The 142,995-nt window shown below is 39.1% G+C and overlaps 11 protein-coding genes, 2 long non-coding RNA genes, 2 other non-coding genes and 1 pseudogene across 20 annotated transcripts; 8 read left to right on the top strand and 8 right to left on the bottom strand.

The window, feature by feature from the left end:
* The first annotated feature begins 10,009 nt into the window (after positions 1-10,009).
* Positions 10,010-11,885, top strand: LOC104732594 (uncharacterized). Its single transcript, XR_015573706.1, has 6 exons — positions 10,010-10,058; positions 10,239-10,373; positions 10,420-10,450; positions 10,494-10,751; positions 10,830-11,498; positions 11,573-11,885. It is a non-coding gene; the product is annotated as an uncharacterized LOC104732594 (transcript).
* Positions 11,886-15,705: 3,820 nt separating this feature from the next.
* Positions 15,706-17,683, top strand: LOC104733831 (polygalacturonase-like). The gene is made up of 4 exons (XM_010453376.2): positions 15,706-16,236; positions 16,360-16,649; positions 16,812-17,040; positions 17,231-17,683. The coding sequence occupies exons 1-4, from the start codon at positions 15,775-15,777 to the stop codon at positions 17,453-17,455; spliced, it is 1,206 nt and encodes a 401-aa protein (XP_010451678.1). The 5' UTR covers positions 15,706-15,774; the 3' UTR covers positions 17,456-17,683.
* A 4,188-nt stretch (positions 17,684-21,871) lies between these two features.
* LOC147931074 (uncharacterized) lies at positions 21,872-22,904 on the bottom strand. Its single transcript, XR_015575178.1, has 2 exons — positions 22,010-22,904; positions 21,872-21,911 (listed from the first exon to the last, which is right to left on the bottom strand). It is a non-coding gene; the product is annotated as an uncharacterized LOC147931074 (long non-coding RNA).
* Positions 22,905-25,062: 2,158 nt separating this feature from the next.
* On the top strand, positions 25,063-27,553 carry LOC147931073 (uncharacterized). Its single transcript, XM_087477168.1, has 5 exons — positions 25,063-25,500; positions 25,591-26,199; positions 26,409-26,629; positions 26,712-26,793; positions 26,870-27,553. Exons 1-5 carry the CDS (start codon positions 25,069-25,071, stop codon positions 27,551-27,553), a joined length of 2,028 nt encoding a protein of 675 aa, XP_087333294.1. The 5' UTR covers positions 25,063-25,068.
* Positions 27,554-28,639: 1,086 nt separating this feature from the next.
* On the bottom strand, positions 28,640-30,067 carry LOC104733830 (uncharacterized). The gene has a single exon (XM_087478165.1). It carries the CDS (start codon positions 29,897-29,899, stop codon positions 28,640-28,642), a length of 1,260 nt encoding a protein of 419 aa, XP_087334291.1. The 5' UTR covers positions 29,900-30,067.
* Positions 30,068-32,051: 1,984 nt separating this feature from the next.
* Positions 32,052-36,271, bottom strand: LOC104732593 (cationic amino acid transporter 3, mitochondrial). Of its 2 annotated transcripts, none has more exons than XR_015575039.1 (15): positions 35,954-36,228; positions 35,458-35,659; positions 35,290-35,374; positions 34,770-34,910; positions 34,555-34,673; positions 34,377-34,473; positions 34,123-34,295; positions 33,962-34,011; positions 33,623-33,781; positions 33,469-33,546; positions 33,167-33,329; positions 32,958-33,066; positions 32,735-32,847; positions 32,543-32,618; positions 32,052-32,454 (listed from the first exon to the last, which is right to left on the bottom strand). XR_015575039.1 is itself a non-coding variant. In XM_010452153.3 (15 exons), the coding sequence occupies exons 1-15, from the start codon at positions 36,126-36,128 to the stop codon at positions 32,298-32,300; spliced, it is 1,914 nt and encodes a 637-aa protein (XP_010450455.2). In that variant the 5' UTR covers positions 36,129-36,271; the 3' UTR covers positions 32,052-32,297. The 2 variants fall into 2 exon arrangements, 1 of the variants encoding a protein (XP_010450455.2); XM_010452153.3 differs by having other exon boundaries at positions 33,962-34,028; positions 35,954-36,271.
* Positions 36,272-37,482: 1,211 nt separating this feature from the next.
* LOC147931072 (uncharacterized) lies at positions 37,483-39,980 on the top strand. The gene is made up of 4 exons (XM_087477167.1): positions 37,483-38,026; positions 38,132-38,329; positions 38,442-39,028; positions 39,120-39,980. The coding sequence occupies exons 1-4, from the start codon at positions 37,483-37,485 to the stop codon at positions 39,978-39,980; spliced, it is 2,190 nt and encodes a 729-aa protein (XP_087333293.1).
* Positions 39,981-74,654: 34,674 nt separating this feature from the next.
* Positions 74,655-77,374, top strand: LOC147931071 (uncharacterized; annotated as a pseudogene).
* Positions 77,375-82,895: 5,521 nt separating this feature from the next.
* On the bottom strand, positions 82,896-83,639 carry LOC147931070 (uncharacterized). The gene has a single exon (XM_087477166.1). The coding sequence runs from the start codon at positions 83,637-83,639 to the stop codon at positions 82,896-82,898; it is 744 nt and encodes a 247-aa protein (XP_087333292.1).
* Positions 83,640-87,580: 3,941 nt separating this feature from the next.
* On the bottom strand, positions 87,581-88,399 carry LOC147931069 (uncharacterized). The gene has a single exon (XM_087477165.1). The coding sequence runs from the start codon at positions 88,397-88,399 to the stop codon at positions 87,581-87,583; it is 819 nt and encodes a 272-aa protein (XP_087333291.1).
* Positions 88,400-89,661: 1,262 nt separating this feature from the next.
* LOC109128089 (secreted transmembrane peptide 9-like) lies at positions 89,662-90,430 on the top strand. Its single transcript, XM_019233865.2, has 2 exons — positions 89,662-89,815; positions 90,077-90,430. The coding sequence occupies exons 1-2, from the start codon at positions 89,725-89,727 to the stop codon at positions 90,247-90,249; spliced, it is 264 nt and encodes an 87-aa protein (XP_019089410.1). The 5' UTR covers positions 89,662-89,724; the 3' UTR covers positions 90,250-90,430.
* Positions 90,431-100,725: 10,295 nt separating this feature from the next.
* LOC147931068 (uncharacterized) lies at positions 100,726-111,581 on the top strand. Its single transcript, XM_087477164.1, has 4 exons — positions 100,726-101,103; positions 108,832-108,899; positions 109,361-109,675; positions 109,751-111,581. The coding sequence occupies exons 1-4, from the start codon at positions 100,726-100,728 to the stop codon at positions 111,579-111,581; spliced, it is 2,592 nt and encodes an 863-aa protein (XP_087333290.1).
* A 2,036-nt stretch (positions 111,582-113,617) lies between these two features.
* LOC147931067 (uncharacterized protein At3g60930, chloroplastic-like) lies at positions 113,618-114,497 on the bottom strand. Its single transcript, XM_087477163.1, has 2 exons — positions 113,891-114,497; positions 113,618-113,844 (listed from the first exon to the last, which is right to left on the bottom strand). The coding sequence occupies exons 1-2, from the start codon at positions 114,495-114,497 to the stop codon at positions 113,618-113,620; spliced, it is 834 nt and encodes a 277-aa protein (XP_087333289.1).
* A 2,534-nt stretch (positions 114,498-117,031) lies between these two features.
* LOC147931066 (uncharacterized) lies at positions 117,032-119,155 on the bottom strand. The gene is made up of 4 exons (XM_087477162.1): positions 118,549-119,155; positions 117,781-118,502; positions 117,581-117,709; positions 117,032-117,514 (listed from the first exon to the last, which is right to left on the bottom strand). Exons 1-4 carry the CDS (start codon positions 119,153-119,155, stop codon positions 117,032-117,034), a joined length of 1,941 nt encoding a protein of 646 aa, XP_087333288.1.
* A 719-nt stretch (positions 119,156-119,874) lies between these two features.
* LOC104732591 (uncharacterized) lies at positions 119,875-123,903 on the bottom strand. Of its 5 annotated transcripts, XR_002034630.2 has the most exons (4): positions 123,553-123,842; positions 120,729-121,090; positions 120,484-120,625; positions 119,875-120,372 (listed from the first exon to the last, which is right to left on the bottom strand). It is a non-coding gene; the product is annotated as an uncharacterized LOC104732591 (long non-coding RNA). The 5 variants fall into 5 exon arrangements; XR_015574252.1 differs by adding an exon at positions 123,856-123,903 and having other exon boundaries at positions 119,875-121,090; positions 123,553-123,614; XR_015574253.1 differs by having other exon boundaries at positions 120,484-121,090.
* Positions 123,904-136,527: 12,624 nt separating this feature from the next.
* On the top strand, positions 136,528-136,634 carry LOC147931065 (small nucleolar RNA R71). Its single transcript, XR_015576775.1, has one exon. It is a non-coding gene; the product is annotated as a small nucleolar RNA R71 (small nucleolar RNA).
* The last annotated feature ends 6,361 nt before the right edge of the window (positions 136,635-142,995 follow it).

Below are 142,995 nucleotides of genomic sequence, written 5' to 3'. Positions count from 1 at the left end.
AAAAAGGTTCCATCTACAACTACAACTTTCCGCATATACCTGAAACCCTTAATGCATCCAGCAATCACAATGAAAACATACTTGAATCTGTCTTCTGCATCAACGACCAGTCTAGTAAGGGTCCCCGGATTAGAGGACCTCAGCCTGTATAAATATGCCGGTAATTCAGCGTATCCACTTTCAGGTGTACCCCTAACATACTCCCGCGCCTTTATAAGTGTACGATGTGCCTTCCAGTAGCCAAGCTATTATATGAAAATGGTCAGTAAAAGACATCAGCACTAAACACTATCAACTAGATCGAATTATATATATGTGCAGTGCAGGCCATAGAATCAACTAATTTCTGACAAACTCAACAAACTTAAGCTACGATCTGTTTGTACACCCTATAAACAAGTACACTCACAGAGCCAACCATAAAACAAACATATTCAAGTATTCCAGTAGCCAACCTGTACACCATATCGTAGGTTGAGCCCATCCCCAACAAGATTTGGCACAACAGAACTTCCCACACCACCAACATAATCCTTGTATAATTGAGCTAGGATTGGTGGTTTAGCATTACGGCTACGGCCATATCGTTCCGTAACAGAGCAAGTATGTTCACGACAATATCTGCGAATATGAAACACCGGCGAATCTCCATGGTTGAAGCCCGTATTCTCCATTTACAACCTTTTACCCAACACTCAACGATTAACAAAACGGGCGTTGAATATCGAACATTGTAATCATATTTATCTAATACACTCAGCACCCTCAACCTTGCCACCAATGTTTCTTTGCTATCAAACTTATACCCCACAGCAATATCACCACCTCCGTTTTCTATTTTGCGAACCTCATTCTCAATTGCATCAGTTGCAGAGTTAGTCTTGCGGGTACGGTTATTTGATTCTGTGTTACACACATTTTCCTCTATACAAGACCCACCCCCAGGTCCGTCGTCCAATGATTCCTCTACTTCATCCGGGGCGAAGTTGGAGTACAGCAGATAGTCTTCATCCCCTGAACTTGCACCATCGCTGTCGTCACAGTAATCAAATCTACTGTTGTCCTCGTCATCTGCTTCATCTTCATCTAGATCATTTCCTACATTATCTTCACCGTCTTCCTTCCGACTCTCGTACTCATCATCTTTCTCTCCCATTTCCTCTGCCACGCCTACGAAATCATCTACAACGACTTCAAGGATCTTGGGTGTTGGTTCTGGGGTTTTCGGTTTAACTTCCTCGAACAAGGTTTCACCAGATTTAGCTTCGATCTCAACGCATAGCCGGATGAGTTCACTCCTATGCTGTTTGAGAAAGTTTTGAAACTGCCGACCATTCGAAACAATCACCGGTGGCATATAACATCCGCTTTTTTTATATCTATCTAACATATAGCTCAACTTTGTCGCGGAAGTTCTTTCACAGAAACCAAAGTCATCGTACACCATAGCAGTAAAGTCTTCAAACTTTGTTTCTTTATCGGCAACTATAATCCTGCACCCTTTCCTAGTATCAACATCAAACAACCAGCGCTTTTTGTCTACCCTCCAGCTCCCACACGCCAATACGATATCTTGCTCTTCCATGGATGAACCGAGATCAAAGATTAAAGAAACTGAGTAGGAAAAAGACGTTTGCTCCGGCAGACAAACAGAACACGATTGATGAATCTGCTACAAACTTTATTACATGAACACCATAGATCGGAAGAACAGTAAAGGTGTTTAGATCTTCTTCCAATAAGTCTATCGCAATGCTCGACTGTCTTTGCCAGCTCAAACAAATTCGTGTTATTCTGGTAAGACTTTACAGCTGTCAATCTTGCTTACTAAATCTACCACGGACAAGAAGCCTACCACAACACTACGAAAACTATTTCAAAAAACAAACAAAGTATACCAAAAATATCTGTAAGGAGAGAAGGCTGTCGCATAAATCTGTCGCAACATGCCATTAGTCTACCATAAATATCTTCCCACCCTGTTACGTTTGCCGCTACACGCGCTTAAAACAAAAGTCTATCATCAAAGGGAAATTCCTCTACCAACTTAATCTAACGAATCGATTTCATGTACGTCCACCGATAAGTGTACTAACACTACAACTAAGTGTACCATCTACAGTGACCGATAAGTGTACCAAGACTACAACTAAGTGTACCAAAAATATCTGACGTACACCTTTAATCAGTCCACGTGTATAAATCTACCATCAAAGGATCGGTAAACAAAAGTCTAGCATTAGCCGTAATTACGTTTTTTCTCAACACTAGTTTCAGGGGTAGTATAGGTACAAGGTGTTAGTCTAGTCATTACAAACAATTGTATGTTGCTTTTGTAATAAGGAAGCTTTTATGCAATATTCTAGTAACTCACCCAAGAAATAATCCTGAATAAAAATTCATTCTTATAATAATATTTGTTTAGTACTTTTAATCATTGGTCATTAAAATTTGGATCCATCCCTGTATTATTAAAAGAGAAGTACAACTTTTCTTTCAGACAAAAATGCCCCCGACGTCATTACCAGAAAACAACTTCATTAAGGTTAAATGAGATATTTACGTTTAACGGGTCGGTTCTATTTCTAAAATTACCCGAAATTCTTTAATCGGATCTGCATGAAAAAAGATCCGCGTCCTTTTAAACGGATTAATGGGTTATGTGCTTTTCCGGTTTTTTTCAATGAACGTAATTTTGAAATCTCATATATGATATGTGGGATGGAAGGATTCAAGTTGTCTCCTTCAAGATCCCTTGCTGTATAAATACCAACGACCGTAAAAGCGTTTGATGGTGGTGATTCACGAGGGTTAGAAAAAAAATGAGATTTGTAGATAATATTGTTTTTGTTTTTAATTAATAAACCAATTGTTCATTGATGGATCTAACATAGTTCTGTATAGTAGATTAGATAAAACAAGAAAAACTGATGAAAATCGTGGAAAAAATTTAAGTGATGGCGTGATTTTGCCGAAACCAGATCTCAAGGAAGAAGATAAGGGTAATTTTATAAATTTATAGTTAGATAAGGGTAATTTGTAAATTTTTCTTAACTATAAAAAAATTTGCTGGGGGTTCGAACCTAGAACCATGCGGTACAGCAGTCTTCGACTCATACCACTAGACTATGCCAAATTATACACACAATTTTAAACACAAATATTGACATTCATTGATACGATTAATAAAAATCTAAATAAAACTATCATTAATTCCCCCCAAAAATTGTCTTCTCCTAAAATTTTGGAAAGTTCTAAACGTAAGTAGTTACTAGATTATGACTCGCGGTATGCTGCGGGGCAAGTTATTATATATATTTTTTTTGCCAATATACTATTTTAATACTAATTTTGCTAATGTACAGTTTTGTTAACTTTAGTGATTTAGTAAATAATTCACGGTATACCACACAATAATTTTTGTTTAATACAATCTTAATTAAATCAATTTGATTCGGCATATTTGTATTGGCGTTGTTAAAATAGTAAAATAAGGATTTAACCCATATTGAAGTATCATATTAATGATATTTTATGTTTTAGTATTATTAATTCAATCTTGTCATGTCATATAACTCATCATGTAATATAACTCGTTTTTGTTATTTTTAAAATTTAATATGTTTAAATATTCATAATTTTAAACTTTTTTATTAAGTTAAGATATATCAGTTATAAATTATAAACTTCTTAACAAAATTTAATTTATTATATACAGTAAATTTACTATATATGTTAGACACATATTTTTATATTAATTGAGTAATATATGTTTGTTTAAAAAAATTCAAATCACAATATATGCAAAAAAAAATCATTTTTATTAGTGTTATGTATTATATGATGATTCACTACATTTAAATTGTAAAATCAGAAAGAGATGATAGGAGAATAAAATTTAATAATCTGGAATAATTTTTTAAATATCTATATTAATTGTAAAATATTGTATATATGGATATTTAAAATATTTTTATTATGTTTGGTCATAAGGATAGTCGATAGAGTTAACATAACTTATTTGGATATGAATATAAGCATTTAATAGCATTAAATGGTAAATGTTTCCAAAAACATATTTTTGAGCAAAAAGTGCTGCAATTATACTAGTATAGATTATAGATTAATAGTATAAAGTTCACATATATTAAAAGTTAACAACAAAATCTAATCAGATAATCATTAAATGCAAGATCAAACTTAACAAAAAAATATTCCATAAAAATCGGATATTGATTTCTCAAATATTGATAGAGATACTAATAAGAAATATACACAAGGAATATACGTTCAATGTATCTAATCTAATAAATTTCAGAAATTTCAAAACCAAAAATAAAAGACTTATTGTAATCATAGGGATCTTAAATATTTTATATTTAATGTGTAAATTAAATAAATCAATAGTAAAAAAAATTTATGGGAATGTTGTTAATTTGTTATATATTATTTATGGAAATGTTGTTAATTTGTTATATATTATACTACTTTAATTTTGAATATTGTAATTAAAACATTTTAACTTGGGTATTATCTATGTAAATGATAGAGATACTAATCAAATGTGATCTTAACAAAACGTGTGTAATCTTTAGAGGATTTTTTTCAAAACCCTAGTAAAACTTATCCCCAACTGTCTCTAAACTATAAATACTACCTTTAGGTTGTGGCATTCTCATATCAATCTCATTTTCCATCAAAACTTTATTTGCAAAATTGTTTCAAAAATTATAGTTCTTATTCTTGCTTTCTAATATTGTATGTTACTAATATAGATATTATGTAAACGTTGTGGTTTGGTGGTGGAGACTATCAATCATGCTCGTTTTGAATGTCCCCACTCGCGTCGGATTTGGGCTTTGTCCCCGCTGGACTTATGCATTGATGGCTTCCCCTATGGTTCTATTTATCCGAACCTAGATTTCCTATATTGGTGGGCACGTTCCCAGTCGGGAGTCACAGATACAAGTTTACTCCTCCCATGGATTGTTTGGTCTATCTGGAAAGATAGAAATAAAAAAGTTTTTCAGGGTATTCAGGTAGAGCCAGGTGATGTCATTAATCAGGCGGTTACTGATAAGTTATTATGGGAGGAGGCAAAGTCCTTCACTTCGGCTCCTTTGGATCCTTTACCCGTGGAGGCTCGGAACCCGGGCCCCTGGTGTCAGGGGTTAGGCTGGTGTCTGTGCGATAGTGAGGATGTTTCGTTGTTATTGGGTGCACGCAGTCAGCGACGCGGTCCTTCACCTTTACATTCGGAGCTTTATGCGTTGATTTGGGCGATGGCATCCATTTTGGCGGCGGGAGTTGATTGTCAGAGTTTCGAGACGGATTGTGTTGAACTAGTGGCGATGGTGCAGTCCCCCGATGAATGGACTGTCTTCTCCAACCTGTTGGATGAGCTTAGTGTACTTCGTTCATCATTTCCATCATTCGTGTTTACGAGGATTCCGCGTACATCCAATGTTCGGGCTGATTGTCTAGCTCGCTCATCGAGACTGTTAATTTCTGTATCTACTTTTGTAAACTTTTTTCCTCCGGCTTAGGCAACCAACCTTGGAGTTATCTTTTAATTTAATGTTTGGTTGACAAAAAAAAAATATATATATATAGAGATTACGTTTTTTAATTTATTTTGTTTTAATCTAATATGATCCTTTCGTATATATTTCTAGGCTTTGGAAAATATCATATTTCAAAGGTAAACAATCTACTTAACCCATAACGTCATTATATATATATATATATATATTTGCATTTTCTTATTTTCTTTTTGTATTTTATTGGACATTGTTTATACTTAAAGTTTTGTTTTTATATTATTTCAGATGTGAATTGGTTGCAAATTAATAATGAACTAGATAATAACCCGCGCTGGTAGCGCGGAGAATTATTATTATTATTTTTTTTTTTGTCAACCAAACATTTAATTAGAAAATAACTCCAAGGTTGGTAGCCCAAACCGGAGGATAAGAGTTTACAAAAGAAATTACAGAAAGTAAAGATCTTGAAGAGCGTGCAAGACAATCTGCTCGAACATTGGTCGTATGCCGAATCCTGGATAGATGGAAAGAAGGAAAGGATGAACGAAGCAAACTGATTTCATCCAGTAAGTTAGAGAAGGCTGGCCAATCATCAAACATTGCACCATCGCCACTAATTCAGCACAATCTGACTCGAAATTCTGACAATCAACACCAGACTCCAAAATAGATTTCATTGCCCAAATCAACGCCTGCAGCTCCGAATGTAAGGGGGAGGGACCGCGTCGCTGACTCCGTGCTCCTAACAATAATGTTGAGTCCTCACTGCTACAAAACCACCAACTTAAACCTTCCAGAGGATCTGAAGCCTTCCAAGAACCATCAATCTGACACCGGGGAACAGGATCCCGAGACTCCAAAGATAATGGATCAATAGGAGCCGCAATGAAAGATTTGGCCTCTTCCCATAACAACTTTTCAGAAGCTGCCTGGTTTAAAATCTCCACTGGCTCTGCCTTACAACCCTGAAAACCTTTTTTATTCCTGTCTTTCCAAATTGACCAAACAAGCCACGGTAAACCCAACCTATCATCCGAAGAAATCGGCGCCCTCCAAAACAGGACATCTAAATTCGTAAAAATAGAACTATGGGGAAATCCATCACTACGGGAATCCAACGGGACAAATCCCAAATCCGACGTGATCGGGGACAAATCCCAAATCCGACGTGAGGGGAGAATTTTTTTTAATTTTGTTATTTGTTAATATTATGTTTATGTTGTATCATTCATTTACATGTTATATAATATAGTACTATATGGTGAATTTTGATTCATATTAAACTACTAATAGGTAGGCCTGGAAACTACTACCGATACCCGTATTGGATCCGTTTTTCGGTTTGTATCCGACCCGAAAAAGGTATCCGCAGCTTTAGGTCGAGTGAAGGGTATAATAATTATATTATCCACGAATAATGATCGAGTATCGGATATTAATTTAATTTTTGAGCGTCTCGTTACCCGTCTAATTACCTGTTTTATTAGCCGACTCAAAAATACACGTTAATATTTTGTAGAATAATGTTATCAGCGTGAGGAAATATTTATGTAAATTTGGATTTGTTTGTTACAAAATAATAGTAGAAAATTTATTAATTCTATATATTTTATAAAATCGTATATTTAATTTACTTAAGGTCATACTCTGATTTCGACCCGTAGTTGGTACTATTATTTTGGTTTGGTGTAATATCAAATTCGTTAATTATACATTCGGTAAAGCCAAAAAAATCCAACAAAACATGTATTGACCCGTGATTTGGTATTACAAATTGATGTGATCGTGTTTAGAGATCTTAATATACCAAATTTACAAATTGAAGTTATTGGTATAACATGTTGTATATAAATTTTATAGGTGGAAATTACAATTAGGTTATGTATATTATCAATATTATACACTTAGTATTGTTTATATAGTGAATATTGTGTATAAACAATTAAGTTTTTAGCCAATTAAATAGTTTGTTATTATTTCCTAAGATTTATGAAACAATAAATAGAGTTTTATTATTTTGTAAACAAATCTAAACTTTTCTTTTGTTAGTTATTAGAATAATTAAAATATAATAGCATTTTCGTAATATGTCACATCAGAACTGGTTAAATTTTTAACAACATAGCTTAAATAAGTATATAGATATATTTTTAAAATATAAACAATGTTGTATCCTAATTTTAATATATATTTGTTATTATTAAATGATTTAGATATGTAAATATTTAATCTTAGTTTTATAAATAAATTTAAGTTTTCTAATTTTCTAAATAGTTTGTTATTGTATTAAAAAAATTTCGAAATTATTTTATTAATGATTTCTTGTAATCTAATAAATTAATAATTACTATTTTTTTGGATAATCATTTTCAGGTTACAATAAATTAATATTAAGATTCTGTTATTATATTTTGTATTAAAATACAGTGGCATTTTGTGTAATATTTTACATGGAATAGGGTTATTTATTTAAAAGGTTGGTTAAATAAGTATATAGACTATCTATGAAGGGAAAGCTCAAAAAAATGTATTTGAATTGATCAGTTCGTCACAAATTTTAAATAGAGTAGTCTTTATTATATTTATTAAAGTATTCGATTGTACTCTCTCAGTTCGTTTATGTTGTGTTATACAATTTTTAAATCAGAATTTTTTATTATAGTAGTTTACCACTTTTATATTATTACATAATTAAAATTATACAAATAAATTCTCTTTGTTGTTAAATTAGTGAACTATGCACCATGTTAAAATAAATATAATAACACTAAATTTATACAAAACAAAATTATGTGCTAATAACCTTTATGCATACTGAAATATATGATTTGTTAATTATTACATTTTTTCTTTGAATAAAATTTTAATACAAAAATATTTAAAAATTAAAAAATATAGTTTATGTTACACACTTACACACAATAATTACGCAGTGTATAAACAATTACAAATAATATGTCTGAGATTATATATGCTTTCATTTTGGCAACTAAATTGATCATTGCCTTATACTGATAATTGTTTACAAAATTCTAAAACTTAATTACTTACACCATATTTTTTTTTTTCAACCAAACATTAATAAATTAAAAGAGAACTCCACGATTGGTTGCCCAAACAGAAGGATAAGAGTTTACAAAAGAAGATTCTGAGGTTAAACATCTTGAAGATCGAGGCAGACAATCCGTCCTAGCGTTGACGTCTCGTGGGATCCTGACTAGGGTGAACGAAGGGTAAGAAGTTCGGAGTGATGCAAAGTCCTCCAGCAAAGTCGAGAAAGCGGGCCAATCGTCTGGCGTCTGCACCATTGCAACTAACTCAGCACAGTCCGTCTCAAAAGCCTGACAAACAACTCTAGCGGCTAGTAAAGAATCCATAGCCCAGATAAGTGCTTGTAATTCCGCGTGTAAGGGAGAAAGGCCTCTTCGGTGACACCATATTTTCATGTATTTATTTTAAACATTAATGCTGTTTACTTATTATTTGATTCAAATTCATGATAATTTGAGTTTTTATCTCTTTTATAATATTTTATTATATTAAAATTCATAACATTACCATTTACACAGCTTTTTCTTCATCTACTATTTTATCCCAATTTATTATAAAATATATTATTCACCGTAAAGAAATAAAAATGTATTATATTATAATCCATTATGAATTGTATGTATTTGTAAATATATCCTCGCGTTGTACCGCGAGTCCGGTCCTAGTTGAACTATTAATATATATAAACCCCCTAAATGAAAACAATGTTTTTTAGCAACTTCAAATAAATAGGACTGAAGTTACATGAACTGTAAATGAATACACATGGTGAAAATCTACATGAAGAATATTTATAATTAGAAATAGTCTGAAAATGTGACTTTCTAAATTATTTTTAGGATTAGAAATTACCTAGAATATTACGTAAAAGTAGGTTTATTACTAGACTAACACGTTGAGATTTTCGATTTTGAAGAGAAAGGAACAAAAAAAACCTTGAGAATCGATTCCAGAATTTTTTGGTATTCTCTTAAACTTAAATTTGGGTTGGCAAAAAACATGAGATTAATTCTTTCTAATTTGATTCATCTTCTTCAATTAAAATCAAGGCAAAAGAAAAAAAATTATTAGAGGTGGATAATTGTTCTGTGAGCTCACTGTTCATTTTCTCTCTAGAGAGCAAAATTGTAGATCTAGTTTTTATTTTGCGTGAGTTTCTTTTTTTTCTGGTTGATTGTTGCAGGAACTTAGAGAAAAATAGGTGTGGAAGTGGCAGTGGGCAAAGGCATCTCTCCTAGCCGAAACAACAACAAAATTTAGCAAAAAAAGAAAAAAAAAATCTCCTAGACGAAGACTTCGGTTTGATTGTGAATAAACCAAAACTTGTGGGTTGTTCTCTCCTTCTCTTCAACCTCCTTAGTCGCTGATCGCCGATCTTCAACAGTGGGTGTGAAACAATAATAGAGCGAGATACAATGGCGATGAGTTTGATGAACAGAGCAATCTCAAGAACCGAAACCGTCGGTGCTTTCAGACTCTCTTCTTCAACCTCTCTCTCTCTCTCTCTTCCAATTTTTTAAATTTCTCCCTTTCTTCTCTCTCTCTCTCTCACTACGACAACTCCGTTTGTGCTCCTCAAACGTGCGTTACGAACGAATCCGATTGTTAATTTGGGTTTGATTTGTTCACCTCCGTTTTGGTTAGTTAAAAGTTCTGAACTTGTTGTGAATTGTGGAATCTGCAGGGACAAATCAGCTTCTGCTCATTCTATGACTCCAGGGGAAACTATCGCTGTTAGCTCTGTTAATATCAAAGGTGCCACTGCCTTTGAAGTTGCAGGTATAAGGATTTGATTGAAATGGTTATTAAATACAGTTTTCTGAAGTTTTCACAACATCTATAAAATTGACAAAAGAGCATTAAGTGTTTTAAGTGCCCACATCTTTGTTTGTTGTACAGTTACTTTAACACCTCAAGTTGTCGTTGCGGTAGTTTAATGAGCGAGGAGATTCAATTAGAAAACAAAGAACAAGTTGCTGGCTGGAGTCAAAGTGATGCTAATGGTGTATTTTTGTCAGTGGTAGGTGTTTCATACTGACTGATGACTTGAAAGTAGCAGTCAAGTCTACTGAACTTGTCCTGGAGAAGCTCAAATCCGTAGGTTGTGCTGATGTTAATAAGCTTGGTGAAATGCTTCTTGATATCGGTTTGGAAGAGGTATGTTGCTCTTTTCTTCGTGTCACCCATCCCTGCTCTATTCGTTTGATCTCTCACTATATCTGAATCGTGGACCAGGTACTTACTCTGCTGGAATGTATATTCACCTCAAATGCTCCCTCGACGGACACTTTCTTGAACAAGCAAAGTCCACAAGGTATGAAGAAGATATACAAATCGTTCAGTCCATGTTTGGAGAAGAAAGAAGAGGAAGCAGAACCTGGAAAGGTAATAACTTTGAAAGCAATAGTGAGGAAGCAGGACATGATGATTTTATATGTGGAATGCGCAGAGGAATTTGTTGAGCTCCTCTTCTCTTTTCTTGTTTTCCCTTTGGAATCTGTATTGGAATTTTCTGGCAGCTCTATCTCTTTAGGTTGCATTGGAAACTTGTGTAGAAGCTTCAAGGAACTGACTGCTAAAGAGGGGACTGGACTGTCAAACTCCATATGCACGCTTCCCCCTTTTTATAGTTTCCAGATGCAGTTGCCTGGTATCATTACTCAACAGCCTCCAGTATGCTACCCCAAATACAGATTCGATCAACTGGCTTTGATGGATCCCAAATCCTCTGGCAGCAGCAAGTCTACTCAATGTTACAGGTTCTTGAAGAAAGGAAGAAAGTTTACCGTGTTAGATGATCTGACCATTACATCTAACTCGTGCTCCACTGTCGGCTTACTGAAGAAGTTTCAGAGTCACGCAGACGACCTAGAGGTGAAAGAAATCAGCATAAGCAATGCAAAGGTACACTTCTCCTGTATACCCTTTTTGATCCTCTATACTTGATATGAACTTGACTGAAACTGCCTTTGAATTAGGCTTTGAATTTGTTGAGAGCTTCATTGGTGACATCCTCTGCTTTGAACACGGCTTTTTGGAGTTTGTTTGCCGAGAAAGTGAAAGAGGAGACTGATTTAGGGGACCCGGTTTCAAAGAAGGTGAAGGAAGAAGAGACTTGAAGATGAGGATGATCTCTAAGTTGCGACTAATCCATTGTTAATTATGTTTTTTAAATTCTGCAAAATCTACATTTATCTTCCTCATGTTTTCTTATTAGTGGATTTCCAAGCTTTTTGTTCTTTAGTTTCTTTGGTAAGGCTAATAAAATTATTTGGATTAATGTTTAATAAATTGTTTAAATCGTTGAGCTAAGATGCAGGCAAAAACTTGCACATCTTTTATGAGTTTAGCAATGCTGGCTTTGGATACGTTGATAGCTGCATTGGTTTAGGCCAGTTTGTGGAACCCAACTTCGAAGGTAGCCAAATGAAGAAAAATAAAAAGAAACACAGCCAATGAATATCATTCTGAAGTTGCTACTGAAATATGTTTTATCATGTTTCGTTAGGAATTAAACATATCAAGTTGGCTCAGTAGCTACTGAGCTATTTATGGAGTCTTCTCCGGCTTCGTCTTCGTCTCCCACGCCTGTAATGGATTCATCTGCTGTCCAAGATATTAGTAAAAAATTATTTGGTATACACATAATTATACATAGTTGTCCAGTTGTACTCTCATATTTATAGTTGAATTTTTGCACTTTTTTATATTTTCAATTGGACTATAATATAAATTATTAATTAGCAGTTGGCCACAAGATTTATCACTATTAATTAGCATATACAAGGTTTTCATAACACAATGTTCATAAAAACTTGGTTTTCACCTCTTTTGCTTCATTTGAGGTGATCCCTTACTAAGTCTTCCTTATACTATAAAGAGTGTTTTATGTGAAAACGATAATATGTATTAGAAAGTGATTAATTCTTGTATTGTTGATTAAACATAGTTCTTTAATAGTTCAATATGTAAAGAAATTCGTATAAACCTTAATTATCATTTTCATATTTTAAATATAAATGCAAATCTAAATATATATTTAGTTGTACCTAGTTGAACTGAGTATTATATATTTATGTTATCTAAATATTATCCTCTAGAGTTAAAATGTAATTTTGTGTGGTTATTATTCATTACCTCTCGAAAATATAATAGATAAATAAACAATTACGAATTACATAGGTTGTTCTAGTAACATCTCTTACTTTTTCTAGTAACATCTCTTACTTGTTCCATTTCCGGTGAACAACAACGAAAATATTAGCTAGGGTTGTAGAAGAAGATATGTTGAAGATGACTACAAAATTACAATAATATTGTTCATTAAAACGGATTTATGGACCTACACTAATCAAAAGAACGTTATGTACGTACACTAATCTCAAGAACATTATATATGTATAAGTTCATATGTACGTACACGTTCGATTTTAGGTTTAATGAATCCGAAATTATCATAATATCCTCGTCTTCTACCTCTAACATACGACTGAAAACCCTAATTTTCTCTGCCTCACTTTATTTTTTCACGACTTATGTCTATTTTTTTGGTTTCACTTGTAGGGTTTTTACTCAACTATTATAGATTTTCGTCTCAACATCTGATTTCTAAATTAAAAACCTATAAAAGTGAGTTATATAGATTTCCGAAACGATATCTTGCTCTTCCATGGATGAACCCAGAGGAAAGATTTCCGAAACTGAGTAGGAAAAAGACGTTTGCTCCGGCCGACAAACAGAACACGATTGATGAATCTGCTACAAACTTTATTACATGAACACCATTAATCGGAAGAACAGCAAACCTGTTTAGATCTTCCTCCAATAAGTCTATCGCAACGCTAGACTGTCTTTGCCAGCTCAAACAAATTCGTGTTATTCTGGTAAGACTTTACAGCTGTCAATCTTGCTTACTAAATCTACCACGGACAAGAAGCCTACCACAACACTACAAAAACTAATTCAAAAAACAAACAAAGTATACCAAAAATATCTGTAAGGAGAGAAGGCTGTCACATAAATCTGTCGCAACAGCCCATTAGTCTACCATAAATATCTTCCCACCCTTTTACGTTTGTTGCTACACGCGCTAAAAACATAAGTCTATCATCAAAGGGAAATTCCTCTACCAACTTAATCTAACGAATCGATTTCATATACGTCGACCGATAAGTGTACCAACACTACAACTAAGTGTACCATCTACGTCCACGGTTAAGTGTACCAGCACTACAACTAAGTGTACCAAAAATATCTGATGTACACCTTTAATCAGTCCACGTGTATAAATATACCATCAAAGGATCGGTAGACTTAGTCCCAACTTCCAATGTTTTTTTTTTCTAATGGCATTAGCCGTAATTACGTTTTTTCCCAACACTAATTTCAGGGGTAGTATAGGTACAATGTGTTAGTCTAGTAATTACAAACAATTGTATGTTACTTTTGTAATAAGGAAGCTTTTATGCAATATTCTAGTAACTCACCCTTATTAAAATGACTATAAGTAAAAAATGTACATACCAAATAGGTATGATATAGTGATGTAAATATGTGAATTATTTCTAGAAACTGATCAAAATTTCTTTTCAAAAGAACTTTGAAAATAATAGAAAATTTTCAGTTATAAACTAATGTGTGTTTAGATAATTTTTTGAATACTTGAAAATCATTGGTTGTTAAATTTTGGATTCATTGAAGGCTTAAATTGTTGAATTTTTTGTTTTTAAAGAAATATATAGATTGGGGAAGACATAAATGACTGATAGATGGATAGGTTAGTGAAAATATACATGAACAAGATTTATAATAATAATAATAATAATAATAATAATAATAATAATAATAATAATAATAATAATAATAATAATAATAATAATAATAATAATAATAATAATAATAATAATAATAATAATAAAAAGATAACCTACAGTTAAAAATTAAAAAGAAAAGTTTGATAAAACGGTTTCACATTTGAAAACATTTTTTTACATTTATACCATGAAATATTTTATATATAGTTATTTAAAATTTAAATAAATTATAAATAGATAGAAATTTTAGACAAACACAACTATTAGTAAAACATACAACTATTTGAAACAAAGAAATGAAAAATAATCATAATAATAATAATAGAAAACGGAAATAATGGTAAAAAGACACAAATCCTAAATGAAAAAGAACATAATAATGAAGAGTTAAAGTGGAAAAAAAATATGTCCTTTTATATAAAAAAAGTGTTATGTCAAAAACAACTTTTTTCTTTCAAATATATTTCACACTATTGTCAAAAAAGTATATATATGTATAGAGAGTTCCAGTAACATTCTTTAACGTAATCTTTATTAAATACTTGCGCCAATCCGTTGTACTATATGATAAAAATCATTAGAATGTATTTAAAATTGTTTTGTTCTTATTGTAGTATTCGTGGATTCACTGTATCTATGAATATAGTTAATTAAGCATATGTTGATTCAATATATCCTAATCTGGAGGCGACAAAAGGCCATGGATATCTTTCAACTAAAGATTTAAAAAAGATTCAATGTAAATTCTAAATTCTAAACGAAAAAGATAGTTTGATTCGAAATAAAGAAAGCTGCGCCTGTTTAATTAAGTCGTCGTTTAAATTGTTTTGATGGGAAAGGCCAATACATAGTTTTATTTATTTAGTAAAGTTTGTCCAAAAAAAGAAAAGAAATTTAATTCACAATTATATATAAAAAAATGTTTATCCAAAAAAAGAAAGTTTTTTAGTTTTTTTATTCCTCCCAGAATATTAAATATTTGCAACATTAATTACTCTTAGTCTTGTATACCATATTTTTATTTAACAATTTTAATAACTTTTTATTATCATTATTTTTTTATAACAAAAACAAAGAATCGAGTAACAAAGACACTCTAGATTTATTGTTTAGAGCTTAAGTAATCCATGCAGACGCGCTGTGTCATTGTCACCCTATTTAATATTAGCTTCAAACGCAGCAACTTTTATTTGCCCCTTATCCAACAATTCTTTCAATATACTCTAATCTTCAAATCCATAGTATATATAAACCTTACTATACCTAGTCATTACCATCAACTCTTTTATTACCTTTTCCTACTCAATCAGCCTGCCAAGAAAATCGAAACTCGTTTTCATTTCTCCATATCATTAAGCAAAAACAAAATGGAGAGGGTCCAAAGTACAAATCTACACGCTTACATCCTTATTGCAATAGCCCTCTTCTTGTCTTTATCAAGACCATCTCATGCAACAAAACAATTCAATGTGTTGAGCTTCGGAGCTAAACCTAACGGTATTGTTGACTCAGCTCCAGCTTTTGTCAAGGCATGGGATGCAGCGTGCGGATCCACTGATGCAGCCGTTATATACGTGCCAAAAGGACGGTATCTGGTTAGCCCTGTTCGTTTCAATGGTGTGGGTTGCAAGAGTCTTAATATTGTCTTCAGGATCGATGGTACTCTTGTTGGTTCGGAGGATTACATGTTTCTTGGGAAAGAAGCAAACTGGCTCAGCTTTGAACGAGTCAGTGGAGTTTCCGTTATCGGTGGTTCTCTCGACCCCAAGGGACCCTCGTTGTGGTCTTGTAAAGCTTCATCTAGCAACAACTGCCCAGCTGGTGCTACGGTACGCCCATTATCCTTTATATTTACAAAATTAGAATAGTGTTGCAAGAACTTAATTATCAATATCTTTTGAACAAAACCCTAGATCTTTGACTCTTTTTTTTTGTTTGTGTGAATGATGTAGACAATGAGTTTTGTGGAGTCGAGTAGAATCAAGGTGAAGGGATTACTATCACTGAACAGCCAAATGTTCCACATTGTCATCAACCGATGCCGTGATGTTAAGCTCGATGATATTCAAATCGTGGCTGATGGAAAAAGTCCTAACACAGATGGCATCCATGTTCAGCTATCGACCGATGTCGAGATCCGTAACGCTTCCATCAAAACCGGTGACGACTGTATCTCTATTGGCCCTGGAACAAAGAACTTGTGGGTCGAACGAGTCACATGTGGCCCTGGTCATGGAATCAGGTGAGTCCCATATGTCAGAGAAAGAAAACTATAATTTTACAATGTGAAATATAGATTCTTTGATTACATATATTTTTTTGTGAAATAATACACTATATATGCACCCATATGAAACGAACGTGTGTATATAATAAATAAAATTTTCTTTTATATAAAATGAAGCATTGGAAGCTTGGGAAAGGATAGAGAAGAAGAAGGAGTTCAAAATGTGACGGTGAAGAAGACAGTGTTTGTAGGAACAGACAATGGATTAAGAATCAAGTCATGGGCTAATCCAACATCTGGTTTTGTTCAGAGGGTTCGGTTCTTAGACTCTCTCATGTTCAATGTCAAGTTTCCCATAATTATTGACCAACATTACTGCCCTCATAACATCAACTGTCCTTCTCAGGTAACTTATTTATTTATTAGGTGCAAAATTTTGTTATCTTAAGGCAGATGAGTTGAATTGGTCTACATGCATTAACGTTTACTCTCACAACTTATATACGTGTTAATGAAGGGAAAAAACAATGTACATGAGTTAGAGAGGAGTTAAGCATTTCAGTTTATAATTTCTTTTCTTGATGACAATGATCTAGGAATCGGGAGTGAGGATAAACGATGTAATTTATCAAGGCATAAGAGGAACATCGGCTACGAAAATTGCTGTAAATTTGGACTGTAGTTCTAAAACTCCATGCACACGTATAAGAATGAAGGACATTAATTTGAGATATGCTAATGAAACTGCACAATCTTCATGTGTCAATGTCCTTGGTGATAGTACTCTTGGTAATTTGGTCAAACCCCAAGCCTGCTTCTGATTCACATTCAAATCAATGAAGATCATAAAGATACAATGATGGGGTTGAAATGATATATGTACATTTGAAGAAACCCAATCAAAATTTCATTCACCAAGTCTCTCTAATTATTAGATCTACTTATATTAATAGTAGGGAGTCACATCATGATCTCTTTAGTTGTTTGTTTGTACTTCAGTTGTTGTTCCAAGTTTGTGGGATCTTAGTTCCATCTCTTCTTCTGTTTAAGAAATGAAAAAAAAAAGACAAAAAAGGTGGTCTAAACTATACCATAAAAAGGATATTGTGTTTATATCAAGAGCAAGAAAAAGAATAAGAATGGTGATATCATGATTCATGGTTCCGATCAACAAACCCAAATAGAGGATGAAAGAAGATTAATGATGCAGCGCATCTTTCCGACGATCACGACACCAATGTCGGCCCTATCCTTATTGCTTATTCGTCAAGTTACGACGTTCTAAGCAAGATCCGTTCGTGAATCCGAGTTCTCCTGGACATCTAGTGTTCTCGTCCATTGTTAAGCTTCTGCTCTCTATCAGTTGGTATCAGATTTATCACAGTGGTTTAATTTCCTTCCGAAGATATTCCCAGATTTTAAGGTAGATATTCTGGAGTTCCACGGTGGATTTTCTAGTGATTTATTACTAGATTGGCTGGTGGAGGTTGAAGAGATTTTGGAGTTTCAAAGCATTTCGGATGATGGATTTGTTTCGCTTGTGGACCTGTGGTTAAAAAATTTTGAGGACAAGCCGCATCATGGTGGCAACATGTGAAGAAAACACGCAAGCAAGCCAGCAAAAGCCCTATTAAATTTTGGGATAAACTTAAGCAGAAGCTATGTGCACACTTCTTACCTCGTCATTATGATAGTTTGGTGCATAGTCGTTTGCAAAAGTCAAAACGACGAAGGCGTTTTTCGGTGGATCACAAAGCAAATTGGCACATTCAAGAGAAATATATGGTTTCTAAACCCATATATAGTATCTACGGTGATGCTGACGATGATTTGTCTCCGACTATGGTTTCTTGGGTAGATATAGAACGCGATGTCAGAGATGAAGAAGACAGTGCTATTGTCAACGACGGCGTAGAAAACGACGATGATTTCGTCAATGACGACCAGACCTTGTCAAATACAAACAGCGATCTGAATGTTTTCGTAGCTGATGTTGAAGATTGTGAGTCACATGATCGGAGTCACGACAAAAGTGATACCTTGATGTTATAAGGATTGACGACTCGGTTGATCATGTCCAAACTATAGAGTTGGTCTATGATGTTGTTGATTCTATTTATGATGCCTATGATGAAGATTTCGGTGAAGTCATTATGAAGAATTGTGATCGTGCAGTTGCGGTGCCTGAAAGCAGAGAATATCTTGAAAGTCTTTGTCAATGGAAAATAACAAGAGCTAATTTTCATCTAAGCTGTAAGAGACAAAAGGGTAAAAAAGAAATTTACATGCGCAATACAAAGGCAGAGATTAGGGATTGGTGGAGTTTGAGAAAAGAAAGCTCAAGGCAATTAACATCTTCTCATCAAAGTGACTTCTACACTGCAGATGTGAGTAACATAAGTCACTATGTTATTTTCGTTCTCATTGAAGCTTTAATTACAAAGAAGAGGCGTATGGTGGAAATTTTTGTTCACAATAACACAGTTGTGGTGATATCATCACGTGAGATTTTTGGAGTGCGGAAGGAGCATCATGGGGGAGTCTTGTGTCTGGGTTTTTCCATTGTTGATGTGCAGCTCCTGTGGGTGCTTGGTTTCCACTTACGACCACCGCCATTTACACTGATTAACATGTTCAAGATTCAAGGGAGCCTTAGTTCTTGTGGTTTTTACTTACTACAAGAACAATTTATAGATCTCTGCAACAAGCTCTGTAGTACTCTGTTTTCTTATATCGACAGTGAGGAAAGTCATTATTATGATGATTCTTATGCAGAAGACAGAGAGATAATTGTAGTTGAAGTGATTGAGTATTCAAAATCTTTTGTTTTTTTTTTCATCATGGTGGATTGCCAGAAGAAGATTACCATGTATTCTACATGAGAACTACAAAAGAGGAAAACATGTATATGGGGCTTGTTCGTTTGCCTGTCGCCAGCGACAGAAACGAGCGACAGCGACAGAAAGTTGTTTGTTTACCTGTCGCTAGTTTAGCGACCAGTCGCAGCGACTGTCGCCAGCGATCAGCGACCGTAATTTTCAGTCGCTAAAATTTTTAGCGACTGTCACCAACGATTAGCGATCAGTCGCTGAAACTAGTCGCTGGATCCAGCGACAGGCAAACGAACAACATAGCGACTAAGAAAAATAAAAAAATAAAAATTGATAAATTAATTATGATCAAAATTAAAATTAATTAAATAAAAATATAACTACGTATAGTTATTAAAATTAAACTAAATCTAAATAAATAAAATAAAATAAAAAATTAATTTGAATATATTTAAATAAAATTCTAAAAAAATCAGTTATAAACAAATGAAATTTAACAATATTAAAATGAATAAATTAAAAATAAAATTCAAATTAATTATTTAAAAATATGTAAATATGTTTTTAATTTATTTACATGGCTATATGTAATTTTAAAAAAAATAAAAATATAAATTATCAAAAATTAAGTTTATTAATTTTTTTTTAAAAATATATGGTATTTAGTCGCAGCGACAGACAAACGAACAATTTAGCAACAGTCGCTACAGTCGCTAGCGACAGACAAACGAACAACATATGCTGTCGCTGAAATCTGTCGCTGTCGCTGGATCCAGCGACAAGAAAACGAACAGGGCCCTAGGTCTCAAAGAAAGAGTGTACGAGTTGGGACATTCTCGAAGAAATCCCAATATGAGTCACATCTTATTGCCAAGTTACTTATGAAGATCTGAATTCACATCACCGCCAGTTACTTGATCGTTTTCGTCGTAACATGCCTTGCGTGTTTGATGTCATTGGGATCGTGAATATTAGCAACATCAATATGTTTGATGTTTGGTTTGCATTACAACGTTGGGCTGATGGTTTTGGGTATTTTGTGCTTCATTTAATTTGGAATATATCATGGAGCTTGTCTACAATGGTAGCCAAGTATCAACGGTATCTTGGGATCATATGGTGTTTGTATTTTCTCATCGTGATTTGTGTACTATGTCAATTGAGTTTTGCAATGAAGTTTCTCAGCAAAGAATTGAATGTGTGGATAGTTCCCAATGGGTTTTATCCTATACATGTACGACAACTATGTGTAGGCACGCCCTTACTTGCAACCCAAGCAAGGTGTTCACACTTGGTACCAACTCTGTTTCTCCACCGCTATCTTTCACTTGGTCCCAACTCTGTTTCTCCACTGCTAACAACATATCACTTGGAGCTGTTTCTACTCGTTTGGGTGCTTATTCTAAATGTCTGACATTTCTTTGTTGGAGTGTCGATTCTTTCCCTTCAAGAAGGATCTTAACTTGCGGAACATTAAGCTTCCTCTTGGCTTGTCTCTCTAACAAGCTTCGGTTCATGTTGGGTAAGCAGACCACAAATGCGGTCGTCGTTGTGTTGAAGTGGAAGTTACTTGACTATAGCTTGGATATGCATGCAACATTTTGTACTCACACAATTGTCACAACTGGAGCATTTTGGAATATGTTAGGATGTTTGGTGGGTGATAGTCTTCAAGTTTGGGTTGCATATTGTATCGTTAACATTACCCACATCTTCGTAGACTTCTTGGCGGGATTTCAAGATTTTTCAGCTGCAGGCTGAGTTGCATTTGAAGTACTTGGCCTCACAGTATAAAGCAGTACATGTTAGGAGGCGTGACTCGGTGTTTGATCCAGGTGATTTTGTATGGATGGTCTTTGCAAATGATCGTCGTTGCTTTCATGAATATCAACAAGCGTTGGCACCAGAAAATGATAAAAGACCTAAGGGAAAAGAGGATCTTGTTGTCACACGTGTTCGACGAAGCTTGGAAGCTATATTTGTTTTACCAAAGGTTCTGCATCGACAAAATTTTAGCAAGCTGCAATTTAGTCAGAACAAGAAACGTCACGAAGTTCTTATGCGAAAATATTATGAATTGGTGGACAAAGGATAGTTTTGGACGATTTCAGATTCGGGGTCGAATCTTTCACCAATGTCGTGAACGAACCTCTTTATTGTTTCTAGTTTATATTTACGTATGGGCTTTATTTAGTTGTAGGGCTTTAATTGTCAGATTATGATGAGAACATAACCGAAGTAAACCGATGTCGATTAGGATAAGGGTAGAAACAATGAGAATATTCTACGTGATCTTATTGTTATTGGTTTTGGGTAGATTATGTTAAATCTTTGATTCATGTATATCTCCTAATTTATAGCCACCCTTCACATGTATAAATACTTCTACAATATTATGATAATAAAAAGGAAGAAAAATAGTTAAAGTCTTGTGTTCTTATAAACTCTGATTGGGACCTTATCAATTGGTATTAGTGCCATAAGCAACTTTCGATCCACCATCTATCTTGGTTTTGATCCGGACCACTTTTGTTGTATCAAAACCTATTTTTTTTTATCATATTTTTGGGTTTGATCCGGACCAACTTTTGTGGTATCAAACTCCTTACTCTTGGTATTCAAAGAAACAAAAAAAAAAAATAGAAAAAAAAACGATGAAGAACATGGTGCAGTGTTGGGAGGATCGAGCTTCTATTTGGAGTAAGAAGATGAACATGGTGAAGAAACCTACTCGGTTGGCAAAACAGAACATAGAGGCGACCACCGATTCGAAAGTTCCGACGGATTCTCCACGTCCACGAGTGCTGACTTTGCCATTTAAACGATCAAACACTTCACCACCGAAACGTCAAGTAGCTAAAACATTTCTGCCACCACCTCAGTCATATTTCTTATGGTGGAGGGTTCTTGTTTCCTCTCGTGTGTTGCCTAGTCTTGTTAAGGGCTACTTGTTTGGTAGCCACGGGAACCGACCCTTTGATCGTGGACGAGCTGCGATGAAGACGACACGGATGGAGGAGATGGGAAGAAGCTGGCCAAGACGATGCATAGAACTTTGAGGACAAAGTTCTTTTGGAGGGTGGAGTATTGATGAGAACATAACCGAAGTAAACCGGTGTCGATTAGGATAAGGGTAGAAACAATGAGAATATTCTACGTGATCTTATTGTTATTGGTTTTGGGTAGATTATGTTAAATCTTTGATTCATATATATCACCTAATTTATAGCCACCCTTCACATGTATAAATACTTGTACAATATTATGATAATAAAAAGGAAGAAAAATAGTTCTTGTGTTCTTATAAGAGAAAATTATAAATAAAAAATCTTTTTCTAAAAATTTGGTCATCTACACTTTTTTTTTAAAAGTTTGGTCAAATAGGTTTTAGGGGTTAAATAAAAGTCAACAATACCCTCAATTACATATTCAGATTAAATTTGTATATCAATTACAAATTCTGATTAAATATCTACATTTTTATTAAATGAAATCGGGATATTGGGTGTAAATTGAGGCATTTAGTTTGTTTGTGTTTATGAGAAATAAAATAAAAAAAAATTAGGAAGGATAAAAAAAAATTTACTGATCGAAACCCTTATTCCGCCGTCTCACCGTCGTCTCTCTCCTTCTTCGCCTTAGCCACCATCGTCTCTTCTTCTTTATTATCTCTCCTTCTTCACCGTCCTCCGCCGTCTCTCCTTCTTCACCATCTCACCATCCCACCATCTCACCATCTCTCCATATCTCCATCTCTCCATCTCTCCAATTCTCGATCTTCACCATCTCTAAGTATCTCTCCATGAATTAGGTATGTAGATTTCTGTTTAAACAACATTAATTTTTTAGTTTCTGTTTAAACAACATTAATTTCTGTTTAAACAACTCGATTTCAACCCAGATTTCAACCCGATTTTTTAACTCAGCTTACAATTTTTGCATGTTGAATCGATGATTTCTTAGTTTCTTAAAATTTTGTCAATTTTCTAAAACTCGATTTCAATCCATCTCCGTTTTGCATTTTCTTCGTCTTCCTCCTTGCTCTCACAGGTATATATACATATTAATAAAACAGTGTTTTTTTGTGATTCTGGATCACCATTTGTGTTTGTATCATTCACAGTAGAATTTTGAATCCAGCAGACACAATTACTAAATCTGAACAGTTCTTCATTCAAATGTCTGCTATAGAACTGTGTATTGTGATGAATCATTTAGAAATTTCTGGGGGTTGTTGTATGTAAGTTTACTTGTTTCTGCTTATATGTTGGGTTTAAGTGGGAGTATTGATTAGATTCTGTTTTGGTGCAAGAGAGGCTTATATCCTTTCTCTGACATATCCATCTTTTAAGTGTAGCATTGAGTTTTGGTTCAGACCATGATAGATTTTTCCCTGTGTTGAAGAAAATCCGTCAGCATCCTACCAGTGCAAGCCGTGTAGAGCTTTCAGATGGTAGATATATAGCTTACCAAGAGCTTGGTGTTTCAGCTGACAGAGCTAGACACTCTCTGATTGTGCCTCATTCTTTCATTTCCTCTCGGCTTGCAGGTATGATCACATTAGTTCTTTTTTCAACTTCAGCTAAATTTGATAATGCTATTACATATAATTTACCTTATAATATTTCAACATTACTTATTCAAGGTATACCTGGAGTGAAAGAATTATTGCTCACGGACTATGTTATTGTTTTTAAATTCATGTGTTGCATCTAAATGATTAATAAACAGAGTTTTTTTTGTTCTTAAATCATAGCTTTAGTAATCTGTATTTTCTTAAACTAAATGCTTGTTTGGTAGGAATTATATCTTGTTTGTTGACCTTTATAAGCATTATATTTACACAAATACATTATCTCAAGAAATTGAGTAAGCATCATCTCACGGTTTGGTTCCTTTTTGAGTATGTTATTGTTTTTAAATTCATGTGTTGCATCTAAATGATTAATAAACAGAGTTTTTTTGTTCTTAAATCATAGCTTTAGTAATCTGTTAGTGTTTGACTCTATTGGTTCTATTGGACTTATGGATTGACTCTATTGGTTCTATGGACTTATAAATCATACTTTTAGTAATCTGTTTTTTTTTGTTTTGCAAAATTGAAGTCTCATATCTTTGTTGATTTATTTCAGTTGTGGCTAGTTTATACTAATTCATCTTTTACTATATTCGGCAGGAATGGAACAATTGAAGTACCCTAAACGGCTTATGAAAGATGGAAGCGAGCCACAAGTTGGGCAGATAAATAACACTTGTCGAATGTCTATCTTACACAAAATCAAGAAGGCATTACCAGAAGAGTATGAGATTGTGAAGGGTGATCCAGTTTTTGCATCTGTATTTGCATTGTATGAGAATGGTCTTGGGTACTCAGTCGGTTGATACACAGCATCATGTGTAGGCAGTTGGTGACTAAGAGAAGACATGAGCTGTGGTTTGTGTTTGGTAAGAAGCCGCTTAGATTCTCAATGCAAGAATTCCATGCAGTTACTGGTCTTAAGTACTCAGCCGATTTCAGTCATGATTCAGAGAGTTGGACAGATGATAATGGGTTTTGGAGCAAATTGTTGAAGAGAGGTGGTATCGTTACCATTCAAAACTTGATGAAGACCCATCTTGAAGCAGCTCCATCATGGAGAAAAAAAGAAGATAGAATTCGGTTTGTGTATGTTTGTGTGATTGCTGGGTTGGTAGTGGCTAAGGATGAGAAGAAAGCTATACCACATTCATACATCAAGCTGGTCATAGATCTAGAGAAGGTTAGGACTTATCCTTGGGGTCTTGTAGCTTTTGATCATTTAGTTAGCTCTATAGTGGAAGCAAATAAGAAACTGAAGAACCCCATTAGTTACATCCTCAATGGTTTCTCATATGCTCTTCAAGTTTGGGTTATGGAAGCCATTCCTCTCATTGGACAACTTATGGGAGAGAAGATTGACACAGAGATTACACTTAGCCGAATCTCTAATTGGAAAGGTGCTGCTAAAGTATCATATGATGAGCTCCTCCTTGTAGAGAAATCAATTGGAAACAAGGTCAGTTGACTTCTCCTTTTTTCTTTTAAGTTTAAATTCGAATACGTTGAGTTTTTTTTTGAATTGGTTTCTTTGTTTTTATTTTGTCAGGATATTGTTTATCCATGCATTTCCTCCACTGGAAACTTTGATGTATTGGAGTCCATTGAATTTTTGAGGGGTGATGAAATTAAAGATTGTGAAGTGGACAACTTGGAAGCTTTGATCAGATCTGGCTATGATTTTGGAGATCATATTTGGGAGAGTGGCGAAGGATATGGTGTGGAAGATGATAACATTGAGGATGTTGGTGTGGAACAATCTCAGACTGTTGGAGGGGACAATGAAGTTTCGGTTGGAGAGGAGAGTGCTGAGAAGCAAGCTAATATCCCAGAAGTGTGTAGCTTGAAGAAGAGGAAGAAGAAGCTAGTTGACCATGGAGCAGAGACACGGAAAAGAATGGTCTTAAATCAGAGAGCATCAACTTCACATTGTTCTTGTGGAGATGATATGAAGCGGTTCTTTAAGGAGTTGATTGACTCTTCTTTCAAGAGCTTCACAGAGACCTTTGGGGAACGATTGCTAACATTGGAGAAAGATGTATCAGATATCAAGGCCTTGATATCCAGACCAGCAGAAGTGGATCCTAAGCCAGCAGTAGTGGATCCTAAGCCAACAGTAGTGGATCCTAGTCCATCACGAGTGAAGCCCAAAACTTCGGTACGTAAGAAGTAGCTCAATGCCTTGTTCGATTGTAATATGTTGTGTGATCTTTCCTTTTTGTTATATCCTTGTTTGTATGTGTATGTTGTAAACATAATTTATGTGTTGTAACTTATGTGTTGTAACTTATGTGTCGTAAACTTATGTGTCATAATTTATGTGTTGTAACTTTAACTAAAGCCTTTCATAATTTTTTTTTTTGACAGGTTGAACTGTTTGATTTAGATAATCTGTTGATAGACCTCAATGTAGATACACAAGACTATCTAAAGAACACAGTAGGACACTTATCTCAAAAGTCTGTTGTGAGCGGATTTGATCCTACACTGAGTCCCAAAGACGCGGGTAAAGATGAACCGGATGCGGTGTTGACTTTCATTTCTGATGATCTATGGAATGGTTTCGAAGAGTGGAGTAGGCATCTCGAGTACGTGATTCAAATCTTTTTTTAATACATGTTATAATTTTTCATTTTTTTTTGTAATCTTACAATTGTTTTACGTTTACAGACCCACTCAACTGGGTCCAACTTTACTTGATCGAGAATTGTTTAACCGAGTCATGATGGGCTTCAAATGGCTTGGAAACGAGGTACGTGTCAATCTTTTTAAGTATTATATTTTATATTCTTAAAGTAAGACAAACCTGAGTCTTTAAATAATTACAGGAAATGGATGCAATGATGTATATTTTTCGGGAGCATACATCTTTAGGCCGCCTAGAGTTGGATCGTGTAGGTTTCATGAATTGTCAGTTTAGCGAGCACGTCAAGGCCGACTACAATAAGTTTAGATCGGCAGGACGAACCCACACTTGGAATCACCTCTTGTTAGAGTATGCCAAAGGTGAACTGCCATCTCATGTAAAGACAGGAAAAAGTTGGGCTGTAGATTTAGACAGAATTTATGCACCGGTCTTCATTAACGGTAATCACTGGATCTCAGTTTGCATTAACTTCAGACTTAGAACAATTGAAGTCTTCGACTGTAATCAATACCAAAACAGAAGACATGTTGAGCCATTCGCTAATGCCATCCCTCGTCTCGTGAAGGAGATTCACAAAAAGGTTGATGGAAAAGCTCCCTTGTTGACTCCATATGAGATCATCCAGGTTCGTATGCCACCTAAATTAAATAAGTCAAGTTGTGATTGTGGAGTTTATGCCCTGAAGTATATCGAGTGTCACATGCGTGGTCTATCTTATGAGTTGATTGACGATGAAAACATCAAGCATGCTCGTTTGAAGTTGGCAGTCGATCTTTGGTCAGCAGCAAAGGATCCTGTGCTAGTGGAACGAATGAAAACTTATGTGCGTCCAGTGTATGCGGCTGAGTTTGTAGACCTTGGCTAATTTTTAAGTGTCTTTATGATTGTTTTGTAAATGATGGTTTTTGATACTTTTGCTTGTTAGACTAATATAAGACTCATTAGTATTAATCCTTGATGGTGTTGCTTTAGGACTGTCTAATATGAGACTCAATAACATAGGGTCATAAGCATAAGAACACAAAAACATACATGATTTAAATGTTAACATAACAACACAAAAACATATCCGATTTCAGTACTTTAGGTTTCAAAGTTTGAGTGCTTTTGGTGAATGAGGGATCCACAGTTCGATCTTCAATAATCAAATTAACATTGTAGAAAACGTCCTTTGTGCTCTGTTATGTTTTGAGGGATCCACAGTCCATAAACTTCACTAGACTTCACCAGACTTAACCATACTTGTCTACAAACTTCACTAGACTTCACCAGACTTGTCCATTAACTTCACCAGACTTGTCCATAAACTTCACCAAACTTAACCATACTTGCCTACAAACTTCACTAGACTTCACCAGACTTGTCCATTAACTTCACCAGACTTCACCAGACTTCACCAGACTTGTCCATAAACTTCACCGGACTTTACCAGACTTAACCATACTTGTCTACAAACTTTACTAGACTTCACCAGACTTGTCCATTAACTTCACCAGACTTCACCAGACTTCACCAGACTTGTCCATAAACTTCACCAGACTTCACCAGAATTGTCTACAGACTTCACTAGACTTCCCCAGACTTGTCTATAGACTTCACCAGACTTCTCTAGACTTGTCCAAACTTCATGTATTTTGTTGTTATGCTTAACTCTTTTTGTTAGTCTTGTTTTTTGTACTCTGGTTTTAATGAAAGTTTGATTGAAAGAAAACACCATCAAGGAATTTCAAAACACATGAGTATTATATTAATCTTAAATCAACACCATCAACGAATTTGAAAACAAATGAGTCTATTAATCAAAAATAAAAACCATCAAACACCATCATTCATCACAAAGCAGCTGTCGTGAACACAACCCAGAGGCTACCTGAAACATAACGAGTACCGTAAATATAAATGAAATCAAAAATTCAAAAACAGGAATCTTAAGTTGATGCACAAACCATTGTTATATCACTATATCACAGGTCGTTCTGTTATGCCCTTCTTTGCCACACCGCGCACACTTATGTCTCTTTGACACTTGTGAGTTTTGTGATGATTTTATCTTGTCTTCAGCGGATTCATATCTTCTTTTTCTTCGCCGTCCTGGATGTCTTCTTGTTTTAGGTGGTCGAACTTTTGCATCTTCAACATGCTGTGGGACTCGCCATTCTTCTTCAGGAACACCTATTGGATTAATAGTTTCCTCATATTGCGATCTCCATGCAGTAGTGGTATACACATCATCAGCATAAGGATATAGGTCCTTGCCTATATCAAAAGCTCCTTTTATAGCATGTCTACAAGGGAGTTTTTGGATGCTGAATTTTCCACATGAACAAGTCCTTCTTTCTAAGTCAACAATGTAGTCTACTCCATTACCTTTAACTTGGATCTGCGATCTGCTCATCAAATAACCCTTCATGAATTTACCTTTCTCTATTCTTCTTGAAATCTTTTTCTCCACCTCAACAGTTAAAGGATCCTTATGCTTTGCACTTAACTCTCTACTCTCATAAAACCAGTGTGTCATCATTTCTCTGATGCTGTCTAACAAAGGAATTATTGGATACTCTCTGGGTGTCCTCAAAGCAGCATTGATTGATTCAGCTGCATTGTTGGTGTTAATATCATACCTATAACCCGGAAAATGACAGCGAGTCCACTTTGTCACATCGGCTTCCTCTAGATAACTTCCAATAGCAGGACTAATATTATTAATTCGCCCAAACTCTTTCTCAAACTCAGCAACTCTATAAGCTTTTGATGCTTTTGCAACCTTACCAGCGACACCTCTGCCCTTATGATATGTTATCACATTACTAATCAAGTGGTGGATGCAAATACCATGTTTAGCCAATGGATAGATGTTTCCAATTGATTTAGCAATCGATGTAGCTCTATTTGACACAAACGATAAACCTTCTTCATCAGCTATAACCATCTTAAGTTGCATAAAAAACCACTCCCATGAACAATCATTCTCAGAATCAGCAATTCCAAATGCGATTGGATACAAATTGGAGTTACCATCTACAGCTGTAGCAACTAGGAGAACCCCTTTGTATTTATTCTTCAAAAATGTACCATCAACTACTATCACTTTCCGCATTGACTTGTAGAACCCTCTTGTTGATTGACCAAAAGAAATAAATAGATATTTAAATCTTCCATCAAAGTCAATTTCATAATTCGTGAACGTACCAGGATTCGCTTCTTGTAGCATGTGCAAGTATTTTGGAATCTTAGCATAACTTTTATCAGGAATTCCTCTAACTTCGTTAACTGCATACTCCCGAGACTCCCAAGCTTGGTGATATGTTAGCTCGCAGCCGTACCTTGAACGAATAATATTAACTATATCATTCGGTTTAGGACCTTCCTTCACACCCTCATAGCTTTGCTTAATGAGATGTCCAATTGTTCTTGCAGATGGAGTCCTACAAAATGAGTTTTTTTTGAAGGGGCACATGTATGGTTACCCACAAACTTGTTGATTTTGAAATATGTAGAAGCTTGTAAACACTCAGCCCGGAGACGCCAATTACAAGCACTATCAATGCAGCGTATACACCACCATCTTATCAGATTTTGTAATCCTGTAGTCGCAGTTATATTTCATTGCATACATTTCCATAGTAGCCTGTAAAGCTTCCTTACTGCTGAAATATTCACCCTTTTTTACCATTGAATCTTCCAACTTTAAACCAGCAGTATCACCAAGATTAGCATCAGTACGCTTTTCTAATACATCATTAGTCGGCTTAGGTGAATTCCTTGAAATAATACCTACTGATTTTCCCACATCAACTTCTACATTACAACCATCGCTACTATCAACTGGGAACTTATTCAGATCGAACTGGACTTTACTCCTATCACCATCAACTACTCTTTTGAATGTAACACACAACCGAATCATGTTTATCTTTTTCAGATATGCAAGAAAATTTTTCATACCTCTATCATTTGTCAATACAACAGGAGGACAATCAACTTTAACCTCTGTGGGTAGATAACTGAATTCCACATCAAACATATTTTGCTCTATTTCATAGTCTTCTGAAACCATAACCTTCAACTCTTCAAGAGATGTAGTGGGTTGCAAAGTCAGTAATCTAGCACGTTTTTCTTCATCATCAATAAATCTCCACTCCTTCTTGGCATCCAGTGTCCATACACCACAAGTAACATAGATTTGCATCATAAACAGGTAAGTGAAAGCTTTTGTGGAAGGTGGAAGAGATGGTGACCGATCACGTTAAGGTATAATGTCGATTTTTCTTAATTTGTTTATCTTCTAAATAATTTAGAATACGCATTCTAAAATGTGTTAGAACAAATCTAAACAATAATGACGAAATCTTAACCATAAATTAAGAATATTAAAAAAAATATTTAAAATATTCACTATCCTTATTTAATTTATTTTCTTTCTATTTTTAGAGTATTCTAAGGTTTACAGATTACAAATTCTAAAAATTTCTATGATATATCTTCTACTTCTTTTAGTATATAGGATAAAACATAGAAAACGAATTCTGAATTGATGTAGAATGAAGAAAAACGTAGAATACATATTCTGAATTTCGTAGAACATACAAAATTCAGGTTCTGAAATTTTTAGAACAAATTTTCCGTCTAAACTTCGTTAAACATGTAGAAACTGTAGAATGAACAATCTAAATATTTTAGAAAGAGAAAAAATCGTAGAAAGTCTATTCTAAAAAATTTAGACCAGAAATCAGCAATTTACAAACTGATTTTTGACACCCAAAACATTTTTTTTTCAAATTTTTTTTTTCACAGTTGTATACTAACATGGGTTTTCTGTTTGTTTATAAAAACTTCACTATTTTTATTAGTAGGGGCATTTTCGTCACAATTGACAATCTTCAAAAAAAAGTGTAGATGACCAAATTTTTAGAAAAATATCTTTTATTTATAATTTTCCCTTCTTATAAACTCGGACCTTATCAGATTAACTTCTTAATTGTGTTAGAGTTTAGTTTAATGATTCTTCTTATTTTAGGAGCTATTGTTAAGGATAATAGATTATTGAATAAAAGAGTTCAAGAGAACTTTGTCAAAAGCCTAGAGAGGAGGACTCTCAACCCTAAGAGCTTGTGTTCAAGCCCTGCAAGGAGGACTGCAAAACCACGTCGATATCGTTCTCGATCTCGGCTCTATCCTTATTGCTTCTTCGTCAAGTTACGACGTTCTAAGCAAGATACGTTCGTGAATCCGAGTTCTCCTGGAGATCTAGTGTTCTCGTCCATTATTAAGCTTCCGCTCTCTATCAATTAATACTAATTTAGAAACCAAAAATAAAAAGATTTTGATACCATGAATCGTATGAATATAATATAACTGAGATAGATGATAAATGAGTGATACTTTTATAAAGCTTTAAACAAAAGTACAAAACAAATTTACATTTTATATATATATATATACAATGCCTATAAGCAGCGGCATTTGAACTTTTTTATATATTTACAACCTGACTTCATAATCCAATTTCAAAAAAAAAAAAATATTACAGATTTTATTGAACATATATTACAGATCTACATGACATTCTTTGGCTTAAATCTACATGAAACCATCAATTTCATGTAGATTTAACCCAAAGAATGTCTAGAAGTGGGACAAATCTCCTCGGCATGGGCAGTGGGGACATAAACTGCATTCACAAGAGAGCTGTTTCTTCGCCCATAGAAAATGTAAACAAGCACTCCGATGAAAAGCCACACCGATACACGAGCCCATGTCGAAGCTCTAAAACATTAGAAAGACAAAATGGTATTATTACAGTAAACTCATCCGTTAGTAATTTACAAATGTGGTGTAATGATTCATAACTCACCCAAGGTTTACCAAGAGGTACATGTTGATAAGAATGCATACAATAGGCAATAGCGGAACAAACGGGCAAATGAAGCCTGTAATACGAAAGAGTTATAAGTTACAACTCAAACTTTCTGGTTTGTAACCAAATGAAATGCTTACTACAAAACATTTGGCTAATTTGTTTTAGGAAAATCAAAGACATCAGTACCTCCAGAATGCCCAAAACTGTGTCTAGCATCATCCTGATCTATGCAACTCAGAACAATCAAACCCACAAGAAGGAACAATCCACCAACACCACATAGAGAATATCTGAGGAGTCTGTTGATAATTTGCATAAAATGGAACTAAGTATTGAAGAAAATGACCCAAAAATTTTGAACCCTAGTAAAAGACATAAGGTCAAGTAAATAAACGGTTGATGAACAAACCCTGGCAAGCGGAAGCTTGATGCTGCATAGCTTAAAAGGAAGTTTCCAATACAAGTGACCATAATGCTCCAACCAGCGAGTTTTCTTCTGTTTTCTTTATTGGGAACCCCTACAGAATCAACAACAGATGTGAACCTTTTGCTTAATCCAAGACCAGAGATGATGAGCAAACATATAGAGCTAGTTTGCAAAAATGATTAGTAACTTACATCCTCCTTGAGCTTCTTGCTTCTCCACAATTGAAGCATCAGTTTGGCAAAGTAAAGGTTGTTTAAGTCTAATGGAAGTCCCAACGTGACTGGATGAGTTCTCTTCATCACATTGGAAGGGAACAGAACAAATCCTCTCTTGAAGTGATGAGGGAAGGGGTACCTGATAAAAAATTTGTAAGTCTAGTGCATAGCTTTGTAAAGGAGTTGGGGATCCTTGTTTGCCCATTGGAAGATAGTTAGAGACTTCTCTCCTTAATGAGGTATAAAGAAAACGTTTATGGTTCCAATCATATTATTACCTCATCTGGAGGAACATATCTGACTATCAACACTGATACTGCAACCATTGTAAATGCAACAAGTGTCCCGACACTCACCTACACCAACTAAAGCTTGTCAAGTTCTAGCTACAGGCTAAGTGGTAATTTTGGTGAATCATAATGTGTTAATTACCATTCCTGCCAGTTGCGAAACATCCATAAAGAAAGCTAAGACTGCTGCACACAAACCAGTGGTTATGGTTCCATTAACAGGTACCTGTGTGCTTTTATTCACATTTGAGAAAAATGAAGGCAAGAGACCATCCCTAGCCATTGCCATCAGAATCCGCGGCTGAAAAACGAATAAGCTCTTTAATGAATCAGTTGTTCTTTCACCGTTTCAAGCAACAATTACTTAACAAAAAGTATGGTACAAAAGAAATCCACACAACATCTACATTTTCTTTAAACATCTCATTGGTAAATGAACAAATCAAAAGATCTAAACACTTGAATTATGTTTCTAGTTTACCTGAGGGAGAATGGAACCCATTAAAGCAGAACAGAGAGCCATGACAGCACCTAAAGTTATCAAATACCTATAAGAGAAAAAGGCAGGGAAAAAAAAAAACCAAACTCTAAACAAGTGCTGTGAATGAACAGTATTGCATCTTAACCAATTCATGGACTTACGCAGCCCATTGAATTCCATGACTAGCAAATGCGGAGGATATTGGAGTGTCAGGGTCCATAGCATAATACGGCACTAAACCAACAATAACAACAGAGACCATCATGTATAGCAAACAACAAAGCAGAAGTGAAAGACCAATGCCGAGCGGTAAATCCCGCTGGGGATTTTTCACCTGCATATGAAACAGTAATGTTAAGTATATAAACCAATGCATCCTTCAATATATGATACTGCAACATTATATGATACGAACCTCCTCTGCCATACTTGCAACTGAGTCAAACCCAATGTAAGCAAAGAAAACAGTAGCAGATCCAGTAAGCATTCCATCAACACCATATGGAAAATACCTAAAGAAACGAAAACAATATATATCATATAACTTCCCTCTGACAACATGATGGTGGTAGCATAAGGAATGCTCAATTTACCCTGTTGGAAGTTCATAACCAACCCAACCCGTCTTGAAACACAGATAACTACCAGCTATTATGACAAATAGCATAACAAAGACATTTGCTGTTGTTACAATTCCCTGAGCAAATGTGCTCTGCAAAGAAGATATATTTTACTTTAGAAACCAAAACAGCTCAGCAGAGTTGAGTCTCTCCAAACGACGTAATTGGAATATAAATAAACTATATACCTCCTTCACTCCAGTGCACAGGAGGCCTGTTACAATGAACACTAGTACAGCAGCACATGGGTCAACAACAATATCGAGGCCTGGGATTTGATGACGAGCTAATATGGTAGGCAGACAATCTTCACCACCAAAAATCATTGCCTATCATGTTATATTAGAATGTCATTCACATGATAGCGAAACAATTTCCAAACGTTCATGTAAGAAGTAAAAGATTCCCTGTATTGTTATCTATAGCTATAAATATCATTCCAGATATCACAAGAATCCTTGATAAAATGAGGTCATTGGCTTATGATTCCTAGCTCGAACAACATAAGAATGAAAAGAGAATGATCATATAGAGCTTTGTATGCCTGTATGGAAATCAATGCCAACCAAAAGTAATAGCTCTAAGAAAAGAAGGGATCAGCATGCATTGCAACACTATTAAACTTCAATTCAACGAAACAATATAACACCACTCCATCACTAAGAAATGCAAGGAAGAAGAGATATCAATCAGTGAAAGTATAAAAACCAGATTGGGAGATATGCCACGAGCAACGGTTGAACCACCAATAGTGTATTCCAGAATCAGGGCCCAGCCAATCAACCACGCAACACTACAATAACAAGAATTTCATAACCAAACGAATAAAAGCCCAAGAAACCGCTACATAACTAAATAAGCAAGTAAAAATGTTACCCTTCACCAATGCAAATGTAAGAATAATGATAAGCACTCCCAGCTGAAGGTAAACGACTAGAGAGTTCCGCATAGCAAAACGCTGAAAGGGCAGCGGATATTCCAGCTATAAGGAAGGAAAAAGCAAGAGCAGGTCCTGAATGCTCTCTAGCCACTGTTCCCACAAGTATATAAACCCCTGCTCCAATCGTTGATCCAACACCTAAAAAAATTGTGAAAACCAAACTCTTAAGGTTCAGTGAAGAACAAAGCCAAAACAAACACAAACCCAACAATTAATCCTTAAAGATACATATATAAGTAAACAGATGGAATCATCCTCCAAAAAACTAACAGAAACAGAGGATTATTACAAAGTCAGCACACAAAAAGCTTCAATCTTTGAAAACCATTTACAAATCAGATTACATGATAAGAAAACTCATCGACTATCTAAGAAACCCAGATTCCATAAAACATCATTACTACGAGCGTTCAGTTGAAGAAAATAAGATACCAATTGCAATCAAGTGAGGGAAGGTCAAAGCTTTGGCGAGCTGGTGGTGATGATGAGTCTTGGATGATGTGCCATTTGAAGAGTCGACTTGTTTCCTTCTTACTAAATTTCTTAAGAAACCCCATGAATGGTCACCACCACCACCTTCATTTTGCGTATCCACCATAAAACCCATTAACACACACAAAACAACACTTGGGAAAGTATTATTTGATAGAGAAATATTCTTTAGATAGACATCATTTTATAAGTACGTCTTTTTTTCTTTTTTCTTTTGGACAAATACAAACTACAAGTACCGTACGTCTTTATTTGCTTAAAAATTGACATAAAAATGTCGGAGTCAGTATTAATTACATCTGAACTAGTTTCAGCCATAAAATAGTTCTGAATCTGTATTTGGGATTTTTTAAGAATTGACTAGTTGTCGTATGTGTGCTACTAGCCTTCCCTATCCGTTTGATATATTCTGATTTCTACAAATTTTATTTTTCTGTCTCTTGCTGGTAAAATAAAAGGGAAGACAGTTAAAAATTTGGATGGTACATAAATTAGCAGTATAGTTAAACTTAAACATGGTACTAAATGATATTAAAATCGTTAAATTAATTTTGTTGACTTTATAAAAGTTAAAAGTAGTTTCTTAGTACATAAAATTTCGCTTTCAAAGTTAATAACTGAAATAATTATGAGATTATTGTTGGGGCTAGAAACAACAATTAGAAGAATAAGTTTGTAAAATGAGATATGGGCAGACTTTAGGTACAAATCGACATAGAACTATGAAAAACAACGAACTGGACTTTTGTATTCACTTTTTCTATTGATTCGCTCTGAGCTTGATTACATGTGTTGTGTCCTTCACATTCATCTGCTATTTAAACTAAAATTCCTCGAAACCCTTCCTGAACGTCTCGCTGCAATCTCGGCTCCCCAATCCCGATTTCTTCTCCAGGTTGACTTCATCCTCCTGCTCGGGTTTTCCTCCATGGGCCCTTACTGGGCCTCTTTTCCTGGCCTGCGCGTACGCCCTAATGGGCTTATTTGGTGGGCCTTATGATCGTCGAAACCCAACACCAACAATTGCCCCCCATCCTTTTAACCTATTTTTGGAGGGTTGAAAGGCGAATATCCAGAGAATCTTTCATGTCGTTTCGGTTTCGCGATCTTCCTCGGGGAAGGCTCAATGAATCTCGGCTTCCGAGATCTTCGTGATGATTACCCCTCTCTCCTAAGATCCAACGGTGGAGCCGAAAGGTTTGAACGGTTTAGATTAGAGGAGAGAGAGATTCGTGGGATTACAAAGAACGACGTCAATTATGACCTATAAGTCATAAATCACACGTCTCGTCATAACCGCGCACTCATCCACTACTTCAAGGTAATTTTCTTAACCTTCTCTCCTCTGCTCAGTTATTTCTAAGTTTTGATTTCTAGGTTTGCTAGCTCTACTATTTCGCGTTTATCGTTCAGTCCGATCTCGCCCGTTTAGGTTAGTTGATTTCACAATTTTAAAAACTCATACCATCATGGCTCCACTTGAACTCTGGGGAAACCATATCCCGCCGATTACATCGGCCAAGCACCTCGCCGATCTCCGTCAGAAGCACGGAGTTCCTCCAAACGTGGAGATGATACTCCGTTCCGACGATCCGTTTTCTCCGGAGACCGTTCCGCCGGGTTTCTGCTGCGCGTACACTGTGTATTTCGAAAAGTGTGGGCTCGTGTTCCCTATCCCGAGGATTATCTTTCGGATCCTCCAACGCCTTCGAATGGCGTTTCCCCAGATGTGTCCGAACTTTGTTCGGCACGTCATGGGGGTATACGTTCGAGGTCGCGAACTTGGATTTGAACTCGGGGTCGACGACATCCTCCGGTTGTACCTTATCAAACATAACTCCGGGTTTCCCGGGACATTCTACACCTGTCGCCGCCGCAGCCCGGAAATAATTCAGGCGCTTCCGGGGAAGGACGACCGGTGGCGGGAAAAATATTTTTACTTCCGGGTTACTCCGGCAGCGGTGGGGGACTACGACTTTGCTCGTCTCCCCACCCAATGGGCCGCATGCGTTGGTCAGAATGACCCCTTAGTTTCTAGTTATCATTCGTTGCCGCCAAGATTACGGCGTTTATTTGTTGTACTAACTGTTTTGCCCCTTTTTTTTTGTTGCATGGCAGATTCAGAAGAACCTCCGAAAATACCGGCGACCCGAGAACTAATTGAGAGGCTACGAGCAGGCGAGGTCCGGTGGAACTCATTCACGCGAGCTCGTATCATAGCAGCCCTCAACGCCCCGTTAGTCCGAAACACTACAGCTCCGGTCCCGCCGCTTCCTGCGAAGAGCGAAAGAGCAGACAATTCCCCCGCTCGCAGAGGTAATGGTTTTTTTTTTTTTTTTTTCTTTTTTTACTTAGTCCTTTATGCGCAAAAATCATGCACGTAGGGGATCGCTCACCCCCTGTTCATTTTTGTGCTGCTCGTAACCAGAATTAAGTTCTTCTTCGACCTCAACCCCACTACGCACCATGGTTAGGAAGCCGTCACTCCGTGAACTCAGGGAGCAATCGCAGCAACCCCGAAGGGTCCGAGCCGGCGATGTTGATGCCGCGCTGGCCAATGCTCTTCGAGCCGCTCAGCCCGCACCGTCTCGGGTAGTTAGCGAGGAGGTGAACCAAGCCCCCGTGATCCCAACCGGTCCTTCTGGTCCGGCTAAGGAGGTCATGCTCGTCAGTTCGCAGTCGACTCATGGCGAGCCGTCTCCGATGCCAAAAAGGGCTCGCACGGACAATCCCCGAGTCCCTGAGACGAGGAGCCGTGAAAGCCGTGGAGGCTACCCCGCGGGTGGTAACCCGGAGGCTCCAGCTGGAGAGCCGGCTCTCTCTGGAAACGGGTCATCGTCGAGCCGCCCGTTTCATTGGAGGTTTGCTCACTCCCGGGACTCCCCGGCGGTAGAGGACCACCTGGGAATGGCGACCCTTTTCCGTCACCTGAAGACGGCTAACTGCCAGGTCCCGCTCGTGAAGGATCTCGTCGAGAGAGAAGCATACATCGAGGCGATGGCGGCCCATGCGAAGGTACCGTTCCTTCTTTGCTCTTACCTTTACTCGTTTCTTTCCCTGCTGGGCGTAGTATGTTTATTTATGTTTTCTTTTGATCCGTTTGCAGTCCGTTGCTGCTGACAACAAGCTGATCGCGCTTTATGAGCGGAGGCTTAAGGATACCCCGCAGGCTGCTGAGCTTGAGAACACAACGCGGGTGGTTCATGAGCTGACGACGGCTCTCAAGGCTGCTCAAGAGAGAGAGGGAGCTGCAAATGGCAAGGTTGCGAGCCTAGAGGACGAGCTAACGTCCTTGAGGAGTATTCAGGATAAGCTCCTTTCTGTTGAAGCTGACCTCGCTTCCGCCCAGGATGCTCATGCGATGGCGGCAAGGGACCAGGATTTCTTGAAAACGGAAAACCGATGGCTGAAGGAGAAAGCCGAGGGTATCGACCAGAAACATGCGGAGGCGACTCGTCAAGCTGTTCGTGAGGCCAAGGAGCGGATGTCCCAAGACTACCGGGCGGTGCTGGATTCAGTGAAGAGCAAATGGGAGAGGAAGAAAGGGCAGACCGCGGTTGAGAGCGATCTCGCAGAGATCGAGTCCAACCTTCTTTTGATCAAGCAGATCGACGAGGGGAGGACATCAATTGCGGAGGAGGTGCAAGTTTTTGAGACGCAGCGGGCGGTCCTTGCGGTTAGGTCCAACTCCTTGGCGGTTTCGGACTTTTCGGTGAGCAAATTGGACCTTCCTCAGATCTCGGAAGACTCGGTCGCGCCCATGGAGGTTGACGCCGGAACCGGGGTCCCGCGCGGTCTGGACGAGCATGGGAGCAACGCGAGTGTCGCGAAGGATCCGGAGGCTGGGACCGGGGAAGAAGACGTTTTGAGTTATGGCGTCTTTATTTTATTTATCGTTTTGAACTTGCGTTATTTGCCCGAAAGGGCTTTTAAATCATTTGTTATGACTTGCCCGGGGGGGTTTTAACCCAAGACTTTATTTCTTTTCGTTTTTTGGAATCAACTGCCTGGGGAGGCATTTAAACCCTTGTTCTTTTCATATTGTCTTTGTTAACTGTTTCGGGTCGAAACGCGTGAGTTCTAATATGTACTCGGGGTATACGGAACTCTCCTAGGCCGGCTTACGGACAGCGGGAAATGTTCCCCGGGCACTTAATTTGTGAACTCCGTAGAATTCACTAAAAATTTGCTATTTGGGGATGAAGTCCTTTGAGGTTTTCCAAATTGGGTAGTGAAATCTTATTTGCTTTCACGTGAGGTCGTGGGGTGCGGACTGTTAGCTAGAGCTGTGTTGACCTTGTTGTTTTTTTTTGTTTTTGATGAAGTGTTCGAAAAAGCTTGAAACGGTTGCAAGACAGTGCGAAATTCGCATGTGCTGTTTGGTGTCGTAGGTACGTTTATTTGTAGGCAATTTCGTCGCGCCATTAGAAAGAGTTATTATTTGTTGATTTGGTATATTTGGTAACGGTGCACCAGGTCATGGTAAAATTCGCGTTTTATTTGGAAAGATTTTGCGGAGCGGATCGAGTTGGGAAGGTGGCTGCGCTCAGGATATTGAGCTGCCTACGTACCCCGTAAAGGGATCAAGCCAGGTCGTAGTTCGATTATTATGGATACCTCTTAGAAGTATTTTTTGAGGTTCATGACGTTCCAAGGCCGGAGCTCGGCTTTACCGTTGCTCTCGTCTACGAGGCGATATACGCCATTGCGAACGACCTCGGTGATACGGAAAGGTCCTTCCCATTTGGTTCCCGTTTTGCCGGCGTTCTTTTCTTTTCTGTGATCGAACATTCGACGGAGTACTCGGTCCCCGACGGCGAAACGCCGAGGTCGGATCTTCGAGTTATAGAAGCGAGCGATGGCATTCTGGTAATTTTGAACTCGCACGTAGGCTTGTTCTCTCTTCTCGTCGATGACGTCGAGGTGATCGCGCAGCGCTTCGCTATTTTCCTCCTCATTCTCGGGGGAAACAGCTCGGCGAATACTGCCTATGGTAACTTCTGCCGGTATTACGGCCTCAATTCCGTAGGCTAAGGAGAACGCGGTCTCGCCCGTGCTGCCACGCGGCGTAGTTCGGGTGGCCCACAATACTCCGGGGAGCTGAGCGTCCCAGCCTGACTTCGCGGCGCTCAGACGGCGCTTGAGGCTGTGCAGGATCAATTTGTTGGCTGCTTCGGCCTGCCCGTTTCCTTGGGGGTACCGGGGGGTAGACGGGGTTAGTCGTATACCCCATGTGTCGCAAAACTTTTGAACCACAGCGGACACCAAGTTCGTCCCGTTATCAGTTACGATCTCGTAGGGGATTCCGTGTCGACACACCACGTTTTTCCAGAGAAAATCCTTTACGTGTTCACCCGTGATGGACTGGTAGGATTCGGCCTCGATCCATTTAGTAAAGTAATCGGTCACAACCAGTAGGTTAGTAACGCGTCGTTTTCCCGACTGTTCGAGGGGTCCGATGGCATCCATCGACCACCGCATGAAGGGGTAAGGAGCGGAGACCGAGCTCATTAGCTCAGCGGGCTGATTGATCAGAGGTGCGTGTCGTTAGCAGGGATCACACTTTCTAGCGTGCTCGTCGCAGTCCGCGAGCATGGTTGGCCAAAAGTATCCTTGCCGTTTGATTCTGAGGGCCAGTGATCGTCCTCCGGAGTGGTTTCTGCAGGGACCCTCGTGGGCGTCCCTCATGATGCTAAGGGTTTCGTCCCCGTGCACGCACCTGAGGTATGGTCCGGAGATACACCGCTTGTATAACTCCTCGCCGATGATACAGAACCGCGCGCTCTGAGCTTTGAGCTTACGCGCTTGCCATCGATCCTTTGGTGCGGTCCCACTTGTGATATAATCACGAATTGGGACTCGCCAGTCCGTTTCGGGTTCCGCTTCTTGCTCGTCTTCGGAGATAAGATCGTCCAAGAGCTCGTCGTCCCGATCAGGTACTTGTTCAGGTTCTCCCGAGTGGGGACCGGATCCGGCCTGGACCTGGTTAATGCTCTGAGCCTTAACTGGGATAGAGATACTTGGTTGATCTATTCCCTCGATGGGTATGATTCGTTTGACCGAAGGGTCGGAGGTGGAAGCCAGCGCGGTGAGGGCTTCGGCGGCTGAATTCTCTCCCCGGGGATTTTTGGTGAGTTCGAACGTTGAGAACTGCTCGGCCATTGATCGAACGACTTGGAGATAAGCGCCCATCCGCTCACAATTCGTGTCGTAGCTCCCATGGAACTGACCGGTTACGAGCTGCGAGTCACTGAATGCAGCGAGCTCTTTGACTCCCATACCTAATGCCAGCCGGAGTCCGGCTATTAGGGCCTCATACTCAGCCTCGTTGTTCGAGGCTACGAACCCGAGTCGGAAGGACTGTTCCATTATTTCGTTGGTCGGGGATATGAGTCGGATTCCGATTCCGCACCCCTGTCTGGACGATGCTCCGTCCGCGTATAGCGACCATCTCTCGGAGGCGTTCCCGGTATTTTCGTTGGTCGTGGCGAGTTCGATGACGAAATCGGCGAGGACTTGCGCCTTGGCGCAGGTGCGTGGCCGGTATTCGATATCGTATTCGCTGAGTTCTATGGCCCATTTGGCTAACCTGCCGGACTGGCTAGGACTGTGAAGGATGGTCCGAATGGGTTGGGACGTCATCACTACGATCGTGTGCGACTGGAAATAAGGGCGCAGTTTGCGAGCCGACATCACGACTGCTAGTGCCAGCTTTTCCATAGCGGGGTATCGCATTTCAGCGTCAACAAGGGTCTTGCTGACGTAATAGACGGGTTTCTGTTCCCCCTCGTGCTCTCGTACCAATACCCCGCTTACCGCGGAGTCGGATACGGCGATATAGAGGAAGAGGTGTTCCCCATCCGCAGGCTTCGACAGGACAGGGGGTTCAGTGAGGTACTTTTTTAATTCTTGGAATGCCTCTTCACACTTGTCGTCCCACTCGAATTTCCGATTGCCCTTAAGCAACTGGTAGAATGGGAGGCAACGGTCTGTAGACCGCGCAATGAATCGGTTCAGGGCGGCTATCCACCCTGTTAACCTCTGGACCTCCCGAGTTGTCCTTGGCGAAGGCATTTCGAGGAAGGTCGCAATTTGTTTTGGATTCGCTTCGATCCCACGTTCTGTGACTAGATACCCAAGGAATTCTCCCGACGCGACACCGAACGTGCACTTGGTCGGGTTGAGCTTCATTCCATACAGGTTTAGTATTTTGAAGCATTCTTCGAGCTGAGGAATATGATCCTGGTCGCGCATTGACTTGACGAGCATATCGTCGATGTAAACTTTCATGGTTTTTCCAAGATGCTCGGCGAACATCTTGTTGACTAACCTCTGGTGGGTTGCTCCTGCGTTTTTAAGTCCGAAAGGCATTACTTTGTAGCAATAGGTGCCTCGGTCCGTGATGAACGCGGTCTTTTCCTGGTCGGCGGGGTCCATCAAAATTTGATTATACCCCGAGAAGGCGTCCATAAAGGAGAGAGTCTCGTGTCTGGCGGTTGCCTCGACCAGTCGATCGATATGAGGAAGCGGATAATTGTCCTTCGGACAGGCTTTGTTGAGATCTTTGAAGTCAATGCAGATCCGCCATTTCCCGTTTTTCTTTTTGACCACTACGGGGTTGGCTAGCCACTCGGCGTACTGGACCTCGCGGATAGACCCTGTTTTCAATAGTCGATCCACCTCGTCGTTCACTGCTTTCGCCCTTTCGGGGCCGAGCTTACGACGCTTCTGTTTTATGGGTTTGTAGGTCGGGTCGACGTTGAGCTGGTGAGAAGTCACGCTAATGTCGATTCCTTTCATGTCCGATGAGGACCAGGCGAAGGTGTTGTGATTCCGACCCAGAAACTGGATCAGGTCGTTCCTTGTACTAGTTTTGAGATCGGCCCCGATTCCAACGCATCGTTCCGGGTGCCCTTCCATGATTGGGACCTGATCGACCTTGGTCATTACGGGTCCGCGCGAGGCGGGATCTGTGCGCTTAACGAGCTGTCTTGATTCCAGCTCGTCAGCGATCATTAATTGCTATTGGTCAGATTTTTTGATCAGATCGTAGCCGCTTCTGTAACACTGTCTTGAGGTTCGTTGGCTACCGTAGATGGTGGCAATTCCGCCCGTGACGGGAACTTCACACATTGGTGGTACGTTGACGGGACCGCCTTCATCCCATACAACCAAGGTCTGCCGAGGATAGCGTTGAAGGGGGCGGGACGCTCGACGACCACAAGTCGACGAGACGTCGTACCCCACGGGCTTCCACTATGAGGGAAATGGTGCTCTTAGCTAAGGTCGTGTCGCCGGCGAACCCGGTGAGCGGGGTTTTGGCCCCTTTTAGGTCGGAATCAGGATAACCCATCCGCCTAAAAGCATCGTAGAACAAGAGATCGACGGAGCTCCCGGTGTCGATCATTATTCTGGAGAGCTCGCATCCCCCGACGTCTAACTTTACGATTAGAGCGTCGTCGTGGGGTTTATCCAGGTCCGCGGTTTCGCTTTCCCAAAACGTAATCTCGTAGTCCGGGTCCGAGCGGGGTTTCCGTTCACGATGGTAACTATCGACCCTACGTTGGTAGGCCTTGATCGAATTAACTGAGTTACGACATAAGGAGGATCCTCCCGTGATGAAGTCGACTCTATGAGTCGGATTTGACTCTTTGAAACATCGGGAGATGAACGGACGGAAGCTCGCGAGCCTCCGGGGAGCCGGAGGCGGGGTAAATACCGAGCCGGGGGAGGTACGGCAAAGAGAGAGTCCTTTGAACACCAGGTCAATGCGTTTCTTTGGGGCTGGAGGGGGGGAAGATCCCTCGGCCTCGTCGGTCCTTTCGCGCTTAGCTGCGGCTTCTTTGGTAGTGGCGTTGGCTTCTCTCGCCCTTTCTCCCTCTTTTTCGAGGTCGATTTCGCCGAGCTCTCCCGCTTCGTGCTTCCGCGCGAGGAGACGTCCCACGGTTCTGCACTCTTCAGTCGAGTGTCCGCGTATTTTGTGATACTTGCAGAATTTCTCGGGATCGAAGTTCGGGTTTTTTGCTTTGGGTGCGGAGTCAACCGCGAAAGCATGCAAACCAGACTCAAACGGCTCCTTCCGGAGAGTCTTTTTGGGAGGATTGTACGGTGCTTTTGATGACTTATGGATCTCGGCCAGAGCGGCCCGCTCCTCTTCTGCTCGGGCGAAATTAATCGACCTATGGAGTGCGTCGTCGAGCGACGGGGGTTGTCGAACGGTGAGCTCTTCGCGGAATTTCGAGGTGTACCATAAGCCATGCCGAAGGGCTGCCAGGACAACCTCGTCGTTTAGGTTGGTTATCCTGGCTTTGGTTGACTTGAAGCGATTGATGTAATCGCGGAGCGGTTCATCTTTTTCTTGGACGAGAAGCCAAAGGTCTGATTCGGTCACCTTAGCTTGGAAAAGACTGAATACTGCTTCAAAAATGCCGAGGCGAGCTGATCGAAGCTGTCAATGGAGTTGGATTCCAAAGAGGCGAACCATTCCAACGCCGGTCCCACCAGGTTCTCGGCGAAGTAACGGCAGTAGCCGGCTTCACACTCGTCGTCGATGAGATAAGCTTTTGTTATGGCTAATCTGAAAGCTCGGAGGTGCGCTCCCGGGTCCGTTATGCCCGCGTATTCGGGAAGGCGGAGCTTGCCCACGTCACGAAGGCGAACCTTCGCGATTCGGTCTGTGAACGGGGTACGCCTTGTTTCGGCGATCACACGATCGATGTCTGGGGCTGCGCTTGTTGCCAGGTGCACCTTAGAGCGGATTTGGGCCATCTCGGCGCTTGCCTTATTCATGTACTCGGTTAGGAACTGCGCGCTGAATGCGCCGCTACTCGGAGGTCCGGGAAGACCGAGATCCTCGGTCGTTATTCCTCGTGACGCCCCATTTCTGAGTTCTCCTGTCGGGACTGGATCCAGTCTCACCGAGGAGCCCTCCAGAGCCCCCGAGGTGCGGAGGACCTGCCCTGCTGACCCGACGTCCCCGGATGGGGGATGCTCGTCACGTCGCGAGCTCGCGTTACGATTTAAGACTGACGAGCTCGGAGCTCCGTTGCTCTCTGATGGCGCGAAAACGGGTAACGTTCTGATCCCGGGCGGGGTAACGTGGACCGCCTCAAAGTCGAGACGAGTCCGAGGAAGCGCTCTTTCCGTGGGATTGGTTAAAGCTGTTCCCGAAGAGTACGCGGAATCCCGATAGGGTCCGAGATTTGCGCGAGAAGCGAGCTCTTGTTCATGCCGCTCGATTCTGTTCATGAGGGCCCGATTTGTCGCATCTTGACTTTGGGTCTTATCGATCAGAACGGCGAGCATTCCGCGAATCTCGGACAGATCGTTGCTGACGGGGGTCCCGGAGGAGACCACCGGCGCATGGTGCTGTCCGGGTCGGTTCGTTCCGTTATTCTCTGAACGAGTCCATACTCGGGACTGATTCCTGTTTCCTGTCAAGATCGCGGGGGCCGTGGGAACAACCCCGACGGTAACCCCTAGGTTTGTACTACCGAGATTCTGAGTTTGGGCGGGTCTGTGATGAGTGAGACCTGAACCTCCCAAAATACTTTGGTTCGGTGCTTGACTGTCGTCAAGTGATGAGCCTGTCCCGGGTCTGACTAGATCTGTAACCTCGTTATCGGACTGGGCTGACGCGGGTGCACTGATGGAGGTGGATCCGTGGACTGCCGCTGGTGGAGCAGTCTCTGAAATGATTGTGTTAGCGGTGGATGGATCCATTTCGCTGGAGTTCAAAGCAGTCGATTTTTGAGAATAGAAAGACCTAAGTCCCCACATGCGGCGCCAAGTTGTTGGGGCTAGAAACAACAATTAGAAGAATAAGTTTGTAAAATGAGATCTGGGCAGACTTTCGGTACAAATCGACTTAGAACTATGAAAAACAACGAACTGGACTTTTGTATTCACTTTTTCTATTGATTCGCTCTGAGCTTGATTACATGTGTTGTGTCCTTCACATTCATCTGCTATTTAAACTAAAATTCCTCGAAACCCTTCCTGAACGTCTCGCTGCAATCTCGGCTCCCCAATCCCGATTTCTTCTCCAGGTTGACTTCATCCTCCTGCTCGGGTTTTCCTCTATGGGCCCTTACTGGGCCTCTTTTCCTGACCTGTGCGTACGTCCTAATGGGCTTATTTGGTGGACCTTATGATCGTCGAAACCCAACACCAACAATTATGAATAGATAATAGGGGAAAAATCTCAAGAAAACAAAAAACGTGACTTATATTTATGACAACTGAAAAATTTTATTTTCTTTTTCTGGTAAATATTAAATAAATCATATTGTCTTTATGATTTTTCCTTAAATATTCTTCTTTTTAAAAATTAATTTAATATAAATGTCTAAAAGAAAAAATGTTTAGAGCACATTTATCAGCTCAACATTATTATAATAATAATAATAATAATAAAGCATGAGAGAAAGGAGAAAAACGTCACTCGAATCGTATGTATCAAACAAAATAGTCATGTGTCAATTAATCATTGATCTATTTAATAAACATCAATTAAAATATAATTATAATTTATAATAAAACAATAAATTTGTTTTTTTGAGATACCAACAAACAAACGAATCTTCTTCCACTGGATGCTCCTAATATACATAGACAAACGTGTTTAATTTCTTAGTTTATTACTTTTTTTTTTTATTAAAGACATCCAACCTCTATTATTACTAATGGAGATGGCCTAATAGATTAAAAAGCTAAATCGTATCTCATCCATCAACCAGTTTGGTTTGAAAAAACTTGAGGAAGGCGTCCGCATCTGGTTTCGATCTCAAGTTCTCAACCACTTGGTTCTAATTAATCTGTTTTTTAAGTTCTCTCCCTTAGTTTTTTTTTTTTTTTCGTTAAAAGATATAAATGTGTTGCTAGGTGGATTCGAACCTAGAAACAAACAAATTTTCTCCCTTAGTTTTAAATTCAAATCTTTATAGGGCGAAGCATTCTATGTAACATAGTATTTTGTTTGAATATATATAGCTTTACATATATCTTTTAACAAAATACTAGGATATATCCCGTGCTTAAAACACAGGTCAACATTTTTAAAAAAAATATAATATAATAATAAAAATTATTATTTTTAAAAAAATTATTTTGTTTGAGATAATATTTATTTTTAATTATTATGTAAATCTATTAGTCTATTTGAATACTAATTATTTTAGAATATTATAGTATTTAATTTTTGACGTATTATTACAGTTTTATATTGTTTATTTGTTGTACTTGCATCATATTTTGTGAAATATAAAATAGTAATTTTAATATTATAGTTGTGAGTAAATAAAAATTATTAATTTATCATCTATATAAATTTAGTTTTACCAACCCGCCAATGTGGAAATTAAAACACACATTTTCATACATTGAGTAATATATCTTTGTTTTAAAAAATTCAAATCACAACATATGCAGAAAAATATGCATTTTATTAATTATAAGTATTATATGAAACTTCTAAACAATTTGTAAATAAAATAAAATAAAAATGATAGGAGAATTTGAAATCTTAACAAAATCTTCGAATTTAGTTATTAAAAATAATTATATTGTATACTTGGATATAAAATCTTAGTTTTTAAAATTCTGATTGGTTTATATATTTTTTTTAAAAAAATAATTAGTAATTTCGTTCATAATTTATTAGAGAGAGAAAATATTTTTTTAATTTTTTTTAGATTTTTTAATATTTGATATGTGAGTATTTTTTATTTTTTATTTACTTATATTTATTTAAATTAGTTAATTAAGCTTAATTAATTTAGTCTAATAGCAATTGAATGTAATTTTTTACACATTATAAGGTTAGTTTCATATTTTTACTTCTCAATTAATATAGTAGGATATATATATATTTTTTTTTTGACAATGACAAAATATATATATATATATATAGCTTTACATTCATACAATAAATTTATAGAAAAAGAAAAAGAAACCGCCATGTACCATGCAAAACGCATCTACCTGCCCCGTCCCCATCCTCCATGTCACTATTGGAAGCGTTAAAAAATACGTTCAGCTAATTAGACGTTAACATAAGGAACAACACACAGACCTAACTAAAGAACCCTCTCTGAGCTTCTCTCTCTTTTCTCTCTCTAAAAATCTTTCAAAGAGAGAGAAAGCTTTTCCTGTCTGTTTGCCGTCCAGATTTATTGACTATTTCTGGATTTTCTTTCAGCATCATATGGTTTCTCTAACAGTGGTGGCTGCCGCTTCCGTTTCCAACATCGTCCGATTTCCTTAACGGCGGTGTTTGGCTTGCCGTCCGGTGTGGTATCCGGCTTTTGTCCGACAGAGATTGGCTTTCATAGCAGTGCATGGTCGGCTCTTGTCTAGCATCCTCGGCTCATACAGCGGTGATGGCTAGCTTTAGGTTTCAACCCGACGTAGTTCGGTTTTTTTTCTGTTTTTGTCTTCTCTCTTCTCCGGCATGTCCGGTTTGCTTTTCCTTTTGGTTTTTTTATCACGGTTTTGTTTATACCGTTGATTGTTTTTAGTTAAAATCTCATTGGATATGTGTGTTGGTGATAGCGATTCAGTGGCATCTCTGCTCAAAAAAGTCTAACTCCAACCTATCCTTTGGGTTTGAGGTTTACGGATAAGGATTAGGCGATTTGCAATTTCAGTTGAAGATCCAAAGCTCTTTCCTCAGCTTATTACTACTGCCTTTAGCTATGTCTTTTATGTTTAAGCTTCTTCGATTGGTTTTTAGTCAACAGAGGTGGATTAATCAGAGTTCTTATTCTCTTTTGAGATTTATGGATCCGTATTAGATCTTCACTTCTGTTTTGCAGTTGTCGACGAAATATAAAAGATTCTATCTTCAATCTTCACTCGACGTTAGTTTCATTTTCCGGCGGAATCGATGGCTTCATCGGCGAAGGATGACGACGGAAAACTTTTAGTCTCCTCAAGTTACACGTGTCTCTGTTGTTGACATGTGTCTTGAGATATTTTAATTCGATCCAATCTTCTTCTCTGAATGATGCAATGTTGGGCCAAATGGACTTTCTTTATTAGTCTCTGTAAACCGCTGTATGTTTTTGTGGGCTTTTGCTCGGTTGTTATGTGTAATGTTTTATATCAATAAAATCTTCACTTGAGAAAAAAAAAATTAGACGTTAACATGATGATGACTACCAAACCAGCAAATATTAGCTTTCGCAACTGGCTAATTGGCTTTGAATATTTAATGTAATTGATCCGTTATCCTTCTTGCTAACCCGTCAGGAATTTGACTTTTGTGGCCGGTCATCAAGAACATATATATTTTATATTTTGTATTAACATCAAGATTATATTTATATATATAAAACGATAACAACATTGACCGATTTGCGATACCTTAAAATTTTACCAATATTTTTTAAGTCGGTTAGAGAAATGACGCAACTGCTCTGAGCCTATGACAGACAATTTTTTTTTTTTTTTTTTTTTTTTGCTATAACAGACAAAAACTTAAATAATAAAAGTTATCTGGCACATAATCTCGACGAAAAATGGACTCTTAATGCCTTTCAGCCCAACTAAATAAATAATAGGGAGCCGACAAAAAAAATAAAAATAATAGGGAAGTGAGATATCGAGTATGTATACATAGGTTTTATCTAAATTCTTGGACCTTCTTGCATTTGCAGTTATGGTTTTGGAGGATGATGTCTACAGAGTTTTCGTTGTCTTGTTTTTCCTTTCGCTTCCTCAAAGACCAGATTTCCTATTTGATCTCGACATGTTGGAGATGGTGGCATGTATGTTTGTATACACTGGCACCTATATATATGACCATGCGCCTCATATTAGCCGATATATATGTACAAAGAAAATTATGACGAAACTACGTATAAACAAATTTTAAGTTCTTTTGATGAGCCTATGTTTCCTCCCTCAAATCCAAACTCCATGTTTTTCAAACAATACTTTTTTTTTTTTAAAGTCTTTCTTTTTATTAGTATATCATCTTAATTAAATATAATACTACAAAAAACAGTGTTTATTAACGATATTCTCTCCCAGTCACGAGTATCGAAAACCTTTTCCCAACCCAAATTTCCGACGCCGGTGAGGCTTTTGCCCGTCGGCATCGGGATCTAATCGACCCAATTCTTGCTCTGTTCGTCTCTATTCCGTTTAGTGTAACCCTGTTTAAACTTTTTCTCTACTTTTTTCCCTTTTTAAACCTTTTTAAATCCCTAATAAACTTTTCCTTAGATCCATTCAAAGACCATTGCATGCTCCCACCGATCTATCACTCGCAGGAGAACCTCTCTTCGCAAAACTCGGACAGCCAACACATTCAACACTCATCACGTCATTTACTTGTGGAACTAGGATTTTCCCCAGTAGACCTAGTCTCCATAATCGAACCAAACAAAGGCCAACGACTGCTCCCTCCCGCTGACCTTCCACCCACCGGAGATGCTCCTTGTAGCACAAATCTCTCCGCTTTGTTCGGGCACCCGTCAATTCCATGTATCAGTTTGGCAAACGGTTCTGAAGCTAGGATTCTCCCCAGTGGACTTAGCTATTATGACGAATCTGACTACACTCACCGCAGGATGCCGCCGATCTATCACTCACCGGAGAAACTCTCTGCACCGCAGACCTCTCCGCATCTCTCGGGGGGCCACCATTCTCACCTTCCCCTGCGGCTCTTCCTCCTAAAACTAGGATTCTCCCTAGTGGACCTAGAATTCAGGATAGGTCCATTAAACCAAAAAGGCCTAAGTTCTTCAACTTCCATCAAATCTGCAATAACAACAAGGTTAAGCCCATTACCTCACATTCCTTGTGTCTCCTTTGCCACGTTCTGTCCTGTCTCCCGTTATCCGATGGTCGAAGACTCTATTGGAGAAAGGTAACACCAGTTCCGCTTTGGTCATTCACACATCTTGTATGGAACCTTGCTGCAGTTGTCTTTAGGGGTTTGCGGATTGAGTATCATCCTATGCGTCTTTATGGTCTATGTTTCTCAAACTGTGCTAGCAAAAGTGGTACCTATGGTCTTGAACTCTTTAGGTTCAATGATAGTTATCAGTTAAGGTGGTTATCTGATGATGATAAGCATCTCTTCCCTACCATCCTCATCACCCGGATCCCATACCAAATAGTCCTTGATGCATTTTATCGAAGTGATCTAATTCCCCTGCTTTGGATGTTAAAGAAACTTCCTTTCGACTACACAATCATAGTCCTCCGAGTCTTTGCTGTTTGGATACTGTGGGCAGTGCTTCTTGCCCCAATGGACTCCAAAGTATCGACTCTTTTCTCATCATCTCAGCGCCGCTTGACCATGACCAACCATCCATCCTCTGGTTTATCCAAGGATGGCCTATCGATTTACCTTGATCTCACATGTGCCAATGGGTTTCCAAACTTATGGTTCATAGTTCTCTTGGATTTACAATCGATGAATTCTACTTCTAACCTTATGGAATTGGAGAATGCCCTCTTTTGTAATAGTTTGAACTTTGGAACTCTACCTCTTTGTACTTGTGTTTGTGTTCTTGAATAAATGAAAACAAAGGGTTTGACAAAAAAAAATTAAATATAATACTATTATTGATCTTGTAGCTTCCATTTTCAATCTGGTATAAAATTTTGCCAATAGAGTTTTTTTTGGTGATACGTGAAGATATATTCTTATACATAGATGTACTTATGTAGCATGCGGTGTGTAGCTCCAAGCCTCCAACATGAGAAAAATGAGATAAAATGAGAAGAAACAAAGACAGGAAAAGAGAAATATATGCCATCTTCGTAGCCACTGTTGACTCTACTCTATGATACGTTCCTCTAAATTCTAATTGCTTAGGCTATGTACAATGTTTTTTTTTTCAACACCCTCCACCTCAACTTTTAACATTTCACATCATTTTCTCTTTCTTTCACCTAATCATTCAACACCCAACTCAATTTTAACCTCTCCAATAGTTTTGTTTAACAGAAGTCAATACCTTACCCCATTATTTTCATTTTTTATTTTTATTTTTACTTAATTTGATAACAACACATTTATAGTAGTTTAAAATTAATAAAAGTTATATTATTATTTTTAAATTGAATTTTATATTTTTAGCTAATATTTTAATATAACAAAAATAAAAATTATTATTGTTAAAACAAATAAAATTACATTTTGGTGATGGCATGAAAAAATTTGGTGAAAACCCATAATTTGGTACATTTTGGGGTTGATTTGCAGATTGGTTTTGAAACTGATAATTGTTGGGATTTGGATAGTTGAACGGATGATTAGAAGAATTTTGAGTGTTAAACGGAATATTATTGGGATCCATTTAACAACAAAAGAAAAGTTTAAAAAAGTATTAAGAGTTGATAGAAAAATAGGAGGAAGTTATAGTGAGAAATGAAGTTTTTCTTTTTATGTCCAAATGAAACGAAAATAGTCTCTATATATAGATTTTTAAAAATTATAAATTTTGATATAAATTTCTTTTTTTAAAAAATTTGATTACAACCAAATAATTAAATATAAATAATTGAGAGAAGATAAAAAAACACAAAAATTTGGATAGCCAATAGGAAAATAACGGACAAAAAAAAAACTATGTCGGTCAAAAAAAAACTTTCTCTCACCCCTTCCTCCAATCATTAGCTGACACATATCACTTGAAACCCCACTTCATTTGCATTCAACGGATTGAATTTATTCATCTTAGATGAATCTACATTGATTTACTTTTTTATTCAATACCCTTGTTGTAGGCATTAAGCTGTTGAAAAAAAATTCAACAGGCCCATTGTAACTAGCCTTAGACTATATACAATGGTTTTTTTTTCAACACCCTCCACCTCAACTTTTAACACTCCACATCATTTTCTCTTTCTTCCACCTAATCATTCAACACCCAAATTAGTTTTAACCTCTCCAATGGTTTTGTTTAATAAAATTCAACACCTTACCCTACTATTTTCACTTTACTCCAATTTGGTGGAAAGCCATAATTTGGGATATTTTGAGATTGGTTGAAATAAGGATTTGGATAATTGTTGGGATTTGGAAATGGAAAAGGGTAATTAGTAGAATTTTGGGTAGGATTGTTGTTAGGATCCATTCCTAAAAAGGAAAAAATTGAAATAAACAAGAATTTATTAGAGAAGAATTTGAAAATATAGTAGAAATGTTGGGTTTTTTTTGTGTCGGAATAAAATGAACCAAGTCTCTATTTATAGAGTTTTAAAAATGATGAATTTTGATATAAAAATTATTTTATAAAAAAATTATTTACTATATAATTATTGATTTTGAAATGATAAGATAAGAAAAACATCTTCAAAATCTTACTGTCCAATAAATATACAACACATGTCTCTCTCATATATTTTTTCTTTTTTCCAAAAAAAAAAACGAAAAAAAACAAAAACGAAAATGGAAGGTCAGCATGTGTTTGTGGGGCCCAAATTTTTTGATTCAACTGGTTGAATGAATTCAACCCAAATTAATCCACGTCAGTTTTTTCTATTTTTCAACACCTCCATTGAAGTAATTAAACTGTTGAATATTTTTTTCAACAGCTCCATTGTAGATAGCCTTAGACCATGTACAATGGTTTTTTCTTTCAACATCCTCCACCTCAACTTTTAACACTCTATATCATTTTCTCTTTCTTCCACCTAATCATTCAACACCCAAATCAATTTAAACCTCTCCAATAGTTTTGTTTAATAAAATTCAACACCTTACCCTACTATTTTCACTATATATTCTTAATTTTACTTAATTTGAAAACACACATTTATAATAATAATTAAAATTAATAAAATTTACATTATTATTTTTAAAATTGAAAATTTATATTTTTAGCTAATTTTTAGGGGCATTCTCAAAAATGCCCATTTTTCCATATCTCTTTTTAAAAATACCCCTTCATGTTGACCATTTTTAAAACTACCCCTCTTTATATACAAAATGACCAAATTACCCTTTTTGAGTGACAACAAGAATGTACAGTCATCAAAATCGAAAATATTTTCCCACCAAAAAAATTTCCCGCCAAAATCGAAAATTTTTCCCGAAAAAAATATTTTTTCCCGCCAAAAAAAAAAATTTCCCGCCAAAATCGAAAAATTTTCCCGCCAAAAATATTGAAATTTATACCTTTTAAAAACCTTGTAAATGCTTTTAAAAAACTTTTAAAAGCGTTTACAAGGTTTTTAAAAGGTTTTTAAACACATTGTAAACGCTTTTAAAAACCTTGTAAATGCTTTTAAAAAGCTTGTAAATGCTTTAAAAGGTTTTTAAACACCTTGTCGACGCTTTTAAAAACTTTTTAAAAGCATTTAAAAGGTGTTTAAAAACCTTTTAAAAATTTTATAAAAACTTTTACAAGGTTTTTAAAAACATTGTAAAAGGGTTTAGAAGGTGTTTAAAAACCTTTTAAAAATCCTTTTAAAAACCATTTGAAAACCTTTTAAAAACCTTTTAAAAACCCTTTAAAACCTTTTAAAATCCTTTTAAAAATCTTGTAAAAGCGTTTACAAGTTGTTTAAAAAACCTTTTAAAACTCTTTAAAAAATCTTGTAAAAGCCTTTACAAGGTGTTTATAAGGCTTTTATAAGGTAGAAACCTTATAAAACCTTTTAAAAACCTTGTAAATTTTTTTTGGCGGGAAATTTTTTTTTTCGAAATTTTTTATCAAAAGTTTTTTGACAAAAAAAATTTTGGCGGGAAAATTTTTTTGAAAAATTTTTGGTGGGAAAATATGTCGAAAATTTTTTGGCGGAAAAATTTTGTTTTTCTTTTTATTTAATAAAATAATTTTTATCTAAGGGTAAAATGGTCATTAAAAATTAAAAGAGGGCATAAATAAAAATGGCCAGAAAAGAGGGTATTTTTGAAAAGGGGTATATCAAAAGGAGCATTTTTAACAAATTCTCTAATTTTTAATATAACAAAATTATAAAATATAAAATAAACAAGAGTTTATTAGAGAAGAATTTGAAAAATATACTAGAAATGATGATTTTTTTTGTATCAGAATAAAATGAACGAAGTCTCTATTGATAGAGTGTAAAAAATGTTGAATTTTGATATAAAAATTATTTTATAAAAATTTTCTTTACTAGATAATAATTGATTTTGAAATGATAAAGTAAAAAAAAAATCTTCAAAATCTTACTCTTCAATAAGAATACAACACATTACACCTGGGATCGAGTCCTGGCTCCTACGAATGTAGGAATTTGGCTAATGGGCCGGCCAGTTGTGGCCCAAATGATTGAAAAAAAAAAAAAAGAATACAACACATGTCTCTCTCCTAACTTTTTTTCTTTTTCGACAAAAAAAAAAAACAAAAAAAAAAGTTATAACTTAGCATATGTGATTGTGAGCCCCAAAAAATCAGATTCAACATGTTGAATTGATTCAACAAAAATGAATCCACGTAGATTTTTTATTTTCTTTAACACTCTCATTGCAGTAATTAAGCAGTTGAATAACTTTTTCAACAACCTCATTGCACATAGCCTTACAGAGTTACAGGGATTATTATGCAGAGAAACTTAATATTAAAGCAGCAGCATCTTTTCAATTTCATGGACTTCAAAACTTAGTGGCAATAGATGCACGCGCTAATTTTGGTAGCTAAACTATCTTTTCGATATGTTTTATGTTGGCTATGGTCCATAATATGTAATACATGGCCCGTATGAATATATGATTGCTTATAATCAAAATGAAGTGGAGAGAGAGGCTCAGACGTAAGTTTTTAGACTCCATAAACTGATCCTTTCACATATATCATCATGAAATTTATAGTGAATTTAATTTATTTGTAAATTGATTTTTCTTATTTTATATTATAAGATATCACTACCAAAAAGGGGTTAATTACATCACTTAAATAATATCACAAAAGTAAATGATATAAATTTAAAAGACTTATTAATAAATTATGTATAATATGTGGTTTAGTATCAATTGTAATTATTGATGTTGTAATCAAATAATTTGACATCGGTTCAATAAAAAGTTGACACAAATTTATTTTAATTTGCATCACTTCAAAAATATTTAACAAAACGTATAATTTAACATCACTTAGTATAATGATGCCAATTATAATATCAATTGAATAAATGATACAAAATTGATCTCAATAATAAAATTAATACATACTCGATTCAAAATTATATAAATACATGTAGTTCATAATTTTATTGATATCAATTGCATATAATTGATGCAATTTCAGTCTTAATTTACATGTGTCAGAATTCATAACCCCCCGCTAAATTGTAATCATATTTTGGTTCATACCCGAACCGTATCTAAACCATAACTATGTAAAACGGTTAAAAACTGTTACCGTAAATTTTATTAACCATAACCATAAATTATATTAATCGTAATCATAAATTAATCTTAACCATATCAAAACTGTTGCTCAACCATATTGTTAAACTGTAGCTTTTTAATCTTAACTTTTTAAGAAACATAATAAAGTATACTAATTACTAATTATTTAATGAGAATCATATGATATATAAAAATATGAATAATAATACATATAAATTAAAAATAAATTATCAACTATATTATATCATCAAATAATATCAACTATATCATATCATCAAATTACCGTAACGGAATATAACCGTAACCGTAATAACTATAATTGTGGTCATGCCTATACTTATAATTAATATCACATATTAATTATGTTAATATGAAATATCCATAAAATTTAGCTACTCTTATACAATTTTGTTAAAATGATTATCAACATATTGGTATTGGTTTTTTTAATTGTTTTAGGTATAACAATAATTAAAAAAACTTAGGGGGGTGTATTCAAAAAAGGATTTGGGAGGATTTTGGAGGATTTATAAATTTTTGGATTTTAGGAGATTTTCAGTGTGATTTTAAGGTAGTTTGGTGAATTTATTATTATTTTCTATTTTTGAAAAAAAAAATTGTGATTTAAAAAGATTTGATGGGATTTGGTGAGATTTTAAGTGGGGTTTAAGAAGATTTTCAAGTCAATAAACGAGAATATAACATAACAAAAAGAGTTTCCAAAAGTAAAGCTTTCTGATTCGCCTCTCGGGATATTACCTCATCAGATTCGACGCTCAGTTTCTGATTTCTCACAGATGACGCTGCTTGGGCAAGCTTCCGACAGCTGTACCGCTTGCTCTGAAACCATAAGTGTTTTCCACATGTTAAGTTTTTTTTAAACAGAACCGTAAGCTCTCTCGCGAAGCTCGATCATAACGTTTTTTAAACTTTTAGGTGATATCGGAGTTTCGAGAGAGAGGAAAAAGTTTCTTACTTGAAGCTATTAACCATCCTACATACCTGGAGGATCTTACCGGTTTAACCGAGCTTAAGAAAGCTGCTAATTCATTTAACCTTGACTGGGAAGATGATGATACTGATGATGATGTATGTAGCAAAACCGTAATTTGTTTTTTTTTAAACCATCCTTCAAAACCATTCTCCAAGGTGGGATTGTTTAAACAGTATTTCCCTTGTAAAAATGTATCCAAAGTCTCTCACAATCACTATTATGTTTTTTCTAAAAAAAAGGGAATTTGGTTTTGAATAACAATGGATTTGTTATGATTTTTGTAAATTGTTGATTGAATAACAGTGGATTGTGAGTGATTTTGAATGATTTTTAACAAATTTCATATTCAATAATAGTGAATTTGAGATGTGATTTTAAAATCACTAGTTCAATAACAGTGGATTTAAAAAAAAACACAAATCCTCCGAAATCCTGTTTTGAATACACCCCCTTAATATGTAATTAATTAAAAATTCTTAACCCTTATCTCAATTGATATACTCTGTATAAATATGTTATTATATAAATATTTGAGAAATTCAGATTTTTTTATAACTTTACCAAGACAAGACCTCATGAGTTGATCTTTGCTTTAGAATTTGGTCACGGTGTAACAATATGATCAAAGTCTTGGATATTGATTTGATACCAAACAGATTTACAAAAGTATTTTTCAATTCAATGATGCTGGGAAAATTTGAAAATATCTAATAGCTAGGTTCCATATCATAAATGATAAAGAGATAAGTTGTGTTTTAGTACGTTTTTCAAACTTTATTATCAAACTAGTATATTCTCTCTTCACAATTAGTAAATTAGTCACCTTACACTGTATGACACTATTTGGTTGACTCTCAGACCCTCAACTGAATATTATATTTACATATAGTGTCATCTATACTATTAAAAGGAAACATTTTAAATAAAAAGACAGAGGGTTAGAGACTATTACAATGAAATGCCACTCAAATTGAAATAATGATATGTAGAACTCTTGAAGCCAAACAGATATCAATTAATAAGTAATAGTGGAGCCAAACAGATAGTAGCCAAAAAAATCAGAAATAAACTTGTAGCCAAAGAGATACAAAATAAGAAGTTTCCTAATAATGCATCACAAAGAAATCGTATCAGTTTGAATAATTAAGGTAATCGACATTTTAATTACTCAATATTTTAGGAAGTTGTTTAAAATTGATTCCATAACAATCAAAACTTAAATTCGAAATTATATATATGTAACCTTATTTGATTTGGTTTTATATTGTAAGATAATTACGGAAACAATAAATCAATTTAATACAATTAAATAAAAACAAAATCAAAACAGTTAACAATATGTTTCCTTTATATGTAAACAGTCATATTGACAGTCTACCAAGTATAACAAACATTTTTTCCTTTATCGAATTGCATTGATCATAGCTAAAAATTAGTAATTGTCTTATTTACCTAAACTACTAACCAAATATTTCAGTGTAATTTTAGGAACTATAACTATTAAAAAAAAATATTTTTAATAATGAAAGATTTTCCTATAAACCTAAATCGTGATAGCTTATTTATTTTTGTATAAATATTGCTTGACAAACCCATTACTCATATTCATTTCTGTAGTTCTAATAAAATATATTTTCTGATGTTTCTGTAGTTTCATTAAAATTATTATATTTTTTTCTGGTATTTTTCTCACATGACTTATTGATTTGTTTCAGATCTTTGTCCAGACAAATTAACCCAATGACATCTTGAGTATCCAGAAGCAAAAATAAAGCAGAAGATGCAACAATTAAGATGATATTAGCAATTGAAGAGGTAAGTCACTACACCAATAATAAATTAAGTTCATATATTATATAATCTCTAAATTACATGGTATAATAAAATATAATGTTATTGTTGACACACAACCCTCAAGTAAATAATATATATGTAGTCTAAGCAGATTTTTGAACTTGCATGATTGAAAGACCTTTAAAAGTGATTTACAATTGACACTGCAGAATAGAAGGTGTGAAAGACAAGCATGCAAGGTCATAAAGGGAGTAGTATAATCAACTAAATCAAGGGACTTTAATCTTGATGTGAATAATTTACTTTACTTGTGATTGGTTTTACTGTTTCTAGACTTATATAGATGAAAAGAACATGTAATCTTATAGTAGATTTATGCATCTATCCACACATAGTGTAAGATATATATGTGTGGTATAAAAGATAAATTGTTTATTAATATATTGTAAATTCACAGTTTCTGTTTAATATTTGACTAAAGCGTAGAATATTTTTGAAAAGTGCAAAAAAGTATATTTATGACCCGTTGGATCCTGGTCAAATAAACAAGTGGATCTTTGTTTGCAAACTAATCAAATTTAAATCATCAACTTGATAACTAGCCAAAATTTTGGAACGTCCTTTGAAATTTTCCATAACAAATGAGGTTATCAAGATTGATATTGAAAAAAATGAAAAAAAAACTAAAAACTAATATGAATTCCAAACAGATGTCAAATACGGGCCGACGTGCATAGTCTTGCGAGCAAAAGCTTGGAAACTTGAGGTTCCCTCGAAGGTTCAACATTTTTTCTGGCAGGTGGCGTCTGGGTCTCTTCCCGTGAAGGAACGGATCGCTCAGAGGGGTATCCGGTGTGATGTTACGTGTCAACGGTGTGGCTCTGTGGTAGAGACTATCAATCACGCTCTTTTTGAGTGTGCACGTTCGCGTATGGTTTGGGAGTTATCTCCAGTCCAGCTGTCTTTGACTGGTTTCCCTTTTGGATCTGGGTATTCAAATTTAGATTTCCTATATTCCGACACCTTTTCTCATTCGGGGGGTCCTGGCATTGGTTATATGTTGCCTTGGATTTTGTGGACAATTTGGAAAGATAGGAATAAGAAGGTCTTCCAAGGGATAGAGGCAGAGCCAAATGATATTATTAATCAGGCGTCAAATGATAAGCTCCTTTGGGAGGAGGCCAAGTCTGTTTCTGAGAATTACATAGTTCCCCAGTCTTCTATGGAGGAAAGAAATTCTTTGACTCGCTGCCAGGTTGACGGTTCCTGGAAAGGTTCAGATCCGTTGGAAGGTTTGGGTTGGTGGTATGGTAACAATGATGATAGGACGCTACTTATGGGAGCTCGCAGTTTGCGACATAGTCCCTCTTCTCTTCACTCGGAGTTTCAAGCCTTGTTATGGGCTATGGAGTCTCTTTGGGCGGTGGGGATAGATTGTCCCAATTTTGAGTATGATAGCTCCGAGTTGGTGGCGATGGTCCAGGCACCCGACGATTGGCCAGCATTCTCACATTTGCTAGAAGATTTCCAAGCCCTCAGAGCATCCTTCTCCTCCTTTACCCTGTCCCAGATACCGAGGACGTCAAACGTGCGAGCAGACTGCCTGGCCCGCTCTTCTAGATCTTTAGTTTCTGAAATTTCTTTTGTAAACTCTACTCCTCCAATTTGGGCAACCAACTTTGGAGTCACCTTTTAATTTATTTTAAATGTTTGGTTGGAAAAAACAAAAAAAAACTAATCTGAATTCCTATTTTATTTTCAATTATAATAACATTTATTTTAATTGTCATATATAATCTGACCATAATTTAATATTTTAAAAAGTTGCATATTCCTCCTATAAATTTGGAGTTTAGATTCATTAGTATCTCAAAAATTTGAATATCATAAATTTCCGAAATTATTAGTTTAAAATAGGGAAAATTGGAAATAAAAGATCACTAAATTTTTTTTTGTCCATTTACACCTTTTTTTGAAAATTGTCATTTTTACCTAAAATACCCATACAAATTAATATACCTAAATTTAAAAAGTTATAACAAGTGAAATATAGAAAAATAAGTAGATATACAATAATAGAAGTAATATATTTTTTTACAAAAAATAAATGTATAAGTTGTTTTTTTGATGGATAAAATTTGATATCAATAATTTAGAAAACGTTTTCTGCTGTTCTAAAATTTAGGATGATGTGTTCTAACATTTTTTGTACATGTTATACTAATTTCAGGAATAGTTTCTGTTCTAAATAGTTTAGTAGCCCGAAATTTTGAATTCTACAAAATTCAGAGTGTGTATTCTACGGTTTACTCTATGTTCTAAACGTTTTAGTACAATCCTTCTACGATTTACTCTATGCTCTGAAAATGTTAGAATATGTTTTAGTCCTTTTACTCTATCTCTGAGAAATTTAGTAGATATCTACTACGGAAAAGAAGAATGTATACACTGAAACTTTTAGAGACAACTAAATATAGGAAGTAAATCTTTAATAAAGGAAACTAAATATTTATCGGATATTTAGGTATGATCGTAATTGATAGTTAGGATTACGTTCTACGTAATTTAGAAAACGTTGTCTAAGTCTTGTAGAAAATTTTAAAAGTGTTAAAACAAACCCTAATCGATTAGGGTGCACTAGTTGATTATCTCTTAAACCATTTTTACAAGAATGAAGCTTCGCCCAGATGAGCAAAGGAGGGAAAAAACTCACCGCCGTCGATGAATCGCGACAACAAAAGGAAGACAGTCGCCGCCGCCGTCAATGTCACCGAAGTTTTTTTTCTTAACGACTTGGTAAAAGAGGAGAAACAAAAAAGAGTTTTGATGGTTGTAGAAATCTCTCAATCAATTAGAGGTTTAGGTTTCCTATTTTGTGGTTGAACAAAAGAAAAAGGTTTCCTATTTTGTTTTCTTATTTTCGGAAATAAATACAGTTTTTAAAATATATTTATATTTTTCTTATTTTGGTTTTTTAAAAATGACTGTAAAACTGAGTTTTGATTATTATAAAACTTATATGACCAAACCTACAAAAATAAAGTGTATATGGACATTTTTCAAAAAAAATGTCTTTTATTTCCAATTTTCCCTTCAAAATATATACTAACTGAAAATTTTAGGAATCTTCGTTTTATAAGTTAAAAGTTTAGATTTTTATTGTTAAGGATAGTTTTAATGAATAAATAGTAACTATTAAGATTCTATATTTTTTATATTGTTATTAATTAATGCTCATAAATTTCAAGTGTGCAGGTAAAATTTACAGTTTTTGGTTAAAATAGAATCAACATAAACCTAATTTCGTATACAATATATATATTTGTCGTTGACAAATGTCCGATATATAGTCAATTCCTACTACGTAGGGTAACACGACTTAGTGAAGTCGAACTTCGATGAGATCGGTCGCATAGATAGTGTTGTAACCACTTGGCTAAAAACACTTCCCACAATATATTTCTTATATGTAAATACTATGCATACGTTTTTGTGGATTATCAAGTTTAACATAATACTTGCTGATCACTAACCCTAATCATATTTGATCCGGGTTAGCTATCATGTCGATCTAAATGATAACAACTTTATGAAAGCAAAACAATCTAAGTTTATGTTATAAATGTTATATCAAATAAATATATCTACCAATAAAACTTTGTACATACATGCATGTTTGAATCTCTTACATATTCCTTATTCGTTGGACTAAAATATACAATATCAAATAGTTAAATAAAAATTTAACATATAAGAGACGTGACGTATTTACTGTCCCAAAATAACATACAACATCTCTCTTACTATTTTTTAATGTGATTATCTTTGTTGATAACAAAAACAAAACCGATCATTGTTTTTGTCTAAACCGAATGAAAAACAAATCAAATACAAAATTGGTAGAATATGGATATTGAATGTTGATAACATTTCTAAAAAAGATACATTTACAAATATAACTTGAAACAACCCTTCTTTTTTTTTTATATATAATATAATTCACTAGTGGTCCCATACCCACTAACATCCTAACAACAATCAACAACCGCAGATAACCAAAGAAAACCATTCCATTAATCCAATAAGAAATCCAACATAAATAAACCAATAATCAATAATGCAATAATCCAACCAACAATGAAATGGCAAGGTTCCAACATCCTACAATGTTCTATCCTCTCAAAACTAGCAACCTAACAATAGCTAGACCACAATCAATCAAGCCTCTAGAACATCCTCCTCCTCATCGCCTTTGATTCCACGATCACACTTTTCCTTTACCTGCACACCACAAACAACAATTGAGATGCGTAAGTATTATCATAAATACTTAGTGAGGCCGTCCTCCCATCTACTAGGTTATACACACAAGCATATGAGACCCTCAAGTTAAGCAAGCAAACAAAACACAAGCAATACATCAAACTAGGAAAAAAAAGTCTTGGTTGAGACTGGTGTCGACCGATGCTACAAGAGAGTGTCGACCGATGCTCAACCAAAAGGTGTCGACCGATGCCACAAGGGTGTCGACCGATGCTCCACCAAATGGTGTCGACCGATGCTCCTAGAGTGTCGATCGATGCCTCTTCTGCAGACACGATCTGCGCGAACCCGAACGTCGAACTCTCCTTCCAAATCATCTCGAATCCGTCCCAAACTCACCCAATTACAATCACTGGGAATCACAAAAGCAACAAACCCAAGCAACAAAACAACACAAACAACAAAGAAAACACCGAAACAAGAGAGATCTCATGCTTAGATCAACCATGGTCAAGCACTCACCTCAAGAACAGAAGATTGGGGTTGAGAAATCGATGGAACAACACCTCCAGGAGCTTCTTCTTCGTTCCCAGCAACAGCTATCCCTTCTACAGCCTCAGATCTCTCCCAAAACACCAAGAACAACCCAGAAATTCACAGAAACGATTTCTCTCCTTTTTCTCTCTTTTCTCACTCAACGGCGACACAACTCTTTCCCAAAACCCTCAATTTGTCGTTTAGCACTTATAAACACGATTAGGGATTTTAATTGAACCAAACCAAACCAAACAGCAATTAAAACAAATCGGACCAAACCGGAAAACATGGTGTCGATCGATACACCAAGGGTGTCGATCGACACCCACACAAAAACCATAAAAATTGGTTCGCGGATGTTACAATTCTCCCCCACCAACAAGGATTCGTCCTCGAATCCCGCAACACCGTCCATCCGTCAAGGACCCCCGTGCCACCGTCAACACGGCCCGCACGTCCCCGACCGGACTAAATACCGTCAGCCAAGGTTTCCCGTGCACTGTCGCAACAGCCCGCACACCTCCGACTGAACCAGGAGGTCTCCCTCTAGCCAATATACTCGCATCAAAAACACTATTTGCTCATAACTCAGTGCTTCCTCCGTCCGTGGTCGCAACCAACGAATCATGCCGGCTCGCTATCAGGCCATCCGCCTTAAGCTACGACATCCAGGAAGTCACTCACACACACTCCCCCTGCTCTCGGGTCGCAACCCTCGAGACATACCGGCTCACTGCCAAGCCGCGGCTCACAGCTACGGTATCCAGGGAGTCTCAAATATCCCGCTCTTGGGTCGTCACCCTCGAGCGCGCTCTCGGATCGTCATCCGAAGCCTCATACCACTCCCACTCTCTGGCCACAAAGTCCATCGAGCTATCGGTATCACATGAGTTGGGCCCACACGGCCTTGAGCAAAACAAATCTGATCCCATCGAGTATCTCCCGGCTAGATCTACCTCAACACTTCCCACAAAAATTCTCTTTTTAGAAACTTTCTAATTCTGGAAACCTTCCTTTTGTGGAAACTTTCTATTTATGGAAACTTCCAAAAATAGAACCCGAGCTATTTCTCTTCTTCCCATGACAACAACAGTCATCATAAAGAAAAATACTCATCTTATTAATCTCAAAAAAATGTCATATTCGTTACAACCTCAACGAAAATACAATAGAAAAATAAGATACAACAATCCAATTCATCAATCAGCATCCCGAACACCACCTCATCTTGGTACTTAGTCGCACAACCAACCACCCCTAAGCGACCAAGTATCAAGAGAGATGGGCTGGAATACTCCGTACCCGCTCCAGCCACGGACTACAACTCGGACCCGGCTAGACAAGCTCAAGTCGCGGCCTGCTTCTCAAACCACTTCTTAAACCTTGCCTTCATCCTCGCCTCGGGCTCCCAAGTCTGCTCCTCTACTCCATCACAGTCCCACAGGACTCTCATCAAAGGAATCTTCTTCTTCCGAAGTTCCTTGACCTTCCTCCCGAGTACCCTCAACGGCCTCGCCTCCAACGTCATGTTGGGCTGAAGATCCTCAGGAATCTTAGGCAACAACGGTCACCCTCGTGAAGACACCTCCTCAGCATCGACGCATGAAATACCTTGTGGAACGCACGCATAACCTTAGGCAACTCCAGCCGGTATGCCATTGGTCCCACCCGCTCAACCACTCTGAACGGACCCATGTACCTCGGACTCAACTTAGTCTCTGTCAATGACCTGTTCGGACCCAGCAACATGGCCATCTTGAGATACACTCTATCACCAACCTGAAACTCAAGATCCTTTCTCCTCTTATCAGTATAGCTCTTCTGCCGATCCTGAGCCTCCCTCATGTTCAGCCTCAGAACCCGAATCTTCTCCGAGGTCTCCTGAACAAAATCCGCACCATATATGCTCCTCTCCCCCACCTGAGTCCAACATAACGGTGTACGACACGGCCTCCCATACAAAGCCTTATAAGGAGCCATCCCAATACAAGCCTAGTAGCTGTTGTTGTAAGCAAACTCCACCAAGCTCAAATGATCTGCCCAATGACCACCCCAGTCTAACACGCACATCCTCAGTAAATCCTCCAAAATCTGGATCGTCCTCTCTGACTGACCGTCCGTCTGAGGATGATAGGCTGTACTCATATGCACCTTCGTGCCCATCTCTGCCTGAAACGCCCTCCAGAACACCGAAGTGAACTTGGAATCTCTATCAGACACAATACTAGCAGGCACCCCATGCAATCTGACTATCTCCCTCACGTACTTCCTGGCCAAAACCGCTGCTCCATCAGTTTTCTTGATGGCCAGAAAATGCGCAGACTTAGTCAAACGGTCCACAATGACCCATATCGCATCAAACGTCCTCGACACAGGCAAACCCACCACGAAGTCCATCGTGATCAAATCCCACTTCCACTCCGGAATGGGCAAACTCTGTAATAAACCACCAGGAACCTGATGCTCCGCCTTCACCAGCTGGCAAGTATCACACTTCGCCACCCAGTCAGCTATGTCATTCTTGATCCCGACCCAGTGATAATACCGCTTGAGGTCACGGTACATCTTGGTCGCCCCTGGATGAATAGAGAACTTGCTCGAATGAGCCTCTCTCAGTATTTCCTGCCTCAAATCCTCACCCTTGGGCACACAAACCCGACCATGCACAAGGATAGTACCATTAGCAGAAACCTGATACTCTGAACCCGCAGCCTTAGAGGCATTCACCAGCCCCTCATCGCTCCCCTGGGCTAACCGCACTCTGCTCAACAAATTCGCTCGATCAGCTGCCTCCAAACCCAAAGGTTCATGTGAGATAGCACACAAACGCAATGCACTAATCTCACCTACCAACGCCTCCATATCCTGCTCCTGAGCCGAAGCCGCCCGCTTTCGACCAAGAACCGTGCCTCCATACGATCAAGAGCCTCCTGAGGAAAATACTTGGAGTTAAACTCCCTCACAAAATCTCCCCAAGACATACCCCGCTGCACCCTCCGTGCTGTCACCGACCTTCACCACACACGTGCATCTCCTGACAAGTAAAACACTGCCAGATCCACCCTGAACTGGTCGGGACACCTAAGCGAAAGGAAAAGATCCTCCATCCGCTCTCTCCACTCATCCGCTACACTCGGATCGGTACCTCCTGAGAAATACCCCGCTCCCACTCGCCGCAGCTGCTCCATCATCTGCACATACTGAGCATCCACTACCTCAGCCCACGGCTGCACACCTGCCTGCAAACCCGCCACAGGCTGCACCGCTGGAACCTGCCTACCAACCACTGGCGGCACTACTGGAACCTGCCCACCATCCACTGGCAGCACTACCGGAACCTGCCCACCACTTACTGGCGGCACTACTGGATCCTGCCCACCAACCACTGGCGGCACTACTGCTGGAAGTCGCTGCAAAACCTGAGCTAGCAAGTCCATCAAGACATCTTCCCTGCCCGGAGCACCCTCAGCTGCAACCCCCACACCCGGGGCAACACCGTGACCAACACCGGGCCCATCCGCCCTGCCGTCACCCAAACCAGCCTGGTCTCCAGACACACTAGGATGAACCTGTGACTCCGTTACCTCCTCACTGGCCATGCTCTGGGTCACACTCACACTGGACTCAGGAACCTGACCTCGTCGCCGACCATGACCACGACCACGCCCACGACCACGACCACGACTGCGACCAACAGCATCCTCACCTCTAACCATTTGTACCAACAAGAACAGAAGGCTAAGCAACAAATAGTACTAATAACACAAGAACACAACTTACTAAGGAATCACAAAACCGGCTCGAAGAGGATGTTCTAGGACTTCATGCCACACACAATTGACCAACTCACACAATCAACCATAGCATGGAATCCTAAACATCAACAGCAAAAGCACAATGAACCCCTAGACCTAGAACCGTAAGGGCTCTGATACCAAAATGAAACAACCCTTTTTTTTTTTTTATATATAATATAATTCACTAGTGGTCCCATACCCACTAACATCCTAACAACAATCAACAACCGTGGATAACCAAAGAAAACCATTCCATTAATCCAATAAGAAATCCAACATAAATAAACCAATAATCAATAATGCAATAATCCAACCAACAATGAAATGGCAAGGTTCCAACATCTATCCTCTCAAAACTAGCAACCTAACAATAGCTAGACCACAATCAATCAAGCCTCTAGAACATCCTCCTCCTCATCGCCTTTGATTCCACGATCACACTTTTCCTTTACCTGCACACCACAAACAACAATTGAGATGCGTAAGTATTATCATAAATACTTAGTGAGGCCGTCCTCCCATCTACTAGGTTATACACACAAGCATATGAGACCCTCAAGTTAAGCAAGCAAACAAAACACAAGCAATACATCAAACCAGGAAAAACAAGTCTCGGTTGAGACTGGTGTCGACCGATGCTACAAGAGAGTGTCGACCGATGTTCAACCAAAAGGTGTCGACCGATGCCACAAGGGTGTCAACCGATGCTCCACCAAATGGTGTCGACCGACGCTCCTAGAGTGTCGATCGATGCCTCTTCTGCATATACGATATGCACGAACCCGAACGTCGAACTCTCCTTCCAAATCATCTCGAATCCGTCCCAAACCCACCCAATTACCTCGGAAATCACTGGGAATCACAAAAGCAACGAACCCAAGCAACAAAACAACACAAACAACAAAGAAAACACCCAAACAAGAGAGATCTCATGTTTAGATCAACCATGGTCAAGCACTCACCTCAAGAACAGAAGATTGGGGTTGAGAAATCGATGGAACAACACCTCCAGGAGCTTCTTCTTCGTTCCTAGCAACAGCTATCCCTTCTACAGCCTCAGATCTCTCCCAAAACACCAAGAACAAGCCCAGAAATTCACAGAAATGATTTCTCTCCTTTTTCTCTCTTTTCTCACTCAACAGCGACACAACTCTTTCCCAAAACCCTCAATTTGTCGTTTAGCACTTATAAACACGATTAGGGATTTTAATTGAACCAAACCGAACCAAACAACAATTAAAACAAACCAGACCAAACCGGAAAACATGGTGTCGATCGATACACCAAGGGTGTCGATCGACACCCACACCAAAACCATAAAAATTGGTTCGCGGATGTTACATAACTTCATATATACTTAATATATTATTAAGCAAACTTAGTTTTTGAAATCATCCCGCATGTACGTGCAGGTCTGAATCTAGTTAATATTAAAAATATGAGTTTATTCCTTTTCTTCATTTGTTCCACAAAACCCCATTTATGACTCTGAATTCTCTTGACAACTTCGTCGTATATGACTCTGATTCTTAAACTTACTTCCTGTTTATAAACGCGGCCGTCGAGGCGATGCTCCGCCAGAATTTTATAGAAATCGGTTGTAAAATCAGAAAAACTAAAAAATGAATTTTTTTTTGCAGAAAATAGGATGCTAGATGTTGGATCTAATGTTTGGTTATCAAAAACAGTTAGAAATAAAGAAGAAATCGATAGAAAATTAATGACCGGCGACCATGAATTAGGGTTGCAGGTGCAAAGAAATAGGGTGAAACACACAAAAAGGACATCTCATGCGTCAAACTATGACACTTGACCCTGTAAATGGGATACTAACCAACTGTGCTGTTTAAGTTTCTACCGAATTACACGCAAATGAAGTATATAACCACCAAAATTGCAAATTTTAATATTAATTATAAAAATATTAAAAATATCCTAAAACTAGTTCCCGATTAATCAAATAATCGCTAGACTCTCTTCGACCGCCCGACTAGAGCCTAGCAATTTTTAAAACATATCGAATAATTGTAATAAAAACATGTTTTTTTCCTATTATCTCTTTATTATATACATCTTTTGTATCCGTACACCTTATTAAGCTGGATGATTAAACCGTACTCAAATATTGTTGGACGGTGTGAACCTATCCAACATGCTGGATGGTGTAAATCGTACACAAAATTTTTTTGGACGGTTTCAATCTATCCGATATGTTGGATGGTTTAAACCGTTCTCAATATTTCTGGATGGTGTGAATATATCCAACATGTTGTACGGTTTAACCCGTACATAAATATTATTGGACGGTTTGAACCTATCCAATATGTTAGATTGTTTAAACCATACAAAAATATTTACTTGACGGTTTGAATCTATCCAACATGATAGATGATTTAACCCGTACACAAATATTGCTCGACGGTTTGAATCTATCCAACATGTTGAGTGATTTAAACCGTACACAAATATTGCTGGACAAATGATAAAATAGTTAATTAAAAAATAGTTAATAAAAAATATATATGAAATATATTTGAAATCATTAAAACAAAATGCATATCAAATTATAAAGAAATAAACATGGATCTTTTGTATGTGGAAAAAATGGAAACAAAAAATATATTAATAAATATTTGAATAATAAAAAAAAGAGGAATGTGATTGAAAAAAAGATATAATAATGATATATCTACAAAGAGAAAGAGAGAAAGAAACGTAGAAAATAAAAAACAGAAAAAAAATCAATATCCTCCTTCCCACTCTTATTCTCTCCTCTTTCTTTCTCAAAACCATCAAACAGGGCATTTCAGTAATGTTCCCTCATCTCCTCTGTCCCACTCACATTTCTATCTCTACTAATCTCTATCTCACACTTCCTATTTTACAAATTATAAATAGTGAATGTATGTTTTTAACAATTATGTTTCAAAAATGTACTATAATTCTAACAAACCCAATGATAAATCTACCTAAGTCATATCACTTGACACAAAATATTTGGCCATGGTAGCAAGGATCGATGCGTCTCTTAGAGTATTATATTGTACTAAACACATTTGTGGGATGATTCGGATGGTGATAATTGTGTTGGTATTTGTCAAATTTGCAAATGTTGTGTTGGTAATATGTGACTATTAGCCAAATCACTGTCAAGAAGATCATCCATGACCTAGCAGAAATCTATAACTTCTTGATCAAAATCATAGCCAACGTAACATTGTTACAGTTCCACATGATGTTTCTAAATTCCATGTCACAATATCTCCAAACTATTTGCAGCCAAATCACTACAAGGAAATGAAACAATCCGACCCATTTTTTGAAAAATAAAAAATAAAACTTAATAAATAAATAATCTAAAATATTTATTTAAATATTCAGAGAATCAGATCACAAAAATAAGCCGTGAAAATATCAATCATATTAAACCAACAGTTAAGCAGAATCATAGGCAAAGAGCTAGCAAATTAAACCATGGTTCTTTCATCAACATTCCAATTCTAACAATGTAGCAGAAACCAAAGCATAACAACTAAGTCCCTGATCATCCTCCTCTTCATTGTCATGATCTCATGGTCACTTTGCCTCTACTTGCACCACAAATACAATGAGATACGTGAGTATTACCAGAAATACCCAGTGAGACGATCCTCTCATCTACGAGCTATACACACAAACAAATCAAGAGTATAACCACAAATAAAACATAACAAAGTAGCCATTAGACAGAATTCTTAATAACACATTCCCCACAGCTACACATCATCATACAAAACAAGTCATAAAACCCAATCGCTCAAATAAGCTCATGGTCACGCACTCACCTTAACAAAAGCGATTCAAGAAAATAACTACAACCAGAAGAGAAACTCTCCAATTGCTAGAAACAACCAAACTCACCCCTACAACCAATCACAACAACAAAGAAACATTGAAACCAAACTGCAAGGAAAAACATAAAAGAACAATCTCACAGGTGAAACCACGAAATCAAAACGAACCGTTAACTTTCGAATCCCTCCGGTGAAAAGCAAGGTCTAGACTTATGGAGGAGATTAGGGGCTTTTGGTTTGTTTAGTAGTAAACCAAAATCAATTAAAATTTAGTCCTTTGGTTTGCTTCACATCTCACAATCCTAATTTTAGAAAGCGGGTGTTACAATTCTCTCCACCAACATAGATTCATCCTCAAATCTCCACATCTGCACTTCTTTCAACCGATCTACGGAGGTTACCTCTAGATGATAGACTCACGTTTCAGGCATTATTTTCTCTTGACTTTTGGACTTTTCTTACTCATAGGTCTCAACCTAGAGTTTTTATTGGCTCCTCATCAGACCTGAGCCTACATGCCATAATTTTGGCTCATCATCGGGCCTAAGCCTACATGTCATATATATGTATAAAGGAAGTTCAATACTCGTCTCTCGGGTTGCCACCCTACGACGCGCCCCCAGATCGTCATCTGAAGTTGATATATCAATCTTACTCTCAAGCCACAAAGTATCATAGTATGACGGTTCTAGGAGAACTAAACTGTTCTTAGAGCAAACAATTCTAAACACGTTTGAGTCCTATCCCTAACCAGGTCTCCCTCCTGTGACTCGCATAAACATTACAATATCCTACCAACCACATATTCTCTCACCGGAATACCTCATGACCACACAAAGATAATAAAAATGCCCCAAATATATCAAGGATAGCTATCACAGACCCAACAGGCAAGCATATAGCCCACAATAGAATGTCCAATATTATTATTTGCATGTGGTTTATTATTTTTGTTTTTGTTTTTAATCTTGTACTGATTTGGGTTTCAAAAAAATGAGAATGGGTTTAAGGACAATTCTGGGGGCGATCGGTTTCTTGACACTTGTTATACTTCTCCGATAGTATAGAAGACCCCTGCTCTTCATCATCCTCACCCTCCTCACCCTATCGGTGAAAAGGCTATGGAAAAAGATTGACCAGCAGATAAGTCGGAATTTTTACAAACTTGTTACCTTTTTACTCTATACACCAAGCATATATGAATTTATTGTTTTTATAAGAGAGTAAATCCCTGAAGCATATATTTTGTAAAAAAATGTATTTGTTATGATTTGTATATGCAACACTAATAAGTAATAACTTGTGGAGTGCAAATAGAACTTTGTATAATTTGTGAAAAGGGAAAACAACTTTGCTAGTTCTACAACTGGTTACCTTATGTGACTATTGCAGAACTCAAGTTGATTTCTTTCTTCACTTGTAAAGTTTTGTTGTCGTATCGTTAAATAGTTTATATGTTTTGTTCTAACTTCTAGTTGTAAGGAACTTTAAATGGTTCAAAGTCATTGGAAAGTGGAAACTCTTGGTTCTCTCAGACTGCTCGAAACTTGAGATGTTTCAAGAAGCTTTTAGAAGAAATGGAATCACTGACATCTCTTGTTTTAGAGTAGTACATCTCTTGGGTAAAATTTTATGAATCATCCAACATAAGAAAATGGAAAAGATAATCACTAAATGAGTTTTCCGCCGTCATAGATTCTAGAAATAGAGAGCTACTCCGATTGCTATAGCATCAGTGATTTCACTGAATGGTTGAAGATTATTGGAATATATATTTACATATTTATGTTATATTGTAATATACTCTAAGATAGTTTAGGAAGTTATATAACTTGGTCCTCAAGTCTAGTATATTTGAGTCTGTCTTTGTATATATACGGGATGTAATTGTTCAAGATCAATAACACAAACATTTTGAATACCTAGCAATCTCAAGCTTAACATGGTATCAGAGCCAAACTCTTAAATCTAGTTTCTCTCGTTTTTGTCTCTGTTTCTCTCGTCTCTGTTTTTTTGGTTTTCAAGACCTGTTTCTTTTCTCTCGTTTCTCTACTGTTTCGTTTGGTTTATTCTGAAATCGATCACGATGGCAGAAGAAAAAGTAATTGTTTCAAAGGCCTCTGACTCTACCATAGTCATGCCTTATACTCTGTCCTCTGCAGATAATCCCGGGTCTATGATATCTTCCGTCATGTTGACAGGAGATAATATTCTGAGTGGGCTACAGAGATGTTTAATGCTCTGCGAGCCAAGAGGAAGATTAGTTTTGTCGATGGCACAATCACTAAACCACGTGAGAGTTGTTCTGATTTGGAGTCATGGACAAGTGTGAATTCGATGGTTGTTGGCTGGTTGCGTACATCAATTACTCCGCGTGTGAGATCTACGGTGTCGTTTATTGAAGATGCATCTGATTTGTGGGAAAACTTGAAGAACCGATTCTCAGTTGGGAACAAGGTTCGAATTCACCAGATTGTATCTCAGTTAGCTTCGTGTAGACAAGAAGGACAATCCGTGATGGACTACTATGGTCGACTTGTGAACTTGTGGGATGAACTGCAACGGTACCGTCAACTTCCCGCTTGTACTTGTGGTGCTGCTGCTAAAATTGATGTGGACAGAGAAGATGAGAAAGTTCATCAGTTTATTCTGGGGCTTGATGAGTATCATTTTGGGAATGTCATATGTCAGATCGTTGATGCTGATCCACTACCTGATTTGGCACAAGCTTATTCCAAGGCTATTCGTGATGAGCAGAGACTTACATCAAACAAAAAGGAGCAACAGTATGATGCTGTGGGGTTTACCACTCGACGAGACTCATTGCAACAAGAGCCGTCTTCTATGAATGTTGGTGGAAACGAAGTAGGTGAAGCTTCGAGCCTTGCAACTCGCTCTGTTTTTCCTCCCGGTAACAACAAGAATAGGGAACGTAACCTCCTCTGTTCTCACTGTGGTCGATCTGGCCATGAAAAAGATTTCTGTTGGGAGATAGTTGGATATCCAGAGTGGTGGTCGGATTGTAACAAAGGTGGTCGTGGTTCTGGTCGGGGAGGTCGCGGAGCTGGAAGAAATAATTTTCCTGGTCGTGGTCGTGGGTATGCAACAGTGGTGCATGCAACAAGTCCTCATGCTTCGTCATACCCAAAGTTTTACTCAAGAACAGTGGCAAATAATAAGCAAGATGGCATCGGAGAAATCCATCTCTGGTTCGGACAAACTCTCCGATAAGTTATTTTCCGGAAAGATACATGAAGAACTCATTATTGATACCGGAGCATCACACCATATGACCGAAAACCTTAAGATGCTTGTCGATGTTACGTCAACTCCGGTGTGCTCCGTTGGTTTTGCCGATGGAAGTAAAACGATTTCGAAAAGCATGGGGGTCTTCCATGTTTCAAATCGCCTTACTCTTCATAATGTTTTATATGTTCCGAACCTCAATTGTTCACTGATTTTTGTCTCGAAGTTGCTAAAACAGATTGGTGGTATTGCATTGTTTACTGATACTTTGTGTGTTGTGCAGGACCGTTTTTCGAAGACTCAGATTGGAGCCGGGGAAGAACGTGATGGGGTTTATTTTGTTACGGATGTGAATGCTGTGCGTGTAAACAAGGTGGAAGCAAGGTGTGATTCTACATTGTGGCATCGTCAGCTTGGGCATCCTGCGTTTTCAGTTTTATCTACATTACCTTTAAGTTCCGGTGTTTTAAATTTGACTAGTTCTGATCCTTGTGACGTTTGTTTTAGAGCTAAGCAGACAAGAGAAATTTTTTCTGATAGTTATAATAAAGCAAAGGAATGTTTTTCGTTGATTCATGTTGATGTTTGGGGCACGTACCGAGTTTCGGCTTCTTGTGGAGCTTTATAACTTTTGACTATCGTTGATGATTTTTCTAGAGCGGTGTGGACACATCTCTTGCTAGAAAAATCAGAAGTTTGTCATGTTATTGAAAATTGTGTGCCTACACTGAACGGCAGTTTAATAAACCTGTCCGTATGGTTCGGAGTGACAATGGTATGGAGTTTTTGTGCCTTAAAAAGTTTTTTAAGAGCAAAGGTAATATTCATCAAACATCATGTGTGGCTACTCCGCAGCAGAATGGATGGGTAGAACAGAAACATCGCCACATTTTGAATGTTGCTCGGTCTCTTCTTTTTCAAGCTAGTCTCCCGGTTTCGATTTGGGGAGAAGCAATTCTGGCAGCCACATATCTCATTAACCGTACTCCTACGAAGGTCCTTCAAAACAGAACTCCGTATGAGCTTCTTTATGGGGAAAAACCTTCTTACGATCATATCAAAGTGTTTGGAGCATCATGTTATACACATCGGCGTGATCATGATAAAGACAAATTTGGAGAGCGGAGTCGCAAATGTATATTTGTGGGTTATACTTTTGGTAAGAAAGGCTGGAAAGTTTATGATCTTGACACCAACGAAGTTTTAGTCTCCCGTGATGTGATTTTTCAAGAGGATCAGTTTCCTTTTGCAGTACGAACTGGTGATCCTCCATCATCGCACTTAAATGTCACTAGTGATGTGCTAGATGAAGATTGGTTAATTCATCTTGCTCCTACGCATGACGACAGGGAGAGTCAAGATGTCACTAATGACTCACATGTGGTGAGTGATATTATTTCGGTGCCTTCTAATGCTGGTTCTCCCACCCGTGAATCTCTTGTGCCTGTGCCTGAAGATATAAATGCGCGAACGTCTGCGGTACCTGACCATACCGTTCCTACTGATAATGTTGCTGTCTCATCTACCGGTGATGATGAGCTAGGCCGAGGATGGTGCTAAAAGTTTCAGTCTGTTCGGTTGCATGATTATGTCACCTATTCAGCTTGTTGTCTTCCTGAACCCCATCACGACTCACCCGACTTTGTATCAGGCTCTTCGTCTATGGTCCAAGGTACGCATACTCCTTATCCTCTAACAAACTATATCTCAGATGACAATTTTTCTCCTGCCCATCGTGTGTTTTTGGCAGCAGTTATGGATGGTGTTGAACCGACCTCGTTTAAACAAGCCATGCAAGATCCTCGTTGGACTAATGCTTGCGGCACCAAGATTTCAGCTATGGAAGACAGTGGTACGTGGAGCATTGTCGATTTACCTCCGGGAAAAGTTGCTATCGACAATAAGTGGGTGTTCAAAATTAAATATAATGCTGATGGTTCTTTAGAACGTTATAAGGCTAGATTGGTTGCTTGTGGTAATCGTCAAGTAGAAGGTGAAGATTATAATGAGACATTTGCTCCAGTTGTGAAGATGACTACTGTTCGTAGTTTACTCCGTCTAGTTGGTGCTAAACATTGGGAGGCTCATCAAATGGAGGTACACAATGCGTTTTTACATGGTGATCTCGATGAAGAGGTTTATATGAAGCTCCCCGTGGGTTTTCGTCATTCTGCTCCAAATAAAGTTTGTCGTCTTCATAAGTCCTTGTATGGACTTAAGCAAGCTCCGCGCTGCTGGTTTGCTAAGCTTACTACTACGTTGATACGGTTTGGTTTTGTTGAGTCGTATGAGGATTATTCTCTTTTTATATACTCCAAGAATGGTGTTGAGATTTGGGTTCTTATCTATGTTGATGATTTGCTGGTTAGTGGGAATCATTCTCACATGCTTAAGCGTTTTAAAGAGTATTTGGGTCGTTGTTTTCACATGAAAGATTTGGGTAAGGCAAAATATTTTCTTGGGATTGAGATTGCTCGGAGTTCTGAGGGTATCTATTTATCTCAACGGAAATATGTTCTCGACATTGTGACCGAAGTTGGTCTTCTTGGTTGTCAGCCCTCACCAATACCAATGGAAGAGAATCATAAATTGGGTTTGTGTAAGAGTGATTTTCTTCCCAATCCAGAGGTGTATAGACGTTTGGTAGGACGTCTTATTTATCTTCTTACTACGCGACCAGAACTGTCATTCTCTGTTCAGCTTCTTTCCCAGTTCATGAAGGCTTCGCGGGTTGATCATTTGGAAGCTGCACTCCGTGTTGTGAGATATTTAAAGGGTACTCCGGGTCAAGGCATACTCTTGAGTTCTGATCCGGATTTAACTCTTACAGCGTATTGTGACTCCGACTATAACTCTTGTCCTCTTTCACGATGGTCATTAAGTGGTTTTTTCATGTTTTTAGGTGGTTCACCTATTTCTTGGAAAACAAAGAAGCAAGACAAGGTGTCTCACTCATCTGCGGAAGCTGAGTATCGTTCCATGAGAAATGCATTGACGGAAATTTTATGGCTTCAAAAACTGTTTGTCGATTTGGGTTGTCCTCAGTCTCAGCCGGTTCATTTGTTTTGTGACAGTGAGGCTGCTATACATATCTCGTCTAATCCGGTGTTTCATGAGCGTACTAAACATAACGAGTCTGATTGTCATGCTGTTCAAGATGCAGTTCAGGATGGTACACTAACAATGGTTCATGTCGGTACTCACAATCAGATTGGTTATAATTTTACTAAGGCACTAGGACGTCTTCCGTTTGAGAGACTATCATCCAAGTTGGGTATATATACGGGATGTAATTGTTCAAGATCAATAACACAAATATTCTGAATACCTAGCAATCTCAAGCTTAACAAAGATGCATATCAGAACTTTTGTCTCGGTAAATGCAATTTAACTTTTAGTGAGAGGTTTTTTTATCAGAGTTTTTGAAGAAAATAAGTTGTATGCTAATATGCTTAACTTAGTTGAGACCCCAGAGATTAATATGAAAGGGTTATTGAATTCTCTTGGAAAACCTTTATTGCTTTATTGCTTTAGTTGAGACACACAATATCACAAGAACAAACTCTCTTGGAAAACCTTTATTGCTTTAGAAAACTGACTCAAAAACTAAAGCTTTTTAAACTCTCTAATCTCTCATAAGTTGTGTCACAACCTTGACACCTCCTTATATATAGATAGATAAGTTTAACACCAAATCCTAACTCTATTTGGACTAGTTATTCAGATAACTCCTAAATAACCTAGAGCTAATCCTATTCCATAACTTGGTAGGATTACCCTTATCTCTTAATTAATGTTTCTTCTCTTTCAATCTTAAGCTAACAATCTCCCCCTTAAGCTTGATCTCTTCTTTAGCTGTGTCCTTAACACCAACAAGTTCTCTCATCTCCAAGAACTTGATCCTTCCCAGAGCTTTTGTGAGTATATCAGCCTTCTGCCTACTCCCAGGTACATGCTCCACCTCCACTAGTCCATTTTCAACACATTCATGGTTGAAATGGTAACGACGGTGAATGTGTTTACTTCTACCGTGAAAAACAGGATTTTTAGAAAGAGCAATGGTAGACTTGTTATCAATCCTTATTAGCACCTTCTCATTCTTCCGTCCTGTTATCTCCCCAAGAAGTTCCTGAAGCCAAATGGCCTGCTTCGCCGCATCTGTAACCGCCATGAACTCCGCCTCGCAAGAAGACATCGCCACGGTTTCCTGCTTTTGTGAGCCCCAAGTGATCGGACAATGGTTAAAGTAAGAGATGTGACCTGTGGTGCTCTTCCCATCGTCCTCATCAACGTTGTGGCTGCTATCACTGAAGCCAACCAAATCAGTGTCATCAAGCTTAGTACAACTGATTTCACTGTAACCAACTAACTCTGTTTTCTTCGAACGAGTATAGTTCAGACCAAACGCAAGTGTTCCCCGCAAATATCTAAGTATCTGCTTCAGTGCTGCACCGTGAGACACCTTAGGCTCACGCATATATCGACTCAACACGCCTACACAAAACGAGAGGTCTGGTCTCGTGTGTAACAGATATCTGAGACACCCAATATTCCTTCTGTACACTCTCTCTTCAACACCTTCTTCTTCTAGTGACTTAGACATCTTTAAGCCAGACTCCATAGATGTGAGAACCGAATTGCACTCTCTCAATCCTGCTTCCTCTAGTATCTTCCCAGCATACCTTTCTTGTTTCAACATAATACCATTATCATGCTGAATCACCTCAATCCCAAGGTAATACGTGAGCTTCCCGAGATCACTCATCTCAAAATTCGCAGCCATTCCGGCTTTAAAATCACGAATCACCTCAAAACTTGAGCCAGTGATAAGCAAATAATCGACATAAACTGCCACCAATAGAAGATGACCCTCCACCATCTTTCGATACAAGGAAGCTTCCTTCGAAACTTCTCAAACCTTAAATCTTTAAAAGTCTGATTTAACTTAGCATTCCAAGCCCTTGGTGCCTGCTTTAATCCGTACAACGCCTTGTGTAGCTTATACACCTTTCCCTCACTTCCTGCAACCAAGAAACCATAAGGCTGAGAAACATAGACTTCCTCTCTCAAATCATCGTGGAGGAAAGCTGTTTTGACATCTAGATGTTGCACCTCCCATCCTCGTGAAGCAGCCAAAGCAATGATCAGTCTAATGGTCTCAATACGAGCCACCGGAGCAAAGACTTCATCAAAGTCTATACCGAAACGTTGAACATAACCCTTCGCCACTAAACGTGCCTTGTATTTATTAATACTACCATCTGAGTTTCTCTTGATCTTAAAGACCCATTTTAAACCAATTGGCTTAGCTCCTGGTGGAAGATCGACTAAGCTCCATGTTTTGTTCTTAATGATCGAAGATAATTCTTCTTGACAAGCATCACGCCACACCTTCAACTCCTTAGCTTCTTTATAGTCCCACGGTTCTTCATCAAGTGCAAGCAACAACCGTTCACTCTCTAGCTCAGCTAAGTATATGAAGTTTTCTTCTTGTTCGACCAAAAGAACATAATCTTCAAGGTATTTTGGTTTTACTGAAACTCGCGAGGACCGTCAAAGTATAGGCTGTATTCCAACACTCTGTTGGTGTTTGTCATCAGTTTGTGTCACATTCTCTGTCACATCCCTCGCAACAGACTCCTCTACTCCTCCGTGAGTAACACCCTTATCAAGTATTGTGACATCTCCGTCATCACAAATCTCATCTCTTCCTCCCTCAGAAACGTCTGCTTCCTCAAACTCAATCAAGTCTCTTATTCCATGGTTTCCGTATTGGCAAAACACGATTTTAAACATACCTGAATTAGTATCAACTGCATCACTATTCCATCTCCAGCTAGTATGTTCATCAAACACCACATCTGTATTGACATCAATCCTCTGTTTTAGCGGATCAAGCAGCCTATAAGCTTTTGAACCAGGTTCAGTACCAAGATGTACCAATGCTCGCGATCGATCATCAAGTTTCTTCAAGTGCTGTGTCTCAATTTTAGCATAACCAATGCAACCAAACACAAGCAAGTGTTCCAGATTCGGCTTTTTACCCTTAAAAGCTTCGTAAGGTGTTTGACCAACTAACGCCTTTGTTGACACTCTGTTGATGAGATAAGTAGCATGCCTCACCGCTTATCCCCACAAGTATTTAGGAACACTCATACATTTTAGAATGCTTCTGGTCATGCCAAGTAGGGTTCTGTTTCTTCTTTCCACCAAACTGTTCTCCTGGCACGAACTCTCCACCACGGTCTGTCCTAAAGGTTTTGATTATGGCTCCTGACTCTTGCTCAACAACTGTCTTAAACCTTTTAAACCTCTCGAACGCATCACTTTTATCTTTTAAGAGCAATGTCCACATATACCTTGAGTGATCGTCTATTAAGACAAAAATATATCGATTCCCAGCTGATGTCGTAGGCGAGATAGGCCCACATAGATCTCCGTGAACAAGTTCAAGTACTTTTGAGGCACGATACGCCGTTGCCTTTGGAAATATCTTCCTTGATTGTTTCCCTAGCAAACACGAAGAGCACACATCCATGTTGACCTCAAAATTTGGTACCCCTGTGACCATCTTATTACGGATCAAAGTCTTCAATCCATCATTCCCAATATGTCCAAGTCGAGCATGCCACTTTGAGGAGTCACTAGATGTCTTGAGCTGTAAACAACAGGTGGTCTCTAATTCCATCACTACTTTATACAACCGATTTCTTGACCTGCTAGCTCTTACAAGCAGCTTCCCATCCTTATCATATAAGGTCAAGTAATCCTTCCTCATCCTTACATCACACCCCGACTCTGTTGCTTGACCAAGACTAATGATGGTTCTTTTTAAATCCGGTATATAGTAGACCTCATTAAGAACCTTCTTCTCACCATTATCACACAGAAACAGGATTGAACCCTTTCCTTTGATGTCAATACGGGAGTCATCGCCAAAACGTACCTTACCAGTGATATTCTTGTCGAGTTTGAAGAAATAACTCACATGTCCACACATATGATTGCTAGCTCCGTTATCTAGGTACCAAACATTGTCTTCTGCAGAGTGTTTCTCGAGTTTATTTGGTTTCACCTTCTGTTAATTTAAATACACGACTTCATGCATCATCAATTCATCGGCATTCTGAGTGTCATCTTCTTTGATTTCCTCTGTTTCTTGAAGTTTCAGCAGTCTATCAGGGCAGTTAGATGCATAATGACCAGGCTTGTCACACCTATAGCAAATTATTTGAGATTTATCCTTCTGTTGATAACTAGAACGTCCTCGTCCTCTTCCTCGTCCAACTCTTCCCCCAAAACGACCACCACCTTGACCTCTTCCTCTGAATCCACCTGAGTTTCCTTGAAAAGATTGAGATTCCATGTTGGAATACATTAGCTTCCCTTGATCATCCTCCTGTTGATCTTCTTCATCGCAAATCCTTTCTTTGTAGGCATTAAGTCGACCTACTATGTCCTCAAAGCTGGTAGCGTTAAGGTCAAGTACTTGTTCTAGAGCAGCGATGATATGAATATAGCGTTTCCTTGGTAGACTTTTAAGAAACTTCTTCACGAGTTTAGGTTCCTCAATCTCTTCTCCTAAAGCTGCAGACTTTGTGGAAATTTCAGACAATTTTCCAACGAAATCATCAATTTTATCGCTCTCCTTCATCTTTAAGCGATCAAAATTAGCCATTAAAGTCTGCAATCGAGCTTCATGAACTCTGTCTGCACCTACATGTCTTAGTTTTATTGCTTCCCATACAGCCTTTGCGGTATCAAGTTTACCTACTTGCAGGAGCAGAGCCTCGGGTATGGATTGAAACAAAAGTCCTTTAGCCATATCGTTCTTATCTTGATTCTCGGAGATTGACTCGATAACTTCCCATACTTTGTGGATTCGCAACAGGACCAGACGGTGTAGTTTGTGGTGTTTAGCATTGGACATTTGATTGACGAGGAACCACTTTCTCGTACCGTATTTGACACAGCTACGATAGCTCCTGTTTCTTTCTCTGCGTCACCCATCTTTAACTTTTCAAAACAAGCAAGAGCGTCTTCTCTTGTAAACGTATGAAAGAAAACTTTGTCTGAAGATTAAGGATCCTCCCTCTAGTTCTCGGATAATAGAAGATAAATTCAATATAAACTCTGATACCAAATATTGAATTTAACACACAATATCACAAGAACAAACTCTCTTGGAAAACCTTTATTGCTTTAGAAAACTGACTCAAAAACTAAAGCTCTTCAAACTCTCTAATCTCTCATAAGTTGTGTCACAACCTTGACACCTCCTTATATATAGATAGATAAGTTTAACACCAAATCCTAACTCTATTTGGACTAGTTATTCAGATAACTCCTAAATAACCTAGAGCTAATCCTATTCCATAACTTGGTAGGATTACCCTTATCTCTTAATTAATGTTTCTTCTCTTTCAATCTTAAGCTAACAATCTCCCCCTTAAGCTTGATCTCTTCTTTAGCTGTGTCCTTAACACCAACAAGTTCTCTCATCTCCAAGAACTTGATCCTTCCCAGAGCTTTTGTGAGTATATCAGCCTTCTGCCTACTCCCAGGTACATGCTCCACCTCCACTAGTCCATTTTCAACACATTCATGGTTGAAATGGTAACGACGGTGAATGTGTTTACTTCTACCGTGAAAAACAGGATTTTTAGAAAGAGCAATGGTAGACTTGTTATCAATCCTTATTAGCACCTTCTCATTCTTCCGTCCTGTTATCTCCCCAAGAAGTTCCTGAAGCCAAATGGCCTGCTTCGCCGCATCTGTAACCGCCATGAACTCCGCCTCGCAAGAAGACATCGCCACGGTTTCCTGTTTTTGTGAGCCCCAAGTGATCGGACAATGGTTAAAGTAAGAGATGTGACCTGTGGTGCTCTTCCCATCGTCCTCATCAACGTTGTGGCTGCTATCACTGAAGCCAACCAAATCAGTGTCATCAAGCTTAGTACAACTGATTTCACTGTAACCAACTAACTCTGTTTTCTTCGAACGAGTATAGTTCAGACCAAACGCAAGTGTTCCCCGCAAATATCTAAGTATCTGCTTCAGTGCTGCACCGTGAGACACCTTAGGCTCACGCATATATCGACTCAACACGCCTACACAAAACGAGAGGTCTGGTCTCGTGTGTAACAGATATCTGAGACACCTAATATTCCTTCTGTACACTCTCTCTTCAACACCTTCTTCTTCTAGTGACTTAGACATCTTTAAGCCAGACTCCATAGGTGTGAGAACCGAATTGCACTCTCTCAATCCTGCTTCCTCTAGTATCTTCCCAGCATACCTTTCTTGTTTCAACATAATACCATCATCATGCTGAATCACCTCAATCCCAAGGTAATACGTGAGCTTCCCGAGATCACTCATCTCAAAATTCGCAGCCATTCCGGCTTTAAAATCACGAATCACCTCAAAACTTGAGCCAGTGATAAGCAAATCATCGACATAAACTGCCACAAATAGAAGATGACCCTCCACCATCTTTCGATACAAGGAAGCTTCCTTCGAACACTTCTCAAACCTTAAATCTTTCAAAGTCTGATTTAACTTAGCATTCTAAGCCCTTGGTGCCTGCTTTAATCCGTACAACGCCTTGTGTAGCTTATACACCTTTCCCTCACTTCCCGCAACCAAGAAACCTTCAGACTGAGAAACATAGACTTCCTCTCTCAAATCATCGTGGAGGAAAGCTGTTTTGACATCTAGATGTTGCACCTCCCATCCTCGTGAAGCAGCCAAAGCAATGATCAGTCTAATGGTCTCAATACGAGCCACCAGAGCAAAGACTTCATCAAAGTCTATACCGAAACGTTGAACATAACCCTTCGCCACTAAACGTGCCTTGTATTTATTAATACTACCATCTGAGTTTCTCTTGATCTTAAAGACCCATTTTAAACCAATTGGCTTAGCTCCTGGTGGAAGATCGACTAAGCTCCATGTTTTGTTCTTAATGATCGAAGATAATTCTTCTTGACAAGCATCACGCCACACCTGCAACTCCTTAGCTTCTTGATAGTCCCACGGTTCTTCATCAAGTGCAAGCAACAACCGTTCACTCTCTAGCTCAGCTAAGTATATGAAGTTTTCTTCTTGTTCGGCCAAAAGAACATAATCTTCAAGGTATTTTGGTTTTACTGAAACTCGCGAGGACCGTCGAAGTATAGGCTGTATTCCGACACTCTGTTGGTGTTTGTCATCAGTTTCTGTCACATTCTCTGTCACATCCCTCGCAACAGACTCCTCTACTCCTCCGTGAGTAACACCCTTATCAAGTATTGTGACATCTCTGTCATCACAAATCTCATCTCTTCCTCCCTCAGAAACATCTGCTTCCACAAACTCAATCAAGTCTCTTATTCCATGGTTCCCGTATTGGCCAAACACGATTTGAAACATACCTGAATTAGTATCAACTGCATCACTATTCCATCTCCAGCTAGTATGTTCATCAAACACCACATCTCTATTGACAACAATCCTCTGTTTTAGCGGATCAAGTAGCCTATAAGCTTTTGAACCAGGTTCAGTACCAAGATGTACCAATGCTCGCGATCGATCATCAAGATTCTTCAAGTGCTGTGTCTCAATTTTAGCATAACCAATGCAACCAAACACACGCAAGTGTTCCAGATTCGGCTTTTTACCCTTAAAAGCTTCGTAAGGTGTTTGACCAACTAACGCCTTTGTTGACACTCTGTTGATGAGATAAGTACCATGCCTCACCGTTTATCCCTACAAGTATTTAGGAACACTCATACGTTTTAGAATGCTTTTGGTCATGCCAAGTAGGGTTCTGTTTCTTCTTTCCACCACACCGTTTTGCTGCAGAGAGTAAGGAGCCGTTAGATGTCTTTGTATCCCCGAAATCTCACAGAAACTGTTGAATTCTCCTGACACGAACTCTCAGCCATGGTCTGTCCTAAAGGTTTTGATTGTGGCTCCTGACTCTTGCTCAACAACTGTCTTAAACCTTTTAAACCTCTCGAACGCATCACTTTTATCTTTTAAGAGCAATGTCCACATATACCTTGAGTGATCGTCTATTAAGAAAAAAATATATTGATTCCCAGCTGATGTCAAAGGCGAGATAGGCCCACAGAGATCTCCGTGAACAAGTTCAAGTACATGTGAGGCACGATACGCCGTTGCCTTTGGAAATATCTTCCTTGATTGTTTCCCTAGCAAACACGAAGAGCACACATCCTTGTTGACCTCAAAATTTGGTATCCCTGTGACCATCTTATTATTGATCAAAGTCTTCAATCCATCATTCCCAATATGTCCAAGTCGAGCATGCCACTTTGAGGAGTCACTAGATGTCTTGAGCTGTAAACAACAGGTGGTCTCTACTTCCATCACTACTTTATACAACCGATTTCTTGACCTGCTAGCTCTTACAAGCAGCTTCCCATCCTTATCATATAAGGTCAAGTAATCCTTCCTCATCCTGACATCACACCCCGACTCTGTTGCTTGACCAAGACTAATGATGTTGCTTTTTAAATCCGGTATATAGTAGACCTCATTAAGAACCTTCTTCTCGCCATTATCACACAGAAACAGGATTGAACCCTTTCCTTTGATGTCAACACGGGAGTCATCGCCAAAACGTACATTACCAGTGATATTCTTGTCGAGTTTGAAGAAATAACTCACATGTCCACACATATGATTGCTAGCTCCGTTATCTAGGTACCAAACATTGTCTTCTGCAGAGTGTTTCTCGAGTTTATTTGGTTTCACCTTCTGTTAATTTAAATACACGACTTCATGCATCATCAATTCATCGGCATTCTGAGTGTCATCTTCTTCGATTTCCTCTGTTTCTTGAAGTTTCAGCAGTCTATCAGGGCAGTTAGATGCATAATGACCAGGCTTGTCACACCTATAGCAAATTATTTGAGATTTATCCTTCTGTTGATAACTAGAACGTCCTCGTCCTCTTCCTCGTCCAACTCTTCCCCCAAAACGACCACCACCTTGACCTCTTCCTCTGAATCCACCTGAGTTTCCTTGAAAAGATTGAGATTCCATGTTGGAATACATTAGCTTCCCTTGATCATCCTCCTGTTGATCTTCTTCATCGCAAATCCTTTCTTCGTAGGCATTAAGTCGACCTACTATGTCCTCAAAGCTGGTAGCGTTAAGGTCAAGTACTTGTTCTAGAGCAGCGATGATATGAATATAGCGTTTCCTTGGTAGACTTTTAAGAAACTTCTTCACGAGTTTAGGTTCCTCAATCTCTTCTCCTAAAGCTGCAGACTTTGTGGAAATTTCAGACAATTTTCCAACAAAATCATCAATTTTATCGCTCTCCTTCATCTTTAAGCGATCAAAATTAGCCATTAAAGTCTGCAATCGAGCTTCACGAACTCTGTCTGCACCTACATGTCTTAGTTTTATTGCTTCCCATACAGCCTTTGCGGTATCAAGTTTACCTACTTGCAGGAGCAGAGCCTCGGGTATGGATTGAAACAAAAGTCCTTTAGCCATATCGTTCTTATCTTGATTCTTGGAGATTGACTCGATAACTTCCCATACTTTGTGGATTCGCAACAGGATTTCCATCTTCATGGATCAGACGGTGTAGTTTGTGGTGTTTAGCATTGGACATTTGATTGACGAGGAACCACTTTCTCGTACCGTATTTGACACAGCTACGATAGCTCCTGTTTCTTTCTCTGCGTCACCCATCTTTAACTTTTCAAAACAAGCAAGAGCGTCTTCTCTTGTAAACGTATGAAAGAAAACTTTGTCTGAAGATTAAGGATCCTCCCTCTAGTTCTCGGATAATAGAAGATAAATTCAATATAAACTCTGATACCAAATATTGAATTTAACACACAATATCACAAGAACAAACTCTTGGAAAACCTTTATTGCTTTAGAAAACTGACTCAAAAACTAAAGCTCTTCAAACTCTCTAATCTCTCATAAGTTGTGTCACAACCTTGACACCTCCTTATATATAGATAGATAAGTTTAACACCAAATCCTAACTCTATTTGGACTAGTTATTCAGATAACTCCTAAATAACCTAGAGCTAATCCTATTCCATAACTTGGTAGGATTAGCCTTATCTCTTAATTAATGTTTCTTGTCTTTCAAGCTTAAGCTAATAAGGATTTCGAACTTTAGATCAATATAGAATTCTGTAAATATGCATCGATGCTTGAGAGATCTTTTTGGTCTTGCATGATCTTGGTCAGAAATATTTTGTATCCACATAAAGGAATGGTCTTATATAACATGATGAAATTTTTTGTTATCTAAGTCTTCATAATATTCTTACATTTGACACTCTTTTGGTGACACATATACTATCTAATAGCAATTTTGATTTAAAAGTAGAAAAATTTAGGGAAAATTCCTGAATAAATTCTCCAACAAAATAACAATTGCCTAGAAGAATAGACTAGCATAACTTCATATCTAATACATCAAACTAACAAATGTCGTACATACCCACAAACCAATGATTAGTTTATGCTAAACACATCATATTTGGATAATCTTATGTTTCTCTCAAGTCTTTTTTTATTAACACGTGGGGTATTAAGTATTAACATTTAACAACATGGGCGTTTTCGTCGTCGTCGATGCTGTGTGAAATCGTCTAGACTACAAAGAATAAAGAGTTTGGATTGTTGACTATTGGGTAATAGGAAAACCATTTAAAAATAAGTTTCCGTAGATGCAATCATGCAAATAAGTCGTAAGTCATAACGCGGAGAGAGGAAAGTTAGTTGGAAATATAGCAACTAGCCTTACCAACCGAGTTCATTTTAAATGCTATATTTAATAACATATATAGGTATCAAAATATAAAAGTCTCTTATTTATTTATAGTTTCTCATAATTTCTTTAAGTTTATTTAAGGTAAGAAGAGCCAATGGTGATGAAGAGAACGTCACATGTTCGTCTGCTACGTCTTCTGCTTTGCCTGATGTTTGTGATTGGTCTTGTAGAAGCTAGTATACCAGGTCAGTTCACATAACAAGAGAATCACACAATTCTTAGCTTTTGCAATCTTTCATGATTTGAAGTATAGGTAAAGATTAAAGTAAAATGAAAATTTGTTTAGATCATGAGTTTTACAATCTTTTGGCTCCTCCAAATTAGATATATGGATACTGTTTTTATACAATCATTGATATTCTTCAAATCCAGCCATCCAGGAATTGAGAGAAAATAGTGTAGCGAATTTTTATCACTAATATTTCAATATCTTGGTTATGAAATAGGTGGCGGTATGGGTCCAGAAATATATACTCCACCATCAGGATCATGTGGAGCTCCTATTGCCAAATACGATATTTCGTCCCAGGTACTAACCAAGAGACCACCACCATGTAGACGTCCTCGACTCGGAAATCAAGAAGATGTTGTGACCCTGACCCATGCCACACGTCCTTGAAATATATACAGGAACAATACTCGATATATATGTAATGTTGTGTAATTGTCGAAGTGATACATGGAGTGACTCCAATCTCGGTCACTATCAATTTTTCACTATACGGATTCACTAGATATTGTTTAAACCTAATTTGAAATGTATCTAGACCGATAAAGAAAAAACTGTGTCGCATTTATCAGCTTTGAACTTTTAAATTACATCAGTGCATAACGAGCAATGAATATAATCGCATTTATCAAAAAGAAAGACAAAAATCAAACAAAAAGACTGTTAGCTTTCCATACTACAGTACTTGGCTACTTGCCATGACTTTTTATGACTGTCTAGAAAATTAAAGATATAATCAAGGGCCAAGTTAAATGAGAAAAAAACATTTGTATCTTGAATCTAGTGATAGATAAGAGCTTAACTAGCATGGTAATTTGAACATACAAATTATGTGTAGTTACTTTATAGTTTTTTTTTGTTTTTGTTTTTGAAGACCATTTATGTGTGGATGTATAATGTGCTTCATGTACACTTTTTTATATTTGAAAATATAATGATTGCTTATTTTATTTTATTTTACTGTATATGCATACATTTTGTTAAGTAATAAATATATGCATCTTCTTATTATTATTATTTTTGAATTACTAAGAGGTTTCGGGCCTAGACCCGTACATCTCCTCAGGTCAAGGACCAGAGTATTTTATATGGTTCCCTTCCAAGCGTCGTCCCTCACATCTTCTTATTTTGTGGCGGTTTTTTCTGTTACTTTATGAGTAGTCGTTTATTAATCGTAAAATCATCACAAATATTTGCCACAAAAAAAATATGGTCACAACCTGTAGTCCTAAATTGCATGTTTTCATGTATAGGGAAAATATTTTAAGAATACAATTTAAGAACAAGAAGAATACAATCTTTTGCTAATACAAATTAGAGTATGAACATAAGTGAGGAAGACCAAATGATAAGATGAAGACCTAATTCGAGCATTCGAGGCAAAAATTGTATGTATCTAAACCAAATAGATAAATAGGTTTCATAGATGGAAGCTTGAGAAGTAGAAGTTCGGCTTAATGGCAGAAAATAAATTTAAAACCAAATGATAAAACTTTCTTTAAATGTGGAGTTATATATTTGAAAGTAATTTCAGTAAGAATCTTTTCTTTTTTAACAATGCCAAAATAAAAGGTAAAAACTTTCAATAATTTCAGTAAGATGTTAAACTTTTTTTTTTTAAAGATAGAAATTTATTATTATGCCAAACTAATTCGATAACAAAACTAAATAACCCGCCAAAAGTTCAAATTTGACTAAACTTTTTTATTGAACAATATATTAACTAAAAATAAATGATTCATTTATCAAGATTTGACTTCAAAATTTTGGATTTTATGGATATAACTACATAAGGTTTTACAAGAAAAAAAAATCAATTAACGAAAATATTTAAAAAATGTGAATGTTTAAATTGAAACGACCGTAACCGGATTCCTAATCCTCACACAGGATCCACGAGAAACGATCACACCGGAACCTCATAATTCTGACGAGACAACCGGAGTAGAATTAGCTCCTTACAAAAAACTCACACAAATACACCAAACCCCACCTCATCTAGTTACTGAGTCGCACAATTAACCACCCCTGACGACCAAGTAACAAGAGAGGTGGGATGAAATATCTGATTCCGTCCAGCCATGGACAACACTTCTCTAAGAAACACTCTGATTCACTATCAATTCCTTCAGTGTCGATCGTCACCTCCATCTAGTGTCGTTTGTAATCCATCGCACCACTTGTGAACCAATACACATTGTGTCGACCGACACTGGGACCTCCGTCGATTGTTCCTCCACAAGTCCTCACTCCAGTCCTTTTCCTACGACCCAAACACACAAGAACATGCCCGTGTCGACCAACACCACCTTGGTGTCGCTCGACACTCCAACATTGTCATTACACGTCCATGGAACGCGTCCATGTTAACCTTAGGTTAATTCAAAAACTAACCGTTCAGTCAAAAAATCCCCTGTTAGATATGACGCGTATAGTACCACGAAGCTACCCACCAAATTTCAGTCAAATCTGACTCCGTTTCATCCTCTAAATGTTGCTATGAAATAACTATCTCAAACCAGTCCGCACAGTCCATCTACAGGTGTTGGTGTCGACCGACACCACAATGATGTCAAACAACACCAACCCATAAATCATGATCCGAGCCTCCCTTCAAGCTCCTTCTTGCCAAAAATTCCTAATCCGCCACAACCATCGATTCTCTAATCAATCTAACACTAAAACAACACAACTTGCCTGGAAAACAGCCATGAGAAAGCCTTCTTGTCTCTCCCAATCCACAACCAATCTCCTATCCTTCCCCACACACATGAAGAAGATGGATCTCGCTTCTTCTCCTCTTATTCTTCAATCAAAAGGTATCTCTTCCTCCAGCATCCTCCAAAACTGGAACTCGGTTCACGGGCGTTACAATTCTCCCCCTCTAACAATAGATTCGTCCTCGAATCTGAAACCACCCCAACCTATCTACCAAACGCCTCCAACCACCGTTGCAATGATGCACACCACAACCCGACCCAACGGTCCATAACACCCTGTCCCCACTGGCCAGTACAACAAAAACCCGAGATCACTCCAGACCTCCAAGGTCTACATCCAGTCACTATGCTTATATCAACGTTCTGGACATTATTTGCTCCCTCACTCATCCATTCTCATGTCGCAACCTTCGAATGGCACCGCCTGCATTCTCAGACTGTCTTCCTCGAGCCATACCATCTCACTCTCGGATCATCACCCTTGAGATGTCGGTACTAGGGGAACTACTCGTCCCCTCCGAGGAACTAATCATCCTCTAAGAGAACTAATCATTTTCTCTGCCGCTCTCAGGGTCGCAACCCCTAAATCCTGCGGTGTATCAAGGGAACTAATTATCCCCTCAAGAGAACTAATCATCTCCTCTGGAGAACTAATCATCTCCCCAAGGAGAACCTATCATCTCGTCAGGAGCAAACAAGTCTTAACGTCTATAAGCATATTCCGACTGGAACTACCTCTTGTGGTTTGCGTAAAACATCGCAATATCTTACCAACCACCATATTTCCTCACCTGAATATCACACAACCATGACCACTCATCAGGCCAACCTCTAAACATCCGAGTCACTCAGGGTGTTTACTCATGTCTTATCTGTAAATGGACAAGTTTTAACTATTCATAAAAATTACCATTTCCATCACCGCATACTCACTAAAATCAAACACACACACTAAGAATCCATAAAAACTAATCATCTTATAAAATCCTCTTCCACCAGCATCGTAAGAAAATTTGCAATACGGTCAACTAGGCCTGAGCAACCTGCTGTCACACTCACAACACTCGTTGAACTAGCACCCACACTAGCCACACTCTCATACCCCCTCTTGACATGTATGCAAATTTCTGACCTCCTATATTGTGGCACTCCAAGCCACTCCCATGAACTAAGTTCCCAACTTAACTTCTCGAACACGAAACAATTTCTTTCGTTCTTGACCACTTCTGGATCAAATATCTCAATAACACCTTTGTGCCTTTTCTGTATCACATCTAAACGACCTAGACAAGTCTATAACCATTATAGAGGCTGTCCTAGAACCGTATACACTATAATACCAAACTGAACATCCTGATTCCCAATCCTCACAAAGTATCCACGGAAAATGATCTCATAAGAACCCCATAATTTCGACGAGACAACATGCGTAGAAATAGCTCCTTATAAAAAAACTTCCACAAATACATCAAGCCCCACCTCACCTAGTTACTGAGTCGCACAACCAACCATCCCTAGCGACCGAGTAACAAGAGAGGTAGGCTGGAATATTTGATTCCAACAGCCACAGACAACACTTCCCTACGAACACTCTGATTCACTATCAATTCCTCCAGTGTCGATCGTCACCTCCATCTGGTGTTGATCGTCATCCATCACGCAACTTGCGAACCAACACACATTGTGTCGATTGACACCTTCCCAATTTTGGTCGACACTGATTCCCTACATCACCTCCCTCAATCGTTCCACTACAAGTTCTCACTCTAGTCGTTTTCCTACGACCCAAACATACAAGAACATGTTGGTGACGACCAACACCACCTCGGTGTCTCTCGACACCCCAACATTGCCATTGCAAGTCCATGGAAGACTTCCATGTTAACCTTCAGTTAATTCACAAACTAACCGTTCATTCCACAAATCCTATAGTACCACAAAGCTCCCCACCAAATTTCAGTCAAATCGGACTCTATTTCATCCTCCAAATGTTCCTCCGAAGTAGCTATCTAAAACCAGTCCGCACAGTCCATCTGCAGGTGTTCGTGTCGAGCGACACCAACCCATAAATCACAATCTGAGCCTCCCTTCAAGCTCATTCTCGTTGCAAATCCCTAATCTGCCACAACCATCGATTTTACAATCGATCTAACACTAAAACAACACAACTTACCTGGATAACAGCCATGAGAAAGCCTCCTTGTCTCTCCCAATCCTACACCAATCTCCCATCCTTCCCCTTGCACATGAAGAAGATGGATCTCGCTTCTTATCCTCTTATGCTCAAAGCACAAGGTGTCTCTTCCTCCAGCATCCTTGATGCACGACGAAGGAGAAACTCCCCTCATGCCCACTGCTCGATCTCCTCTTCTACCTCACACAAAGACCTCCTTCCTTTTTCATGTCCATCCCAAACCATCTTCTTTCTCATCCCTTCCAAGAGAGAACCCACAACTCTCTCTTCTTCTTCTAAGGTATGAGACGGATCTAACAGGAACCCCTAAACAAAACGAGGTGTCTTCCCTTTTATAGGAAACTTAAGGGTTTCTCCAAAACCACTAAACCACACAAGACCGGAGAACGAACCAAACCAACAACTTTAAATCAATATGATGTCGAACGACACCCCCTTTGATGTGAGCACGGGACCGGAACCTAACCGAGATGCACCAGACGCAACCGAGACGCCTGACTGAGACGCACCGGACGCGATCGAGATGCTTGTACCGCGCGCGGCCAAAGTACCAGAAATCCTCCTGGGAGCCACGACAAGGTCTAGGAGCTCCTCTAAGTCCACCAAGCAAAGGATCAACCACTTGGTCCGAGTTTTCGTTCAAGACCACGACCCGATCGAAGAAGTCCGAGAAGTGACCGTTCGCACGGCCTTCATCCTTACCCAAGGATGAAGGCACCAAAGTCACTATAGCAAGGAATCATACTCTTTTTCCTCACTCCGGGTTTTTCCCACGTGGTTTACCGGAGGAGGTTTTAACGAGGCGAGGAGCTTAGTGCAAACGTTTGAAGCCAAGACGTTTCTCGCGCCAAGGCCAAAGACGGTTCTCTATCTTTACTTATGCTATGCATTTTGTTTGAACTCTAGATCCTTCTTTTTATAATGTTAAGTAGAGAGCTTGTGGTTGTGTTTGAATCTCAAAGGAAGCGACATGTTCTATTTCAAAGAGAACACGTCAAAGGGCAACGTGTGCGGACCATTACGAGTCTGCGTTTCTTTAGTCTCCCTTAACCCTAGCTCTATTTAAACCCTCTCTTAATATCTTGTAGCCTCAGACTTGAATGAAATAAAAACTTTTCTCAAAGAGAGATTCTTTGACTCTTGTCTCATTCCTTTCTTTAGACTAAATCCGGGATTGATCTACCGAGAGAACCCTAGTCGACCTCATGAGGCGAGCCATCCCTTGAGGCGAGCCATCCCTCACGTGTCGTCGTTCGTTCCACCTTCGCTTCGCATCGCAACCTCTCGCAACCATCGCCGTTCCGCACCGTATCCGCTCGTAGCCTATTGTAGCTGTTCGGTCACGACGAGGTCAAAGCTCGAACTTTCGATCCACTTGTTGGTTTGCCTCCATCTTCCGTTTCTACCGTTTGTTTCCTCCATAAAGACGATTCACCAAGCCTTGTCCGAGAGAAGTTGTTCGTAGCTCGCTTGGCCCGAGAGCATCCGTTTCTGACCGTACCGCGAGGCCTCCGGCGCTCGCATCAGCTTGGTATCAGAGCTCAACGACCCTAACCCAAAGGTTGTGTCTTTCTAACCCTGAAACTCATCTCCTTTGATTAAAGTTTGGATCTTGAGCATATCTAGTAGTCTTGTTAGCTTTATCTTGTTCCGTATATTCCGTTTAGTCATTTGGTTTAAATTGGTGCATGAGTAGTTTTGTTAATCGTTTGTTTAGGTTGTCTAGCGTTTATATTGTTCATCATTCTGATCATTCATGTTTTTGCATAAACCCTGTTAGATCGATAAAGTTTGTGTTTTGCTTTCGCATTTGTGTTGTGGTCCAAAGAAGTTTTTGTCGTTACGTGCTTTTGCTTTTACTTTTGTTTAGTCATAGGTTTGCTTTTGTGTGCTGTCATCAATCATTGTGAGACGCATGAAAATATCTCTCTTTGTGGTCCTTGAACGTAATATACTTACGCATATTTATTTTTGCTTTGGACGAGGTTTAAATTCAACCAAGCCGTGCACAGTGTCGATCCACGTCACCGTTGACCGTCCGTACGATGGCTGATCAACAACCGCCGGCGAATCCTCTACCACCCCCAGAGATAGGCGTTACCCTCGCGGCCTTTTGCACCGGTATAGAACGCTTGGCCGAGTGTATGACGCGACTTGAGCTTTAAATCCCCCGATGGAAGATCCTTTACCCATGAGGCGACAACGTCAAGAGCCGGTTCAAAGCGATCAGTCTGACAAGGACTACTAACCACGTCCTAGACGACGTCATCGACGAGACGACCGATACGAAGATGCTCCAAGGCCACACGAACCTGTTCACAAGATAATGGCGCCAACATTTGCCGGTAAATCCAATCCGGAAGCCTACCTTGACTAGGAGAGCCGCATGGATCACCTCTATTCACGTCACAACTATCTGGAGTTGAGCAAAATCCAATACGTTGTGGCACAATTCACCGACTACGCTCTCACATGGTGGGACTGTTTAGTGGCCGAGCAGCACCGCAATCATGACCGACCGATCACCACTTGAGAGGTTATGAAAGCCGAGATAAGGAGGCGTTATGTTCCTCCATACTACCACCGCGAGCTCCAAAAGAATTTTCAGAGACTCACTCAAGGTTTGCGGTCTGTAGAAGAGTACTTTGAGGAGTTCGAACACTTGCGTAACCAACTTCAAGTCGAAGACATCGAAAAATCCCTCATGGCGCAATTCCTTGATGGTTTACAAGATCGGGTCGCGCACAAGGTCAAACGCCAGCCTTACCAAGACTTCGAAGAGCTGCTGCACCTATCGGTGCAAATCAAAAGTCAGATCAAGAAGAAGAACGCCTCCGCAAGTCGCACCCGAACCCAAAGGGTTCCAAACTGTTCTCTGAACGCGTCAACCTCGAGCCAGCCGCAAGAAAAGCTTAAGGCGGCCAATGTCGACTCCCGGTTAAAACCAAAAGAGCCGGCCACCAGTGAACACCAAGACCCGTGATGTAACACCAATGACGTCCGAAGCCGTGATATTGTGTGCTGCAAATTTCAAGGACGAGGCGATTACGCTCGTGAATGCCCAAACGTGCGCATGATGATCATTACCGAGTCCGGAGAGCTCGAGTCCAACGGAGAAGCGGCCGAGGAGAATGATCGAGCCGGGGAGGAGCTCAAAGAGGTCGTAGCTGAGGCAGACGTTGGAGAACTCCTGATGATCCGACGCGTCCTCAACACCAGCATGGAGGCCGTCGACAACGCGAGCCAGCGCAACAACATATTTCACACTTGATGCACTGTAAGTGGTAAAGTTTGTGGGTTGATCATTGACGGTGGACCTTGCACTAATGTGGCAAGCTCTAGTCTGGTCAAGAAACTCTCTCTTAGCACCACAAACCACCCTCGACCTTATCTACTCAAATGGTTGAATGACAAAATCGTGATTCATGTGTAGGAACAAGTCACGGTTCCATTTAGTGTTGGTCCGTATAAAGACCAATTCTTATGTGACGTGGTTCCTATGCAAGCTAGCCACCTCCTTTTGGGGCGACCATGGCAGTTTGATAAATGAACCACTCATTGCGGCCACACCAACCAATATTATTTCGTTCATGATAATAAACGCATCTGTTTGAAACCATTGAGCCCCACACAAGTTCATGAAAGTCCCTTAAGGACTCCAACAAAGTGTTATTGATGGTTTTTCGAGATTTATTGGTTGCGGGGCTCGAAGGTTTGATAGACGCTTTACCGGATGTGATACGAGACGTTCTCCAGCGCTTCGCTGACGTGTTCCCGGACGAGTTGCCCGAAGGTTTACCACCGATCCGAGGCATCGAACACCAGATCGATCTCGTGCCTGGAGCTCAACTACCGAACCGGCCCGCGTATTGAGTCAACCCGGAGGAAGCGAGGGTGCTGGAGTGCCAAGTGTCCGAGCTCATGGCCCAGGGTTACGTCCGAGAGAGTTTGAGCTTGTGCGCCGTCCCTATTCTGCTCGTGCCCAAGAAGGACGGTTTGTGGCGTATGTGCGTCGACTGTCAAGCCGTCAACAACATCACCATCAAGTATCGGCACCCAATACCGAGGCTGGACGATATGTTGGACGAGCTAAGCGGATCAAGCGTCTTCTCTAAGATCGATCTTAAGAGCGGCTACCACCAAGTCCGAATGAAGGAAGGGGGCGAGTGGAAAACCGCATTCAAAACCAAGCAAGGTTTGTACGAATGGTTGGTAATGCCATTCGATCTATCCAATGCTCCCTCTACTTTTATGAGGCTTATGAACCATGTCTTGAGAGCCTACATAGATAAATATGTAGTGGTTTACTTTGATGACATTCTTGTATATAGCTCATCTTTATCGGATCATGTTATGCACCTTGAGACTGTTTTGATTACTCTCCGCGAAGAGCAACTGTACGCCAACTTGAAAAAGTGCGTCTTTCCTGCTAATGAGTTGTAAGTGAACAGGGCCTCAAGGTAGATGAAGAGAAGATACGAGCTATAGAGGAGTGGCCCACGCCCACCAGTGTGTAGCACGTTCGTTCGTTCCATGGCCTAGCCAGCTTTTATCGTTGGTTCGTGAAGGATTTCAGCATGGTCGCGGCGCCCTTGACCGTGGTAATCAAGAAGAACCAGGAGTTCAAGTGGGGAGAGGAGCAAGATCGAGCGTGCAAAGAACTCAAGCGACGTCTCACTCAAGCCCCTCTACTTACCTTGCTCGACTTCAACAAGACGTTTGAAGTGGAGTGTGATGCGTCTGGCATAGGCATCAGTGCGGTTCTCGCTCATGGAGGCAAACCAGTGGCTTACTTCAGCGAAAAGCTTAGCGGCGCCTCCCTCAACTACCCCACATACGACAAGGAGCTCTATGCTTTAGTGTGTGCCATGGAAACCTAGCAACATTACCTCCTGGCCCGAGAGTTCGTGATTCACACCGATCACGAGACTTTGAAGCACTTACATGGCCAGACGAACCTCAAGAGACGACACGCAAAGTGGCTCGAGTTCATCGAGTCTTTCCCATACGTTATCAAATATAAGAAGGGGAAAGAGAATGTCGTCGCCGATGCCTTTTCACGGAGACACGCCTTGATCACTACCATGAACGCCAAGGTTTTAGGGTTCAAGAGCATTAAAGACGCCTATGCCAATGATATCGAGTTCGGTGACTGCTTCAAGAATCATGGGAAGGGCATATTCACCGAGATCTATGTGCATGATGGGTTCTTGTTCAGAGGCCGACGTCTTTGCATCCCAACCGGTTCCATTCGTGAGTTGGTAGTCCGGAAGCCCAAAGATGCGCAGCAGTGGAGGTCTGTCCGGGCATTTTGGTATCACCAAGACTATAGCCGTGCTCCAGGAACACTTCTATTGGCCAAAGATGCGCAGCATGGTCGAGAAGCACTGCAGATGCTAGGTGGTGTGTCGAGCTTCAAAGTCAACGACTTGCCCTCACGGCCTATATATGCCTCTACCGGTGTCGACATCACCATGGATCGACCTATCGATGGATTTCGTCCTCGACTTACCTCTCTTACACCATAAAGATAGCTTGATGGTCGTGGTAGACAGGTTTTCGAAGATGGCACACTTTATACCATGCAACAAGAACCACGATGCTCTGCAACTGGCGAACCTCTTCTTCAATCAGATGATCCGACTCCACGGTTTACCGCGCACCATCATTTCGGATCGAGACCCGAAGTTCCTTGGTCATTTTTGGCGAACTTTGTGGAAGAATCTTGGCACCAAATAGTTATATTTCACCGCCGCACATCCGCAAACCGACGGCCAGACTGAGGTCGTGAATCATTCGGTCGGAGCCCTACTTTGGATAGTGATCGCGAGCAACAAAGGATCGTGGCTCGAGTGCGTCCCACTCATCGAATTCGCGTATAACCAGGGCATTCATTCGTCCAACAAGAAGTCGCCGTCCGAGGTCGCCTATGGCTTCAAGCCTCTTACGCCGATGGATCTCTTACCTCTACCACAGGACGAAGTCGAGAACCAAGACAGAGCCACGAGAGCCGAGTTAGTCAAGAAGCTGCACGAGGAGGTTCGGGCAAAAATTGAGAGGAGGACCGAACAGTACGCGCGTTTCTTGAACCGCGGCCGCAAACCTATGTTGTTCAAGCCAGGAGATTGGGTTTGGATGCACCTAAGGCCGGAGCGATTCCAGCAGAAGAGGAAGGACAAGCTTAACCCACGCGACGACGGACCGTTCAGAGTCATCGAGAAGATCAACGACAACGCCTACCGCCTTGAGCTACCAGGTGAGTATAACACGTCAACCTCCTTTAATGTTACTGAAATCATTCCGTTTGACGCAGGAGACGACGACGAAGAAGTTTTGGGGACAAAACCTTTTCAAGGGGGAGGGAATGATGTGAGCCCAGGACCATAACCTGACTGAGATGCACCGGACGCGACCAAAACGCCTGACCGAAATGCACCGGACGCGACCGAGATGCTTGCACCGCGCGCGGCCAGAGTACCAGAAATTCTCTCGGGAGCCACGAGAAGGTCTAGGAGCTCCTCCAAGTCCACCAAGCAAAGGATCAACCTCTTTGTCCGAGTTTTCGTTCAAGACCGCGACCCGATCGAAGAAGACTGAGAAGTGACCGTTCGCACGGCCTTCATCTTTAACCAAGGATGAAGGCACCAAAGTCACTATAGCGAGGAATCGTACTCTTTTTCCTCACTTTGGGTTTTTCGCACATGGTTTACCGGAGGAGGTTTTAACGAGGCAAGGAGCTTAGTGCAAACGTTTGAAGCCAAGACGTTTCCCGCGCCAAGGCCGAAGATGGTTCTCTATCTTTACTTATGCTATGCGTTTTGTTTGAACTCTAGATCCTTCTTTTTATAACGTTAAGTAGAGAGCTTGTGGTTGTGTTTGAATCTCAAAGGAAGCGACATGTTCTATTTCAAAGAGAACACGTCAAAGGGCAACGTGTGCGGACCATTGCGAGTCTGCGTGTCCTTAGTCTCGCTTAACCCTAGCTCTATTTAAACCCTCTCTTAATATCTTGTAGCCTCAGACTTGAATGAAATAAAAAAATTTCTCAAAGAGAGATTCTTTGACTCTTGTCTCATTCATTTCTTTAGACTAAATCCGGGATTGATCTACCGAGAGAACCCTAGTTAACCTCGAATCGGGTTCGACGTTCGCTAGTCTGACTGTATCGTGAGGCGAGCCATCCCTCACGTGTCGTCGTTCGTCCCACCTTCGCTTCACATTGCAACCTCTCGCAACCATCGCTGTTCTGCACTGTATCCGCTCGTAGCCTCTCGTAGCCGTTCGGTCATGACGAGCTCAAAGCTCGAACTTTCGATCCACTCGTTGGTTTGCCTCCATCTTCCGTTTCCACCGTTTGTTTCTTTCATAAAGAAGATTCACCGAGCCTTGTCTGAGAGAAGTTGTTTGTAGCTCGCTTGGCCCGAGAGCATCCGTTTCTGACCGTACCGCGAGGCGTCCGACGCTCGCATCACCCTTGGTGTCGGTCGACACCAACCTCCAAAACTGGAACTCGGTTACGGACGTTACATAAATGTTTAGATATATAGTCAAATCTCTAAACATAAAAAATCAAAAATAAATTATTACTGCTAATACTATGTTTGAATCTCCATACATAACCATGGAGGTTTTTTAGATTTGGTGTTGAGCCAATACTAACTTAACAACTAGACGCATACAAAGTTCATGCGTGCGGTTACAATTGAATTACCACCGTTGTTGTCTTTCTAAGGAGTATCATCGGGTCTACATACGTTGATGGCCTTAGAATGGCTATTGTTGCCGATCTCAATCTCTAACTCGATAGAATAGAGCTCACTGGAGACGATCGAGCACGACGACAAATACTGTAATGCTAAATAATGATTTTTCCTGAATATTAAGTTATGTACTCAATATTTTAAAATGATAGATTTGGAACAGTTAAGCGTGTGTGCTATATTTGGAAGAAAAACCTAAAGTACTGCTATATACTCATTTGGTACGTCTCGATGTGTCTTTTAGCTATCTCAAAGTGTCTTGCTCCAGCAACCAATGAAACTAAAGATCCATTTCCAACGTCAAAAAATCTTTTGATAGTAACTAATGTTAAATTTCCCAATGTATTCATGTAAGTTTCTTTGACACACCATGATGTAGCTTCTGTCTCCAAGCTCCTATTGATCTATCAACAACGATTTATGTTTTTCCAATTTATCTATGTTTGTTGTAGGCTTAAGTTTGATTAGCCTATTTTATCCAACCATTAGGTTGATGATCTTCTTCTCTTTATTAAATTGAGAAACAAAACAAAATTCAAATAAACGACGACGAAAACATGTGGTAAACTGGTAATATCTAGAAATCTATTTATATAGTTGTTTCGATTAGACAACAAACAAATTGTCTTCGAGACTTGTTAAAGAACAATGATGTGTCAAACAAAAGGTTAATGAAAAACAAAGAAGAAAATTTTACCAAGAAAAACAAAACTAGTCAAAATTATTTTGTTTGGTGAAAAATATGTCATCATTCTATTTGCTTATATAGAGGGGTGTATTTACAATCCTTTTCCTTTTAGGATTAACAAAGTCTTTTTTAATATAATAAAATTACAATTATCTTATGCATCGTTTTACCAAGCTTGAAAAAATGTGATTTCTGATCGTTAAAATTGACATGTGTCACGATCTAATGAGTTACTAACTTTGATATGTGATTTCTGGTCGTTGAAATTGACACGTGTCACGATCTGATGAGTTACTAACTTGGATATTTAATCGTTAAAACTAATACGTGTCACAATCTAATGAGTTTTTAACTTTGATCTCTAATTGTTAAAACTAACACATGTCACGATCTGATGAGTTACTTACTTTGAGAACCAAGTTTTATATAATAAGACTAGATTATGACCCGCCCGATGCGCGGGTTTAGAGTTTTTAAAATAATATAAAATTTAACAAAGAATATGAAGTAAAAGCTATCTATAAAAGTAAATAGATACACCGAAATGTCCAATGTAAATATCTGATGTAAAAGATGCGACTCTGCAGTTGAGACTATTAATCTTATTTTTTTAATGCCTTTACTCGTGGGAAGTTTAGGATTTATCTCTAACTCTGGTCTCATCAGAGGGTTTTTCATATGAGTCGGTGTACTCAAATTTAGATTTTTTTTCTGGGCGGTCATGTTGGCTCTATCTCCGTCCTCGAATGTCCAGGTTTCTTCACCTTGTTGTCAAATTGATGGTTCTTGGAAAGCAACCAATGAGCATTCATGATTGGGCTGGTGGTGTTGCATTGGTTAGGAGTGAACCTTATTGTTGGGGGCCAAGTGTCTAAGACGGAGCCCCTCCCCCCTGCATTCAGAGTTAGAAGCGTTGTTGTGAGCCATGGAGTGGAGACGTGCTGAGTTACTTACTATGGTGCATTCCCGTGAATATTGGCCATCCTTCTTCAATTGCTCGATGAGTTTAATTCACTGGAGTTTTTTCCAGTATTCTCCATCTCTTGGATCCCGCATGCGACAAATTCAAAGGCGGATTTTGTTGCTCGTGCTTCGCATTCTCTTCTCTCTGAAGTTTCTTTTGTAAACCCCTTCCCTCTGGCTTGGGTAACTAACCGAGGAAATTTCTTTTAATTTATTGTTTGGTTGAAATAAAAAATAGATACACTTTTAGTTTAAGAAAATAGTTGTAGTTGAGTTCAAAAGTATTAAAATTAAATTAAATTTAACAAAGAATATATATTTAATTATTTTCGTAAGTAAAAACAATGTATAAAAGTAAAGAGATAAACTTTTAGTTATAGAAAATAGTTTATTTTTTTGCTATAATACACTAATGTATATCCATTTACAAATCTACTGTCTACATTATCACTAAAAGTTTATTTGTACACACAAATATATATTACTGTTAAAATATACCCTTTAGTCTTAACTACTACACACAAATATATATTACTGTTAAAATTTTTTTAAAAAATTTTGGATAAAACATTATGCAATAAAATCATATGATAAAAATATGATGGCTTTAAAAAAGAAACATATTTTGTAAGTTTTATATTGTTAATGATTCTAGATAAGTACCTGTGCTATAATACTGGTTAAATTTTATTTTATACAAAATTTTGTATACTTTTTATTTTAAAATAAAATTTTAATATCTTGTATTAGTTTATTATGTATGTGAAGTTATTTCAACAATATATATTCTACAATTCATTACTTGAATGTCATTATAAGACATAATTTTGTAAATTTGGGTTTTAAAAAATGAGTTATTATATTATACGTAATTTAATATATTGTTATACTTTTTGTTTTAATATACTTGGTTTCTTGAAATTATTTCATATTATAGTGACATATTATTGGCATTGCTATAACAAATCAATTTAGAGTGTTTATAGTTTCTAACTTTTATATCAAGTTTCAATATTATAAAAATATTTCTAAACAAATTATTTAAAAAGTTTATTATATTAAATAAAATTATAAAATTCAACAAAAAAATATGAAATTGAATTTAAATATTCAAATTTTGACCTGTTACTCAGTAAATTTTTTTAATTCAACAGATATTATTTTAAATAAAAATATTACTAAAACTTGCATATTTTATAGAATGAACAATTTATATTAGTTTTTAAAAATTCAACTTATGTATATTCGGAAATAAAACTATTTTTTAATTATAATAAATAATATGATAATTTTTTTTTCCCAAAATAGACTCCTATATAAAAATGAGAGGTGAATTATAATGATAATTAACAAATTAATATTTTAAGTTAGGTATCAAAAGATTTTATTTGATGAATAATTTAATAAAAGAAATTAATATGCTAAGTTAGATGATATCAAATGATTCTTTAAAATATTCTCTTTAAGATTTTCGGAAACAACCTGCTCTAGTAATAAAATCTTCCAAAAATAAAGTAATATTGAACCCACTATTTAACTTGTAACCAACTAATCTATCAAATAATCCATAACCTATTTGTAACCAATTTATTAAAATTATATAGTCTACAAAACAATGTTGTGTACTTCCATTTTATTTAAAATGACCGCATCCGGATTCCCAATCCTCGCTCCGGACACACGGTAAACAATCTCATTGGAACCCCATAATTCTGACGAGACAATCGGAGTAGAAATAGCTCCTTACAAAAACTTCCATAAATACTAGCTAGATCCAACTAACTCATACTTGCAGCTATGGACAACAATCATACAAACGTACATCAGCTCCACAAGCATCTTACATTCGTAGACTCTGATTCCTCCTCCAACTGACCACTTTGTGAACCACTCGAACAAGCCACTTCAATGTGTATCCCAAACACCACCTCATCTAATTACTGAGTCGCACAACCAACCACCCCTAACGACCGAGTAACAAGAGAGGTGGGCTGGAATACTTTATTCCGTCCAGCCACGGAAACCCTTTTCCGATGAACCCTTCGATTCACCATCTTAGCTCGAACCCCGCACTGCTGAGCTATAACCTGGTTCTCCAACCACCATAACCTAATACCATAAGCCATAAAAGCTCCTGCAAGGTTCCAGCTCATACCGAGCTTGATGGCTCACCCAGCAATACAATTTACACCAATACAAACCTTACAAAACATTCATATTGTCGTTCGAATAAAACACAAACTAACCATTCAATTCACTGTCCCACGGTTGGATATGAAGCCTGGATGACCCCGAGTATCGCCACAAAGTTTCAGCTCGATCAGACATCGTTACAACCTCCAAATGGTATCCTCATAATCCCATCTCGAAAACGTTCATGTTCTATATTTAGCATAAATTGCACCATTTACCAGCAATTTCCCAGCTTTCTAACAATTACTTGTCCAAGAAGTAACGAGCATAACTCCTTCAATTTAACTCAGAATAACAATCTACAAATTGCTATGCAATCTTGTGTTGGATATCACGCCAGTGTCATAACCTTTCCGAGATAATGTCAAATCCAGCGCCGGCGAGCCTCCAAAGTCGTCTCCTCCACACTGTCTTTATCTCCAACCTTCTCTCATTTTCTTTCTCCTCTTCACCTCTGTTCACTACGGCTTTGTTCTCCCACCACTAATGAAGCTTCCCACATCCATGAGGTTATTAACTACACCCACAAGAGGCCTCCCCACCTCCTTCACGACTCCAACTCTCTCCTCTCGTCACGATTCCATCGTTATTCTCTCCATCACGTCTCCCTCCCATTTCCGATAACAACATCTACCCACAGCACAACAACCCTTGTTCTAGGACTCACGTTGCTTATCCTCCTCCTAAGTCGGAAGATGACACGAACACAACAACAACTCCATGGAGAACGAGATGCTTACAAGTATATATATACACGGCTCACTCCTCACCTCCTTACACCATCACCAAACCAGGTTCTCTACCTTTTATCTCTTTACCCAAACATTGATTAGATCTAATGTGGTGATGAAAGACAACAACGGCAACGATAGCTAAAACCCACGACAACACTACCACTTACGACGGCTCGCCTTCTCTTCTCCTCTCACGCTACACCAACAACACTAACCCTCGGCTCTCACGTCATTACCAACAGCTCCGCTCTTCTACTCCTACGTGACGGCCAATCCCAGCTCGTCCTTTTCTTTTTAAAGAGCAAATTAGGGCTCTTGGTTAGCTTTTTGGTTTAATTTGGTTCCATAAACAAAACTCAATTAAACCGTATGAGCACATAAATAATTGAACTTGGTTTAATAAAACACTTTCAAAACCAATCGGACTAATCGCTAAACCATGATTTAGCTAAACCAAGTAGAATTAAACCGATTCCATTTCAATTCCTTAACATAAACTCAAATTATTTATTTACCCGGGACACGGGCGTTACATTATTATAAAGGAGATTGTAGAAATTATTGAATAAAGAAGCTAAATATAATAAAACTATATTTAATGAAGCAATCTTATTTATTTTGAGCAGCTACAACTTCACCACCTCGACCAATTCCTCCTCCTCCGCCTCGCTTTTATGTACCTCCTTCAAAATCGCGCAGAGGAAAAGGCACATAACCAGAGTGCATATTGCATGTATTTGTGTTTAGTTTGATGATTAATATTAAATAAATGGTTTCAATAATGTGAACTGGTTCAATAATAAAAGGCATGAGGGCAACCTCTAAGTCTATAGAGTGTGATCGTTTTTTCATCGGGATGCAAATATGATATTTTTTTTCTTTCAGTATGCAATTGGAATTTGGATTGAAGTATTGAACAATTGAATGTAATAAATGAATGACGTCAAAAACATCCAATTAGCTTCAAATTTAGCATGAAAGCATGGTTTTTTCATTAAACCAATCATTCATTTGATCTCTCTTGCCTCCTCTTTACTTAATCAGTTTCAAAGTCATTATTAAGGGTCTCGTTTTGATATAATGGTGATTTTTTTTTAACTTTCATAAACTTAAGATCTCAAAAAAGGAAGTTCATACAATTTGAAACTAAGATAATATAATGGAAATAGTTATAAGGATTCCATGAGTTTTCCAAAGGGATGCTCAACTTGAAATTTACAATGTTTGACAAAATCTTTTGTAACCATAGCGGATTCAAACTTGAAGATGAGATTTGTAAAGTCCTTGACCAACGGGTGGTTATAGATGGCTTGCGCAAATAACGCATAAGAGCTATTATTTCAATCTTATGTATAAATTTTAGATGAAAAACTTTCTAAAACAGATTACATTATATATATTGAAAATTATGTTATAGATTTCACTCACTATTAAGTTCTTACATAATTCGATGTTTTCCAGTTTTTCTTCTTATAAAAATTGAATTTCAATAAACTTAAAACAAAACTATATAATAAAAATCATAATCCACTGTTTTATAACAACCAATCTTCTCTATCCCTTCTTTTTTTGTTCTTTAAGAAATGTATATATTGAATTTTATCTCAAGAAATGCATTCTTCAGTTTTAGTGATTTATTGAAAGTTTTTTTTTTTGTCAACAAACTAAAGAAGATTGACTCAGATGAGCCAATGCGAAGCTATATTGTTTGAATCTATAGGCTCTAAATGGTAAAAGCAGTTCAAGCATTGCAGATCGTGCTGATAATGCAGATTATGCTGAACAAGTGTAGATCATGCAAATCATGCTGGAAAAGTGCAGATTGTGATGATTGAGCAGTCCAAATTATATGTTTGAATGGTAAAAAGCAGATCAAACAGTGTAAATCAAATATTAAACTGTAAATTATTTAAAAACACATCCAATTCAGCAAATTTATTTAAGCAAATGATAAAATTCTTGTAAAATAAACTTAATTTTTTTTTAATATAGAATATTTTCTAAATAATTTCACAGTTTGAAAACATTAAACAAAAATTATTCAAATGCAACAAAAGTAAAAATTAGAATAGTTTAATAGAAATTATTTTGATTTTCCCATAACATATCCACAATATTTTCTCTAGTGTTTGCCATTTGATCTTCATCAGCTATAGCCGTAGTCTCCATGTCACTTTCATCATTCTCTGAATTGGTATTGCTAATATCAGTATGCTTAAGCAAAATCTTCATAAAAATAATTTTTCCAGGTACCCTATGATGGAAAAACTGGCCCTAGCAGTAGTCACTTCGGCAAGAAAACTGCAGCCTTACTTCCAGTCCCATACAATCATAATCCTGACGACGCAACCACCACGGACGGTATTACATAGTCCAAGCCAGTCCGGGAGGCTAGCTAAATGGTCTGTCGAGTTGAGTGAATACGACATCGAGTTCCGGACTCGAACTTGTGCAAAGGCGCAAGTGCTGGCTGATTTCTTGATCGAACTCCCACTAGCCTCTTCGGTTAGCGACAATGTCGAAGCCCCATGGACGTTGTATGTCGATGGCGCTTCTTCCAAGTCGTGAGCAGGAATTGGGGTCCGCCTCACTTCCCCTACAAGCGAAGTGATCGAGCAGTCATTTGGCTTGGCTTTCAGTGCGTCCAACAATGAAGCCGAGTACGAATCCTTCCTTGCTGGTTTACGCCTCGCAGTGGGGATTGGTGTCCGAAAACTCCGAGCTTTCTGCGATTCACAGCTGGTCACCAACCAGTTTTTGGGGGAGTACGAGACAAAGGATGGTCGTATGGAGGCTTATTTGTCCACAGCTCGGGAACTAGTCACTAAGTTCGAGGATTTTGAAATCACTAAGATCCCACGAAGTGAAAACTCCGCTGCGGACGCTTTAGCATCTTTGGCGTCCACTTCGGATCCCGCGACGACCAGGATTATCCCCGTCGAAGTTATCCAATATCCGAGCATTCGACTAGAAAACTCAAACGTCATCACCCGGGCAATGAAAAAGCAGCTGGCCGTAGAGGAGGCAGCTCGCAAGACGTCTGCGGACTCTTTGCCACCAAAGGACCCAGCCCCCATTATGCCTACTCCAATGGACGTTCACCCACCTCTAGCAGAGCTAGACGCGAGTCAAATTCCGGAACCGGCAAGCTCACCGGTTGCCAATCAAGCTGTTATCCCACATGCTACTTCGAGCGGCACAAATTCTAACAGCTGGGGGGCAGATGACTGGCGGAGCCCGATCTGGGCTTACTTGGAAAAAGGGGAACTCCCAGCCGACAAATGGGCAGCTAGGAAACTCAAGGTTGTCAGTGCGCGGTACTGCGTTCACAACGGAATACATCTACGCCGAAGTGTAGCTGGTCCGTATCTAACATGCGTGGCTGGTAGTGAGCCTGCGATGCTAATGCGAGCTGTTCACGATGGTCCCAATGGAAATCACTCCGGAGATCGGACTCTGGCTTTCAAAATCAAAAGGCAAGGTTACTTCTGGCCTACCACGGTTACAGACTGCGAAAGATATTCTCGAGCTTGTGAGAAGTGTCAGAAGCACGCCCCGTCAGTTCATCAACCTGCCGAGTTCCTATCTTCGGTGTCCGCACCTTACCCATTCATGAGGTGGTCTATGGATATCATCGGTCCATTACATCGAGGACCAGGAGGAGTTCAGTACGTGCTCGCTCTTACCGACTATTTCTCCAAGTGGGTAGAAGCGGCAGCCTATGCGAAAGTAACAAGTGACAAAGTGGAGCAGTTCGTGCTTAAGAGCATAATCTATCGCTATGGCCTCCCGTGTGAAATCATCACGGACAATGTTCCACAGTTCATCTCCTCGAAGTTCGAAGAGTTCTGCGCGAAGTGGAAAATTCGACTCAGTAAATCAACTCCTCGTTACCCACAAGGTAATGGGCAAGCCGAGGCGATGAATAAGGTCATACTTGCCAAATTGAAGAAACGGCTCGATGCTCGCAAGGGGCGCTGGCCGGACGAACTTCAGGGCGTCCTCTGGGCGATCCGAACAACACCTCGTCGGGCCACTAATAAGACACCTTTCTCCCTGGTTTACGAAGTTGATGCCGTAGTCCCAGCCGATATAGAAGTGCTCGGAATCCGTACCTCGCTAAACCCACTCCGAGCTGAGGAGAATGAAGAATTCCTACAGGATACTCTCAATACAATCAACGAGCGTCGGGACCAGGCCTTGGTTTGGATCCAGAATTACCAGAACGCAGTAGCTCGGTACTATAACTCCAAAATCCGAAGCAGACCCTTGGTAGTTGGCGACCTAGTCCTCCGGAAAGTTTACGAGAACACCGAGGAGCTCAATGCAGGAAAGCTGGGAATTAACTGGGAAAGACCGTACAAAATTACTCGCAAAGTCCGAAATGGAGTCTATCAGCTCGAGGACTCAGAGGGAAAACCAGTTCCGAGGTCTTGGAATTCTTTGCACCTTAAACTCTTTCACAGTTAATTTATTTGTATCGAACTACGATTTAGCTTGATCCCGATAAGGGTACGTAGGCAGCCCACTTCGGGTCCAGCTATCCATATTAATAAAATTTAAAGTTTTCTTAAACTTTTTTATTAATAATGGTTTCTCAAAAAAAAAAAAAAAAAAAAAAAAAAAAAAAACCGAAGTCTGACTTCGCGTATATCATTTAAGCCGAGGTTCATCTTCACAGCTCTAAACCGAAGTTCTTACTTCGTACTCCACTTTACCTAGTAAAGTCAAAACTTAGTTTCTTATCTAAACCGAAGTATCCACTTCGTACTCAACTTTACTTAACAAAATTTTTTTTTTGGAGTGGTCACCACGACCAAAACACTCCAAAACAAGTCTGAAAATAAGTACTACAAACAGGGGGGCAACCCGTGCCAAAACAACCCCAAAACGAAAACTAAGGATTAGGAAGAACGGGATCAGACGCCGCTTCGGATAGGGCCAAGCCCATCTCTGCGAGCTCCTCTTCCGGCCTGGTGTTCGCCAGAAAATCGTCCATTCCCCGCTTTGACATTTGCCCGAGATTAGTGCTGGACTCGTCGATTGTGACGCTTAGCGGGTTCTCGCTGCACAAGAGATCGGGTGTATCCGCCAAAAGATCTGAGAATACTGAGAGGTCGAGGTCACGAGGAGTTACCTTCGAAACTTTCTCGTCCGCCTCCTCTTCATCAGCTTTCAGGAGTCCGAGCTCGGCCTCCATGTCTTGGATCTCTCCTCTGGCGATCTCCTCGATCAGCATCCGGTTCGCCCTAATCTCAGCAGCTCGGACCTGGAGCGGAGCTAGCTTCTCCCTCTCTTCGAAGGTGACCCTCACCTCCTTAACCAGAGGACGGAGAGTCCGCCTCATTGCCTGCCTCTCCTCCCTTCGCACCCTCTCAATCTCGCAGCTGTTGCCAGCTTCGAGTAGCGGATTGCGGAGCTCGATCTCGTGCAACCTGTTCTTTGCCGCCTTCGCATCCTCCGCCGCTTCGAAGTAAAGGTCCCCCGCCTTCTTCAGTTTGTCTCAGAGGTCTTCGTTGGCAACCCCAAGGTCGAGTACCTCTATTTCAGCCTTCTTCATCCGCGCTCGGATTTGTTTGGCTTTCGCTACGGTGCTAGCATTCTCAGCCTCCAGCCTTGCGTACTCTTTCACCTGGGCTTCCAGGTCAGCGATCCTCTCTTGAAGAAGGTTCACCTCGGAAGATGAAGGGGAGGCGAACAATTGATCCTCGTAGGATGCCACCGAGGAGTTGAACTCGATCATTAGCTGGAAAGTCAGCTCGTCAAGAAGCGGATAAAAAAGTAAGAAAAAAGGGGGCCAAAGGGTATTACCTCACCGATTTTATCCGCAAAACGGAAGAAGTTCGCACGATTGACCTCGGTCATGTCAGCAAATGCTGGAATCCGAACTTCGGGCCGTACGTAGCTCCTCATTAGGTCAGCTGGGGACGTAGGGGGGACTGAAAGATTTTTGGACAAGTCATTTCAGTCATCAACTTTCGAACAGTCAAAGGTATAAACTTAAGAGCACCTCAGAAAATCTATTACCTCGGGCGAGAGGACGTTGTTCCTTCAGCGGGTTCCTCCCAGAGGAGTCCCCGGAATCTCTAGGCGGGGGGGGGGGGCCTCTTTAGATCTCCTCTCCGAGGAGGGACCCCTGTCTTTCGAGCTCGGTTTATTTCGCTCATCCCCTAATGAGCCAGTCCGGGCTCGGACTTTTTCACGAGAAGAGGAGGCGGTCTCGGGCTCTTTCCTCTTCTTCGATGAATCAGTTTGCTGAGAGGAAATCTCAGCAGAGGTTATCTTCGATGCCGGGGGGAAGCAGCAACCTCCCGTGGCTCATCACTAGAATCAGTAATGACAATCACGGAGGGAACCAACAGGCCAGCAGGAGCCCTGGTTGATTCTGTACCCAGCTCGGGAGAGCCAGTTGGAGGTGCGGAAGTCCCGCTCACCTCGGGAACGGAGGATCCGGAGGAATTCTTGTTAGAAAGGCGAGCTTTGCCTTCAGCAAGGGCCATCGCCATCTATTTCTTTGCCTCTTTTTCGGCAGCTCGGCATGCCCTTTCTTCCCTGTAATTCATCTCCGAAACGCTCACGGGGGTAGAATAGACTAGAGAACGTCTGCCGAGCCTCACCGTGGACTCTCTGATCCTTTCGCAGGAGAAAGAATCCCAAGCAATCTGTCCCTGGCTGCAGAACCTCGAGAAAAACTCCGCGAATGTGGGGCAAAGCAATCCGCGTTCGAAGTGATCTGAAAAAGAAACAGTTAAAAGGTGAGACGGGAAGTCAAGCAATACTTAACTTGGACCTAGCAAGGAACTCCATTCTACCGATTTTCGAAGTCCACTTCGATACGTGCGAACTCACGCGGTGGCCGAAAGTGAGCTCGTTAACCGGGAAGAAGAAATAGGACTTCCGCCACTTTTCATCCTTCTCGGGCAGGTCGTCAAAGACCTTTAGCCCGGTAAGCGGGCTCACGTAGAGTGTGCCCTTGGTGCGACCAGTCTTCACCGTGTACACCTGGAGGAAGTCGGCCAATGATAACTGGTAGTTGAACTCCTCCCCCAGATTTTGAAGGCACAAGACAGTCCGAACAAAGTTGGGGCACATCTGGGGAAGAGCGAAGCCCAGTTCGAACATCATCGTCACGATGAGTTCGGGAAGGGGGAACGACAGACCGCATGCAGAGAAGAATATCTCGAACTCGCAAAAGTACCCCGGAGGGGGGTTCTCCGGAGACTCATGAGCCTCCGGGAATCTGATCTCCACCTCCGACGGAATCCCGGTGGATCCTCTAATCTCGGCTATGCTTTCCGCAGAGAGAATCGACGGCTGGTGGTGGCCGAAAATGCCCAGAATTAAGGGTTTTGCGGTTTTTCCCGATAAGGATTTTGGCGGAGACATGCTTTCCCGGTAAAAGTAGTAAGAAATAAAGGGAGAGTGAAGGATTTTCCGGCGAAAGTAAAAGAAGTTCACAGAAGGAAAGAGAGAAAATCGAAAAACGGAGAAAACACAAGCACAATTGGGGATTAAGAGTGAAAGAGAAAAGTCGAGTTTACCTTTATACACGGAACCAGGGAGTAATGATTACCTGGGGAAGTGAAAGGTCTCGCACCGTTCTCTCTCTCTCTTATAGCTAACACGCCACCTAGTGGGCCCCGAGGCTTGTTCGGGAAGGCAAATCTCATCAATACCACGATCAAATCATGGAGATATGGGGGATATTCAGTTTCCCAAAATCGATCGCTTGAAGGTTAAAAGTCCCCCGAACTGTTCAGCTCGGGAGACTTGGGGGGCAACTGTTGTACCCACGATCTGCCATCTCGGGCAATAAGCAAAAGGGCCCATGCCGGGCTTGTACTTCGAGCGGCACGAATTCTAACAGCTGGGGGGCAGATGACTGGCGGAGCCCGATCTGGGCTTACTTGGAAAAAGGGGAACTCCCAGCCGACAAATGGGCAGCTAGGAAACTCAAGGTTGTCAGTGCGCGGTACTGCGTTCACAACGGAATTTTTCTACGCCGAACTGTAGCTGGTCCGTATATAACATGCGTGGCTGGTAGTGAGCCTGCGATGCTAATGCGAGCTGTTCACGATGGTCCCAATGGAAATCACTCCGGAGGTCGGACTCTGGCTTTCAAAATCAAAAGGCAAGGTTACTTCTGGCCTACCATGGTCACAGACTGCGAAAGATATTCTCGAGCTTGTGAGAAGTGTTAGAAGCACACCCTGTCAATTCATCAACCTGCCGAGCTCCTGTCTTCGGTGTCCGCACCTTACCCATTCATGAGGTGGTCTATGGATATCATCGGTCCATTACATCGAGGACCAAGAGGAGTTCAGTACGTGCTCGCTCTTACCGACTATTTCTCCAAGTGGGTAGAAGCGGCAGCCTATGCGAAAGTAACAATTGACGAAGTGGAGCAGTTCGTGCTTAAGAGCATAATCTATTGCTATGGCCTCCCGTGTGAAATCATCACGGACAATGGTCCACAGTTCATCTCCTCGAAGTTCGAAGAGTTCTGTGCGAAGTGGAAAATTCGACTCAGTAAATCAACTCCTCGTTACCCACAAGGTAATGGGCAAGCCGAGGCGATGAATAAGGTCATACTTGCCAACTTGAAGAAACGGCTCGATGCTCGCAAGGGGCGCTGGCCGGACGAACTTCAGGGCGTCCTCTGGGCGATCCGAACAACACCTCGTCGGGCCACTAATGAGACACCTTTCTCCCTGGTTTACGGAGTTGATACCGTAGTCCCAGCCGATATAGAAGTGCTTGGAATCCGTACCTCGCTAAACCCACTCCGAGCTGAGGAGAATGAAGAATTCCTACAGGATACTCTCGATACAATCAACGAGCGTCGGGACCAGGCCTTGGTTCGGATCCAGAATTACCAGAACGCAGTAGCTCGGTACTATAACTCCAAAATCCGAAGCAGACCCTTGGCAGTTGGCGACCTAGTCCTCCGGAAAGTTTACGAGAACACCGAGGAGCTCAATGCAGGAAAGCTGGGAATTAACTGGGAAGGACCGTACAGAATTACTCGCGAAGTCCGAAATGGAGTCTATCAGCTCAAGGACTCAGAGGGAAAACCAGTCCCGAGGTCTTGGAATTCTTTGCACCTTAAACTCTTTCACAGTTAATTTATTTGTATCGAACTACGATTTAGCTTATCCCGATAAGGGTACGTAGGCAGCCCACTTCGGGTCCAGCTATCCATATTAATAAAATTTAAAGTTTTCTTAAACTTTTTATTAATAATGGTTTCTCAAAAAAAAAAAAAAAAAAAAAAAAAAAAAAAAAAAGCTGAAGTCTGACTTCGCGTATATCATTTAAGCCGAGGTTCATCTTCGCAGGTCTAAACCGAAGTTCTTACTTTGTACTCCACTTTACCTAGTAAAGTCAAAACTTAGTTTCTTATCTAAACCGAAGTATCCACTTCGTACTCAACTTTACTTAACAAAATTTTTTTTTTGGAGTGGTCACCACGACCAAAACACTCCAAAACAAGTCTGAAAATAAGTACTACAAACAGGGGGGCAACCCGTGCCAAAACAACCCCAAAACGAAAACTAAGGATTAGGAAGAACGGGATCAGACGACGCTTCGGATAGGGCCAAGCCCATCTCTGCAAGCTCCTCTTCCGGCCTGGTGTTTGCCAGAAAATCGTCCATTCCCTGCTTTGACATTTGCCCGAGATTAGTGCCGGACTCGTCTATTGTGATGCTTAGCGGGTTCTCGCTGCACAAGAGATCGGGTGTATCCGCCAAAAGATCTGAGAATACTGAGAGGTCGAGGTCACGAGGAGTTACCTTCGAAACCTTCTCGTCTGCCTCCTCTTTGTCAGCTTTCAGGAGTCCGAGCTTGGCCTCCATGTCTTGGATTTCTCCTCTGGCGATCTCCTCGATCAGCATCCGGTTTGTCCTAATCTCAGCAGCTCAGACCTGGAGCGGAGCTAGCTTCTCCCTCTCTTCGAAGGTGACCCTCACCTCCTCAACCAGAGGACGGAGAGTCCGCCTCATTGCCTGCCTCTCCTCCCTTCGCACCCTCTCAATCTCGCAGCTGTTGCCAGCTTCGAGTAGCTGATTGCGGAGCTCGATCTCGTGCAACCTGTTCTTGGCCGCCTTCGCATCCTCCGCCGCTTCGAAGTAAAGGTCCCCCGCCTTCTTCAGTTTGTCTCGGAGGTCTTCGTTGGCAACCCCAAGGTGGAGTACCTCTATTTCAGCCTTCTTCATCCGCGCTCGGATTTGTTTGGCTTTCGCTACGGTGCTAGCATTCTCAGCCTCCAGCCTTGCATACTCTTTCACCTGGGCTTCCAGGTCAGCGATCCTCTCTTGAAGAAGGTTCACCTCGGAAGATGAAGGGGAGGCGAACAATTGATCCTCGTAGGATGCCACCGAAGAGTTGAACTCGATCATTAGCTAGAAAGTCAGCTCGTCAAGAAGCGGATAAAAAAGTAAGAAAAAAAGGGGGCCAAAGGGTATTACCTCGCCGATTTTATCTGCAAAACGGAAGAAGTTCACACGATTGACCTCGGTCATGTCAGCAAACGCCGGAATCCGAACTCCGGGCCGTACATAGCTCCTCATTAGGTCAGCTGGGGACGCAGGGGGGGACTGAAAGATTTTTGGACAAGTCATTTCAGTCATCAACTTTCGAACAGTCAAAGGTATAAACTTAAGAGCACCTCAGAAAATCTATTACCTCGGGCGAGAGGACGTTGTTCCTTCAGTGGGTTCCTCCCATAGGAGTCCCCGGAATCTCTAGGCGGGGGGGGGGCCTCTTTAGATCTCCTCTCCGAGGAGGGACCCCTATCTTTCGAGCTCGGTTTATTTCGCTCATCCCCTAATGAGCCAGTCCGGGCTCGGACTTTTTCACGAGAAGAGGAGGCGGTCTCGGGCTCCTTCCTCTTCTTCGATGAATCAGTTTGCTGAGAGGAAATCTTAGCAGAGGTTATCTTCGATGCCGGGGGGGAAGCAGCGACCTCCCGTGGCTCATCACTAGAATCAGCAATGACAATCACGGAGGGAACCAACGGGCCAGCAGGAGCCCTGGTTGATTCTGTACCCAGCTCGGGAGAGCCAGTTGGAGGTGCGGAAGTCCCGCTCACCTCGGGAACGGAGGATACGGAGGAATTCTTGTTAGAAAGGCGAGCTTTGCCTTCAGCAAGGGCCATCGCCATCTGTTTCTTTGCCTCTTTTTCGGCAGCTCGGCATGCCCTTTCTTCCCTGTAATTCATCTCCGAAACGCTCACGGGGGTAGAACAGACTAGAGAACGTCTTCCGAGCCTCACCGTGGACTCTCTGATCCTTTCGCAGGAGAAAGAATCCCAAGCAATCTGTCCCTGGCTGCAGAACCTCGAGAAAAACTCCGCGAATGTGGGGCAAAGCAATCCGCGTTCGAAGTGATCTGAAAAAGAAACAGTTAAAAGGTGAGACGGGAAGTCAAGCAATACTTAACTTGGACCTAGCAAGGAACTCCATTCTACCGATTTTCGAAGTCCACTTTGATACGTGCGAACTCACGCGGTGGCCGAAAGTGAGCTCGTTAACCGGGAAGAAGAAATAGGACTTCCGCCACTTTTCATCCTTCTCGGGCAGGTCGTCAAAGACCTTTAGCCCGGCAAGCGGGCTCACGTAGAGTGTGCCCTTGGTGCGACCAGTCTTCACCGTGGACACCTGGAGGAAGTCGGCCAATGATAACTGGTAGTTGAACTCCTCCCCCAGAGTTTGAAGGCAAAAGACAGTCGGAACAAAGTTGGGGCACATCTGGGGAAGAGCGAAGCCCAGTTCGAACATCATCGTCACGATGAGTTCGGGAAGGGGGAACGACAGACCGCACGCAGAGAAGAATATCTCGAACGCGCAACAGTACCCCGGAGGGGGGTTCTCCGGAGACTCATGAGCCTCCGGGAATCTGATCTCCACCTCCGGCGGAATCCCGATGGATCCTCTAATCTCGGCTATGCTTTCCGCAGAGAGAATCGACGGCTTGTGGGGGCCGAAAACGCCCGGAATTAAGGGTTTTGCGGTTTTTCCCGATGAGGATTTTGGCGGAGACATGCTTTCCCGGTAAAAGTAGTAAGAAATAAAGGGAGAGTGAAGGATTTTCCGGCGAAAGTAAAAGAAGTTCACAGAAGGAAAGAGAGAAAATCGAAAAACGGAGAAAATACAAGCACAATTGGGGATTAAGAGTGAAAGAGTAAAGTCGAGTTTACCTTTATACACGGAACTAGGGAGTAATGATTACCTGGAGAAGTGAAAGGTCTCGCACCGTTCTCTCTCTCTCTCTTATAGCTAACACGCCACCTAGTGGGCCCTGAGGCTTGTTCGGGAAGGCAAATCTCATCATTACCACAATCAAATCATGGAGATATGGGGGATATTCAGTTTCCCAAAATCGATCGCTTGAAGGTTAAAAGTCCCCCGAACTGTTCAGCTCGGGAGACTTGGGGGGCAACTGTTTTACCCACGATCTACCATCTCGGGCAATAAGCAAAAGGGCCCATGTCGGGCTTGTCTAATGGGCCAAGAACGTATTACTGATTGGCCCATCAGGCCTAGAGGAAGGAAGTGAGCGCGGAGGTGATCTGTGTTGGTCAGCTCGCAGCTCGGGCCTGGTCAAAGATTCCCGCATTCAAGAGGATTAATTGGGTCGCGCAAATCGTGCCCTATTAATTATGTACTAATTAGATAATAAATTGGTCGGTATAAATATGTAAGGAAGGGGTCTTTTGTAAGGGGTCAGAAAGATTTTCCAAAAGCAGTAATACAAATTCAAATTCTCCAAACTCTCTCAATTCAGTTCGGAATTATAAACGGCGATAAGCTCCTCCACATTCGAATTACTTCGGAAGGAGAAACTAGATTTCAGTTCTCACAATGGTCAAGAATTGAGAAATCATGAAGATGTTTACTCAGTCCTAAAACTAGTAGCAAACTAAAGACCAACATACAACAAACGAAAAAAACCATGAAGCCAAAAAAAAATATTTATTGTTCTCTGATTATCAATCCTTATGTTCATCCTGAATTCCAAACTTTTTATGAAGTTCATTTTGAAGTTCATGAACCCCTTCCTGAATTTTCATAAGATGAAAATAAGAACTATATAGCTAAAAGCATACGTGAAAACAAAACAGAGCAGAATATACTAATAAACAACAGTATGTGCAAGACCACCCTAGAAAAAAATAAAACATGACCATGAATTAAACCGAGAGAGAGAGATAGATACATTAACACACCTTTGACTTTAGCAAGAACGAGATCACCAAACTCTACAATAATCAAAACAACTATTTTCATAAAACAGTTGTAAAATATCACATCCAAACGTAAACCCCAAATGTAATCAATGTATAATGTTTTGAATCTTGAGCAGGAGTTACCAATATCAATGATTGAAGCTCTGAGTCAAATACACACCACAAGGCACATATAGAAGCGTTTCATTGATGATATTACAGTTTCCTATCCAATCAATTGTGGCATTGACTGTGTTGTTGTTCAAGGTTGTTCTATCACAAAAACCTCCAAAACCCGAAATTGATAACATCTCGGTCATGTGCTTCATCAGAACTATACTAAAACATGTAATTGTATCTCCAAAAGAGATGGTGATGAAGACACATACCTTAGCAGGCCAAGCATGGAAGCCTTTTGACTTTAGCAAAAACGAAATTACCCAATCTTCAGGTCTCCTATCACCGTGTTTGTTCATTCTCCTTTCATAGACTTCATCGTATCTAATCCAATTCACAATAAGGCAAAGCGACGAGATCGGCGACGAGAATACGTCCAAACAAACACGACAGCGGGAATACGTCCAGACAAACACGACTAGGTGAACTTCGAACCCGACGGCGAGAACACGGCGACAACAACAGATCGGCGATGAGAATGGATTGACGAGACGTGTGGGATGGTTCAAGGTATTAGGGGAGTAAGGACTCGATTGGCTTATGAGATCATTTCATCATCACGCTTCATCGTTCTCTGTTCGTCGGTGAAAATGAGATCTCAGAAGTCTTTCTCTAGAGATAAAGATGGAATTTTTATTATACAATTATTATTTTTAATGATTTTAAGAATTAAATTAGAGTTTGTGTGCTAATTTTGGAAAATAAAAGAAAATGTGCTAGGTTTGGAAGAAAAACTTAAATCTGTGCTATTTTTGTCAATTGCCCTATTTTAAATAATTATCTAATAGTAATTATTGAGTTCATAGCACATTTTTAATCTGTAATAAGAATAATTATCTATCTTTATATCTGATTAGATAAAGATTTATGTATATAAATTTTTCTAAACATGTAATCATATACAATATATATTCATATTATATATAAATATTAGGAGAAAATATACCCAACAATTATGAATAAATAGGATAAAGTAATCATAATTCCATGGAAAATATCTAATAACTAAGAACAATTTTTTATCAAAACAAAATAAGAAAAATATTAAGCACCACCATATATATATATATATATATATATACAAATATAAAGTGAGCATCCTTATTACATAATTGGTTGAAAAATAAGACAGTTTACAATAAATACTATATTTTAACCTGCAGTACATCGCGGGACAATATTTTTATAACAAAATACTAAATTTTTAAAAATTGGATGTCTTTGTTAATTTTTTTTTTCTTTTGTTTAGTGTTTAAGATTGTATAATTGTCTTTTGATTGTTAATTCTAAAATTTGACCAGATGTATACCGCAGACATGACAGGAAAAGTTTTTAGTTTTATTTATAATAATATAACATTTTTTGTATCAAATTTATTACAATTATAAAAGTTTAAAATTTTAGTGCATTTTAGATTAAACCCGTGAAAGAATTATTCTTACATTAAAATATTTTTAATTTTCTATTTTTTTAAATTTAACTTGTAAGTTTAATATTTTTTAGATTTTACCATTGAAATAGCTATATCCATAAAAATTATTATGCAGTATACCGCATGTTAGTTATATTATAAATACTTAAATATTCCTATTTATTAAATTTAACCTGTGAAATAATTATTTTTATATTTATTTATCAGCATATTAATAACCACTAATGATTTTAATTGTTCATATCAAACAATGTAATTATTATTAAATATTATATTTTTTAAAGGAACAAATAATATTGCATATATTTTTAGCATATGTTATTAATTGTAATAAATTTATAAATATATAAATTTTTTATAAATTTAAACAAAATTTGAACCCGTAATCTTGCGTTGACTTCTCTAAAAATTTAAAATACACAAATGAAAGACAATGAAACAACCAAAGTAAATAATCTAAACATAATATTGTGTTCTTTATTCCGAAAAAAATATCACTTTGTAAAATTACTAAAATCAAGTGACGATTGTAACTTAAAACAACATAATATTTTCTTCAATCTTCTGAACACCTTCCTATTGATAGATCTACAATGATAAACATTACTCATGTGATCACGATTCTAAAGCTTATAGTGGCACAAACATTTAAAGTCAAAAAACAAAATGATAACTTAATATACCTTTCACACTTTAGACTCGATGAAATCATCTCACTCTGGCATAATATAAAATACAAAAATGATATAAAATACAAAGATAATAAAATAGTAAATGTTAAGATAATTAAAAGTTGAATATAGATGGTTCTTATAAAAAAATGATGCTCACCGTCTAGTTTGGGCGGTCTTGTAAGGACGAATGACTTTTAGGAAAGAGAAAAATGCTGCCATTGTGATTGTTGTGTTTTTTCAGCTTTGTTTGATTGTCGATGGGTTGTTGATGTTTGTTGATGAGGCTGTGTTTATATAGTTTGTAATTGGGAATTGATATAATTGCGGATCGAATATTTAGAATATCTGAGATCCGAGTTGTTTTGGAAAGTTTGCTTTTGTTTTGTTAGAATTGAGATTTTTACGTTCTATATTTATCATGTTTATAAATTAAAATGTGATGATGAAGAATATTTATGATTGATTGATGATTCTGTTTTTTTTTTCTAATTTTGCAGAAAATTAGGCATGGAATGAAAGAAAGTTAAGGAAGGTTGTTTCAGTTTCTATATCCCGGATATATATAGATATTATTTTTCTAATAATATGGGAGTTTAGTCTGGAGGAGATTTCGGAGGATTAGAGATATACTACTGTTAATATGATAAAATTATGGTAATAAATGACTGGAGAATTGAATGGATAATTGAATTCGATTGTTTGGATTGTACGTATCAAATACTTGTGTTTACAATATTCTTTTAATGTGTTTTAAATATTAATTTTTTAAAAAGAATTATTGATAATGGCATGGCATGTAAATAGTTCCCAACTTCAAGCCTTCTTCTAAAAAATGCTGTGAAAATAATAATATAGATTATATAACATAAATGGAACTACTAGCATATTATATAGAATAAATACATTTATTTATTAAATAAAAATACATACCTTTCAACAAAAGAATATGGAACAAGAGGTGATAGGTAGAAGCTTTGATTGTCTTTTAAATTCTGTAAAAAAAATTGATGTTACAACAAATATTTTATAGCATAAATAGAACTACTAACATATTATATAACCTAAATACATTAATTTATAAAATAAAAATACATCCCTTTCAACAAAAAAATGTGGGAACAAGAAGTGATAGAGTAGAAGATTTGATTGTCTCTTGAATTTTGTAAAAAAAATATAGATGTTATAAATAGAAAATAAAAATAAAAAATGTGTTTATTTATAAAAAAAATATACATTTGATGGAGAGAAGATGAATGGAAATAGAATTGATAGGAATGTGTTTTGTGTTTTGTGTTTTGTTGTAAGAGTGAAGAAATGGGTATTATATAAATAGTAAATGTGTTGAATCTATGGGCTTATTAACTGATCTGCCGATGGACAGGTTCAAAAATGTTGTGGGCGAATTTATTGGTGTTACTCCTGCATTTATAGCTAAAAGACAAAAAAAAAAAATTAATCTGCAGACAAAGAAACTGCATCAACTTAAAAAAACAAGAAAAAAGTTGAATGGTGTTTTTAAAATAGAAGATCTGTATGGTCGGGTCCACTATTTTTATCTCCTACCCCATTTAAGGCCTATATATAAAGTTAACTTTATCTCTCTTTTTCTTCTGCCACATCATCACCTCTTATTTTTAATTTTGACAAATTGTTTTAGAAAAATCAACAAAACATCCCCTGGCCAGTCTAACACATTGAAAAGGTGAGAACATCGTCAATTTGAAAAAACCATCTCTATATACATTTTTGGAGACATTTAGCAAATAAATCCTGGAGTTTCAACCTATTTACAAACATACCATTAACATTAATTATTAATTTATTTTTATTTAATTAATTAATATTAAGTTTTGATTTTTGGAAACAAGATTTCCTATCTTAATAAAATTTCCAAAACAATCGGCCTAAACAAAATTTTCAAAACATTAAGTATTAAGTTTATAATTAATTTAATTAATATTAAGTTTCCAATTTTATAAAACAATATTTTCTCCATACGGACATTTCTTAAACAATCAGCCTAATGAATAAACAACAATGTTTTAAAAATCGGACCGGAAGGTGAACCGGAAGTCTTTCGGGTTGCTGGGTCAATTAGTTGGACCGGTTGAACCACGGGTCAATTAGTTTATTGGTTTGTTTATATTGTATGAATATAACATCTACTTTTCTATAAATATATGAACAAAACATGAAAATATAGTTAAGTATTAGCGGTCGATATAATATTCCTACTTTTAGTACACGTAGGAATTCTATGCTACTAACAAAATACTTTCTAATTTCTATACTAACTAATATACCTATATTTGTAAGGTTGTACACTTTTAAAAAATATAAATTAAACATTAGTTATATATATAAAACAAATTATATTTCTTTATAAGAAAAACTAGCCCCACGGTGTACCGCGGGTGAATATCTAGTATATACAAATTTTTGAAAAGAGAAGATAACTGTGACCTTAAGATTTGTGTTCACTCAAACTTCATACATGTGAGAGGAACAGCTGGCCAAATAAGGGCATCCTTAATGGGAGAACTTTTTTTTGTGTTCTTAGATTAAATATATAGTGAAAATAATCTAAGATTAGTTGTTAAGATCATAGGTAAAAAAAATGGGGGAACTAATTATGGTGTTCTTAGAATAAATATATTCTTAAACATTTTACAAAAAACACAAAGTCTCACAAGTCTACACCAGCATAAAAGTGTTGGATTCTTAGACTACTTGATCCAATTTAAAGTTAACCCAGAGCTCCACTCTGCATCTCCTTTAGCCACTTTCACCACAACATTATCTCCTTTAGCTCCACTCTGCATCTTCCCTCTCCCATGTTCCCCACGTCAAACCACCCTCATGTTCCTCACCCAAAGAGTTAGCTGCAACTACTGTACTCACTGTCTGAGGTTTGATAGAACCACCCTCATGTTCAGCTAGAATCAGAGTGCTAATCTACATGCAAACCATACACAACACACTGTTATTGTGATATTCTCAGCGGCGACAACGGCGACGTCGATGGCTTCACTGCTTGTGCTTGAAAGACAACATAAGCCACACTTTAACCTCGCCTCGTCAACATTTGCCTGCACATATATATAATCAAAATCAACAAAACTCATTGTCATGACTAGTCAAGCAATTGATTAACATTATAGGATCCAATGAAGACTCATTACTCTGCATAAACATGTTCTTGAAGATGGCATGAAACTGCTGGCAAACTCTCTTTGCCACAGTTTGTAACTCCTCTGCTAAATCTTCTCGAAACTGATCAAATGTGTGTTGCATCCTTTGTTGAATTCTAATGAAGTCTGTTTCATTTGCCCTCCGCAATAAGCCAAACCCCTGGATAGACTGAGTACATACCAAATGCAAAAATATATAAGTTCTGCAACTTCTTGCAACAGCTCAGACTTGCAACTTTTTGCAACAGCTCAAAAATATATAAGTTCTGCAAGTTCACTTCGAGCTCCTAAAAAAACACACACAAAGTGTGCTTCTCTGATCAGAATCATAGACTTTAACAACTTCAACTCACATAACACAGCAGCAAAAATCCCAAAGAACTGTCAAAATTTAGATGAATTACTACACAGTAACATGGAGACAACTAGATTCTGTAACAGATCAAAACAAAATTTTCAAACAATTCTGGGAAATTGCAAAATCAAAATCCCTAGTAAACAAAATCAAACTAGATGATCTATGCCAGAGAAAGGAGACGACGACACAACATATCAGGAAGAAGCTTTCGATTCGCCGGACATATCAAGACATAAATGAGAAATTAAACGGATTCCTCGGGAAACCTTTGCAAAGATCGATTTCAACTGACTTGAGCTCTCGATTTGGGTGTTTTATTCGGAAGATTTTCGTGTTTAAACGGCGAGGATGAAGGAAACGAAGCTCTTGCCGTTTTCTCTCTTTCTATTGCAAACCCTAGCCGCGATGTCGAAGAAGAAGAGAAATGAAAAAATTGTCTCAACACCAAAAAAATGTCGACAACTCCCGTGATGACACGTAAGCCAAGAACTGGGCTTAAATCAGTTCTTATTTAAGATCAAAAAAATTGATCTAAGCCCACTATTCCTTATTTTTATTATTTTTTTTGCTTAAGAACACCAAAGGTGTTGTGCCGTTAATGATGGCCTAAGTAAATCGTCTCCTCTACCCTTTGTAATTTAGAATAATATAAAAAAACAAATTCCAGTAATTATGCCTCTATCAAAACAAGTAAATAAAAAAAACTACGATATCCATACAAAATAATCAAGATCAAAAAACCAATTAAAACAAAAAATATATTTCATACTTGATAATTCACCGTCTCACACTCAAATTATTCATCTTCCACTCTACCTCAAATTAAAAAAAAAGGTTTAAATTTATCAGTTATCTTATCCAGTAAACCCTTAAATACCACTGACCTATTACGATTCAATTGGGCTTCGACCTATTAAATCAACGTTTGGATCTATTATCAAATCATCATGTACAATACACAAAATAACAATTAAGCCCAACCTTATTTAAAATACACAAAAAACTACCTAATATATTAAAAAATGGTACACTCCAGATGGATCAGTTTCCATCAAGAGGGGACAAAATTAAACTAATATATTAAATATTTCACTCTAAAAAATCACAGACCTGTAACGAAAATAAATTAAGAAGAGCAAACTAAAGACTTTAGTTAAAAATACCATAAAAAGAGAAATCTGAAAGACCACCGGACTATAAATATATATAAACCTATCTTTCACCCAAAAAACAAAACTTCATAAAGAAAAATTATAAACCACCTACAGACAAAAATAGGAAACAACCAAAATTTAGGATTTTCTTTCTCCTACAAAATTATCCCGTCTAACATATACAAAGCAATTGCAATCATCCACATCATAAAAAGACCACACACGCATCAAAGTGACATCGAGATCCATATACCTTACCCTACAAATAATAATACGTATGTGGAGTTTTCTTTTGTATTTTTAGTTTAGTATATATGTCATTATAAAAAAAAAATTAAAGATAAAATATATCATCACAAATTCTTTTCAAAATATTTTAATAACTAAAAACCTAATGACAAAAATAATTAAAATTACTAAACATCTTTTCTTCACTTGTCCACATGTCCTGCAAATTTGGCGTGACTCCATGATAACAGAATTTTCATCTAGGGTATCAATTCCATATGCAGTTGTAGTACAAAGGGTTATCAATCCAAATGGTTGTTATGCTAGCAGATGAGATATGATAAGAACTATACAAGTCAAGTCAAGCAATAAATAGGGTTGATCTAACAATCCTAAAATAATTAAAGAAATTAAATAAACAAGAACCACACGACCTAAGCACTCAATGCGAGCATTCGAGTACTGGATCGGATGGGGTGATCGAGTAAACAAGAAGAGTATGAACAACTCGAAGGTGTACACGAAGCTGGTGATCGAGTACCAGTTCGGGTATAGGGTCGAGTTATGAATGAAAACGTAAACAATCAAGATGCGAAAGCTCCTAAGGATGGGGTAATCGACTCCTAAATGTTCCTGACCAGTATGGATGTCCTACATGCCTCAAGCAAATATTCCCTAGACAATGAATCTCTAAAATCTTTTTAAAACACTCTCGTGATAGAAACAATCAACCTTGATCATTCCCCTACCCAACTCTCGTTGGGGAAACATGATCAAGCAGGCAATACAAACCGAATTCATTATTATCAATAAACTCCTTACACATCTAATCTCTTAGGCTAAGTAGGTAAATCTCTAGCATTGATTGATTCAAGCATTTCAACTACATCTCTCGATGGCAAAATACCCTAGATCTAATCTCAACCTCTCGGCCTATTGATAGCATTAAGAACACCAATCTAGAAAGGAATTTATAAAACATAAGCAACCAAGCTAAGACATCCTAACCGATCAAGAACACATAATTGTCTATCCCATCCCTAGAAACTTTGTTTCACTACTCAGATCTCATTGTAGAAAACATAAAAGCATAGATAAATGAAAATTGCATTGTATTTGAAAATAAGATAGAAGTGAAGAGTACAGAGTAGAAATCTAAAAGGATAGCAAAGACATGTAAAATAAATCCTAACAAAGTGGAAAAAGTGTTTGAGTCGCTCAAGATCTCTCTCAGAAGCTCTCGCTCTCTGTGTTGAGTGTCTGCGGCGTGCTAGGGCGAGAGGAAGAAGAGGGGGGTTTATATATGGAAACCCCTTTATCCTAGCTTCCCAGTCCTGCCCGAGGTTCCGCTCGATGGGGTGCACGAGGATATGGTCGGGTTGTTCCTCGGGTAGGTCTTCGGGTTGTTTTTCCTTCTCTTTAATCCTCCTCGATCGGGTTGGGGTTCGGACTGTTCTTCCTGCTCAATAGCTCCTTCGGGTACATGCTCGGATTTAACCTTGTTTCTCCCCATTTTAGGTTCTAAAGCACCATTTTTCATCCAAAATATGCAAATGCAAAATTGCAACATCCTAAGTGGTTTAAATGCGAATTCTTACAGTTAATGACCTAAAAATACTAAGGTTAGGGTATAAACAATGCAAAATATGGACAAAAAGGATGCTTAAAACATGTAAATTAGAGAGTTATCACACCCCCAAACTTAAATCTTGCTAGTCCTCTAGCAAGGAAGTAGAGGATGAGTTTTTTTTTTAAATGGGGACTCATAACCTTTTTGTGCTAAGCGAAGGATTCAAGCTATAGTCCTTAAAGATAGTTTAACGGTGCTAAGATCAATCAACATACTTACAAATATTTTTCTATGCTTATTACCATGCATCAATCTAGTTCAACCTCCAACTAAAAGTAAAGACTTGCAATTCTAAAGAACATCTCTTTCACATTCATTTAAGTGTTTGGCGAATTCTTGCAAATGGAAGGTGAATCAAGCTCAATCGGTTTCAAGGGTAAGACTTTTTGGTAGGGTGGTTTCAAACAATATCTTTGGGTGATTTTCTCTAAAAAGAATGAATGTTAGACAGTTGTGAAAACTATCTAAGATTGAGAACAATTAGGGCATACAAAGCTTAACTCTTGATACTCTACCATTTTCTCATTCACTTTTTTTTTTATCAAATCCCCTAGAATAAAATTACCCACATTCTTGATTTTAACTTTTTTTTTTATAATCCCTAAGGTCTAAACTTTAAACATCTAGCATTTTTTTTTCTTTTTCTTTTTTTGCTAAACTCCTAATAATATTCCTATATATTATTTTATTTTTTTTTCTTTTTCTAGGAGACTATAGCAAGGTCTTTTCTCTTTTTTTTTACTAAGAGACTTAGAGCTACTTGATTCGAACCTCAGAGACTTTTTTTTTTCTTTTTTTTTTTAATTTCTCAACCCAACCCTAAATAAACATGCTAACCACCTATCTTTAAAATACGATTCTATTAGCTAGTTCAAATGATTCTAACTTAGCTAAATCAAGAGCCAGTTCTTTGTCGTTCTCAATACTCTAAAGGTTTCACAACCTATAGCAAAATGAAAATGCCTCACTCAACAATTCACAACAAGGTTTGAAAGAAAGGTTTGGGTTCATGGGTCGGGAAAAACAAATCGGGTTAAATAAAAAGATTGGCAAAAAAGAGTGTTAATCTGAGTTTAGAGTTACCATGAGCAAGTATTCAAATTTCACAAGCAAGACAATTTAAGTTCAGGTTAAGTCCAATAATATAGAGATGATTCAATGATCAAGCAAGTGGAGGAAGCATTCAAAAGACACAAGGTTCTAAACAAAGATTTGTCATTTTTTTCCAAAAATTGATCTAGCAATAATGAACTGTGATTAAGGGCTATAACTTCAATCCTAAGGTTTGACTTTAAACAAGGTGGTTTTAATCATTGTCCCCTAAGATGCATATACAACAATCCTATATGAAGCAAACTAGACTCAATCCTAATAATGTAAATACAACTACATGAACACTCTTTTTTTTTTTTTTAGTTTTTCAAATTTTGTTTGGGTTTTTTTTTTATTGCAAATAGATGCAGACTCAAATGAATAAAACTAGTATGCAAAAATTTGAAAATAAGAAAATAAGAAAATAAAACACAATGTTAAATACATTCTCAGACCCTCCCCCAAACTTAAATTACACAGTCCACTGTGTAAATAAAAGTCTAAAAAAGAAGTCTCAGAATCACACAAAATGAAACAAAATAAAATGTAATGGTATAGACAATGGTTTGGATGAAAGTGGTACTTCATGGGTTGGTGAAGAAGGAGGTTGTAGCAGCCTCCATGCTCGCCAACGTGTAGCCAGGGTTGTCACCGGCTTCAGCAAGCGCCAAGATTTGCTTATCAGAGAGCTCGGTTATGGGCACGGACGACTTGCTCGGACCAGCATCCGAGGGATTGATCGGGTAATGCATCGCGTAGCTCATCGGGTAGGGCATCGGATAGTATGATGGGTACGGTGGGAGAGGTCTGGAATGTTCACCCGTGTAGCCGCTTGCAGGGTGCATCGAGTACGGCATTGGATATGGCATCTGATAGGTTGGAAGGAATGGACCCGAGTGTTCACTCGAATGTGTACTCGATGGTGGCATTGGATACGACATCGTGTACCCTATCGGGTTAGGCATCGGATAGGCATCTGAGTGGCTTCTATGTGATCTATCTGGTCTGGTGACATCCTCCTCTGCTTGGGGCTCATAAGATGATGCTCTGTGAGGCTCTGGAGGTGCTAATCCTCGATTTCTTCCTAGTGGTACGCTCCTCCCCATCCATGTGGGTGCATATGCCGAAGTGGGAGCTGAGGCACAGCTTGCCTTGTCTTGCAATTCCCTGATCAGTCCTCCCATTACCTTCACTGAGCCGGAAAGGTCCTTCACTTTCCAAGCCAGGAACTTGTTCATCCTCTTCAACCATCTGATCCTCTTGTGAGCTTCCCTCACCCCAATAGATTGGTTTTGAGAGCAAACATACTCCTCAAAATCATAGTCTTCCGAGTTGTCTCCCTGTCCTTGCCCAGTCGGCTCTCTTTCTTCAGCTTCGGATTCCTTCTCAGGGTTGTACAGCTCCTCTAATGGTTGCGTGAATTCTATGTTGTTCCCTAGCCGGATTTTTGTGCACACGACGTTAGGCAGGATCATTTGGGTGGCTCCCGCAGCTGGATGAACAAATTTGAAGAGCAACATGTCATTTGGCCTCTCATAGGCCAAGAATCTTGCCAGTGTCAGGTACTCGATGTTTAGCCTCGGCTCATGTACCACTCCCTTCAAAGGCAAATCGGAAGCTACCAAAATTGGTGTGACCAATCCTCCTATGGAGATCTCTCCAGCTCCCTCTCTTCTCTCAGTTTTCATTGCCCAAGACTTTAGGTAAAGGAACTGATCGAGCAGCACAAAGATCATGCTATTGTCCGCAGCATCCCCTACCAGCGGTCTACCATCCCTAGCATTGTCTAATACTCCACACAAGGCAATGTCTAACAGTTGGAGCTCATGATCATTCACATTCCCAGTCTTCTTCCTAGCAAATAGAGTGCAGGCTAGGGACTTGTGAAAATACCTCAAAACTGAGAGAAGAGAGGGACTTCATCTCCTCCTTCCTTACCTCCATGTTCTCTCCATTACCGGCCTTGAACCCATACAACTTCTCCATCTCCTTGAAGGTAAGTCGGTATTCCTTGTTGCGCACGGAGAAAGTGATGAACCCGATCCTCCCATCGGGTAGTAGAGTCGGGTGGTCTTCAAAGTAGTGCAACCGCAGCGTGGAGAGGAAGTGAACCGTCTCCTCGTCATAAGCTTCCAGGTTGGCTTGCATCATCTGGCCCAGGTGCCACATGTCGAAAAGGAATTCGACATCTCTAGCGATCCCCAACTGCTTCATTGTTTCACGGTGAGGGTAGCGGGTTCCTACAAAGCTCATCTTGCGGAGGACCTTGAAGAGCTTGGCCGGAGTCTCCACCTCTTTTCGCTTCAGCCTCCGCGAAGCCAGGCGTGTGCGTTCTCTCTGCTCCTCCTCTCGGTCATGGCTCTCCTCCTCCGTGTCTCGATCTTCTTCTTCAGCCGCTCTCTCAGCCACCTTCTCAGCCTTTTCAGAGGCTGGTCTCTTCCCCCTCGCAACCTCAGCTATGCTCCTTAACCGCGAGGTTTGGATCTCCTCTAGTTCTCCTCCATCGGCATCAGAATCGACCTCCATTGGGTCGGTTACGGTTCGTTCGGACATAGACAGGTCCCTACATCGAGGAGATCGGCGGACAGCACTCGCCACCGGGCTTGGTGAGCGAACTCGGGGGTCTGCACGATCGGTTGCTCAAGCACCTGCTCGGGTGACGGATCAGGTTGAGCATCGGGTTGGGGATTGAAAACGTCCACTCAACGGTTGGGAATGCGAAACGTCTCCTCTTTCTTGGGAATCGTGGGGTTCGACGGCTTCACCTCCGGTTCTAGCAGCGGCGGAGGTTGATCTGCTCGACTTCTTTTGGTAAGTCTTCATCTTTGGTGCCATTGGTGAATCCTTGAAAAGAAAGAAAAGCTAAACTCGAGATCAATAGGGTTAGTTTCCGAAAATCTTAAAGCACTCGAGTTTGAGAGAGAGAAGAAATAAGAAGAAGGAAGTTTGAAAGCACTTATCGATTTTTGTCTTGGGGAGGAAGGAGTTGGTCCTCTTAAATAGGAAGGGCTGCCGCTAGGGTTTCACCGAGAGTGGGCTAGGGTTTTGTGGAATTTGGACTCTACTCGCCACCCGGGTGGGAACACGATCAGGCGGGTCGGGTACGGATTCGGGTAGAGCCTCGGGTTCCTCAAAATTTCCTTTTTTTTTTTTTAACAAATATATGCAAATATGTAAAAACCTAAAATAAGACAAAATAAATATATTAAAATTAAAAAAAATAAAGGATACCTTTAGGACTTCCTCCCAAGTGAGCTTGTTTTAAGTCACTAAGTTTGACTCTTCATGCTCTTTAAGCATGTGTTTTAGGAGGGAGAGGTTATGGAATCCTCTCCACTGAAACAGACTGATTTAATGCAATTTCCAGGTCTTGTCCAGATTCCACAGCAAATGTAGTATTGACTTCTTTGTGATGCTTGACTCTTCTCTGTTTTGTCCGGGTGGAAAAAACTTGACATCAATGGTTGGCTTCTTAATTCCCTTCTTGATGCCAAATTCCATTTTGAAGTGCTCTCCGTGCTCAATTATGATCTTGCCTTGTTTCACATCAATCACTGCTCATACTGTTGCCAAGAATGGTCTTCCTAGGATCAGTGGATCTTCTGGTTCCTTATCTATATCAATGACCATAAACTCAGTAGGAACTTCCACTTTTCCGATCCTGAGAGACAAGTTTTCCAAGATACCAATGGGGTGTCTGATTGTTCTATCAGCTAGAACCAAATACGGGCTACTTGGTTTAAAACTGTGGAAATCCATCTTGTTAGCAACTGATAGTGGCATGATGCTGACTGAAGCTTCCAAATCGCACAAGCAGTTGTCGAAAATCCAAAATCCTATTGAACATGGCAATGTAAAAGAGCCAGGATCCTCCAATTTTTCCTCAATTCATAGTTCAGGATCTAAACACACTCCACTCCTCAGAATTGCATTCCCAATTTTTTTGACAGCTTCCTTAACCTCAATCTCTAGCTGAGCTGTCTCCTTGATGATTCCTCTCAAAGTTTGTGCGGTGGCAAGAGCTTAGGAGGTGGAGCTTTTCACTTGGACATACCACTACAAAAAAAAAAATGATGGTTTTACATCATTTATTTCATTTGTTTGTATCATATTTAAATGATGTTAAAATAATTAACATCGCTTAAATAAATGATTTACATTTTGTTGATGCAAATAATTTGTATCAATTGAAATAAATATTTGTTTCAATTACTGAATTGATTTTCATTTACGTCACTTATAAAAAATATTGCAAGTCTTACATCATTTTTACTAAATTGATATAAAATATTTGCATCATTTATCAAAACTAATGTAAAATAGTTATACCATTTTTAAAAGCATGATGTTAAAATCAATATTATAATAAATTTTATGAAAATATTTTCCTGTAGTACAATATTTTTTTAATCACATTTGTTTATATATATACTATTGATATTTATAGTATATATTATTTCTACTATATTTATGATGGTCCCCACAATTAGTTGTTATCCCACTAAACAAGTAATGGTAATCAAATAGGTTTAAGTATTTATAATAGGTAGATCTCAGCACTCCTAAAAGAGTGGTCGATGTGAGATTGTAAAAATCCTTCTACCTACCAACGAAAGAAAAAAAAATTTTTGACAACAATAAAAAATAAGTAATGACATTAATTCATTAATTATTTCCTTAGTTTTTTGTTGACAATAAATAAATAAGTAATTGTATTAGAAATTACATGATGTAAATCAATTTACATAAGTGATTTTTAATTATAGCTTGTGTAAATTAACATCAGTTTTTATCAATATAAATTTTTTTGATGTCGATAAAATTAATAGATTCATCAATTATCTAAATGATGTGAATTTATAATTTATATCAATTTTTTTTAAAAATGATACAAACACATAAAGGTTAAATCAATTTTCTTTAATTGATGTCAAATTAGTTTATTAAAACATCACTTTAATTAATAACTGATGCTTAATTAGATTTATTTGTTTCATTTTTAAATAAGTAATTCAAAGTAACATTACTTAATTTTATGATACAATAAACTCAATTTTTTTGTAGTGTACGCTCTGCAAGCGTCTCTAATTGGATGTCAAGAGCAGCTCTGAACTTTTCCTCTAATTCCCCTTCCTCTGCTGCAGGCAGTTGAGGTTGATCTGTCATCTGAACGTCTACCCGATGTATCATCTGATCATCGTCATCGGGTGTGTCATCGGGTTCAGCCTCGGGTGATTCTTTGGTTTCTGATTCTCGAACTAGTGCTCGATCATCAACTCGATTAGTCTCCTCGGGTAAAGGCTCAGGTTCATACTCGGATATGTAGTACTAGTACTCATTCATCCCATAATGATCCATATCCTCTCCATCTTGAACATCGTTGTCCGCAGTGAGGTAGTCCTTAAAGTCATCATCAAGAAAGATAGCTTAGGCTTTTGCATAGTCTTTTGGGTTTCTGAATAGCTTTACCTGAAAGCTGGTTTATTTTTGGATGAGGTTGGGTGTTGTGTTGGCCTTCTAGGTATCTCAGCTTAGTGTTGAGAGAATCGTACTTGGCATTCAGGTCATTATACCCAGAATCGATCTTGTTGCTCATCTCCGTGAACCGTTTTGCATTGTCCATAGCAGCCGATGCCTGACTCTGTATCATCTGCTGAATCAGTCCGCGTAGATCAGCTTCTTGAGATAGGTTCTGCGGGCCTTGTTGTTGTTGGAATCCAGGTGGTGCAATTGGTTGATGGTAACTACCAGAATATTGCTGCTTAGGAGCATAGCCTTGATTGTATTGAACAAAAGGCTTTTGTTGGCCCTGATTCCCTTCGACCGCGGATGGGTAGATTTGGTCCTGAGGATTTGCAACATTTGGGTTACGGTAGGACAGATTCGGGTTTGGTTTGTAGATGTTGTACTTTTTGTTGTAACCTCCTCGGTTGTTGATGTAGTTCACATCCTCTAGCTGAGCATTCTCCCCATCTTGTTGCTGAAACTGGTCTTCCTCTGATATGGCATCGACATGCTGCTGCTGGCTGACGAGCTTATCCAATTTGTCATTGAGGGCTTTCATGTCTCTCTTGTACTTGGCATCATCCTCTCCAGTAGATCGCACAGTGTGATTATACTCCTCATTGTAGTGGCCATCAGATTGAGCCAAGTTCCTTGTTGAGGAAGTTACCATTCCTTGCGGTGTCCAGCAACATCCTGATCTTAGGGACTACACCCCGATACAGTGTACTTAGCAATGATGCATTGTTGAATCCATGATGAGGGCATCTGCTTGTGTATCCCTTGAAACGTTCCCAAGCTTCACTGAACGTTTCATTGCTTTTCTGAACAAAGCTGGAGATGTCATTTCTCATCCTTGCGGTTCTGGAGTTGGAGAAGAATTTGGCTAGAAACGCCTTCTTGCATGCTTCCCAAGTGGTGATGGACTCCTTGGGGAGTGATTTCTCCTAGATGTGTGCTTTGTCTCCCAAAGAAAATAGGAAAAGCCGGAGTTTGAATCCATCTTCACTAACTCCATTGATCTTGGTGAGGCTACAGAGCCTATCAAACTCATCCAGATGGTCCAATGGATCCTCCATTGGCAATCCATGAAACTTGTTGCTTTGTATCATCTGGATGAGACTACTCTTGGTCTCAAAGTTGTTGTTTTGGACAGCAAGTGGCACAATGTCATGTCTTTGAGTGTGAGTAGATGGAGCATCCCCTGCTCCTATGTTGGTCCTCTCTTGAGGAGCTGGTGGACCATTCTGATTATTCATTGTCTCCTCAATTGTTGTTGGTTGTGGTTGCTGAACTTGTTGTTGATGGAGTATCCTTGGTCTGTCGATGTTGTCGATGAATGAACTTAAGTGTTGACTACCCTTGGATCGTGTTTGCATGCACAATCAGTGAACCGAGTGAGTACACGAAGGTCTACTCGATCCAGGTGATCGAGTGATGGGTCGGGTGGGTGCTCGGGTTGTACCTGAAATGCAAAACAAACAAACACAAAAGTAAACAAGTCAGTTCCGAACCAAAGTATATCAGAGCACTTGATCTAGCAATTGCTGAAATCTTAAACGTAGCAAATAAAATTCAACCAAATGGCAACGGCACCAAATTGATACCAGGATTTTCACCCAGGGTATCAATTCCCTATGCAGTTGTAGTATAAAGGGTTATCAATCCAAATGGTTGGTATGCTAGCAGATGAGATATGATCAGAACTATGCAAGTCAAGCCAAGCAATAAATGAGTTTGATCTAACAATCCTAAAATAATTAAAAGAAATTAAATAAACAAGAACCACACGACCTAAGCACTCGATGCGAGCATTCGAGTACATGATCGGGTGGGGTGATCGAGTAAACAAGAAGAGTATGAACAACTCAAAGGTGTACACGAAGCTGGTGATTGAGTACCAGTTCGGGTATAGGGTCGAGTTATGAATGAAAACGTAAACAATCAAGATGCAAAAGCTCCTAACGATGGGGTAATCGACTCATAAATGTTTCTGACTAGTATGGATGTCCTACATGCCTCAAGCAAATATTCCCTAGACAATGAATCTCTCAAAATCTTGTTAAAACACTCTCGTGATAGAAACAATCAACCTTGATCACTCCCCTACCCAACTCTCGTTGGAGAAATATGATCAAGCAGGCAATACAAACTGATTCATTATTGTCAATAAACTCCTTACACATCTAATCTCTTAGGCTAAGTAAGTAAATCTCTAGCATTGATTGATTCAAGCATTTCAACTACATCTCCCTAGATCTAATCTCAACCTCTCGGTCTATTGATAGCATTAAGAACACCAATCTAGAAAAGAATTTATAAAACGTAAGCAACCAAGCTAAGACATCCTAACCGATCAAGAACACATAATTGTCTATCCTATCCCTAGAAAATTTGTTTCACTACTCAGATCTCATTGCAGAAAACATAAAAGCATAGATAAACGAAAATTGCATTGTATTGAAAAATAAGATAGAAGTGAAGAGTACAGAGTAGAAATCTAAAAGGATAGCAAATAAATGTAAAATAAATCCTAACAAAGTGGAAAAAGTGTTTGAGTCGCTCAAGATATCTCTCATAAGCTCTCGCTCTTTGTGTTGAGTGTCTGCGGTGTGCTAGGGCGAGAGGAAGAAGAGGGGGGTTTATATATGGAAACCCCTTTAACCTAGCTTCCCAGTCCTGCCCGAGGTTCCGCTCGATGGGGTGCACGAGGATATGATTGGGTTGTTCCTCGGGTAGGTCTTCGGGTTGTTCTTCCTTCTCTTGAATCCTCCTCGATCGGGTTGGGGTTCGGACTGTTCTTCCTGCTCAATAGCTCCTTCGGGTACATGCTCGGATTTAACCTTGTTTCTCCCCATTTTAGGCTCTAAAGCACCTATTTTCATCCAAAATGTTCAAATGCAAAATTGCAACATCCTAAATGGTCTAAATATGAATTCCTGCAGTTAATGACCTAAAAATGCTAAGGTTAGGGTATAAACAATGCAAAATATGGACAAAAAATAATGCTTAAAACATGTAAATTAGAGAGTTATCACTCCAACATCCCAATCAGATGTCTACTAAACTCAGATGAGACGATTGAGTCCAAGATTAAAGCTATCTTTGATTACCATAAACACCAGAAGATTTATGATAGACTCTCTCATCTACCGTTCTAGATCCTATGGAAGATCTGGACAAGTCGAAACAACCTAACTTTTCAGAACTATAATAATAGTTGGCAGCGTAGAAGCCAAACAGGAACAGATATATGGTTAACAGTGGAAACAAACAATATAAGGTTTAATCCCAATGTTCCATGTCCCCGCAGGAACTCCAGACCAACTAATTACTCTTGGCAAAACCCCCCTTCTGGTTGGATAAAATGCAATTATGATGGCAGCTTCATCAATAGGGAAAGACGATCGACTGCAGCTTAGTTAATCCGGCACGACCAGAGTATTTTTAGTGAAGCGGGTCAGGCAACATGTGTAGCTGTTGCGTCGGCTCTTGAAGCTGAAAGCCAGAGTCTCATTTATAGTGGCTTCACAATAGTGATTTTTTAGGGTGATAGTCAGAATTTGGTAAATGTACTCAATGGTGGATGTCCAAGGTTTGATATTTACAACTGGATTCAAGAGACAAGAGGATGGGCTACACGATTTGATTCGATTTGGTTCAAGTGGACTACACGTCAATCAAACCTCCTTGAATATACACTGGCTAAGTCAACGATTTGTCGATTCATAATACATTTTTCATCTTTTTATCCCTCAATGTTTTCGTTCAGTTTTACACTCTGTATCCACACACTCTAATGAATGAATGAAGTTATAGTGATAAAAAACAAATTAATTACATCGAATTTGTTAGGGGTGGATCCTCACCCAACAAAAGGCCCGACCCATGAAAGACCCAAATAAACCTCCAAGGAAGGAGGGATATTTTGGTCCTTTCACCGGACGAACCGACACAGTTCCCTTTAAATACGGACGTACGGCGTTTTAGACAAGGAGGTTTTTGCACAAAAAGGGAAAGATTACGGACTGCAAGTACTAGCTCTCTCTCTCTTCCAAAGTTAGGATCCACGAGCTCACAGCTCGTTTATTGTCTCTTGTCCGTTATTTTTAACTTGTCTAAGTTACGTTGTAACCCGTCCTTTTGTGCCCCGGCACCGATCAATAAAAGAGAACTTTGACCTCCTTTTCATCGAACTAAAAGATTCTAATTGTGACCGATTTGGACATCAACAATTTGGCGCGCCAGGAAGGGGGAGCCAAGTCGAAATTTTCTTCGAAAGTTTGAAGAACGGACCTACAACAGCTAGACGAGATGACTGGAATCACCAAAGAAGGAAGCAAGGAAGTCGGTTCGTCGGGGGGAACGATAACTCCGGCAACAGATCAAGTGGAGCAAGTAGTCTTTCCGACCCCGGACGACTCAAGGAAGGCTATAGCGGCAGAAAATCCGGAAACGTTCGTCATCGCGACATACCTAACAAGCCCGACGACCACAGAAGCGACGCAGAACCCTGCGTAGCTCACTTTGCTCAATAGCCAGCCCGTCTCCAGTATAGACGAGCTATTTCGCGGAATCTTGACGCGCCTTGACCAGCAAGAGCAATAAACCAACACTCGATTGGACGCATTGACCGCAGCGCAAATTAACTCCCAGGACGAAATTAACCATCTTCACGCTGCTCAGCAAGGCCCGACAAGCCTCATCCCAACTGGGGCGGTAATAAGGCCATAAATTCAAACCAATGAGAAAGGACGTAACCTCGACACACAAGTCAACGAGCGAAACAGCAGAGGAAAGGACCCATAATTGATAGAGATCAAGGAGAAAATGCAAGAAATGGACACAAGGCAACGAGCAAGTCACTAGGGATGGACCTCATGCTCGAAGCAACCCAACGAACTCCGTTCTCTAAACAACTCACGACCACTCCAGTGCGACGAACAGTTAAGCCAAGGCTTGGTTACTATGATGGGACAGTTGATCCACGGGATTTCCTGCTTACTTTCGGAGTATCACTCGGCCCCTTACAGTTTGTCCCCGATGAGTACGACGCTGGGGCATGTTAGGTCTTCACCGAGCATTTGACAGGAACTGCCCTGAGTTGGTTCTCGCGACTCCCATCCGGATCTATTGACAGTGTCAAGGATCTAATAACTGAATTCTTGAAGCAATTTTCTGTTTTGATGGAGAACAAGAACTCACACGCCGATCTATATGCCTTGACTCAGGAACGCCACGAGTCACTCTGAGTTATTACAAGATTCAAAGAAGTGGTCGTCAACGTCTCGATTCCTGACGCGGCAGCTATCGTTGCTCTGAGAAACGCCCAATGGTATGAATCCCGATTCAAGAAAGGACTGTATTTGTCACATGTGGAGACCATCGCCGACGCATTGCTATGGGCTGTGAAGTATATCGAGGTGAAGAAGAAAAGGCTGTTAACGCTAAGAAGCATGCGGCAGCAAAAAGCGTCCCCACCAAGGAACCAACGGTCGTAGCACCGAAAGTCGAGCATGTCGAAACTCGACAGCATTTTACCTGTAACCAAGATCGAATTCGTCGAACCTTCGCGATCGGTGAAGATACGCAGTCTGGTTTAACATGGAATAAGTATGCCCGGAAAGATGGAGGCGAGAGTAGCGCAACTCAGTACTACGATTACCACCAAATCACCATGCACTCAACCAAAGAGTGTCGCAATCTCCAAACAGTCCTGATGGAGCGATACAAAAAGGGCGAAATAATCGTCGAGTCTGACAGGAATAAGACAACCCGGCCCAGACGGAACGATACCAAGCGTGTCGAAAAAGTCGCTCAGAAATTTGTAAAGGATTCCAAGAGACTCGCCGACCAAAGTGAGGATGAGATGGAAGTTCCAAATGATGTCAACAATGAAAAACGACCGCGCACTGACCATCAGCCCGACCAATGTCCCCCGACAATAAGACGGGTAAACATGATTATGGGCAGGTTAGCAGGGTGCAACTACTCGGTCAGGTCGATTAGGGACTACACCAACAAAGCCGAAATGAAGAAATCCTGGCCATCGAGGATCAATTCTGAAAACACGCCGATATCCTTCGACAATAGCGATCTAGAAGGTTTAGATGTGCCACACAATGACCCTTTGGTCGTCAAACTCCTGATCGGCAAAAGCAAAGTTACGAGAATCCTGGTCGACACCGGAAGCTCGGTAAACGTGATCTTCAGGAATGTCCTGGCGCAAATGGAGGTCAGCGAGAGTGACATCAAACCAGAGTGCCATTCTTTAACCGGTTTCAACGGAGATCACATCATGTCAGTCGGCACTATTGATCTGCCTATCTTCGTGGGGGGGGGGGGGGGGGGGGAATGGCTAGATATTTCCGATTCACCGTCATCGACAAGCCGACTATCTATAACGTCATCCTTGGAACCCCGTGGCTTCACAAGTTGAACGCAGTCCCATCGACGGACCATCAGTGCGTCAAATTTCGAACCCCAAAAGGCGTGTATACACTGCACGGAAACCAGCAGAGCGCGAGGGCCTACTTCCTGATTGAACACAAGATTTGTACAGCAAAGAAGTTATAGCAACCAAAGCAGCGGGTCGGCGACGACAGCTCATCACCGACTGACGGAAAGCCAACTCCAATCCAGCAGGGCGTCGCTACAATAGAGGAAGTAAACCTTGACGAGACTGATAAGAAACGATGCGTGAATATTGGAACGGAAATAACTCCAGCCATGCGCAACGAGCTAATCCTTTTCCTCAAAACAAACATCTCGACGTTCGCATGGACTGTGACTGACATGAAAGGAATCGACCCGACTGTCACAACTCAAGAGCTCAATGCTGAAACGATGCATAAGCCAATCAAACAGAAACGACACAGGCTAGGCCCGGAAAGATCGCAGGCAGTAAATGACGAAGTCGAAAAACTCCTCGGCACCGGGTCAATCGTAGAAGTAAAGTACCCCGAGTGGTTAGTTAACCCGGTAGTCGTAAAAAAAAAAAGAACCAGAAATGGAGAGTCTGCATGGATTTTACCGACCTTAACAAGGCCTGCCCAAAGGACAGCTTCCCACTACCACTGATCGATCAACTCGTCGAAGCAACCGCAGGTAACAAGCTACTGACTTTTATGGACGCTTTCTCGGGGTACAATCGAATCTTAATGCAAAAGGATGACCACGAAAAGACGTCGTTCATTACGGATAGGGGAACCTATTGTT

Source organism: Camelina sativa, chromosome 12, assembly GCF_030686135.1.
Source record: "Camelina sativa cultivar CO46 ecotype springtype chromosome 12, ASM3068613v1".
Classification (NCBI taxonomy): Eukaryota; Viridiplantae; Streptophyta; class Magnoliopsida; order Brassicales; family Brassicaceae; genus Camelina; species Camelina sativa.
Note: the sequence above shows the minus strand (reverse complement) of the source record. Positions and strands in the feature narration are given on the sequence as shown.

What these genes read in the sequence shown, in the direction of transcription:
- LOC147931067 (XM_087477163.1), bottom strand. Translation starts at nt 114,497, where the DNA reads ATGTCTCCGCCAAAATCCTTATCGGGAAAAACCGCAAAACCCTTAATT. An exon ending in CCTTGCTAGGTCCAAGTTAA is followed by an intron (nt 113,845 to 113,890) that starts GTATTGCTTGAC and finishes TTTCTTTTTCAG; the next exon opens with ATCACTTCGAACGCGGATTG.
- LOC147931066 (XM_087477162.1), bottom strand. Translation starts at nt 119,155, where the DNA reads ATGTCTCCGCCAAAATCCTCATCGGGAAAAACCGCAAAACCCTTAATT. An exon ending in GAGGTAATAGATTTTCTGAG is followed by an intron (nt 117,710 to 117,780) that starts GTGCTCTTAAGT and finishes AAAATCTTTCAG; the next exon opens with TCCCCCCCTGCGTCCCCAGC. An exon ending in TTGCAGATAAAATCGGCGAG is followed by an intron (nt 117,515 to 117,580) that starts GTAATACCCTTT and finishes CTGACTTTCTAG; the next exon opens with CTAATGATCGAGTTCAACTC.
- LOC104733831 (XM_010453376.2), top strand. Translation starts at nt 15,775, where the DNA reads ATGGAGAGGGTCCAAAGTACAAATCTACACGCTTACATCCTTATTGCA. An exon ending in GGCCCTGGTCATGGAATCAG is followed by an intron (nt 16,650 to 16,811) that starts GTGAGTCCCATA and finishes TATAAAATGAAG; the next exon opens with CATTGGAAGCTTGGGAAAGG. An exon ending in ACATCAACTGTCCTTCTCAG is followed by an intron (nt 17,041 to 17,230) that starts GTAACTTATTTA and finishes ACAATGATCTAG; the next exon opens with GAATCGGGAGTGAGGATAAA.
- LOC147931068 (XM_087477164.1), top strand. Translation starts at nt 100,726, where the DNA reads ATGGATCTCTTACCTCTACCACAGGACGAAGTCGAGAACCAAGACAGA. An exon ending in CAGGAGACGACGACGAAGAA is followed by an intron (nt 101,104 to 108,831) that starts GTTTTGGGGACA and finishes TTGAATCTATAG; the next exon opens with GCTCTAAATGGTAAAAGCAG. An exon ending in GCAGATTATGCTGAACAAGT is followed by an intron (nt 108,900 to 109,360) that starts GTAGATCATGCA and finishes TAATTTTTCCAG; the next exon opens with GTACCCTATGATGGAAAAAC.
- LOC147931069 (XM_087477165.1), bottom strand. Translation starts at nt 88,399, where the DNA reads ATGGAAATCCTGTTGCGAATCCACAAAGTATGGGAAGTTATCGAGTCA.
- LOC104732593 (XM_010452153.3), bottom strand. Translation starts at nt 36,128, where the DNA reads ATGGGTTTTATGGTGGATACGCAAAATGAAGGTGGTGGTGGTGACCAT. An exon ending in TTGCAAGTATGGCAGAGGAG is followed by an intron (nt 34,296 to 34,376) that starts GTTCGTATCATA and finishes TTTCATATGCAG; the next exon opens with GTGAAAAATCCCCAGCGGGA. An exon ending in CATGGAATTCAATGGGCTGC is followed by an intron (nt 34,029 to 34,122) that starts GTAAGTCCATGA and finishes TTTCTCTTATAG; the next exon opens with GTATTTGATAACTTTAGGTG.
- LOC147931072 (XM_087477167.1), top strand. Translation starts at nt 37,483, where the DNA reads ATGGCTCCACTTGAACTCTGGGGAAACCATATCCCGCCGATTACATCG. An exon ending in CCAATGGGCCGCATGCGTTG is followed by an intron (nt 38,027 to 38,131) that starts GTCAGAATGACC and finishes GTTGCATGGCAG; the next exon opens with ATTCAGAAGAACCTCCGAAA. An exon ending in CAATTCCCCCGCTCGCAGAG is followed by an intron (nt 38,330 to 38,441) that starts GTAATGGTTTTT and finishes GCTCGTAACCAG; the next exon opens with AATTAAGTTCTTCTTCGACC.
- LOC147931073 (XM_087477168.1), top strand. Translation starts at nt 25,069, where the DNA reads ATGAAGACCCATCTTGAAGCAGCTCCATCATGGAGAAAAAAAGAAGAT. An exon ending in GAGTGAAGCCCAAAACTTCG is followed by an intron (nt 26,200 to 26,408) that starts GTACGTAAGAAG and finishes TTTTTTTGACAG; the next exon opens with GTTGAACTGTTTGATTTAGA. An exon ending in GAGTGGAGTAGGCATCTCGA is followed by an intron (nt 26,630 to 26,711) that starts GTACGTGATTCA and finishes TTACGTTTACAG; the next exon opens with ACCCACTCAACTGGGTCCAA.
- LOC147931070 (XM_087477166.1), bottom strand. Translation starts at nt 83,639, where the DNA reads ATGGCTAAAGGACTTTTGTTTCAATCCATACCCGAGGCTCTGCTCCTG.
- LOC109128089 (XM_019233865.2), top strand. Translation starts at nt 89,725, where the DNA reads ATGGTGATGAAGAGAACGTCACATGTTCGTCTGCTACGTCTTCTGCTT. An exon ending in TGTAGAAGCTAGTATACCAG is followed by an intron (nt 89,816 to 90,076) that starts GTCAGTTCACAT and finishes GTTATGAAATAG; the next exon opens with GTGGCGGTATGGGTCCAGAA.
- LOC104733830 (XM_087478165.1), bottom strand. Translation starts at nt 29,899, where the DNA reads ATGCTACAAGAAGCGAATCCTGGTACGTTCACGAATTATGAAATTGAC.